General features: G+C 40.9%; 7 protein-coding genes and 2 long non-coding RNA genes across 32 annotated transcripts in view; 2 read left to right on the top strand and 7 right to left on the bottom strand.

The window, feature by feature from the left end:
- LOC142938017 (NLR family CARD domain-containing protein 3-like) overlaps window positions 1-393 on the bottom strand; it is a 12,917-nt gene extending 12,524 nt beyond the window's left edge. Inside the window, exon 1 of one of the 3 annotated variants that reach the window (XM_076081205.1) lies at window positions 275-393. The gene's annotated coding sequence lies outside the window, so the exon portion shown is untranslated. The remainder of the gene's footprint in view (window positions 1-274) is intronic. The other 2 variants (XM_076081204.1, XM_076081203.1) reach the window with 2 other exon arrangements.
- A 4,963-nt stretch (window positions 394-5,356) lies between these two features.
- Window positions 5,357-30,647, bottom strand: LOC142938020 (uncharacterized). The gene is made up of 16 exons (XM_076081210.1): window positions 30,423-30,647; window positions 29,999-30,216; window positions 27,874-29,662; window positions 26,775-26,948; window positions 25,190-25,363; window positions 23,682-23,855; window positions 17,999-18,172; window positions 16,491-16,664; window positions 14,983-15,156; window positions 14,501-14,550; window positions 14,296-14,345; window positions 14,091-14,143; window positions 13,136-13,353; window positions 12,001-12,266; window positions 7,736-7,852; window positions 5,357-7,285 (listed from the first exon to the last, which is right to left on the bottom strand). Exons 1-16 carry the CDS (start codon window positions 30,434-30,436, stop codon window positions 7,106-7,108), a joined length of 3,999 nt encoding a protein of 1,332 aa, XP_075937325.1. The 5' UTR covers window positions 30,437-30,647; the 3' UTR covers window positions 5,357-7,105.
- A 6,621-nt stretch (window positions 30,648-37,268) lies between these two features.
- LOC142938021 (uncharacterized) lies at window positions 37,269-40,626 on the bottom strand. Its single transcript, XR_012949477.1, has 5 exons — window positions 39,810-40,626; window positions 39,455-39,639; window positions 39,120-39,246; window positions 38,819-38,875; window positions 37,269-38,382 (listed from the first exon to the last, which is right to left on the bottom strand). It is a non-coding gene; the product is annotated as an uncharacterized LOC142938021 (long non-coding RNA).
- A 597-nt stretch (window positions 40,627-41,223) lies between these two features.
- Window positions 41,224-51,705, bottom strand: LOC142938018 (NACHT, LRR and PYD domains-containing protein 1a allele 5-like). Of its 2 annotated transcripts, XM_076081207.1 has the most exons (12): window positions 51,581-51,705; window positions 50,564-50,737; window positions 49,053-49,226; window positions 47,373-47,546; window positions 46,900-46,937; window positions 46,695-46,744; window positions 46,490-46,542; window positions 45,533-45,750; window positions 44,433-44,698; window positions 43,660-43,776; window positions 43,068-43,209; window positions 41,224-42,003 (listed from the first exon to the last, which is right to left on the bottom strand). In XM_076081207.1, exons 1-12 carry the CDS (start codon window positions 51,589-51,591, stop codon window positions 41,570-41,572), a joined length of 1,851 nt encoding a protein of 616 aa, XP_075937322.1. In that variant the 5' UTR covers window positions 51,592-51,705; the 3' UTR covers window positions 41,224-41,569. The 2 variants fall into 2 exon arrangements, with proteins under 2 accessions (XP_075937322.1, XP_075937323.1); XM_076081208.1 differs by lacking the exons at window positions 49,053-49,226; window positions 50,564-50,737; window positions 51,581-51,705 and adding an exon at window positions 48,387-48,941.
- Window positions 50,733-68,233, bottom strand: LOC142938015 (protein NLRC3-like). Of its 4 annotated transcripts, XM_076081199.1 has the most exons (8): window positions 67,219-68,233; window positions 58,516-58,759; window positions 58,102-58,319; window positions 55,951-57,739; window positions 54,655-54,828; window positions 53,755-53,928; window positions 52,247-52,420; window positions 50,733-51,626 (listed from the first exon to the last, which is right to left on the bottom strand). In XM_076081199.1, the coding sequence occupies exons 2-8, from the start codon at window positions 58,527-58,529 to the stop codon at window positions 51,380-51,382; spliced, it is 2,790 nt and encodes a 929-aa protein (XP_075937314.1). In that variant the 5' UTR covers window positions 58,530-58,759; window positions 67,219-68,233; the 3' UTR covers window positions 50,733-51,379. The 4 variants fall into 4 exon arrangements, with proteins under 4 accessions (XP_075937314.1, XP_075937315.1, XP_075937316.1 ...); XM_076081200.1 differs by lacking the exon at window positions 50,733-51,626 and having other exon boundaries at window positions 52,138-52,420; window positions 67,219-67,780; XM_076081201.1 differs by lacking the exon at window positions 50,733-51,626 and having other exon boundaries at window positions 52,283-52,420; window positions 53,755-53,878; window positions 67,219-67,776.
- Window positions 68,234-79,082: 10,849 nt separating this feature from the next.
- plekhf2 (pleckstrin homology domain containing, family F (with FYVE domain) member 2) lies at window positions 79,083-93,987 on the bottom strand. Of its 12 annotated transcripts, none has more exons than XM_076081155.1 (4): window positions 93,815-93,987; window positions 92,185-92,230; window positions 82,615-82,725; window positions 79,083-81,771 (listed from the first exon to the last, which is right to left on the bottom strand). In XM_076081155.1, exon 4 carries the CDS (start codon window positions 80,333-80,335, stop codon window positions 79,601-79,603), a length of 735 nt encoding a protein of 244 aa, XP_075937270.1. In that variant the 5' UTR covers window positions 80,336-81,771; window positions 82,615-82,725; window positions 92,185-92,230; window positions 93,815-93,987; the 3' UTR covers window positions 79,083-79,600. The 12 variants fall into 12 exon arrangements, with proteins under 12 accessions (XP_075937270.1, XP_075937274.1, XP_075937267.1 ...); XM_076081159.1 differs by having other exon boundaries at window positions 82,632-82,725; XM_076081152.1 differs by lacking the exon at window positions 92,185-92,230 and adding an exon at window positions 83,170-83,212.
- Window positions 93,271-95,175, top strand: LOC142937995 (uncharacterized). Its single transcript, XR_012949476.1, has 2 exons — window positions 93,271-93,392; window positions 93,873-95,175. It is a non-coding gene; the product is annotated as an uncharacterized LOC142937995 (long non-coding RNA).
- An 8,396-nt stretch (window positions 95,176-103,571) lies between these two features.
- On the top strand, window positions 103,572-104,768 carry LOC142938087 (beta-2 adrenergic receptor). Its single transcript, XM_076081298.1, has one exon. It carries the CDS (start codon window positions 103,572-103,574, stop codon window positions 104,604-104,606), a length of 1,035 nt encoding a protein of 344 aa, XP_075937413.1. The 3' UTR covers window positions 104,607-104,768.
- Window positions 104,769-114,182: 9,414 nt separating this feature from the next.
- Window positions 114,183-115,000, bottom strand: part of ndufaf6 (NADH:ubiquinone oxidoreductase complex assembly factor 6) — a 12,887-nt gene continuing 12,069 nt past the window's right edge. For 4 of the 7 annotated variants that reach the window (XM_076081292.1, XM_076081289.1, XM_076081291.1 and 1 more), the window contains exon 9: window positions 114,183-114,600. In XM_076081292.1, the coding sequence (XP_075937407.1) occupies window positions 114,472-114,600 (129 nt within the window). In that variant the 3' untranslated portion in view covers window positions 114,183-114,471. The remainder of the gene's footprint in view (window positions 114,601-115,000) is intronic. The other 3 variants (XR_012949485.1, XR_012949487.1, XR_012949486.1) reach the window with 3 other exon arrangements.

Raw genomic sequence — 115,000 nt, 5'->3', positions numbered from 1 at the left:
CCTTTATTAACTTCATTAATTAATATTTTTTTTTTCTACCGGATATGTTGGAGCTGCGTTTACCGTGAATCTCAGCATAGAGGCGCACTAACATGTAAGTGTCTGCTGAGTTGAGCGCAGTGTTAGTTACCGTAATGTTACGTTCGCGCGCGGCTAAGAGAGTAATAACGATATGAACCGTTTACAGTGCGCGGCAACAAACTCCTCAAAAAGGTCCCAACATGTTCAAACTGTCACTTAGCTCGCGTTAGCTGAGAAGCTATGACAAGTTTACCTCGTAGTGGAGCAGCGGGCTGTGTTCATCTGTCACTTTCCTCAGTTTAACTTCCTGTTGGCGGTTTCTCTGGGGGGCGGGGACTAATGCGGCGCCCACTCCACTGATTGGATGAAGGGATGGATGACGTCTTCTTCTTCGTCTTCTTTTAGTTTATTGGCGGACTACAAACCAACGTTTAAGGTGCATACCGCCACCTACTGTACCGGAGTGTATAACATCATGACTTTATGACAATTGTCATTTAAACACAATAATAATATTATTATTAAAGTAAAATAAAGAAAATACTTCATATAGAAGTTATATTGTGGACATCAAACCCATTATATATATTTATATAATTAATATATAATTATTATATAATTTAATATTATTATATTAGTGCATAATAATATTGTATTATTACACATTATCGAGTATAATAATACACGATAGTCAAGATCTTTTTACAGTTGAAGTGCAATATTTAGAGGGAAAGGTGTAACATTTTAAGAATGAAAGAATTCAAACTAAACCTTTTTTCTCTCAATGCACTGACTTCATTCTCACGTCATGACTTTTTATTTTACACTTTCTTTCCACTTGTCAAGAGACACAAACTGGTGATTGAAAAGTATCAGCTCATGTTTCTACTGAGCAGTTCTGCTTCACTCACTAAAACACACTTTCTACTAATAACTACCCACAGTTCTCTCCATTACACTCATCACTACAAACTAAAGAAGCATTAGAAAGCTGTGGAAACACCTGTAACCATTAAGATCACGTAGAAATCACAGCTTTGCTCTTTGGTGTGCACAACAATGGAGGCGTGTTGGTGAGAACAAACACGCTGCGTTTGTGTTCAGAGTTATTGTGGGAGGTTCCAGTGTGTTACAGTTATTGTTCCTGTTGTTTAGCAGCCAATCAGGAGCTGAAGCTGAGCAGGTGTGTGGACAGGTGGAGCTGGAACACAAACATGAGTCAGCTGCTGTGGACTGAAGGTGTCCTCTGTGTTCTGCTGTCACACTGCCCTCTAGTGGAACCACGCAGTCATTACACTGCAGAGGGTTTAACAGCACAAACAACCAAGGCCTCCTCACACGTCTCAACTTACAGAGAGAATACGAAACAATATGCAGAAATAAAATGAAAATTACACAAAAAAATGAAATACAACAGCAGGGCTATCTCAATTTAACGTAAAGCTATGAAGTAAAGAAACCACTTCAGAGCGTTCTTGTCTTTAAGAAGTTTCAGTGACTTACTGAAGAGTTTGAATTCTTTCCTAACGCATCAAACTGGGTTTCGTCTTCAAGTATCTGATTCTATGTATAAAGAACTGTCTTCACACACTGCAGAGTTTTTATAATGTGAACATGATGTAAACCAGCTATGGGACATTTGAAACACCTCGGTGTAGTTCTGGACTCTGAAGGTGAAGATCTCTGAAGATACAGAGAATATTTTCAAGAGATGCTCACAGAGACTTTTCAAAACAAACATATTTAATCTTCTATCACCAGAGACAAATCAAAACCACCAACTATTAGTACAAATACCTTCTGACTGATACTTTCTGAAGCACCAAGTGTTCTTCACTGTGTCTGGTGAGCAGCAGCTGAAACAAGCTAACGCTGAAATAAAACCATTTCCATGAGATTACAGGAAGTATTATGTTATATTCATGTTGTTCATATGTACAGGATATGAACGATGTCATACAAATGTTAAAAAGGTATGTTTCCATGTTGTAATCTTTACAGCTCCTCATATTAAACTAGACATTCAAAGTTAAGACTCCATGTCTTGATGGCTGCACCATTTCATCAGATATTACTGAAAAGTACCAAACACAGTCTGAGCACATTCTCCAGGCAAGTAACCATGAACCCATCGTAAACGCCTAACAAGCGTATCTGAACGAGTTAACTCGGCCTGACGAACAAAACCCTTCATGATGTTGGAGTAACTTCAAGCACTAATGAAGCAACCTCGCCCAACTTCAGCAGCACGACGACTCTTTGACTTTGCCAACGTCAACGTCGCACACAGTGGTTTGGATCAACGTGTACGTATTGTGGAGCACGGTGTCGTATGATGTGCCTCAAACAGTTCATCCAAAGCACCAAGAGAAGAGCTTCACCTGCAAGGTTTGGACTTCTTGTCTTGAGGATGAAGAAGTGGTGGATGTCATTCCTCCAGCTGCTGGTAGTGATGACATCACGGTGCTCTGGATGTTTGGTCCAGTCTGAGCAGACAAACACACGGAGAGACTTTACAACGACATAGTTGTAATATTAGAAGTATTGGGCAAGTTATTGCAATTTAGTAATTACAGTTACTCGTCTCAAAAGTCATGAAATGACTTTACCAATTACTGCATATAAAAGTAATGAGTTACTAAACTTGCATTGCCTGTGATTTACCCAGTAGGGTTTACACTAACCAAGCGTTTCTACAGCAGTTAATAATCAGATGATGAACACTTTATATTACACTACCCTACGGTCGGGGGACATCGGGCCATTGACATTTCTGCGTTATTAACTTGATGAAGTCATCATTTACATGTCTAGTTACCACTAGAGCTGCAACTAATGATTATTTACAATTAATCAACAACAGTCGTTTGTTTCAGAAATGTCAGAAAATTGTGAAAAATGACAATCAGTGTTTCCCAAAACCTAAGATGACGTCCTCAAATATTCAGTTTCCCTCACAAGCCAAAGATCTTCAGTTTCCTGTCAGAGAGGAGGAAAGAAACCAGAAAACATTCACATTTAAGAAGCTGGAGTCAGAGAATTTGGACTTTTTCTTAAGAAATTACTCCGATTAATCGATTTTCAAAATAGTTGGTGATTAATTTAATAATCGGTTAATCGTTGCAGTTCTACTCACCACCAGAAACAGTGGAATTATAGTAACATGAATCCCACCACTGATTATAATTTAACACTTGTCATAAATTAGAAAACAAACACAAACCTTGTTGAACGCCACAAGATGCTTCTCTGCTTGGGACGCCGACACCTTTCCTGGTTTCTTGCGACCCGGAGCAGAAGGTGAATCAGGTGCAGCAACAGTAACACTGAAGACAGGTCACTGTCCCGACCTGGAGCAACACCAGTTTGATGTTAACACACTTCAGCGTATCTGCGATGTCACAACACTGAGCCAAACACTTCAATATACAGTACACACAATGTCATCTGATATTGTAGATCTCAATCCAGCTTTACACATTGTGCTGGTATGTAATTGTTGACACATGTTGTTGATATGTTTCAAGTCTGAGTGCAATAAAAGAAGAAACAGCTTACCAAAGTCAACCTCACTTCAGTGCCATCCTCAGGAGGACCAGCTGCCAGCAGGTGTTCCTCCAGCTCACTGATGGATGGAAGCTTTCTGCATTGTTGGATGATCTTTGTCTTCAGTGTGGTCGGCCACCTCTCCAGAAGCTCGCCTGATGCATCCTCTCCAAACATCAGAGGGGAACCCTGTTAACCTAGGGTGGGCATGTTGGGGGACAGTTTCAGGATTTCATAGCCAACCAAACTGAGTTGTTACTTATTGTTTGAGTGTCACTACAACGCCCATTTACTGTTCGTCTAACATGTCAGATATTCACCGAGCCTTTGACATCTTTGAACCGTGGAAAGTGGGACAGTGTGTCACCTGACTGCTGGGGGTCAAGGGTCATGTTGTCAGCTTCATCTTCTTCTTGACTGTGTCCTCATCAGCTGAATGGTTCATCAGTGAGATGGCTTCTTTGCATTCATCGCCGCTCAGGGCGGTCTCTGGAACAAACTGGGCCTCTCGTCTGACAGTTGGTCCTCCAGACACGTCTTCACCAGACGCTCCTTTGGCTGATTCTACACAAGATAGAAAATACCTTATTATCAATACTGATCACAACCAAATTAGTTTTGGATAAAACTATTTTTTTGTACTTTTGTAATACTTTTTAGAAGCCTACTATCATGTACAAGAGACCCTCAGTGACATGATTAGAAGGCTGTTGTGGATTTGAGTTTCCAGAGGCTTTAAATGCTGGAAATAAAGAATCATGACTTCAGCAACGCCTTCAGACCGTCATATAAAATCTCCAAGTGTGCCATCTTCATCAGGAACAGATTTCAATGCGTCACAATAAAGTATTGGTGTGTGTGAGTCCACGCTGACGTGCTTAGCCTCTGTATGCAGCCTCTGGTGTTTCACAGAAGGGCTTTCTGGAATGATGGCTGTATCCTGCGAGTCTGAGGAATCAAGGGATGATGGTTGGGACTGCTCACGAGATGCTGCCGTGGAGACAGATTGTAGCCGTGATTGGAGAAGCAAGAGGGAGATGAGAACGTTACGCACAGTCCCCACTGATGTGTCCCTCATCTGATGAGCAGCATGAGCTTCACGTGACAAAGAACGTCTCCATTAAATAATGTGCATTACAAATGAACTGAAACAAACCCGTGTCATATGTGATGGTTAGCGGCCCGGTTGACCTCACATATAAGCTAGTCACCAACTCGGTCACGTTAGCCTTTTGTACTCCAGCATTTTAAAATGCAAAGACAGCTGGAATATGGTGAACCAACAACATGAAGCTATTCTAAACTGTTGAAATGCAAATTACTTGTTTTAATAGGCGACTAAAAGACGTTTAGAAAATGGCGGCGTGAAAAATCCAGATGGGTCAGAAATGAGGTGAGGAGGTGGGCGGGGCTTCTCAGAGTACTTCTGACACCACCTGTTTAACTACGTACATGTCCACCACCACTAGGGGGCATCTTACTCAAGCTGTTGTTGAAATAACTCTGACAGAGTCCATGGACTTTGACACTGCATATGTAACACCGGGGGATTTACTGTGTAGGAGAGCTAGCGTTGTATCCGTTAGCTACGACATAATAGTATGTCGTAGCATCCGCGGTAACGTCTCTGAGAGAGAACTGTGCTTCAGTTTCAGCAAACCAGACGGATGCTCGCGTCTCCCAAAACTCCGGCAGCTTGAGCTAAAGTGCGTCATGTTCGTCTCTGGAAACGTCCAGTAGACTCAGGGTCACCAATGTAGGAGCGCCGGAATAAACAAGTCCAGCAAACTCCTCTTTGTGGCTGCACACCACTGTCGCCGTTTATTTCAACTCCCAAAAACATGACATCCTGAAACACTACATGTACTTAGTTACATTACACCACTGATGGAACAAGAGCACAGAGCTCTTCATAGATCCAGCGTCTTATCTTTGCTCTCAAAGTTCACCAGATTGATGCATTTTACTTTGAAACGTACAAACTTTTCTTCCACAGTCCCACCAAACCCTGTGGGAACCGCTGCCTCGTGTTGTGCACCGTTAAAGATTACAATAAGTCATGTGAGACAACTGTTGAAGAGATTCCCCATCATCATCATCATCACCACTCCACAGTTCTTGGTTCATCTTCAGCTTAAGTTCAGCGCTGTGTAAAGCCACTCGTCCACCTCATGGAGAGCAGCGATCAGAACTGAGCAGGCTTCAGATCCCTTTCTTCTCACCGTGTCCATCACATCTCGTGCTTTATCTTCTCTGTTTCTTGTTCTGATCGACTGCATTTCAGCGTCAGTAATCACTCCGCGCTCAAGAAGTTTATCCAGCAGCTGGTCCAGGACAGAATCAGACACTCTGTTGACAAATTGAGTCCGAACTAAGAACAGCTTCTCTTCTGCCGGGACCCTGTCCTGTGGTGGGACCCTGTCCTCTGCCGGGACCCTGTCCTGTGGTGGGACCCTGTCCTCTGCCGGGACCCTGCCGGGATTTGTCTGTTGAATTCCCGCTCTTGGACCTAGAAGATAACCAAGAAAATATTATAAAGTTCAAAAGAAATGAAAGGTCTGTGTTGGACTGCTACAGCCAGCTATTTCTCACATTTCTGCTACGTAAATCACTTCCTGTGTTCTCCTTTAAGAAAAAGGATAGAATGTGTATATATATATATATATATATATATATATATATATATATTTACACATATTGTTCCCAGTAGTGTTACATGTAAGTATTGGTGTAAAGGAACATTGTCGATCCGTAGAAATCTACAATCAGGACATCAGCATTCATGCTTTCTGTCCGCTAACGGCTAACGTACGGAGGTTCCATTCAGTTACATTATGATGCCTTCAGGCTCTGTTCAGGTAAAGTTATGATGTGTTCGTGATGTGTTCAAATGTAGTCTGTATTTCCTAATCATTTGAATCGTGTGAAAGGATCAAATTGAAACATGTTGATGTTTACTCTGACTTCAGAGCGGTTGAATAGATTTCTTTGGAGGTGGAGTCTTGTAGACCAGTTGCTTTAACAAAACAACAAACACGTATCTGCCAACACGGATCATCTATGATCGGTAATCAGCAGCAGATAAATGTGATCAGGGATCTCTAAACGTTATATTTGCTCCTTTCTTCTGTTGTGCTGATCAGATCCGTGACTCCGATCTGAACCGTGAGCTTTATGATCCGTTGCACCCGTACATGTAAGAAAAGGCAAGTTTATTTATTTAAATCATTTCAGCAAGAATTCAAAGCACTTCACATAAAACATCAAAAGCCCAAAATGCAAAAGAGACATTATAAAAATACATTTAAATACATTAAAGAGGCTAAAATAGCATAAAACGGGTATAAAATACACTAATTAAAGTTACAGCACAGTGTTTAATAAACAGGAAAGTCTTCAGCCTTCATTTGACAGAAGAGAGTTGCAGCTGTCCTGCATTTTGTTCCAGATATATGGAGCATAAAGACTGCAGCCTAAATAAAGAATGATATGAGATGTGGAGCTCCCTGAATGTTCATGAGAGCCGCAAACATCTGTTCTACTCTCGCCCATCACTGGGTGTCTGATAGTCTTTACCTTCCAGTAATACGAGACGCTTCCAGACTGCGTTCTTCTCTTTGTCCTGGACCGACAAAGTCACTTTCTTCATGTTGGGGGTCAGGAAAACTTCAAATGTCGGATGGAAATTCGGTCCATACGTCGAGTCAAATAGTTTACACTGAAAACAAGAACCAGAAGTCACATTGTGTATCTGCTACCTCCCTGATTGTGAATCTACATGCAGCCAAACTTGTATTTGCATAAAATAAATTTCATTGGGAACAATTGAAAATAGACGCTGGCACTCAGGAAAAGATGCTATGTGGACACAGGCCACTACACACTACTCTGAGGCTGGAGACACAGTGGAGGGGTAACAGTTGGGTGTTTAGCTAACAGCTAACGGAACTACCAGTACTGCTGAGTACCTCTCAATCACTGCTCTGCAGCTCACTGTTACTGTTTTGTACGGTGTGTTTGGCTAACAGCTAACAGCTAACAGCTAACAGCTAACAGCTAACAGCTAAGGGAACTATCACAGACACAAAGTGAAAACAGATGCTGGTGCTCAGGAATAAAGCTGAATGTGGACACAGACCCTCAGAAGTGTAGAAGTGACCTGACTCACCTCAGGCTGGATCAAGAATCCCTCAGGTTCACAGTGGACACTGTAAATTTTACCAACGTCCAGCTCACATTCGGAGGAGCTTTTGATGTACTTCGCAGGTTGTTGTCTTCTGGCAACCTTCGTTAACGGGACATTTTTATTAGTTTAGTTTAAGCTCAGATAGTCAGGGTAATTGTATGTGTAGAGTACATCTAAACATTAGAAGTACAGTCAATTAAAAAGATAATTATGAGGATAAACTGTAAATAAATGAATAAAAGCGTAGAATAAATGTTTCTAGATAAAAGCCCCCAAATGCTACAGCACTGCAAACAAACAGGTCATGTCTTCATGGTTAAAGAAAAGAGATGAGTTATCAAATGTTCATCATCATTTGAATTCAGAGTGCTGTTTCCCATGTTTATTGAACCAGAACATCATCGTTATTTGCCTTTATGGAAGATTAAAAGTTTTAGAAATTTGTTCTGCAACCATCTCTTTTCTTGGCCTCTCTACAGATCCACTGAACTGTGACCAGATGGATTAATATCTGTAAAAGTCAGTGGCGGGCCGTGCATTTTATACCTGGGCCTTCACTGCTGTCCTGCAGCTGAAACACCTCCTAATAATCTCATTATGACGTGTAAGCCACGGTTATTTGTTTCTAGGGGTGTAACAATACACGTATTCGTATTAAACCATTCGGTACGAGGCTTACGAACTGAACAATACGTTTGAATAATACTAGTGCATTTGGAAGATGCAGAAGCTTAAATTGTAGGAAATATAATGTTTTCTGCGCTCACGTAGGAGACAACGGGCTGTGTGACCTCTGAACACGGAACAAAACAAAAAACAGCTGAGTTACCGCACGTGTGCTCTAGGAGGCTACGCTAAACTAGCTTAACGGGAAAACAGCAGCACACAAGCTACAAACTCTCCCCACAGGAGAAATAGGTAGCTGTTCCTACTGATTCAAACAGGCCTAAAGCAATCGCCACACAATCCACATTTCTTCAGACCATCATTCTTGCTTTGTGAAAGAAAACAGCCCAAACAGATTCAATTGTCCGGACAATAACTCCGCGCATGACAATGCATATAGTCCAAATCTATATAATTAACACAATGACAACAACAAACTCGCAAGAACCAGTCACATATGTTCATGTGACAACAAAGCAACAAATCAATCCAGCAGACCTGCAGCGGAACACGCATTCTGCTACACACTCGAGGGCCATTGAGATATTAGATGTAAAAAAACAAAAATGCAGTTGACTAACCAAATGCTGTTCACTTAAAGACAAACTCCATGCTCCTTTCTTTGTTGACAAAGAGTTTAATCCCACGGTTAAAACCCAACTCACAAATCCGTTTCTCCTCCTTCAGCCATTGAGTGTTGAAAAAACAAAGCTAGGTAAAAAAAATAAAATAATCTAATCTACACCAAGCAAAATGCAAAAAATGTCATCATTTTTTCCATATCTTTCAATTTGAACTCTTCCTACTAAGCCGCTGATGGCTACTTCAATTAAGTTTCGTTTCACAATAGTCACGTGCTCGCCCACTGACCAATCACAGCGCACGCTGCACCTCACTGCAGAGCTGCACCTGCAAACTGAGCTGCGTGTTAATGCTGACCTAGTTGTAGGCCAGCTAGCAGGCTCTGACACGTCAAAGAATACGCCCAACATGTCAAACTAAAGATCTGATTGGTTGAAGACTATGACAATCAACAATATCGTCCCCATTCACTTAAAGTGCACATGGATTCACTTGTGAGTCTGCAGGCCTCGGGCCTCTCTTCTTACGTAGAGACACAGAGGTGAGATCTGATTGTAGGGCTGGGCGGTATACCGGTTTCAATTTCCCATATGATATGAATTTTTCATATACCATCATACCGGTGCACAGCCGAAACAACTTCTGTTGCTCTTCAACAGGCAGCAAAATATATTGTTCGCTGTGGAAAAAAATACCGTGATATACCGTGAAACCGCCAGAGTCTTACAAAATACCGTGATATGCATTTTTGGTCATACCGCCCAGCCCTATCTGATTGGATAAAAGCTCTACTTAAAACAAGCTGCACTGGAAGCAGAGCAACTGAGGAAGACAGTAGCTGTGCAATGAGAAAAATATGTTTATAAATTATAATACATGTCGTGTATTTACGAAAAAATATTAAATTATAAAATAATAATAATAAGAGAAGGCCTTGCTGGCCCTGACGGCCCACCACTGGTGAAAGTGTGCTGCTGGAAACAGGGAGGAATCCCTCAATTGTTGTAAAGTCACTAGTATTTCATCATCGTACAGATCATAAAGAATACGTTTGCATTGTTGAGCCCATAATTTAAAAAAAAGGTTGTCTTGAACAATAACTCGGGTAAGTGGTGAGAAGGGAAAGTTTTCCTTCATATTTTGACTGTTCTGAGTATTTTCTCACATTTCTTTAGGTCATGCAGCATTAAACAAATCATATTCAATGATGTGAAGTTCAGTTTGCATCCAGGAGGGAGATTCTCATCTTCCAACCAGTAAAATCATACCTGCAAACTCACGAGAGGTGAAAAAGGTGACTAGCCCGAAACCCTATTTATTATATTTTAAATATGAGCTTTAAAATGTAGCATTCTGGTGTACTCTGAGAAGAAAATTAAGTGATAAGACATTTACTTTAAGCAAAAAACTAATTTATTATTCAGTTATTAATCACTATTTCAGCTCCATTATTAATATTAATCTTTATTTAGACAAAATCCATAGAGACCGAGGTCTCATTTTCATAAGTTTTGGTCAAATAAAAACACAGATAGCAAGAGTAGCGAGAACCATCGCCTGTACAAATAAAGTGATTCGTTTTCATTGAACCCTGTTACTGCATGGCTTCATATTAACTTCTACTGTTACTGTACAGCTGTTAGACTTGTGGCCCATCTTCTATTTGCAATTAATATGCATTCAATCCAGTTCAATTATTTAAATGAAAATGATAATCTACTCTGGCTAAGGTAACTTATCAAGAGTAAAATAATAGCTGTGATCTATACACACCTCTGCATTAGCAACCTGCTGAAATGAAGGTACAGGCACCTTAACCCTCTCATTACTTCAGTTCTTGGGAGCAACGTGGGACTGTTAGTACACTGGCTGTGGTCATCACAGTGAACAGTGTGATGAGAGGACACGTGAGCCCTTGGAGCAGAGGCTGCATTTAGCATACCCTGCCTCATCAATGTATTTAAAACACTGTGACAGCGGGTAGCTGAACTCACGTCTGTTTAGACCTCCACCTTTATCCAGGCCCAGCTCCACCTTTATCCAGGCCCAGCTCCACCTTTATCCAGGCCCAGCTCCACCTTTATCCAGGCCCAGCTCCACTCACAGCTCAGCCCTGCGTCAAGCTGCGCTACACAACCAGCCTCCTCTTCCTGAAGCTCTTTGACCTCATCATCTCATCAGTATCTGGGCCTCATGTTTCGTGGTCATCAAAGTTATTCTGACCACGAAATCATCCTCATTCTACTTTGAGTTAAAACAAACAACTTGCAACCAGATGCGCCGGTGTTCCGGTTTAACGTTAACGAGTGACCGCGTGAACTGAACCGGAACACGGGGGCTGCATGTTTCATCACGTTACGTTTTTTCCTCCTAAATCGCGATAATGACGAACGTTAACAGTCGACAAAGTACCGCATGCAGTGGACGTTAACTTAACCCAGCAAGTCTGAAAACGGAACTACACGATTCACGTGGATGATATATTTTTGATCCAAAATGGTGAATTTCACCGAAAAGTGACAAGTTTGCAGGTATGAAAATACTGGATTCAATTTGGACGCCAACTACTGAAAGTCCAGAAGCCGTTCTCTCTCCGTCTGTAGATTCTAAATTGTTCTTTAAGTTTTGGAGCTAATCTAGTCCATTTCTCAAAAAGGGACTGTGACACAAGTTCATTTTAATAACGTTCACTCTGCCTGTAAAGCCTCTCAGTTGAGTGATCATCTCAGCTAATCTGTTTCCATTGTTTCTGTGTTGCGTTTACTATTCATGCCATCTGGTAGAAGTATCACAAATGTTAGTGGCAGATGGAAATACATGCTGAGAGAGAATCAAAAAACTACAAAAACAAAACAAAGCAATCTGAAGATTTACAGTTCAGATAGATTTGATTCTGAGCACAGCACGAGGAGCAACGTGTGAACCGTCTTTGTGGAAACAGCTGTGGCTTAAAACAAGAGTCTAAGTTGCTGGTGAGCACATATGACAGAGAGCTTTACCTCATGCAGAGGGATGTTGTATTGCAGCAGCAACACATCGAGAATTTGATCATCGACGTCTGGGGGTCGGAGGAACAGCAGAACGTTGCTCTTTATTGGCAGCCTGATGTTCAGAAACCTCCTGACGTAATCCCAGACGAGGCCAAAAGCGGAGAGGTTAGGGACCTTCACCACCACATGAGTATCCGTAATCTCCAGCGGCTCCAGGATTGTCATTCCATCATCAGTGATGTGGACGACAGACAACAGGCCGTCAAAGACCAACGCTGTGGGAGCAAAGAGCTGTTAAACCTTTATTTATTATTGCTGAAACAGGTTCATCCCAAACTAATTCATTTCTTACCACTTGAGTTCAATTCGTCATTTTTTTCTCTGCCAGGAGAATCATGCGATTGGTCTCATGTGTGCCTGTGATTGAGTGAGTGTGCACCTCTGTGTCTGTCCACGGCTAATCTCACCTTCTGCTACAGCTGACTGCATAATATTTCAGTTATGGCTGCATTCTCAAGGACCTCTTGTGGTTGCAGTGACTCACACTTCCTCGAAAAAACTTTTATTGTCTGTTTCATACTGCCATCGACTGCCTGCTAACCCACCACTCTAAACAAACCCTCGACCCCTAGTGACACCCCAGCTGAGTGCATCACCGACCCCCCAGCAACTACTATGCAGCAAGAGACACAACGGAGGGATAACAGTCTGCGGTGTGTTTGGCCTAAAGACTAACGGAATGGACGATGAGTTTGGCAGCTAACGAAACTACCAGTACACACCCTGCTGAGTACCTCTCTGCAGCTGCTCTGTGGCTCACTTTTACTGTTTTAGACGGTGTGGTTGGCTAACCGCTAACAGCTAACGGAAGATTGAGCTGATTTCCTGCTGACATCACCGCTTGTTTTGAAGTGTGTTAGCCAATATACTCTGGAGCCTCCCACTCCGCCCCTATTTAACTATTATCTTTGAATTCATCATTATTTTCCCACATGTGATCTGTCTGGATCTGTGCATTTAGTGTTACCACCATTATAATGTATTTTTTTGCATGTCACCAGATGCAGCTAGTTTTACACATTAATACGACTCGTTGTAGTTTTGGTGATTTATTCCTGAACACTGAAGACAGCCATGTCTTTACCGTGCTTTGTTTCACAGTGAGGGAGGTGGAGCTGACAGACTGCAGCATCCTCAGAACTCTTGATGTCGAACAGCGGCCCTGCAGCCTTCTTGCCAGCTGGCTGGAGGAGGCCCTCATCCCATTGGACAGTCCTGTACAGCAGCTCTGCCTCTTGAGCCATAACAAACACCAGTCCAGTCACAGAACACTGGAACACACCTGGACCAGGACACCTGAACCTGTAGGACACGGAAAGGACAAATGAATATAAGAAGCATCTATTGGCCTGTTAGTCACATGATCTGTTTTCACTCACAGGTGTCCATGTGCAGCACAAACTGATCGTAGTGTAAAGCGTGACGACACCCAGGGGACAACTCCACTCTTATTTAGGGCGTTTTCAGACCCGTAGTTTGTTTGTTGTGTTGTCGATTCAGAGACTAACTTCGTACAGTGGTTGCATTTGCTCCTCGGTTTGTTTGTGTTCACACAGAGACGTTCAAGACTAATGCCATGTGAGAGAAAGCTGTTCTGTCATTGGTCAGACACATTAACGGGAAGATTCTTCTTGATTATGAGCATCAGCAGCATGTATTACTTATTGTGAACATACTCACAAGACAATTGTTCTTGAGATGTTGTTCCCACTTCCCTCATCCCTGCCCACCTCCTCACCTGCATCTCATTCCCTCATCAACATCTCTGTTTATATACCGGCCCAGACCCTTTGTTCTTCTGTCAGTTCCTCATCGTTTCAATGTCGCCTTTTGTGTTCAAAGCCACCTGAACCAGTACCTGAACCGTGAATGAATGCATGCACAGTTTTATTAATCAGATTTTTGTTTTTTATATGGATTCTAGAGTTTTATGAATAAGGTCCAGGTCCTGTTTTGACTTGCTCCCCACAGACCTTCGTTTAGAATCACAACTTGATGAACCGTGAAAGAAGCTGGAATAGTGTATTTCATAGGATTACCTGTATGAAGATTCAGCTGTGTGTTCAGGTGAGAATGAGAATGGAGCCTGGAACTAAGAAGGCACAAAGTTAGTTCTTTCAATATAAATCAAGTAACAAGCCACAGGTCTCTTTCCTCTGTTCCCCTGGTACACAATAATTACATTTACTCAGTAGAGAAACCTCAGTAAATAAACTTCACGCTCTTCAGCTGCTGCTCCCTCACCTCTTTGTCGGGCACATTTGTTTTCACATCCAGTTTGCCGTCGGCGTCACCTGATGGAGAGAAGAAGAGAAAGAGAAACATTAGCAGACAAAATTCTTCAAACAGCTCTAACAGAATTGAAAAATACTTTTTGTTACGATGAGGCTCATTAAGATCAGATTTTAATGTAGAATAGCTTGAATGGGGACATTCTTTCAATACTCACATTGTTTGTGTTTCTTAGTGATCGACCCGTCATCCAACCTGTCACTGAATCTGTCGGGAGGAACACAATCCCAAAAGTTATGATCAAGTTTTAAATAATTGTTGGTTCTTTGAGTGAGCCAGCTTCATAGTCCTGATATGAAGCAACTAATCTGCTTTTTGATCAGGTCACATTCATGTTGTGAGCGTGCATTAGAGGAAATAACATCACAGGAAAACAAAACCAACTACCTTTATTCACTGTACTGTGAAATCCCACGACTTCTAACAACTTGCTTGGCTTTGCTTTGTCAGCTTTTATTTTATTGTTTGTGGAGAAATTAAAGAAAAGAAACAGAGGAACTGCACTCGTTGGTAAAATCTCAGATTCTTTGTTTTCGAAGGGAGAAAAAGGAGGGAAACCCTCACTGTGAGTAAACCGCCCTGTGTTTTATTAACAACACTGCTGAACCAGCACGGACTGACTTGGACCCCCTCACTGACCTCAGAGTCTCCAGTCTGCAGTCTGGACTCTCCAGAAGGTCACACAGCAGCTTCTCTCCTGAATCCTTCAGGTAGTTTCCTCTCAGGTCCAGCTCTCTCAGATGTGACGGGTTGGACTTCAGAGCTGAGTCCAGAGAAGAGCAGCTGACCTCTGACAACATGCACCACCTCAGTCTGAATGAAGGATAAATGATGTAAGTTTAGAGGACAATGTTCATTCAGTATCAGGCGTTTAGAACGGAGACGTTTAGAAAATGGAAACTCCAAACACATGAGCTGAATGCAGGTTAAACACTGTGAGGTACAAGAAGTGAATAAGAGCTCTCATTAATACTAATGACAACGTGCTGCTGCTTCAATAAAGACCAAGTGACTTCACTTGAACTCTGCCAGCTCCATCTAAACTCATGTCAGCCCAACACTAAGAGATAAAAACACAGAAACTCATTTAAGATTCCACTCAAGAACACAAAGTTAACAAAGACACCAAATGTGTCAGGAGGACATTTTAGAAAATATGTGAACAGAAGTTATGTATTTTAGGAATAGTGGAGTCATAACATCAAAGCAGCTTCAGTTTAAGCATCAAATAGCTTCATAAAAATGAGCAAAAAGCTAAATACTGAAAACATTTGTTGTGTGATAGAGAGAGATATTTATTCATTGTGTTTAGTAACTTTGATCATTTACTGAAGAAAACCTGATGCAGAATACAAGATGAAAATCAAGTCTATATTATATTTATGTAAAATAAATAATAATATAAACAAATATTTGTTCGTGGTCTCACGATTTATGAACATTGTTTTGCAACTCTTGGTTTATTGAAGCTTTTTTTAATAACAAAAAGCTCAACATTGTTGTTTTTATAGAATCTGTGTTTTCCAAAATTGTGTATTTTTACGATGATAGAAACTGAATATGGTTCAGAGAATTATGTTGTATATGATCATATGTCATCTGGTATTTCACCTTCGACTGTTGAAACTATCTTGGTCTAGATTGTAGAAGAAGAAAAGCCGATCCGTCCGATGCGTTCTCTAAACGATATAAACAACGAGTTCCATCTTGTTTTCTACTCTCCTTTTTTACCGTGAACACTGCGATGCTTTGTTTGGTAAGTCAAACATAGATTTTATAAATATGGATGATGCACAAAGACTGAGATGGCTGTTTAAAAGTGGAACATATAACTTAACCAGGTATCTGCAGAAAGTCTGGAAGAGGAAAAAATAGCTCTTTACCAAGTTTATGTTTTTATTTTATTCTTCATGTTTTGTATTTTCAAGACCAGAAGATGTCTGGAAAAAAGTGGTGTCTTGTAATCCCATGTGGGACGGAGCAAATGTTAGGCAATAAATGAATAAATATGTTTTATTTAAATCTATAGCTCAACGTTTCTCTGCCACAGTTAATGAACTTTTACTACCGCTGAGGCTTTAAGGTCCTTTAAGATCAGTTTAATATCAGCTTCATGTCTGCACAGGAGGAAAGAATGTTGGACTGACCTCAGAGTCTCCAGTCTGCAGTCTGGACTCTCCAGAAGGTCACACAGCAGCTTCTCTCCTGAATCCTCCAGGATGTTGTGACTCAGGTCCAGATCTCTCAGAGGTGACGTGTTGGACTTCAGAGCTGAGACCAGAGAAGAGCAGCTGACCTCTGACAACTTGCACCACCTCAGTCTGAATGAAGGATAAATGATGTAAGTTTAGAGGACAATGTTCATTCAGTATCAGGCGTTTAGAACGGAGACGTTTAGAAAATGGAAACTCCAAACACATGAGCTGAATGCAGGTTAAACACTGTGAGGTACAAGAAGTGAATAAGAGCTCTCATTAATACTAATGACAACGTGCTGCTGCTTCAATAAAGACCAAGTGACTTCACTTGAACTCTGCCAGCTCCATCTAAACTCATGTCAGCCCAACACTAAGAGATAAAAACACAGAAACTCATTTAAGATTCCACTCAAGAACACAAAGTTAACAAAGATACCAAATGTGTCAGGAGGACATTTTAGAAAATATGTGAACAGAAGTTATGTATTTTAGGAATAGTGGAGTCATAACATCAAAGCAGCTTCAGTTTAAGCATCAAATAGCTTCATAAAAATGAGCAAAAAGCAAAATACTGAAAACATTTGTTGTGTGATAGAGAGAGATATTTATTCATTGTGTTTAGTAACTTTGATCATTTACTGAAGAAAACCTGATGCAGAATACAAGATGAAAATCAAGTCTATATTATATTTATGTAAAATAAATAATAATATAAACAAATATTTGTTCGTGGTCTCACGATTTATGAACATTGTTTTGCAACTCTTGGTTTATTGAAGCTTTTTTTAATAACAAAAAGCTCAACATTGTTGTTTTTATAGAATCTGTGTTTTCCAAAGTTGTGTATTTTTACGATGATAGAAACTGAATATGGTTCAGAGAATTATGTTGTATATGATCATATGTCATCTGGTATTTCACCTTCGACTGTTGAAACTATCTTGGTCTAGATTGTAGAAGAAGAAAAGCCGATCCGTCCGATGTGTTCTCTAAACGATATAAACAACGAGTTCCATCTTGTTTTCTACTCTCCTTTTTTACCGTGAACACTGCGATGCTTTGTTTGGTAAGTCAAACATAGATTTTATAAATATGGATGATGCACAAAGACTGAGATGGCTGTTTAAAAGTGGAACATATAACTTAACCAGGTATCTGCAGAAAGTCTGGAAGAGGAAAAAATATCTCTTTACCAAGTTTATGTTTTTATTTTATTCTACATGTTTTGTATTTTCAAGACCAGAAGATGTCTGGAAAAAAGTGGTGTCTTGTAATCCCATGTGGGACGGAGCAAATGTTAGGCAATAAATGAATAAATATGTTTTATTTAAATCTATAGCTCAACGTTTCTCTGCCACAGTTAATGAACTTTTACTACCGCTGAGGCTTTAAGGTCCTTTAAGATCAGTTTAATATCAGCTTCATGTCTGCACAGGAGGAAAGAATGTTGGACTGACCTCAGAGTCTCCAGTCTGCAGTCTGGACTCTCCAGAAGGTCACACAGCAGCTTCACTCCTGAATCCTCCAGGTTGTTTTGACTCAGGTCCAGCTCTCTCAGAGGTGACGGGTTGGACTTCAGAGCTGAGGCCAGAGAAGAGCAGCTGACCTCTGACAACTTGCACCAACTCAGACTGAATGAAGGATAAATGATGTAAGTTTAGAGGACAATGTTCATTCAGTATCAGGCGTTTAGAACGGAGACGTTTAGAAAATGGAAACTCCAAACACATGAGCTGAATGCAGGTTAAACACTGTGAGGTACAAGAAGTGAATAAGAGCTCTCATTAATACTAATGACAACGTGCTGCTGCTTCAATAAAGACCAAGTGACTTCACTTGAACTCTGCCAGCTCCATCTAAACTCATGTCAGCCCAACACTAAGAGATAAAAACACAGAAACTCATTTAAGATTCCACTCAAGAACACAAAGTTAACAAAGACACCAAATGTGTCAGGAGGACATTTTAGAAAATATGTGAACAGAAGTTATGTATTTTAGGAATAGTGGAGTCATAACATCAAAGCAGCTTCAGTTTAAGCATCAAATAGCTTCATAAAAATGAGCAAAAAGCAAAATACTGAAAACATTTGTTGTGTGATAGAGAGAGATATTTATTCATTGTGTTTAGTAACTTTGATCATTTACTGAAGAAAACCTGATGGAGAATACAAGATGAAAATCAAGAATATATTATATTTATGTAAAATAAATAATAATATAAACAAATATTTGTTCGTGGTCTCACGATTTATGAACATTGTTTTGCAACTCTTGGTTTATTGAAGCTTTTTTTAATAACAAAAAGCTCAACATTGTTGTTTTTATAGAATCTGTGTTTTCCAAAGTTGTGTATTTTTACGATGATAGAAACTGAATATGGTTCAGAGAATTATGTTGTATATGATCATATGTCATCTGGTATTTTACCTTCGACTGTTGAAACTATCTTGGTCTAGATTGTAGAAGAAGAAAAGCCGATCCGTCCGACGTGTTCTCTAAACCAGTGATTTTCAACCGCTGTGCCGCGGCACACCAGTGTGCCATGAGAGGTCGTCAGGTGTGCCGTGGAAAAATGTCCAATTTCACTTAATGAGTCCAATAAAATATTAGTTAGTTGTTGTAAATAATTTGCCATTGTTGAGCGTCTGAGTTGTAATATAGTGGCTGGCTGAGTAATAAATACTCTTCCATGCCTGTGGGTGGCAGTAGGTAGCGCAGTAATGACCTTGTTAATTTAAGACGGTAGAATTAAATGATGGGAGAAGTTGCGGTGACGAGACGAACAGAGATGGAGAAATATTTGAAAAGGAAAAATGCAGACTCTGAACTGGGCCCTGCACAAAATAACCCAGATGAAAAGCCTGTAAGGATCAACACATTGAGAGACTTGTCATTAAATTGTCAGCATATATCCGTTCCTCGGTACAACGGCCCGCCAGAAAATATCATGTTTATCATAACCGGCCCACCACACCACAGAGCTCCGAGACGAGAAGTGGTGATGTGAGCTGGCTTTATGTGCAACATAACGAAGCATCTCACTGTGCTAAACCTGCAGCTTCAGGGACGTGTGATCACAGACATGTGTGATCACAGACATGTGTGATCACAGACACGTGTGATCACAGACACGTGTGATCACAGACACGTGTGATCACAGACATGTGTGATCACAGACACGTGTGATCACAGACATATATGCAGTAAGAGTCTCCACCGCTGTGTTCCCTACTGCGCATGTTGCTGATAAACTGGGTGCACTTGGCACAGAGTTCACTCGGCGATTTGCCGACTTTGCAGCTCAGAAATTTAAATTTGAACTGCTCAGCAAAACGTTTGCAGTTGACGTAGAAAGAGCACCTGTGGAGCTGATAGACCTCCAGTGTAATGACACTCAAGGCAAAGTGTGACTCTGAGGGCGCTGCACAGTTTCCAAGCTTCACCCCCGAAACGATGCTTCAACTCAGCCTACATGCTGCTCAAACGCTCTGCATGTTGAATACACTGATTGCAAGTCGCTGTGGATAAAAGCGTCTGCTAAATGACTGTAATGTAATGTTTGGAAGCACATACCTGTGTGAGCAGCTGTTCTCTGTGATGAAGATGAACAAAAACTCTCACAGGAGTCGTCTCACTGATGCACCTTCACTCCATCTTGAGGGTTTCCACAGAACCTAACCCCAGATATTAATGAACTGGCAGCCAAGAAAAGATGCCAAACATCTGGCTCTGGTACATATGCATAAAATAATGTAGCCTACTTAAACATGTATTCTTTTTGCACTTTGTCCAATATCCCTTCTAAATGTTGACTCTATTTGGCCCTCAACGTAGTCCCAATTTCTTATTTTGGCCCCTCTGTGATTGAGTTTGACACCCTGCATATCTGCTGTATTATGCTAAAAGCTGTCATTTTGTAACGTTTTTGGTTGTTGGTGTGCCGCGGGACCTTTTTAATGTAAAAAATGTGCCGCGGCTCAGAAAAGATTGAATATCTTCAACCTTTTCCTCAACTCCGTTGAGAGCCAAATAGAGTCACCATGTAATAAACAGGATATAATGAATATTGGACAAAGTGCAAAAAGAATACATGTTGAGGTAGGCTACATTATTTGACGCATATGTGCCAGAGCCAGATGTTTGGCATCTTTTCTTGGCTGCCAGTTCATTAATATCTGGGGTTAGGTTCTGTGGAAACCCTCAGGATGGAGTGAAGGTGCATCAGTGAGACTCCTGTGAGAGTTTTTGTTCCTCTTCATCACAGAGAACAGCTGCTCACACAGGTATGTGCTTCCAAACATGCAGAGCGTTTGAGCAGCATGTAGGCTGAGTTGAAGCATCGCTTCAGGGGTTTGAAGCTTTGAAACTGTGCAGCCCCCTCAGAGTCACACTTTGCCTTGAGTGTCATTACACTGGAGGTCTATCAGCTCCACAGGTGCTCTTTCTACGTCAACTGCAAACGTTTTGCTGAGCAGTTCAAATTTAAATTTCTGAGCTGCAAAGTCGGCAAATCGCCGAGTGAACTCTGTGCCAAGTGCACCCAGTTTATCAGCAACATGCGCAGTAGGGAACACAGCGGTGGAGACTCTTACTGCACACGTGTCTGTGATCACACATGTCTGTGATCACACGTCCCTGAAGCTGCAGGTTTAGCACAGTGAGATGCTTCGTTATGTTGCACATAAAGCCAGCTCACATCACCACTTCTCGTCTCGGAGCTCTGTGGTGTGGTGGGCCGGTTATGATAAACATGATATTTTCTGGCGGGCCGTTGTACCGAGGAACGGATATATGCTGACAATTTAATGACAAGTCTCTCAATGTGTTGATCCTTACAGGCTTTTCATCTGGGTTATTTTGTGCAGGGCCCAGTTCAGAGTCTGCATTTTTCCTTTTCAAATATTTCTCCATCTCTGTTCGTCTCGTCACCGCAACTTCTCCCATCATTTAATTCTACCGTCTTAAATTAACAAGGTCATTACTGCGCTACCTACTGCCACCCACAGGCATGGAAGAGTATTTATTACTTAGCCAGCCACTATATTACAACTCAGACGCTCAACAATGGCAAATTATTTACAACAACTAACTAATATTTTATTGGACTCATTAAGTGAAATTCGACATTTTCCCACGGCACACACAGCGGTAGAAAATCACTGCTCTAAACGATATAAACAACGAGTTCCATCTTGTTTTCTACTCTCCTTTTTTACCGTGAACACTGCGATGCTTTGTTTGGTAAGTCAAACATAGATTTTATAAATATGGATGATGCACAAAGACTGAGATGGCTGTTTAAAAGTGGAACATATAACTTAACCAGGTATCTGCAGAAAGTCTGGAAGAGGAAAAAATAGCTCTTTACCAAGTTTATGTTTTTATTTTATTCTACATGTTTTGTATTTTCAAGACCAGAAGATGTCTGGAAAAAAGTGGTGTCTTGTAATCCCATGTGGGACGGAGCAAATGTTAGGTAATAAATGAATAAATATGTTTTATTTAAATCTATAGCTCAACGTTTCTCTGCCACAGTTAATGAACTTTTACTACCGCTGAGGCTTTAAGGTCCTTTAAGATCAGTTTAATATCAGCTTCATGTCTGCACAGGAGGAAAGAATGTTGGACTGACCTCAGAGTCTCCAGTCTGCAGTCTGGACTCTCCAGAAGGTCACACAGCAGCTTCACTGCTGAATCCTCCAGGTTGTTGTAACTCAGGTCCAGATCTCTCAGAGGTGACGGGTTGGACTTCAGAGCTGAGACCAGAGAAGAGCAGCTGACCTCTGACAACTTGCAGTCCCTCAGTCTGAATGAAGGATAAATGATGTAAGTTTAGAGGACAATGTTCATTCAGTATCAGGCGTTTAGAACGGAGACGTTTAGAAAATGGAAACTCCAAACACATGAGCTGAATGCAGGTTAAACACTGTGAGGTACAAGAAGTGAATAAGAGCTCTCATTAATACTAATGACAACGTGCTGCTGCTTCAATAAAGACCAAGTGACTTCACTTGAACTCTGCCAGCTCCATCTAAACTCATGTCAGCCCAACACTAAGAGATAAAAACACAGAAACTCATTTAAGATTCCACTCAAGAACACAAAGTTAACAAAGATACCAAATGTGTCAGGAGGACATTTTAGAAAATATGTGAACAGAAGTTATGTATTTTAGGAATAGTGGAGTCATAACATCAAAGCAGCTTCAGTTTAAGCATCAAATAGCTTCATAAAAATGAGCAAAAAGCTAAATACTGAAAACATTTGTTGTGTGATAGAGAGAGATATTTATTCATTGTGTTTAGTAACTTTGATCATTTACTGAAGAAAACCTGATGCAGAATACAAGATGAAAATCAAGTCTATATTATATTTATGTAAAATAAATAATAATATAAACAAATATTTGTTCGTGGTCTCACGATTTATGAACATTGTTTTGCAACTCTTGGTTTATTGAAGCTTTTTTTAATAACAAAAAGCTCAACATTGTTGTTTTTATAGAATCTGTGTTTTCCAAAGTTGTGTATTTTTACGATGATAGAAACTGAATATGGTTCAGAGAATTATGTTGTATATGATCATATGTCATCTGGTATTTCACCTTCGACTGTTGAAACTATCTTGGTCTAGATTGTAGAAGAAGAAAAGCCGATCCGTCCGATGTGTTCTCTAAACGATATAAACAACGAGTTCCATCTTGTTTTCTACTCTCCTTTTTTACCGTGAACACTGCGATGCTTTGTTTGGTAAGTCAAACATAGATTTTATAAATATGGATGATGCACAAAGACTGAGATGGCTGTTTAAAAGTGGAACATATAACTTAACCAGGTATCTGCAGAAAGTCTGGAAGAGGAAAAAATATCTCTTTACCAAGTTTATGTTTTTATTTTATTCTACATGTTTTGTATTTTCAAGACCAGAAGATGTCTGGAAAAAAGTGGTGTCTTGTAATCCCATGTGGGACGGAGCAAATGTTAGGCAATAAATGAATAAATATGTTTTATTTAAATCTATAGCTCAACGTTTCTCTGCCAGTTAATGAACTTTTACTACCGCTGAGGCTTTAAGGTCCTTTAAGATCAGTTTAATATCAGCTTCATGTCTGCACAGGAGGAAAGAATGTTGGACTGACCTCAGAGTCTCCAGTCTGCAGTCTGGACTCTCCAGAAGGTCACACAGCAGCTTCACTCCTGAATCCTTCAGGTTGTTTTGACTCAGGTCCAGCTCTCTCAGAGGTGACGGGTTGGACTTCAGAGCTGAGGCCAGAGAAGAGCAGCTGACCTCTGACAACCTGCAGTCCTTCAGTCTGAATGAAGGATAAATGATTTAAGTTTAGAGGACAATGTTCATTCAGTATCAGGCGTTTAGAACGGAGACGTTTAGAAAATGGAAACTCCAAACACATGAGCTGAATGCAGGTTAAACACTGTGAGGTACAAGAAGTGAATAAGAGCTCTCATTAATACTAATGACAACGTGCTGCTGCTTCAATAAAGACCAAGTGACTTCACTTGAACTCTGCCAGCTCCATCTAAACTCATGTCAGCCCAACACTAAGAGATAAAAACACAGAAACTCATTTAAGATTCCACTCAAGAACACAAAGTTAACAAAGATACCAAATGTGTCAGGAGGACATTTTAGAAAATATGTGAACAGAAGTTATGTATTTTAGGAATAGTGGAGTCATAACATCAAAGCAGCTTCAGTTTAAGCATCAAATAGCTTCATAAAAATGAGCAAAAAGCAAAATACTGAAAACATTTGTTGTGTGATAGAGAGAGATATTTATTCATTGTGTTTAGTAACTTTGATCATTTACTGAAGAAAACCTGATGCAGAATACAAGATGAAAATCAAGTCTATATTATATTTATGTAAAATAAATAATAATATAAACAAATATTTGTTCGTGGTCTCACGATTTATGAACATTGTTTTGCAACTCTTGGTTTATTGAAGCTTTTTTTAATAACAAAAAGCTCAACATTGTTGTTTTTATAGAATCTGTGTTTTCCAAAATTGTGTATTTTTACGATGATAGAAACTGAATATGGTTCAGAGAATTATGTTGTATATGATCATATGTCATCTGGTATTTCACCTTCGACTGTTGAAACTATCTTGGTCTAGATTGTAGAAGAAGAAAAGCCGATCCGTCCGATGCGTTCTCTAAACGATATAAACAACGAGTTCCATCTTGTTTTCTACTCTCCTTTTTTACCGTGAACACTGCGATGCTTTGTTTGGTAAGTCAAACATAGATTTTATAAATATGGATGATGCACAAAGACTGAGATGGCTGTTTAAAAGTGGAACATATAACTTAACCAGGTATCTGCAGAAAGTCTGGAAGAGGAAAAAATATCTCTTTACCAAGTTTATGTTTTTATTTTATTCTTCATGTTTTGTATTTTCAAGACCAGAAGATGTCTGGAAAAAAGTGGTGTCTTGTAATCCCATGTGGGACGGAGCAAATGTTAGGCAATAAATGAATAAATATGTTTTATTTAAATCTATAGCTCAACGTTTCTCTGCCACATTTAATGAACTTTTACTACCGCTGAGGCTTTAAGGTCCTTTAAGATCAGTTTAATATCAGCTTCATGTCTGCACAGGAGGAAAGAATGTTGGACTGACCTCAGAGTCTCCAGTCTGCAGTCTGGACTCTCCAGAAGGTCACACAGCAGCTTCACTCCTGAATCCTTCAGGTCGTTTATATTCAGGTCCAGCTCTCTCAGAGGTGACGGGTTGGACTTCAGAGCTGAGACCAGAGAAGAGCAGCTGACCTCTGACAACTTGCACCACCTCAGTCTGAATGAAGGATAAATGATGTAAGTTTAGAGGACAATGTTCATTCAGTATCAGGCGTTTAGAACGGAGACGTTTAGAAAATGGAAACTCCAAACACATGAGCTGAATGCAGGTTAAACACTGTGAGGTACAAGAAGTGAATAAGAGCTCTCATTAATACTAATGACAACGTGCTGCTGCTTCAATAAAGACCAAGTGACTTCACTTGAACTCTGCCAGCTCCATCTAAACTCATGTCAGCCCAACACTAAGAGATAAAAACACAGAAACTCATTTAAGATTCCACTCAAGAACACAAAGTTAACAAAGATACCAAATGTGTCAGGAGGACATTTTAGAAAATATGTGAACAGAAGTTATGTATTTTAGGAATAGTGGAGTCATAACATCAAAGCAGCTTCAGTTTAAGCATCAAATAGCTTCATAAAAATGAGCAAAAAGCAAAATACTGAAAACATTTGTTGTGTGATAGAGAGAGATATTTATTCATTGTGTTTAATAACTTTGATCATTTACTGAAGAAAACCTGATGCAGAATACAAGATGAAAATCAAGTCTATATTATATTTATGTAAAATAAATAATAATATAAACAAATATTTGTTCGTGGTCTCACGATTTATGAACATTGTTTTGCAACTGACTTTTTCAGCTGACCTCTGACAACTTGCAGGAACTCAGTCTGAATGAAGGATAAATGATTTAGATAAAAATCAGGTCATGGACAACGTGAGTCTGTGGACATTCACTGCCTCTACTTGTTGTTTTATTCAGACATTTGGACCAACAGACACATTTCTTTGTGCTCAGGCAAATCCTGAAAATCTATGAACCAAAAATGTGAAACCCACAGACTGTATATAAGACGTGGACGTAGTCGTCGTTACGTCACCCATTGGTTGGTGGACTGATGTTTTGAAGCCTTGATTTCAGTATTTTGGCCGTCAACATCTTGTTTTTTTTGTAACTAGTGAACAGGAAGTGACCATATTTGGACTGAGGAGGAGTGACGTAGAGACGCGTATACAACTCTGGTAGAGACCTGTCAATCACTGTGTAGCCCCGCCCTAAAGCATCCCCTGCTTTATGGTCTGTTTGACTCTAAATGGACCATAATGTACTAAATGAACATCATGCTGTATTGAAGAAGACTTGAAACTAGAGATTGAGACCATAAACTCATGTTTACAATGTTTACTGAGGTAATAAATCAAGAGAGAAGTCGAGTCATTTTCTCATAGACTTCTATACAACCAGAGGAGTCGCCCCCTGGTGGACACTAGAGAGAATGCAGCTTTAACACATGAAGCTTTTGCTTCACGTTTAGGAACTGGAGGTTGGTGCTTGGGGAAGCCTCGGTCAAGGATTTGTAGATATACAAAAACAACGACACCATGTACAGTCAACTGACCTCAGTGTCTCCAGTCTACAGTGTGGACTCTCCAGTGCAGCAGACAGCAGCTCCACTCCTGAATCCTTCAGGTAGTTGTTACTCAGGTCCAGCTCACTCAGATGGGACGGGTTGGACTTCAGAGCTGAGGCAATGACTTCACAGTGAGTCTCCGAAAGGTCACAGCCACAAAGTCTGTCATGGCACAAATATTTGTTCGATGTAACGATGAAAGAGGACACTTTATATTTACTTTATGCATTTGATGACAAAATAAGTTCTCGTATTCGAGTTTAAATATTACAACTAATTACAAGAAATGGAGGAAAAACGTCTGTTGTCACCAAGAGCTCTACATTACCTCAAAGCAGACAGAAATGTGTATAAATGTATGTGTATAATCCACAGACTAGTTGCTGCTATAATGTTAGCATAGCTTAGAACTAATCAAACTGAACTCCATTCAGAAAACAAGCATTTAAAAAGTTGTTTACCTGTCGTAATGCTGCCAGACCTAACAAGGCATGAATTCAGACTTTTTACAAATCAACATCATTATGTTGTTATTTTGGCATTGTTGTTATCTGGTTATTGCAATTAAATTGCAGCAAAATCTGTTTATTTTGGGTTCATACAGCTGTAGTAAACCAGGCAACATGTGGCTTGCTAGATACAGTGAATATGTCCACCGAGCACCGCCGGATGATGTTATGAACACAACTGCGTTTGGTTTCCTGCCGTATCTGGGACAAGGGGTCTAGATCAGAACTGACTAAAAATCTTGTAAAAAAGCTTAGTAATAGTGTCATAGATTTATTTTTGGTTCAGAGGGTATGATTTAAAAATGGTGTCATATTTAATCTCATTATTATGTACCCAAGATCTTCCTCAGTGACAGTTTTTTGGTTAATTTTGTAAAAAAGAAGTAAACAAGTGAAAATGAAACACCTTTACATTTTGTATTATCTTGTCATTTGCAATCGCCTTCATCTTTTCAAGTGTTGATTGTAAAAATAAACGTTATTTTTCAGTGAAACGCATTGGTGTGATAGTTTGTATATTTGAAGATTTAAACTACTTATCTAAACTGATTTATTAAGTTAATCACATCTGGACTTACACAGCTTTCCTGCAGTTCCTCACAGCTGGAATGAGTCTCCGTCGCCCCTCTTGTGAGGTGTTGAACTTCTTCAGGTCCAACTCATCCAGAACCTCCTCTGACATCTGCAGCATGTAGGCCAGAGCTGAGCAGTGGATCTCTGAGAGTTGCTTCTCCGATCGGTTCTCCGACTTCAGGAACTCTTGGATCTCCTGATGCACCGAGTGGTCGTTCATCTCCGTCAGACAGTGGAAGATGTTGATGCTTCTGTCAGGAGAGATTTCATAACTGTTCATCTCCTTCAGGTTGTTGATGGCTCTCTGCATGATTTTTGGACTGTTGTCCGTCCGACCCAGCAGGCCTCCTAAGAGTCTCTGGTTGGACTCCAGAGAGAGGCCATGAAGGAAGCGGACAAACAGGTCCAGGTGGCCATTTTCACTTTTGAGGGATTTCTCCATGGCTCTCCTCAGGAAGACATCCAGGGTTGGGTAATCACCCCTCCCCATGAAGTCCTCCAGTACCTCTGTCTTCCTGTTTGTGAAACAGTGGAACATGTAGACTGCAGCCAGAAACTCTTGAACACTCAGATGAACAAAGCAGTAGACAGTTTCCCCGAAGATCACGCTCTCTCTTTTGAAGATCTCTGTACAAACTCCTGAGAACACCGAGGCCTCCGTGACATCAAGACCACACTGCTCCAGGTCTTGTTGGTAGAACATGATGTTTCCTTTCTCCAGATGTTCAAACGCCAGCCTCCCCAGCTTCAGAAGAACTTCCCTGTCAGCCTCTGTCAGCTCCTGAGGACTCGTCTCTTGTCCCTCGTGGTACTTCTGCTTCTTCCTCTTTGTCTGGACCAGCAGGAAGTGTGAGTACATGTCAGTCAGGGTCTTGGGCAGCTCTTCTCTCTGGTTTGTAGTCCACATGTGGTCCAGAACTGTAGCAGTGATCCAGCAGAAGACTGGGATCAGACACATGATGTGGAGGCTCCTGGATGTCTTGATGTGAGAGATGATTCTGCTGGACAGCTCTTCATCACTGAATCTCCTCCTGAAGTACTCGTCCTTCTGGGGGTCGGTGAAGCCTCGTACTTCTGTTAACCTGTCAACACGTGAAGGAGGGATCTGATTGGCTGCTGCAGGTCTGGAAGTTATCCAGACGAGAGCCGAGGGAAGCAGATTCCCCTCGATGAGGTTCGTCAGCAGCACGTTGACCGATGCCTTCTGTGTGACATCAGACACGACCTCATTGGTGATGAAATCCAATGAAAGTCTGGTTTCATCCAGACCATCAAAGATGAACACAACTTTACAGACAGAGAGCTCCTCTGCTGTGATCTTCTGTAATGTTGGATGGAAAACATGGAGCAGCTCGAGAAGACTGTACTGCTCATCTTTGATCAAGTTCAGCTCCCTGAAGGAAAGCAGAACCACCAGACTGACATCTTGGTTTTCCAAACCCTCGGCCCAGTCCAGAGTGAACTTCTGCACCAAGAAGGTTTTTCCAACGCCGGCGACGCCGTTCGTCAGAACGACTCTGATGGGTCTCTGTTGGTCTGGTGAGGCTTTAAAGATGTCGTGGCACTTGATCGGAGCGTCATGGAGGCTCTTCTTCTTGGAAGCTGATTCAAGCTGCCTCACCTCATGTTGGGTGTTCACCTCTTCACTCTGTCCCTCTGTGATGTAGAGCTCAGTGTAGATCCTGTTAAGGGGGGTTCCACTTCCTCTTTTATCAGTTCCTTCAGTCACATGTTCACATCTCCTCCTCAGACTGATCTTATGTTCATCTAAAACCTCCTGTAGACCACTATCTCCTGAACGACAAGGAGAAATGTGAGACAATCAAATGCTCGGACAAAACAAGGACAGAAAATCAAGTATCTGTGGCTGTCTGTTAAATGCCCCTCTCTACCTACCTGCCTGTCTACCTACCTACTTACCTGTCTATCTAACTACCTACCTGTTTATCTCCCTGCTGGTCTACCTACTTATCTACCCGTCTACCTGCCTGTCCCTCATGTATGTAAACTCGTGGTGTCTTGTAATCCCATGTGCCATAAATAAAACTAATGAATGAATAAATAAAAATGGTTGAAGCCACATCTATGAATCATTTCTTGGTGTCTCCATGCAGCAGAGAGACATCTTACTTTGTACAGTGCTGGTCCCAATAGCTGTCTGCAGTCTAGATCTTTCTCCACACTGGGGACAGGAGGAGTCCCCCGATGAAGCAGACTGGTCCCAGTACGAGGTGATGCACTGTCTGCAGAACCAGTGTCCACAGCTGGTAGAGACTGGATCCTTCAGGACGTCCCGACACAAAGCACAGTGGGACGGCTGCTCCTCCTCGGGGTCATGAGCCTTCTTCCTGTCTCAGTGGAGACCAACATATTCTTTATAACACATTTTATATTCATCATGATGTGTTTGAAGTCACTTTAGAATACAATTTTAGTATTTTTTTAATTATTTAAAATATGAATCATTCCCCAAATATACGAGACAATATCTTAAATAAATAGAACAAAATCAAATCACAGACTTCTACCGTGTAACGACATAAAGGTTTATTACCGTTGTGGAAGCATCGTCTGTGGTCACTTCTGTGAGCAGTCTCTGTTGTAAAGCTGATGAAAGCTCTCCAGATGTGCTGACATCATCAAACCGTTTGCCACTAAAGTTCTGATGACGGGTTGTTATGACACATGTCGCCCGTGGGTGCAAAGTAATATGGCCACCAGAGACCGTGTTTTCTGCTGCTGAACTTTACGGGAGATTTCTGGCAAAACTTTTAAACTCCGTTGACGAGAGAGAATTTCTGTAAACAGATAAGAAGAAATACAAAAGGAGCATTAAAGAAGTGTTACTGGTTTAATGGACGCTGGTGTTGAGCAGATAATGTCTTTAAATGTATCTCTCTGTTTCTGTACATCATCAACACATAAAGAAACACTTCATCCTTCAGTTTATCACAAACATTCAACATCAACACGTAAAGAAACACTTCATCCTTCAGTTTATCACAAACATTCAACATCAACACGTAAAGAAACACTTCATCCTTCAGTTTATCACAAACATTCAATGATAATGCAAGCACATACCTGGGCCCCGTTCCTCGTACGTGGTTCAACTAAGTCGATCAAATGTCCTATTAGCAGCTTAAATTAACGAGATGATTGATGTCTATCTGGGTTTCTCAAAGGCTGATCCTCTCAAACAGTCTCGTTAATTGGAACCAGACGATCAGGATCAGGATAATTGCGCGTGCCCGTCCTACTTCAAAAGGGGGAACCGTCGATCACCGAAACCATGATTTTCTAACAGTACAATGTTAAATAAAGTCAAAGAAAGAGCCTCTTTTTACTGCGCTGACGAGCAGGAGATGATCATGAACGCATATGAGGAATTCAAGACCAGAATCACGGCAACATATAACACCTCCACCGCTGCGAGGGCTAGACAAGAAGCACGCAAAATATCACAGACAAGTTAAATGCGTAAGTGTTGTAAATGTATCGGCTCATTTTAATGCCTCATCACCCCAATCAATCAGATGATATGTCTTTAAATGTGCTGCTGGCAGTAGGCTTCATGAATGCATCATCCAATGAGATCTATAGCGACAATAATGATCTCAACTCTTTCAGAATAAGATAAAAACAAGCCCAAAGAGGATCTAACTGATCCTCATTAATATGAGGATATATGTACTGTATGCCCTCATGTATCATGTACTATATATGTGTGTATACATGTATGTGTATAGATTACCATATAGAACTAGCAGTTTGAACATGTGTGTGTGAATATGTGTGTGTGAATCTGTGTGTGGGCGGATCAGTGTGTGTGTGTGTGTTATTCATCATCAGACATTCAATCAACTGAAGCAGTGAAGATAAATAGTGTGATTCTCTCTGTTCTTATCATGAGTCCACCTTCATCATGTTCTACAGTAATGATATGCTGGTGTACTAATAACCCTGTCATATCATTATGAGTGCTTTAACCCTCATGTATGCAACGCAGCCATCAAGAGGACATGAGAGCAAGTAAACACTAACACACACACATTACTCAGAATGCTGAGTCAGTACAATATGTGCCATGGTGATGTAATGAACACATCCATAACTTTATTAAGCGCCAAATAAACTTTACGAACAGCACGGCATGCAGCGGCTTTCCCCATGTTCTCCGCATCGCCGACACTGAACAACAATGTACCACTCGCAGAACAGCTCAAGGCTGCATCCAGTGTGTGAGAGTCAATGCTCGGCTGCAGCGTGTGGTGTTCAATGTATGCTCCAGAAGGTCTGTAAATAAATGATTCCTTGTGGGCAGAATGGATAGCGCTCGTATAGGAAGTCATCATGATGTGATGACGGATCTTGGCGATGTGGAAGAACTCTCTCCCTATAAAACGCTAATCTAACTAATATCCTCCTTCATCAGTGGATCTCTGAGGAAGGGAGCTGTACATTAATGCAATAGAGGCTTCTTAGTTTGCTCAGCTGCTTTAATGGATCACTGTGTGTCTCACTTTACATGCATTTCCGGAACTCCCGTATAACCCCCGGTATATGCGCAACCGCATTAGACTACCGTATATGACAGGAGCTGCCATTTCTTCCGGGGGAGTGGCAGCTTATCCAGCTACCTTCAGTTAGCGCTGGAGCAGGTTCAAGCTTATGGATGTGTTGCCATGGTGATTTTGCCAAACTTGCTTCGTGGAACCAAAAAGCCTGATCTACGTCATCTTATCCTGAAAAGTATCCGGCTAACTCAGTTAGCCACGTACGAGGAACGGGGCCGTGGCGTAACATTTGAAGAAAATACATGAATGAATATATATAAATAAATGTGGTAGATGGGAGTGTGTTAGCAACAGTAGTTGACTACATGAAGTTTAATATTAATTTATTCATGTACTCAGCAAGAATCTAGTTCTCCATTAATCAGTGAATTGTTTGATGTAATACAGTTCGTAATATAATTTAATCAAAGTCATTTTTGTGTTCACGGAGTTGTTGCTGTTGGCACTGATATTAGTTTTTCCACTGTTTGTGCTGTAGATTTAGTGAACGCAGAGTGTTCACCTTTCTACCACTAGATGGCAGTATACGTGTATTTAAACCATATTTAGTCATATTCAACTGTGTCTTTGTTAATTATCTGGTTTATTGATACAGATGTATTTAATGCTGATTATTTCATCTGATACTTGATTTTGATGGTTAATTTGTGACCTAGATATCATGTATTTACTTGTTATATTTATGTCATTTAAGAACCAAACATTCCTACATGGAAGAGTGAGCATGTGATCATGATCACGAGGCAATAAATAATGACAATTGAAAGATAAAGAGACGTTTGGTTAGTTCTTATTAAACATTAAACATAATTTAACTACCTCATTGACTTATTTCTTACACTTAAATCCTGAATTGAATAGTTAAACAGAAGAGGTCAAAGGGCCGAGATGAGATTATTTATTTATATTCATTAATGTATTTTCTTCTAATGTTACTCTGGTATGTGCTTGCACTATGGACTAATGCCGTGTTGACAACAAACGCGGCGCGAATAATTCGCGCCGCGTTTGGTGTGAACACACCATAAGAATTTCTTGTAACTGTCATTCTATTGCCTTGACTTTTATTTTGAAATATTCTTACTTCCGGGTTACTCGTCGTGCTTTGCATCTCTTTTTAAAGGCAAAAACAAAAAAGGGATTTCCAAAAAACTAAATCGGCTCGTTATTTGACTTTAAATATTTATAATAATAATAATAATATAATATTATTTGGCTCTCTGTTATTGTGTTATTTCTGTATTTTTGATTAAACGGTAAAACTATTAAAACGCACAAGGACCCAAACTATATGAACTAAAGAGCATTAATGAGTTTTGAGAGACCTCACCCAAGATGCATATTCATCAATCCTACAGGTTCAATAATACAGATCCTGCAGCTTTGTGACGAAGCGTCTCATTCAAGTGTGTGGGGATGTTTTACTTTAACTTATTCAGCTAAATGAATACAGACCCTTGAATGTAAGACTTTACTCACATAGATTAAGATTTATTTCTTCATAAAAGACTCCATGAACACGTCGTGTGTGTGTGTGTGTGTGTGTGTGTGTGTGTGTGTGTGTGTGTTAAAGATTGTGCGTGTGTGATGCATTCATTACCAGACCAGCATGGAGGGATCGCGGTGACGTGTCCGTCTTTCTCCCGATAGGACGGATCGATACTCGGACACACTGAGGCAGCGATGGACAGCTCTGCGGCTTCAGAGGAGGAAGTGGAAGAGCAGCAGGAGACGTCACAGGAGGACCAGTCGAGTCCCAACAAGAGCAGCTCCAAGACATCTGGTAGAGTCAAGGAGAGGGTTCACTTCCTCTGTTGCTCCTTCAGTCACAGACGACTAAACACCCGACTATGACGAACCCATCTGTGATGGAGAAACCTGTAAAACCACACACACACACACACACACACACACACACACACATAGAGATACACACACACTCCGTTCATGCAGGGTGCGGTCACCTGTTGACGCATTCAGTTTATTGAAGAGCAGGTTCCTCACCTGTGAATAAGTGGGTGTGTATTATGTCTTTGTGTTTTAATGTCACACAACGTGTCAACACTCATTGGTTCATAAGACAACAGAGAAACAGCTGCAGTGGACAAACATTTCATTCAGTTCACGTTATTTCACCGCTCGGTCTTCAACACAACATTCTGTTTTTCACAGTTATCAGCCAAAATAAATCAGCATGAATGGAGGTTATTTTATTAAAGAGTACGTCTCGTGTGTCTTATATAGGACAGTAAAACACAAGGTGCACCTCCTTCTCAATTCACTCAGTTGATTAACGTCTTTCTAGACTTCTGATCATTCAAAGCGCTGTACACTACACGTCAACACCACACACACTCATACACACACACACACTCATACACACACACACACTCATACACACACACACTCATACACACACACACACACACACTCATACACACACACACACACACACTCATACACACACACACACACTCATACACACACACACTCATACACACACACACACACACACTCATACGCTGACAGCAGAGGCGGTCATACAAGAAGCAACCTGAGGTTCAGTCTCTCGCCCACAACGCTCTGGACTCCGTTCATACCACTAATAACTGAATCAGTGAGTGAACTCAGTGGTTATTATGGTCATGAGTGGAGAGCCAGCATCATATGTATAGAGAGGCCACATAACAAATACTGTTCTGATCCCGGTTATATTGTACCATGAAGTACACATGAATTTGTTGATTGAAAAGATCATTTAGCAGGTTAAGAAAGTCTCATTTTGTTGTAAAACGCCGTGTACAAGAAGGGGATGAGTCGACTCTTCTTCTTGAGGAAACTTTGATCCTTCAACGTGTGCAGCAAGATGTTGGAGATGTTCTACCAGTCTGTTGTGACCAGTGCACTGTACTTCTGTAGTCTGCTGGGGGAGCAGCATTGGAGCAGGAGACACCAACAGACTTAACAAACTGGTTAAGAAGGCGGCTCCATCATTGGCTGCAAACAAGACTATCTGGAAGAGGTGGTGGAGAGGAGGACACTGAAGAAACTATTGTCCATATTGGATAACCCGGACCACCCTCTCCACCAACAAATTTCCATTTGCGGGATTAATAAAGTATCTATTTATAGTCAAGATCTCCAATTTTTACAGTTGAAGTGCAATATTTAGAGGGGAAAGTGTAACGTTAATGTTTTAAGAATTAAAGAATTCAAACTAAACCTTTTTTCTCTCAATGCACTGACTTCATTCTCACATCATGACTTTTTATTTTACACTTTCTTTCCACTTGTCAAGAGACACAAACTGGTGATTGAAAAGTATCAGCTCATGTTTCTACTGAGCAGTTCTGCTTTACTCACTAAAACACACTTTCTACTAATAACTACCCACAGTTCTCTCCATTACACTCATCACTACAAACTAAAGAAGCATTAGAAAGCTGTGGAAACACCTGTAACCATTAAGATCACGTAGAAATCACAGCTTTGCTCTTTGGTGTGCACAACAATGGAGGCGTGTTGGTGAGAACAAACACGCTGCGTTTGTGTTCAGAGTTATTGTGGGAGGTTCCAGTGTGTTACAGTTATTGTTCCTGTTGTTTAGCAGCCAATCAGGAGCTGAAGCTGAGCAGGTGTGTGGACAGGTGGAGCTGGAACACAAACATGAGTCAGCTGCTGTGGACTGAAGGTGTCCTCTGTGTTCTGCTGTCACACTGCCCTCTAGTGGAACCACGCAGTCATTACACTGCAGAGGGTTTAACAGCACAAACAACCAAGGCCTCCTCACACGTCTCAACTTACAGAGAGAATACGAAACAATATGCAGAAATAAAATGAAAATTACACAAAAACTTGTCTTTATTTTCTCTACAAAATAAAAGTCCTCCTCTATGAAACAGAACCATGATGACTAGAAGTAGAGAGAACTAGAACATGTCTTTAGTGCACAATAACACAGTTATGATGACTTCAATCATTAAAAAGAAAAAACACAAGTTTAATTTCTTTGATAATTTCTTTGATAAGAAATGTTAAACAATATAATCTATAAATCCAACATGTTTCCAACAAGTGTTACCAATGTAGGAAAGAAATGGAGTCTCTACTTGTTATAACTATGAAACTATGGACATGTTTCAGCCTCCCCTCTCCTCTCTCCTCCCCTCTCCTCTCTCCTCTCCTCTCTCCTCCCCTCTCCTCTCTCCCCTCCTCTCTCCTCCCCTCTCCTCTCTCCTCCCCTCTCCCCTCCTCCCCTCTCCTCTCCCCTCCTCCCCCCCCTCCTCTCCTCTCTCCTCTCTCCCTCCTCTCCCCTCTCCTCCTCTCCTCTCCTCTCTCCCTCCTCTCCTCTCTCCCTCCTCTCCCCTCTCCCCTCCTCTCCCCTCCTCTCTCCTCTCGTCTCCCCTCCTCCTCCTCTCTCTTCTCCTCCTCTCCTCTAGAGACTAGAAACACATAAATGACGTCCTGATCACATGTTTGACTGAATATTGGAGGATAACCATCGTCAGTAAAACTTTATTGACACTGTGATGGTTAACGGTAAACTGTGTGAGGCTCACATGTGTGATGAACGGTGAGGGGGTCAGTACGGATCACGGAGGGACATCGGTCCCTTACACCACGAGTCAGCAGAGACTTTGATGATGGTCTGTGGTTGTGTGGTCCACTGCTGCAGATGTGATCTACTGTATATTCATGTGGATTCATTCATGTGATTATTACACAACAGTTGTTCAGAAACAGACTGTTCTTAACAAAGTCATCAACCGATCACGTGGTGTATTAATGAAACAACACAGAGGCTCTGTTGTTAGAAACCAAGACGGTCAACTTTATTTCTCCTTTTAACCTCAACAGAGGAAGTTCAGACCAGATCCACTCCTTCTGTTCCTGCCTTTCACAATAAAAGCCTTCAACATATAGTATTCACAGGTGAGTATTTGTATGTTTATTAGTCACGGTCACATTGTGTAAAGGCCTTCAGCCTCTGGTTGGGTGAGTTAATTGTGTGGTTTGTTATTTTACTACAACTATGAGCTTATTGTTGTTATCGAATGATCGGCTGGTTGTTTTCTCTATTAATCATTTAGTCCATGAAAATGTTAGAAAATAGTGAAAAAGAGCCGAGGTGACGTCTTCAGATGTCTTGTTTTGTCCAAAACAAACATATTTAATCTTCTATCACCAGAGACAAATCAAAACCACCAACTATTAGTAGAAAAACCTTCTGACTGATACTTTCTGAAGCACCAAGTGTTCTTCACTGTGTCTGGTGAGCAGCAGCTGAAACAAGCTAACGCTGAAATAAAACCATTTCCATGAGATTACAGGAAGTATTATGTTATATTCATGTTGTTCATATGTACAGGATATGAACGATGTCATACAAATGTTAAAAAGGTATGTTTCCATGTTGTAATCTTTACAGCTCCTCATATTAAACTAGACATTCAAAGTTAAGACTCCATGTCTTGATGGCTGCACCATTTCATCAGATATTACTGAAAAGTACCAAACACAGTCTGAGCACATTCTCCAGGCAAGTAACCATGAACCCATCGTAAACGCCTAACAAGCGTATCTGAACGAGTTAACTCGGCCTGACGAACAAAACCCTTCATGATGTTGGAGTAACTTCAAGCACTAATGAAGCAACCTCGCCCAACTTCAGCAGCACGACGACTCTTTGACTTTGCCAACGTCAACGTCGCACACAGTGGTTTGGATCAACGTGTACGTGTTGTGGAGCACGGTGTCGTATGATGTGCCTCAAACAGTTCATCCAAAGCACCAAGAGAAGAGCTTCACCTGCAAGGTTTGGACTTCTTGTCTTGAGGATGAAGAAGTGGTGGATGTCATTCCTCCAGCTGCAGCAGCAGGAGGAGGGTTGAGTGCTGGTAGTGATGACATCACGGTGCTCTGGATGTTTGGTCCAGTCTGAGCAGACAAACACACGGAGAGACTTTACAACGACATAGTTGTAATATTAGAAGTATTGGGCAAGTTATTGGAAGTTAGTAATTACAGTTACTCGTCTCAAAAGTCATGAAATGACTTTACCAATTACTGCATATAAAAGTAATGAGTTACTAAACTTGCATTGCCTGTGATTTACCCAGTAGGGTTTACACTAACCAAGCGTTTCTACAGCAGTTAATAATCAGATGATGAACACTTTATACTACACTATCCTACAGTCGGGGGACATCGGGCCATTGACATTTCTGCGTTATTAACTTGATGAAGTCATCATTTACATGTCTAGTTACCACTAGAGCTGCAACTAATGATTATTTACAATTAATCAACAACAGTCGTTTGTTTCAGAAATGTCAGAAAATTGTGAAAAATGACAATCAGTGTTTCCCAAAACCTAAGATGACGTCCTCAAATATTCAGTTTCCCTCACAAGCCAAAGATCTTCAGTTTCCTGTCAGAGAGGAGGAAAGAAACCAGAAAACATTCACATTTAAGAAGCTGGAGTCAGAGAATTTGGACTTTTTCTAAAGAAATTACTCCGATTAATCGATTTTCAAAATAGTTGGTGATTAATTTAATAATCGGTTAATCGTTGCAGTTCTACTCACCACCAGAAACAGTGGAATTATAGTAACATGAATCCCACCACTGATTATAATTTAACACTTGTCATAAATTAGAAAACAAACACAAACCTTGTTGAACACCACAAGATGCTTCTCTGCTTGGGACGCCGACACCTTTCCTGGTTTCTTGCGACCCGGAGCAGAAGGTGAATCAGGTGCAGCAACAGTAACACTGAAGACAGGTCACTGTCCCGACCTGGAGCAACACCAGTTTGATGTTAACACACTTCAGCGTATCTGCGATGTCACAACACTGAGCCAAACACTTCAATATACAGTACACACAACGTCATCTGATATTTTAGATCTCAATCCAGCTTTACACATTGTGCTGGTATGTAATTGTTGACACATGTTGTTGATATGTTTCAAATCTGAGTGCAATAAAAGAAGAAACAGCTTACCAAAGTCAACCTCACTTCAGTGCCATCCTCAGGAGGACCATCTGCCAGCAGGTGTTCCTCCAGCTCACTGATGGATGGAAGCTTTCTGCATTGTTGGATGATCTTTGTCTTCAGTGTGGTCGGCCACCTCTCCAGAAGCTCGCCTGATGCATCCTCTCCAAACATCAGAGGGGAACCCTGTTAACCTAGGGTGGGCATGTTGGGGGACAGTTTCAGGATTTCATAGCCAACCAAACTGAGTTGTTACTTATTGTTTGAGTGTCACTACAACGCCCATTTACTGTCCGTCTAACATGTCAGATATTCACCGAGCCTTTGACATCTTTGAACCGTGGAAAGTGGGACAGTGTGTCACCTGACTGCTGGGGGTCAAGGGTCATGTTGTCAGCTTCATCTTCTTCTTGACTGTGTCCTCATCAGCTGAATGGTTCATCAGTGAGATGGCTTCTTTGCATTCATCGTCGCTCAGGGCGGTCTCTGGAACAAACTGGGCCTCTCGTCTGACAGTTGGTCCTCCAGACACGTCTTCACCAGACGCTCCTTTGGCTGATTCTACACAAGATAGAAAATACCTTATTATCAATACTGATCACAACCAAATTAGTTTTGGATAAAACTATTTTTTTGTACTTTTGTAATACTTTTTAGAAGCCTACTATCATGTACAAGAGACCCTCAGTGACATGATTAGAAGGCTGTTGTGGATTTGAGTTTCCAGAGGCTTTAAATGCTGGAAATAAAGAATCATGACTTCAGCAACGCCTTCAGACCGTCATATAAAATCTCCAAGTGTGCCATCTTCATCAGGAACAGATTTCAATGCGTCACAATAAAGTATTGGTGTGTGTGAGTCGACGCTGACGTGCTTAGCCTCTGTATGCAGCCTCTGGTGTTTCACAGAAGGGCTTTCTGGAATGATGGCTGTATCCTGCGAGTCTGAGGAATCAAGGGATGATGGTTGGGACTGCTCACGAGATGCTGCCGTGGAGACAGATTGTAGCCGTGATTGGAGAAGCAAGAGGGAGATGAAAACGTTACGCACAGTCCCCACTGATGTGTCCCTCATCTGATGAGCAGCATGAGCTTCACGTGACAAAGAACGTCTCCATTAAATAATGTGCATTACAAATGAACTGAAACAAACCCGTGTCATATGTGATGGTTAGCGGCCCGGTTGACCTCACACATAAGCTAGTCACCAACTCGGTCACGTTAGCCTTTTGTACTCCAGCATTTTAAAATGCAAAGACAGCTGGAATATGGTGAACCAACAACATGAAGCTATTCTAAACTGTTGAAATGCAAAATACTTGTTTTAATAGGCGACTAAAAGACGGTGAGAAAATGGCGGCGTGAAAAATCCAGATGGGTCAGAAATGAGGTGGGCGGGGCTTCTCAGAGTACTTCTGACACCACCTGTTTAACTACGTACATGTCCACCACCACTAGGGGGCATCTTACTCAAGCTGTTGTTGAAATAACTCTGACAGAGTCCATGGACTTTGACACTGCATATGTAACACCGGGGGATTTACTGTGTAGGAGAGCTAGCGTTGTATCCGTTAGCTACGACATAATAGTATGTCGTAGCATCCGCGGTAACGTCTCTGAGAGAGAACTGTGCTTCAGTTTCAGCAAACCAGACGGATGCTTGCGTCTCCCAAAACTCCGGCAGCTTGAGCTAAAGTGCATCACGTTCGTCTCTGGAAACGTCCAGTAGACTCAGGGTCACCAATGTAGGAGCGCCGGAATAAACAAGTCCAGCAAACTCCTCTTTGTGGCTGCACACCACTGTCGCCGTTTATTTCAACTCCCAAAAACATGACATCCTGAAACACTACATGTACTTAGTTACATTACACCACTGATGGAACAAGAGCACAGAGCTCTTCATAGATCCAGCGTCTTATCTTTGCTCTCAAAGTTCACCAGATTGATGCATTTTACTTTGAAACGTACAAACTTTTCTTCCACAGTCCCACCAAACCCTGTGGGAACCGCTGCCTCGTGTTGTGCACCGTTAAAGATTACAATAAGTCATGTGAGACAACTGTTGAAGAGATTCCCCATCATCATCATCATCATCATCACCACTCCACAGTTCTTGGTTCATCTTCAGCTTAAGTTCAGCGCTGTGTAAAGCCACTCGTCCACCTCACAGAGAGCAGTGATCAGAACTGAGCAGGCTTCAGATCCCTTTCTTCTCACCGTGTCCATCACATCTCGTGCTTTATCTTCTCTGTTTCTTGTTCTGATCGACTGCATTTCAGCGTCAGTAATCACTCCGCGCTCAAGAAGTTTATCCAGCAGCTGGTCCAGGACAGAATCAGACACTCTGTTGACAAATTGAGTCCGAACTAAGAACAGCTTCTCTTCTGCCGGGACCCTGTCCTCTGCCGGGACCCTGTCCTGTGGTGGGACCCTGTCCTCTGCCGGGACCCTGTCCTGTGGTGGGACCCTGCCCTCTGCCGGGACCCTGCCCTCTGCCGGGACCCTGTCCTCTGCCGGGACCCTGCCGGGATTTGTCTGTTGAATTTCCGCTCTTGGACCTAGAAGATAACCAAGAAAATATTATAAAGTTCAAAAGAAATGAAAGGTCTGTGTTGGACTGCTACAGCCAGCTATTTCTCACATTTCTGCAACGTAAATCACTTCCTGTGTTCTCCTTTAAGAAAAAGGATAGAATGTGTATATATATATATATATATATATATACACATATTGTTCCCAGTAGTGTTGCATGTAAGTATTGGTGTAAAGGAACATTGTCGATCCGTAGAAATCTACAATCAGGACATCAGCATTCATGCTTTCTGTCCGCTAACGGCTAACGTACGGAGGTTCCATTCAGTTACATTATGATGCCTTCAGGCTCTGTTCAGGTAAAGTTATGATGTGTTCGTGATGTGTTCAAATGTAGTCTGTATTTCCTAATCATTTGAATCGTGTGAAAGGATCAAATTGAAACATGTTGATGTTTACTCTGACTTCAGAGCGGTTGAATAGATTTCTTTGGAGGTGGAGTCTTGTAGACCAGCTGCTATAACAAAACAACAAACACGTATCTGCCAACACGGATCATCTATGATCGGTAATCAGCAGCAGATAAATGTGATCGGGGATCTCTAAACGTTATATTTGCTCCTTTCTTCTGTTGTGCTGATCAGATCCGTGACTCTGATCTGAACCGTGAGCTTTATGATCCGTTGCACCCGTACATGTAAGAAAAGGCAAGTTTATTTATTTAAATAATTTCAGCAAGAATTCAAAGCACTTCACATAAAACATCAAAAGCCCAAAATGCAAAAGAGACATTATAAAAATACATTTAAATACATTAAAGAGACAAAATAAAAACAAGCTAAAATAGCATAAAACGGGTATAAAATACACTAATTAAAGTTACAGCAGTGTTTAATAAACAGGAAAGTCTTCAGCCTTCATTTGACAGAAGAGAGTTGCAGCTGTCCTGCATTTTGTTCCAGATATATGGAGCATAAAGACTGCAGCCTAAATAAAGAATGATATGAGATGTGGAGCTCCCTGAATGTTCATGAGAGCCGCAAACATCTGTTCTACTCTCGTCCATCACTGGGTGTCTGATAGTCTTTACCTTCCAGTAATACGAGACGCTCCCAGACTGTGTTCCTCTCTTCGTCCTGGACCGACAAAGTCACTTTCTTCGTGTTGGGGGTCAGGAAAACTTCAAATGTCGGATGGAAATTCGGTCCATACGTCGAGTCAAATAGTTTACACTGAAAACAAGAACCAGAAGTCACATTGTGTATCTGCTACCTCCCTGATTGTGAATCTACATGCAGCCAAACTTGTATTTGCATAAAATAAATTTCATTGGGAACAATTGAAAATAGACGCTGGCACTCAGGAAAAGATGCTATGTGGACACAGGCCACTACACACTACTCTGAGGCTGGAGACACAGTGGAGGGGTAACAGTTGGGTGTTTAGCTAACAGCTAACAGAACTACCAGAACTGCTGAGTACCTCTCAATCACTGCTCTGCAGCTCACTGTTACTGTTTTGTACGGTGTGTTTGGCTAACAGCTAACAGCTAACAGCTAACAGCTAACAGCTAACAGCTAAGGGAACTATCACAGACACAAAGTGAAAACAGATGCTGGTGCTCAGGAATAAAGCTGAATGTGGACACCGACCCTCAGAAGTGTAGAAGTGACCTGACTCACCTCAGGCTGGATCAAGAATCCCTCAGGTTCACAGTGGACATGGTAACTTTTACCAACGTACAGCTCACATTCGGAGGAGATCTCGATGTACTTTGCATGCCGTTGTCTTCTGTAAACCTTCGTTAACGGGACATTTTTATTAGTTTAGTTTAAGCTCAGGTAGTCAGGGTAATTGTATGTGTAGAGTACATCTAAACATGAGAAGTACAGTCAATTAAAAAGATAATTATGAGGATAAACTGTAAATAAATGAATAAAAGCGTAGAATAAATGTTTCTAGATAAAACCTCCCAAATGCTACAGCACTGCAAACAAACAGGTCATGTCTTCATGGTGACTATTAAAAGGCTAAAGAAAAGAGATGAGTTATCAAATGTTCATCTTCATCATTTGAATTCAGAGTGCTGTTTCCCATGTTTATTGAACCAGAACATCATCGTTATTTAACTTTATGGAAGATTAAAAGTTTTAAATTTGTTCTGGTTCATTACTTTTCTTGGCCTCTCTACAGATCCACTGAACTGTGACCAGATGGATTCAAATATCTGTGAAAGTGTGCTGCTGGAAACAGGGAGGAATCCCTCAATTGTTGTGAAGTCACTAGTATTTCATCATCGTACAAATGAACAAAGCAATCTGAAGATTTACAGTTCAGATAGATTTGATTCTTAGCACAGCACGAGGAGCAAAGTGTGAACCGTCTTTGTGGAAACAGCTGTGGCTTAAAACAAGAGTTTAAGTTGCTGGTGAGCACATATGACAGAGAGCTTTACCTCATGCACATGGATGTTGTCCTGCAGCAGAAACACATTGAGAATTTGATCACTGGAGTGCGGGGGTCGGAGGAAGAGCAGAACTTGGCCCTTTATTGGCAGCCTGATGTTCAGAAACCTCCTGACGTAATCCCAGACGAGGCCATAAGCGGAGAGGTTAGGGACCTTCACCACCACATGAGTATCCGTAATCTCCAGCGGCTCCAGGATTGTCATTCCATCATCAGTGATGTGGACGACAGACAACAGGCCGTCAAAGACCAACGCTGTGGGAGCAAAGAGCTGTTAAACCTTTACTTATTATTGCTGAAACAGGTTCATCCCAAACTAATTCATTTCTTACCACTTGAGTTCAATTCGTCATTTTTTTCTCTGCCAGGAGAATCATGCGATTGGTCTCATGTGTGCCTGTGATTGAGTGAGTGTGCACCTCTGTGTCTGTCCACGGCTAATCTCACCTTCTGCTACAGCTGACTGCATAATATTTCAGTTATGGCTGCATTCTCAAGGACCTCTTGTGGTTGCAGTGACTCACACTTCCTCGAAAAAACTTTTATTGTCTGTTTCATACTGCCATCGACTGCCTGCTAACCCCCCACTCTAAACAAACCCTCGACCCCTAGTGACACCTCAGCTGAGTGCATCACCGACCCCCCCCAAGCAACTACTATGCGGCAAGAGACACAACGGAGGAATAACAGTTTTTGTGTTTGGCCTAAAGACTAACGGAATAGACGATGAGTTTGGCAGCTAACGAAACTACCAGTACACACCCTGCTGAGTACCTCTCTGCAGCTGCTCTGTGGCTCACTTTTACTGTTTTAGACGGTGTGGTTGGCTAACCGCTAACAGCTAACGGAAGATTGAGCTGATTTCCTGCTGACATCACCGCTTGTTTTGAAGTGTGTTAGCCAATATACTCTGGAGCCTCCCACTCCGCCCCTATCCTTTAACTATTATCTTTGAATTCATCATTATTTTCCCACATGTGATCTGTCTTTTTTTGCATGTCACCAGATGCAGCTAGTTTTACGCATTAATACAACTCTTTGTAGTTTTGGTGATTTGTTCCTGAACACTGAAGACACCCATGTCTTTACCGTGCTTTGTTTCACAGTGAGGGAGGTGGAGCTGACAGACTGCAGCATCCTCAGAACTCTTGATGTCGAACAGCGGCCCTGCAGCCTTCTTGCCAGCTGGCTGGAGGAGGCCCTCATCCCATTGGACAGTCCTGTACAGCAGCTCTGCCTCTTGAGCCATAACAAACACCAGTCCAGTCACAGAACACTGGAACACACCTGGACCAGGACACCTGAACCTGTAGGACACGGAAAGGACAAATTAATAGAAGAAGCATCTATTGGCCTGTTAGTCACATGATCTGTTTTCACTCACAGGTGTGCATGTGCAGCACAAACTGATCGTAGTGTAAAGCGTGACGACACCCAGGGGACAACTCCACTCTTATTTAGGGCGTTTTCAGACCCGTAGTTTGTTTGCTGTGTTGTCGATTCAGAGACTAACTTCGTACAGTGGTTGCATTTGCTCCTCGGTTTGTTTGTGTTCACACAGAGACGTTCAAGACTAATGCCATGTGAGAGAAAGCTGTTCTGTCATTGGTCAGACACATTAACGGGAAGATTCTTCTTGATTATGAGCATCAGCAGCATGTATTACTTATTGTGAACATACTCACAAGACAATTGTTCTTGAGATGTTGTTCCCACTTCCCTCATCCCTGCCCACCTCCTCACCTGCATCTCATTCCCTCATCAACATCTCTATTTATATACCGGCCCAGACCCTTTGTTCTTCTGTCAGTTCCTCATCGTTTCAATGTCGCCTTTTGTGTTCAAAGCCACCTGAACCAGTACCTGAACCGTGAATGAATGCATGCACAGTTTTATTAATCAGATTTTTGTTTTTTATATGGATTCTACAGAGTTTCATGAATAAGGTCCAGGTCCTGTTTTGACTTGCTCCCCACAGACCTTCGTTTAGAATCACAACTTGATGAACCGTGAAAGAAGCTGGAATAGTGTATTTCATAGGATTACCTGTATGAAGATTCAGCTGTGTGTTCAGGTGAGAATGAGAATGGAGCCTGGAACTAAGAAGGCACAAAGTTAGTTCTTTCAATATAAATCAAGTAACAAGCCACAGGTCTCTTTCCTCTGTTCCCCTGGTACACAATAATTACATTTACTCAGTAGAGAAACCTCAGTAAATAAACTTCACGCTCTTCAGCTGCTGCTCCCTCACCTCTTTGTCGGGCACATTTGTTTTCACATCCAGTTTGCCGTCGGCGTCACCTGATGGAGAGAAGAAGAGAAAGAGAAACATTAGCAGACAAAATTCTTCAAACAGCTCTAACAGAATTGAAAAATACTTTTTGTTACGATGAGGCTCATTAAGATCAGATTTTAATGTAGAATAGCTTGAATGGGGACATTCTTTCAATACTCACATTGTTTGTGTTTCTTAGTGATCAACCTGTTATTCAACCTGTCGGGAGGAACACAATCCCAAAAGTTATGATCAAGTTTTAAATAATTGTTGGTTCTTTGAGTGAGCCAGCTTCATAGTCCTGATATGAAGCAACTAATCTGCTTTTTGATCAGGTCACATTCATGTTGTGAGCGTGCATTAGAGGAAATAACATCACAGGAAAACAAAACCAACTACCTTTATTCACTCTACTGTGAAATCCCACGACTTCTAACAACTTGCTTGGCTTTGCTTTGTCAGCTTTTATTTTATCGTTTGTGGAGAAAAGAAAGAAAAGAAACATCAGAGGAACTGCACTCGTTGGTAAAATCTCTGATTCTTTGTTTTCGAAGGGAGAAAAAGGAGGGAAACCCTCACTGTGAGTAAACCGCCCTGTGTTTTATTAACAACACTGCTGAACCAGCACGGACTGACTCGGACCCCCTCACTGACCTCAGAGTCTCCAGTCTGCAGTCTGGACTCTCCAGAAGGTCACACAGCAGCTTCTCTCCTGAATCCTCCAGGATGTTGTGACTCAGGTCCAGCTCTCTCAGAGGTGACGGGTTGGACTTCAGAGCTGAGACCAGAGAAGAGCAGCTGACCTCTGACAACTTGCAGTACCTCAGTCTGAATGAAGGATAAATGATTCAGATAAAAATCCATTTATAATCCAATCAGATGTGTTCAGGTTTTAAATGTGGAGCTGACTTCATCATTCTGTTACTGCAGATCTTCATCATAATATCCGCCCTCTATTTTATTATGAGTAGAAACACACACCACAATAAATAGTTCCACTTCAGAGAGTAAACTTTATCAAGTTAAATATGAGTTCAGATGATCTTCTGTATACAGATTACCGTTTACCAAACATGTGATGTACTTTAACAGCCAACGTTGGACATTTTCTGCAGTTTCTTTACGAGGCAGTTGACTTTTGTGACTGCAGACTAAAAGCTTAGTTTATACTCGCCACAGTGAAGCCGGCACGCTCCACAACAGTGATGTAATCACGGCCTGCGAGTCCTGCGTGAAGGCTCCAAGTGGTCGCACCGCTTGGTCGTGCACCTCTGAATGTTTGCTACGACTACGAGGCACAAATAGTTTACTGATAAAAGCACTATTTACATGTCTGCCAAACTGTTTTAGATGCTTTAGAAACAGGTCTTAAAATCTACATTTGAGTAAATATTTAACAGCCAAATCAAATAGTTTACAGGATATTCAACCTTTGTTTCCTTATAATACATTTAATACTTGACTTGTTTACAGGGTTTGTATGAAGGTAATAAAGTCTCCATGAATATGAGATATGAGTTCACAGATAACAGTTCCTCCTCTTCGTTGTGGAGGTTGGTTTATGGCGTTACACTGGTTGTCTTCCTGATTCTTCACAGTTCATTTAGTTTGTTCGTCCTCTGGTGTTTCAGAGAATAATGCAATTAAAAGCACGTTGAGTATAAACACCTCTTGTTCATGCTCGGAGCTCACACGCCATCTGCAGAAGCTCACGCTACGGTGCCACGCCCAGGTGTGAACAAAACATACATTTAGTCCAGGAAAAATAAAAGTATGAACAAAAGAGAACAACTTTATGGGTGTAAGTTATGTTTGTACATAATGAGGTTAAATGGTTGATTAAACAAACAGGAATAGTATAGATTCATCTTCTTTAGCTCGTTAAGGAACAGCATCAACAGACGTACTGATCTTTCTCTCAAGTTTTGGGTTTTTTCTAGAGTTCTGTGGGAGATTAGTGGACCTGGTTCTTGTGTTCATGGTGCATGCAGCCGAGGGTTAGTCCACTTTTATTAAACTTTAAAGTCAAGTGTTTGGAGCTAGTTCAGCGTGTGAGGGATGCAGATTTTGAACTAATTGAATTGTGGCTTTATTATAATCAGCATTTGGTTTGACGTAGGTTTGAATCATATTATGGTTGAGTGTTTTGTATTCATCTGCTGCATACACGTGTTCAGCCTCATTTTAAGTGTGAGAATGTTATCAGTGTAGAAATGTGCCACATTTTAATGTTGAAGTCTTATTTCTGTTATAGAACCACATTCACACCCACAAACGTACAGGAAGCATAATATGTAGTAAAGATTCATCCGTGGAGCTGAAGCGTGGACTGACCTCAGAGTCTCCAGTCTGCAGTCTGGACTCTCCAGAAGGTCACACAGCAGCTTCACTCCTGAATCCTTCAGGTTGTTGTTACTCAGGTCCAGCTCTCTCAGAGGTGACGGGTTGGACTTCAGAGCTGAGGCCAGAGAAGAGCAGCTGACCTCTGACAACCTGCAGTACTTCAGACTGAATGAAGGATAAATGATGTAAGTTTAGAGGACAATGTTCATTCAGTATCAGGCGTTTAGAACGGAGACGTTTAGAAAATGGAAACTCCAAACACATGAGCTGAATGCAGGTTAAACACTGTGAGGTACAAGAAGTGAATAAGAGCTCTCATTAATACTAATGACAACGTGCTGCTGCTTCAATAAAGACCAAGTGACTTCACTTGAACTCTGCCAGCTCCATCTAAACTCATGTCAGCCCAACACTAAGAGATAAAAACACAGAAACTCATTTAAGATTCCACTCAAGAACACAAAGTTAACAAAGATACCAAATGTGTCAGGAGGACATTTTAGAAAATATGTGAACAGAAGTTATGTATTTTAGGAATAGTGGAGTCATAACATCAAAGCAGCTTCAGTTTAAGCATCAAATAGCTTCATAAAAATGAGCAAAAAGCAAAATACTGAAAACATTTGTTGTGTGATAGAGAGAGATATTTATTCATTGTGTTTAGTAACTTTGATCATTTACTGAAGAAAACCTGATGGAGAATACAAGATGAAAATCAAGTCTATATTATATTTATGTAAAATAAATAATAATATAAACAAATATTTGTTCGTGGTCTCACGATTTATGAACATTGTTTTGCAGCTCTTGGTTTATTGAAGCTTTTTTTAAAAACAAAAAGCTCAACATTGTTGTTTTTACACAATCTGTGTTTTCCAAAGTTGTGTATTTTTACGATGATAGAAACTGAATATGGTTCAGAGAATTATGTTGTATATGATCATATGTCATCTGGTATTTCACCTTCGACTGTTGAAACTATCTTGGTCTAGATTGTAGAAGAAGAAAAGCCGATCCGTCCGATGTGTTCTCTAAACGATATAAACAACGAGTTCCATCTTGTTTTCTACTCTCCTTTTTTACCGTGAACACTGCGATGCTTTGTTTGGTAAGTCAAACATAGATTTTATAAATATGGATGATGCACAAAGACTGAGATGGCTGTTTAAAAGTGGAACATATAACTTAGCCAGGTATCTGCAGAAAGTCTGGAAGAAGAGGAAAAAATATCTCTTTACCAAGTTTATGTTTTTATTTTCTTCTTCATGTTTTGTATTTTCAAGACCAGAAGATGTCTGGAAAAAAGTGGTGTCTTGTAATCCCATGTGGGACGGAGCAAATGTTAGGTAATAAATGAATAAATATGTTTTATTTAAATCTATAGCTCAACGTTTCTCTGCCACAGTTAATGAACTTTTACTACCACTGAGGCTTTAAGGTCCTTTAAGATCAGTATCATATCAGCTTCATGTCTGCACAGGAGGAAAGAATGTTGGACTGACCTCAGAGTCTCCAGTCTGCAGTCTGGACTCTCCAGAAGGTCACACAGCAGCTTCACTCCTGAATCCTTCAGGTAGTTTCCTCTCAGGTCCAGCTCTCTCAGAGGTGACGGGTTGGACTTCAGAGCTGAGACCAGAGAAGAGCAGCTGACCTCTGACAACTTGCAGTTCTTCAGACTGAATGAAGGATAAATGATTCAGATAAAAATCCATTTATAATCCAATCAGATGTGTTCAGGTTTTAAATGTGGAGCTGACTTCATCATTCTGTTACTGCAGATCTTCATCATAATATCCGCCCTCTATTTTATTATGAGTAGAAACACACACCACAATAAATAGTTCCACTTCAGAGAGTAAACTTTATCAAGTTAAATATGAGTTCAGATGATCTTCTGTATACAGATTACCGTTTACCAAACATGTGATGTACTTTAACAGCCAACGTTGGACATTTTCTGCAGTTTCTTTACGAGGCAGTTGACTTTTGTGACTGCAGACTAAAAGCTTAGTTTATACTCGCCACAGTGAAGCCGGCACGCTCCACAACAGTGATGTAATCACGGCCTGCGAGTCCTGCGTGAAGGCTCCAAGTGGTCGCACCGCTTGGTCGTGCACCTCTGAATGTTTGCTACGACTACGAGGCACAAATAGTTTACTGATAAAAGCACTATTTACATGTCTGCCAAACTGTTTTAGATGCTTTAGAAACAGGAGGTCTTAAAATCTACATTTGAGTAAATATTTAACAGCCAAATCAAATAGTTTACAGGATATTCAACCTTTGTTTCCTTATAATACATTTAATACTTGACTTGTTTACAGGGTTTGTATGAAGGTAATAAAGTCTCCATGAATATGAGATATGAGTTCACAGATAACAGTTCCTCCTCTTCGTTGTGGAGGTTGGTTTATGGCGTTACACTGGTTGTCTTCCTGATTCTTCACAGTTAATTTAGTTTGTTCGTCCTCTGGTGTTTCAGAGAATAATGCAATTAAAAGCACATTGAGTATAAACACCTCTTGTTCATGCTCGGAGCTCACACGCCATCTGCAGAAGCTCACGCTACGGTGCCACGCCCAGGTGTGAACAAAACGTACATTTAGTCCAGGAAAAATAAAAGTATGAACAAAAGAGAACAACTTTATGGGTGTAAGTTATGTTTGAACATAATGAGGTTAAAAGGTTGATTAAACAAACAGGAATAGTATAGATTCATCTTCTTTAGCTCGTTAAGGAACAGCATCAACAGACGTACTGATCTTTCTCTCAAGTTTTGGGTTTTTTCTAGAGTTCTGTGGGAGATTAGTGGACCTGGTTCTTGTGTTCATGGTGCATGCAGCCGAGGGTTAGTCCACTTTTATTACACTTTAAAGTCAAGTGTTTGGAGCTAGTTCAGCGTGTGAGGGATGCAGATTTTGAACTAATTGAATTGTGGCTTTATTATAATCAGCATTTGGTTTGACGTAGGTTTGAATCATATTTTGGTTGAGTGTTTTGTATTCATCTGCTGCATACACGTGTGCAGCCTCATTTTAAGTGTGAGAATGTTATCAGTGTAGAAATGTGCCACATTTTAATGTTGAAGTCTTATTTCTGTTATAGAACCACATTCACACCCACAAACGTACAGGAAGAATAATATGTAGTAAAGATTCATCCGTGGAGCTGAAGCGTGGACTGACCTCAGAGTCTCCAGTCTGCAGTCTGGACTCTCCAGAAGGTCACACAGCAGCTTCACTCCTGAATCCTTCAGGTTGTTGTGACTCAGGTCCAGCTCTCTCAGAGGTGACGGGTTGGACTTCAGAGCTGAGACCAGAGAAGAGCAGCTGACCTCTGACAACATGCACCAACTCAGTCTGAATGAAGGATAAATGATGTAAGTTTAGAGGACAATGTTCATTCAGTATCAGGCGTTTAGAACGGAGACGTTTAGAAAATGGAAACTCCAAACACATGAGCTGAATGCAGGTTAAACACTGTGAGGTACAAGAAGTGAATAAGAGCTCTCATTAATACTAATGACAACGTGCTGCTGCTTCAATAAAGACCAAGTGACTTCACTTGAACTCTGCCAGCTCCATCTAAACTCATGTCAGCCCAACACTAAGAGATAAAAACACAGAAACTCATTTAAGATTCCACTCAAGAACACAAAGTTAACAAAGATACCAAATGTGTCAGGAGGACATTTTAGAAAATATGTGAACAGAAGTTATGTATTTTAGGAATAGTGGAGTCATAACATCAAAGCAGCTTCAGTTTAAGCATCAAATAGCTTCATAAAAATGAGCAAAAAGCAAAATACTGAAAACATTTGTTGTGTGATAGAGAGAGATATTTATTCATTGTGTTTAGTAACTTTGATCATTTACTGAAGAAAACCTGATGGAGAATACAAGATGAAAATCAAGTCTATATTATATTTATGTAAAATAAATAATAATATAAACAAATATTTGTTCGTGGTCTCACGATTTATGAACATTGTTTTGCAACTCTTGGTTTATTGAAGCTTTTTTTAATAACAAAAAGCTCAACATTGTTGTTTTTACAGAATCTGTGTTTTCCAAAGTTGTGTATTTTTACGATGATAAAAACTGAATATGGTTCAGAGAATTATGTTGTATATGATCATATGTCATCTGGTATTTCACCTTCGACTGTTGAAACTATCTTGGTCTAGATTGTAGAAGAAGAAAAGCCGATCCGTCCGATGTGTTCTCTAAACGATATAAACAACGAGTTCCATCTTGTTTTCTACTCTCCTTTTTTACCGTGAACACTGCGATGCTTTGTTTGGTAAGTCAAACATAGATTTTATAAATATGGATGATGCACAAAGACTGAGATGGCTGTTTAAAAGTGGAACATATAACTTAGCCAGGTATCTGCAGAAAGTCTGGAAGAGGAAAAAATATCTCTTTACCAAGTTTATGTTTTTATTTTCTTCTACATGTTTTGTATTTTCAAGACCAGAAGATGTCTGGAAAAAAGTGGTGTCTTGTAATCCCATGTGGGACGGAGCAAATGTTAGGTAATAAATGAATAAATATGTTTTATTTAAATCTATAGCTCAACGTTTCTCTGCCACAGTTAATGAACTTTTACTACCACTGAGGCTTTAAGGTCCTTTAAGATCAGTATAATATCAGCTTCATGTCTGCACAGGAGGAAAGAATGTTGGACTGACCTCAGAGTCTCCAGTCTGCAGTCTGGACTCTCCAGAAGGTCACACAGCAGCTTCACTCCTGAATCCTTCAGGTAGTTTCCTCTCAGGTCCAGCTCTCTCAGAGGTGACGTGTTGGACTTCAGAGCTGAGACCAGAGAAGAGCAGCTGACCTCTGACAACTTGCAGTCCTTCAGACTGAATGAAGGATAAATGATGTAGATAAAAATCAGGTCATGGACAACGTGAGTCTGTGGACATTCACTGCCTCTACTTGTTGTTTTATTCAGACATTTGGAACAACAGACACATTTCTTTGTGCTCAGGCAAATCCTGAAAATCTATGAAACAAAAATGTGAAACCCACAGACTGTATATAAGACGTGGACGTAGTCGTCGTGACGTCACCCATTGGTTGGTGGACTGATGTTTTGAAGCCTTGATTTCAGTATTTTGGCCATCACCATCTTGTTTTTTTTGCAACCAGTGAACAGGAAGTGACCATATCTGGACTGAGGAGTGATGTAGAGACGCGTATACAACTCTGGTAGAGACCTGTCAATCACTGTGTAGCCCCGCCCTAAAGCATCCCCTGCTTTATGGTCTGTTTGACTCTAAATGGACCATAATGTACTAAATGAACATCATGCTGTATTGAAGAAGACTTGAAACTAGAGATTGAGACCATAAACTCATGTTTACAATGTTTACTGAGGTAATAAATCAAGAGAGAAGTAGAGTCATTTTCTCATAGACTTCTATACAACCAGAGGAGTCGCTCCCTGGTGGTCACTAGAGAGAATGCAGCTTTAACACATGAAGCTTTGACTTCACGTTTAGGAACTGGAGGTTGGTGCTTGGGGAAACCCCAGACAAGGATTTGTAGATATACAAAAACAACGAGACCATGTACAGTCAACTGACCTCAGTGTCTCCAGTCTACAGTGTGGACTCTCCAGTGCAGCAGACAGCAGCTCCACTCCTGAATCCTTCAGGTAGTTGTTACTCAGGTCCAGCTCTCTCAGATGGGACGGGTTGGACTTCAGAGCTGAGACCAGAGAAGAGCAGCTGACCTCTGACAACCTGCAGCCACTCAGACTGAATGAAGGATAAATGATTTAAGTTTAGAGGACAATGTTCATTCAGTATCAGGCGTTTAGAACGGAGACGTTTAGAAAATGGAAACTCCAAACACATGAGCTGAATGCAGGTTGAACACTGTGAGGTACAAGAAGTGAATTCACAGTGAGTCTCCGAAAGTTCACAGTCACAAAGTCTGTCATGGCACAAATATTTGTTCGATGTAACGATGAAAGGGGACACTTTATATTTACTTTATGCATTTTATGACAATGACAAAAGAAGTTCTCGTATTTGAGTTTAAATATTACAACTAATTACAAGAAATGGAGGAAAAAAGTCGTCTGTTGTCACCAAGAGATCTACATTACCTCAAAGCAGACAGAAATGTGTATAAATGTATGTGTATAATCCACAGACTATAGTTGCTGCTATAATGTTAGCATAGCCTAGCACGAATCAAACTGAACTCCATTCAGAAAACAAGCATTTCAAAAGTTGTTTACCTGTCGTAATGCTGCCAGACCTAACAAGGCATGAATTCAGACTTTTTACAAATCAACATCATTATGTTGTTATTTCGGCATTGTTGTTATCTGGTTATTGCAATTAAATTGCAGCAAAATCTGTTTATTTTGGGTTCATACAGCTGTAGTAAACCAGGCAACATGTGGCTTGCTAGATACAGTGAATACGTTCACGAGCACCGCCGGATGATGTTATGAACACAACTGCGTTTGGTTTCCCGCCGTATCTGGGACAAGGGGTCTAGATTAGAACAGACTAAAAATCTTGTAAAAAAGCTTAGTAATAGTGTCATAGATTTATTTTTGGTTCAGAGGGTATGATTTAAAAATGGTGTCATATTTAATCTCATTATTATGTACCTAAGATCTTCCTCAGTGACAGTTTTTTGGTTCATTTTGTAAAAAAGAAGTAAACAAGTAAAAATGAAACACCAAAGTACGGTTTACATTTTGTATTATCTTGTCATTTGCAATCGCCTTCATCTTTTCAAGTGTTGATTGTAAAAATAAATGTTATTTTTCAGTAAAACGCATTGGTGTGATAGTTTGTATATTTGAAGATTTAAACTACTTATCTAAACTGATTTATTAAGTTAATCACATCTGGACTTACACAGCTTTCCTGCAGTTCCTCACAGCTGGAATGAGTCTCCGTCGCCCCTCTTGTGAGGTGTTGTACTTTTTCAGGTCCAACTCATCCAGAACCTCCTCTGACATCTGCAGCATGTAGGCCAGAGCTGAGCAGTGGATATCTGAGAGTTTCTTCTCCGATCGGTTCTCCGACTTCAGGAACTCTTGGATCTCCTGATGCAGCGAGTGGTCGTTCATCTCCGTCAGACAGTGGAAGATGTTGATGTTTCTTTCAGGAGAGATCTTAGAACTGTTCATCTTCTTCAGGTTCTTGATGGCTCTCTGGATGATTTTTGGACTGTTGTCCGTCCGACCCAGCAGGCCTCCTAAGAGTCTCTGGTTGGACTCCAGAGAGAGGCCATGAAGGAAGCGGACAAACAGGTCCAGGTGGCCATTTTCACTTTTGAGGGATTTCTCCATGGCTCTCCTCAGGAAGACATCCAGGGTTGGGTAATCACCCCTCCCCATGAAGTCCTCCAGTACCTCTGTCTTCCTGTTTGTGAAACAGTGGAACATGTAGACTGCAGCCAGAAACTCTTGAACACTCAGATGAACAAAGCAGTAGACAGTTTCCCCGAAGATCACGCTCTCTCTTTTGAAGATCTCTGTACAAACTCCTGAGAACACCGAGGCCTCCGTGACATCAAGACCACACTGCTCCAGGTCTTGTTGGTAGAACATGATGTTTCCTTTCTCCAGATGTTCAAACGCCAGCCTCCCCAGCTTCAGAAGAACTTCCTTGTCAGCCTCCGTCAGCTCCTGAGGACTCGTCTCTTGTCCCTCATGGTACTTCTGCTTCTTCCTCTTTGTCTGGACCAGCAGGAAGTGTGAGTACATGTCAGTCAGGGTCTTGGGCAGCTCTTCTCTCTGGTTTGTAGTCCACATGTGGTCCAGAACTGTAGCAGTGATCCAGCAGAAGACTGGGATCAGACACATGATGTGGAGGCTCCTGGATGTCTTGATGTGTGAGATGATTCTGCTGGACAGCTCTTCATCACTGAACCTCCTCCTGAAGTACTCGTCCTTCTGGGGGTCGGTGAAGCCTCGTACTTCTGTTAACCTGTCAACACGTGAAGGAGGGATTTGATTGGCTGCTGCAGGTCTGGAAGTTATCCAGACGAGAGCCGAGGGAAGCAGATTCCCTTCGATGAGGTTCGTCAGCAGCACGTTGACCGATGCCTTCTGTGTGACATCAGACACGACCTCATTGGTGATGAAATCCAATGAAAGTCTGGTTTCATCCAGACCATCAAAGATGAACAGAACTTTACAGACAGAGAGCTCCTCTGCTGTGATCTTCTGTAATGTTGGATGGAAAACATGGAGCAGCTTGAGAAGACTGTACTGCTCATCTTTGATCAAGTTCAGCTCCCTGAACGAAAGCAGAACAACCAGACTGACATCTTGGTTTCCTAAACCCTCGGCCCAGTCCAGAGTGAACTTCTGCACCAAGACAGTTTTTCCAACACCAGCGACGCCGTTCGTCAGAACGACTCTGATGGGTCTCTGTTGGTCAGCTGAGTCTTTAAAGATGTCGTGGCACTTGATCAGAGTGTCAAGGAGGGTCTTCTTCTTGGAAGCTGATTCAAGCTGCCTCACCTCATGTTGGGTGTTCACCTCTTCACTCTGTCCCTCTGTGATGTAGAGCTCAGTGTAGATCCTGTTAAGGGGGGTTCCACTTCCTCTTTTATCAGTTCCTTCAGTCACATGTTCACAGCTCCTCCTCAGACTGATCTTATGTTCATCTAAAACCTCCTGTAGACCATTATCTCCTGAACGACAAGGAGAAATGTGAGACAATCAAATGCTCGGACAAAACAAGGACAGAAAATCAGGTATCTCTGGCTGTCTGTTAAATGCCCCTCTCTACCTACCTGCCTGTCTACCTGCCTGCCTGTCTACCTACATACTTACCTGTCTATCCAACTACCTACCTGTTTATCTCCCTGCTGGTCTACCTGTCTACCTACTTATCTACCTGTCTACCTGCCTGTCCCTCATGTATGTAAACTTGTGGTGTCTTGTAATCCTATGTGGACCATAAATAAAACTAATACATTAATTAATAAAAATGGTTGAAGCCACATCTATGAATCATTTCTTGGTGTCTCCATGCAGCAGAGAGACATCTTACTTTGCACAGTGCTGGTCCCAATGGCTGTCTGCAGTCTAGATCTTTTTCCACACTGGGGACAGGAGGAGTCCCCCGATGAAGCAGACTGGTCCCAGTATGAGGTGATGCACTGTCTGCAGAACCAGTGTCCACAGCTGGTAGAGACTGGATCCTTCAGGACGTCCCGACACAAAGCACAGTGGGACGGCTGCTCCTCCTCGGGGTCATGAGCCTTCTTCCTGTCTCAGTGGAGACCAACACATTCTTTATAACACATTTTATATTCATCATGAGGTGTTTGAAGTCACAATTTTAGTATTTTTAAAAATATTTTAAATATGAATCATTCCCCAAATATGCGAGACAATATCTTAAATAAATAGAACTAAATCAAATCACAGACTTCTACCGTGTAACTACATAAAGGTTTATTACCGTTGTGGAAGCATCGTCTGTGGTCACTTCTGTGAGCAGTCTCTGTTGTAAAGCTGATAAAAGCTCTCCAGATGTGCTGACATCATCAAACCGTTTGCCACTAAAGTTCTGATGATGGGTTGTTATGACACATGTCGCCCGTGGGTGCAAAGTAAAATGGCCGCCAGAGACCGTGTTTTCTGCTGCTGAACTTTATGGGAGATTTCTGGCAAAACTTTTAAACTCCGTTGATGAGAGAGAATTTCTGTAAACAGATAAGAAGAAATACAAAAGGAACATAAAAGAAATGTTACTGGTTTAATGGACGCTGGTGTTGAGCAGATAATGTCTTTAAATGTATCTCTCTGTTTCTGTACATCATCAACACATAAAGGAACACTTCATCCTTCAGTTTATCACAAACATTCATGATCAACACATAAAGGAACACTTCATCCTTTAGTTTATCACAAACATTCATCATCAAGACATAAAGAAACACTTCATCCTTCAGTTTATCACAAACATTCATCATCAACACATAAAGAAACACTTCATCCTTCAGTTTATCACAAACATTCATCATCAACACTTAAAGAAACACTTCATCCTTCAGTTTATCACAAACATTCATCATCAACACATAAAGAAACACTTCATCCTTCAGTTTATCACAAACATTCAACATCAACACGTAAAGAAACACTTCATCCTTCAGTTTATCACAAACATTCAACATCAACACATAAAGAAACACTTCATCCTTCAGTTTATCACAAACATTCATCATCAACACATAAAGGAACACTTCATCCTTCAGTTTATCACAAACATTCAACATCAACACAAAGGAACACTTCATCCTTCAGTTTATCACAAACATTCATCATCAACACATAAAGGAACACTTCATCCTTCAGTTTATCACAAACATTCATCATCAACACATAAAGAAACACTTCATCCTTCAGTTTATCACAAACATTCATCATCAACACATAAAGGAACACTTCATCCTTCAGTTTATCACAAACATTCATCATCAACACATAAAGAAACACTTCATCCTTCAGTTTATCACAAACATTCATCATCAACACATAAAGAAACACTTCATCCTTCAGTTTATCACAAACATTCAGCATCAACACATAAAGAAACACTTCATCCTTCAGTTTATCACAAACATTCAGCATCAACACATAAAGGAACACTTCATCCTTCAGTTTATCACAAACATTCAGCATCAACACATAAAGAAACACTTCATCCTTCAGTTTATCACAAACATTCAGCATCATTTATCACAAACTGTATTGTATTCAATGTATTGGTTATTTTATATGTCCTTTAGCAACACCTAGTGGCGATTGTGAATAGCTGCACTCAACAGGAAGTGAGCGAAGTGTAAATAATCAGAGTAACAGGAAGTGATGTTCAAGAAGTGCCGTGTGCCCATGGACTCATTGACTGAGCATCTCAGTGTTCAATCCACATAATCCTGTGCCTTGAAGGCCACAAAATCGGCTTCATCTGTAAGTGTGTTACTATTTACAGTTATATTAACATGTTTATATTCATATTTCTTTGGTTTGTGTTAGTAGCATTTATACTAATGTACTAGCTATTATTAAGTACTTACAAAGGCACTTACCTTTTGTATTGTTTGTGCTCTTTTTCAGTTTTACAAAATTATTACATATTTTCCACCATTAAACCTTGCAAATACAACAACCTGTCTGTTCCTTGGAGGATACGGTGCTGGGAAATATATTGTCAAGCTGGCTGTATAGCTGAAAACTACGTTTTACTAAAACAACTTTTAGTGAGGTGACAAGATGACCACCTACCGTGGGACTTTAAGGAGGATTTTCGGATAGACAAGCTACACTGCACTTCATCGCCATGGAAACTACTAGGTCAGTAGATGCTCCAGATGAAGGCAAAGTGAAATGCTCACAAGATCGTGTTGAAACAGTTACGAGCCTGTCTCACCATCGCTCCAGAAAATCAAGCTCTTCACGCTCATCGACGAGCTCTCGAGCCAGCTTAGAAGCAGCAAGGGCCCGTGCTAAAGCAGAGGCGGCAAAAATCAGACTGACCTTCACAGAAAAGGAGAGTGAACTCAAAATTGAGAAAGCCAAGCTGGAAGCCAGAATTGACTTCATCAACCTACAACGAGAAGCTGAAGTTGCCCATGTAGAAGCTGTAGTGCTGGAGAGAGCAGCTGCAGATATGGATGGCTCGGACCATATTGAAGAACCTGAGTTCTTGCCACTTCAAGAGAGTGCACTGAAAAGAACGCATGACTATGTCACCCACCATGCCCTGCATCATTACCCACAGGCACCTAGAGAGGATAAGGAAGTTTACCCCTTACGTCCAATTCTCACACCCCAGCACGACAACACTGCGCAGACCCAGGCGCACATCATCAATAGGAGATCGATGTACCAACAAAGGGACACACAGGAGCTTCATACAGATTTGCTACAGCAGAGGAATTATGACCATCAGCACAGTGGTCTTCCCACAAAGCCATCACCCTCAGACAACACAAATCGTAACACTACAACAGCTGATCTTGCCAAATTTCTTGCTAAAAATCAGCTAGTGTCCTCAGGATTGACAACATTTGATGACCTACCCGAACACTACCAAGCTTGGAGAGAGACCTTCATCAACACAATTGAAAGCCTTGAGCTGTCAGCAAGTGAAGAGATGGATTTGCTGATCAAATGGCTGGGTAAGGATTCAAGTGAGCAGGCACTTAGGATTAGGTCGGTAAATGTCAGGCAACCCTCCCTTGGTCTTAAAACAATTTGGGAGAGATTAAACAAAACATATGGATCTCCAGAAGTACTAGAGAGAGCTCTTTTTAGTAAAATAGAGAACTTCCCCAAGATCCATAACAGAGACAGTAAAAAACTTCAAGAGCTGGCAGACCTACTGATAGAATTGGATGTCGCCAAAAGAGATGGATACTTACCAGGACTAGCTTACCTTGACACAGCAAGGGGTGTGCAGCCCATTGTCGAGAAGCTGCCCATATATCTCCAGGACAAGTGGCTGTCTCAAGGATGCAAATTCAAAAGACAACATTGTGTGGCCTTTCCCCCTTTCTTCTTTTTTCGAGAATTCGTCTGCAGGGACGCTGAAGACCGAAATTACCCAAGCTTTAACCTTCCCACTCTCGCTCCAACCTCTTACAAGAATGAGAAGTTAAGTCACATGAAACCGGTCTCTGTACATAAAACGAGCATATCATCAGATACAGTGACCAAAACAGAAAATCTTGACAGACTTTGCCCCATGCATAACAAACCCCACCCACTGAAGAGATGCAGAGGGTTCAGGAAAATGATCTTAGATGACAGAAAGCAATTCTTAAAAGAGAACAATATATGCTTTCGCTGCTGTGCTTCTACTATGCACCAGGCAAAATTCTGTGAAACTCCCATCAAATGTACAGAGTGTGACAGCAATAAACACCTCGCTGCTCTTCACCCTGGCCCTGCTCCGCAATATCAGCCAGGTTTTTCCCCTGCTTCAGAGAACGGCGGGGAGAGGGAGGACACAAGGCAGCCAGATATCACATCACGGTGTACCAAAGTATGTGGTGAGGAATTCAAAGGCAAATCCTGTGCAAAGATCTGCATTGTGAATGTGTATCCCAGTGGTCATCGCAACCTACAGAGAAAAATGTATGCCATTTTAGATGACCAGAGCAATGTATCATTAGCTCGATCAGAGTTTTTTGAAATGTTCAACATCGGTGGAGCAGCAGTGGCATACACACTCAAAACCTGTGCAGGGATGGTGGAAACAGCTGGCAGAAAAGCCCATGGATTCACAGTAGAATCTATAGACGGAAAAATAGATATCCCACTACCTACACTAACTGAGTGTAACGAAATCCCAAACAATAGAGCACAGATCCCGACACCAGAAGCTGCGTACCACCACCAGCACCTAAGGCAGATAGCAATTGAAATCCCATCCCTTGATCCAGACGCTGACATCCTGCTGCTATTGGGAAGAGACATTATTAGGGCCCATAAGGTACGTAAACAGCACAATGGCCCTCACTATGCACCATACGCACAAAAGCTAGACCTTGGGTGGGTCATCATAGGGGATGTATGCCTAGGAGGCGCTCACAAGACAAACATAGTGGGTGCCTTGAAAACCTGCATCCTTGAAAATGGAAGACCAACTTGCCTTACTCCATGTGAGAATCAGATACGAGTGAAAGAAATCTACAGTATCGAAAGTAAGTGCAAGAATCCTCTCCTGCACAAACCCACGCAAAGTGCATTGAGGGTATCAAATATGGATAACCTAGGAAAAACGGTTTTCTGTACAACAGAGAATGACAACCAGCTCGCTCACTCTGTTGAGGATCTAGCCTTCCTTCAGATCATGGAACGAGAATTGACACAAGATGACACAAACAGCTGGGTTGCTCCACTCCCTTTCCGTCACCCACGGAGACGTCTCCCTAACAACAGAGACTATGCTCACAGCCGTCTAATGTCGGTGCGACGGATGTTACAGAAGAAACCTGGAATGAAAGTGCACTTCACTGAGTTCATGCAAAAAATGCTTGACAATGAGCATGCTGAGCTTGCACCACCACTCAAAGAAGGGACGGAATGTTGGTATCTCCCTACCTTTGGAGTTTACCACCCTCAAAAACCAGACAAGATTCGTGTGGTGTTTGATTCCAGTGCACAGTATGATGGAATCTCACTGAATGATGTGTTGCTTTCTGGACCAGACCTTAACAACACCCTCATTGGAGTGCTTCTTAGATTCAGAAGAGAACCGGTTGCAGTGACAGTAGATATACAGCAAATGTTCTACTGTTTTGTGGTGCGCGAAGACTGCAGAGACTTCCTACGGTTCTTGTGGTACCGGGAAAATGATCTCAACCAGGAAGTGGTGGAGTACCGCATGCGAGTTCATGTTTTTGGGAACAGCCCATCACCTGCAGTGGCAATTTTTGGTCTGCGGAGGGCAGCAAAACACCAAGAGGAACACTACGGCAGTGATGCGAGGCACTTTGTTGAGAGGGACTTTTACGTCGATGATGGTCTTCGATCATTCGCAACTGAAGCTGAAGCCATCGATGTTATGCGTCGAACACAACAAATGTTGGCTGTGTCAAATATAATGCTGCACAAGATAGCCTCAAATCGAACAGAAGTGATGGATGCATTTCCGGCAGAGGAAAGAGCAAATGATATCAAAGACCTCAACCTCTCCATAGACGACTTGCCTGTCCAAAGGAGCCTTGGAGTCAGCTGGAACATTATGTCTGACACTTTCACTTTCCATGTCCCTGAGGGTCAAAAACCATTCACACGCCGAGGCGTACTGTCAACAGTAAACAGTCTGTTTGATCCACTGGGTTTCTTGGCTCCTGTCACTATTGAAGGCAGACTGCTCCTCAGAGTTTTCAACCCAAGATACAGAATGGGACACATGTCTTCCTGAGGCCAAAGCAGAAGATTGGAGAAGATGGCATGAATCACTGTCAGCACTAAAAGAGGTACATATCCCACGCACATATGCATCTTTTTCCATTTCCAAAGCACAAAACACAGAACTGTGCGTCTTTTCTGATGCCTCTGTAAAAGCAATATCAGCAGTGGCTTACCTGAAAGTTACAAATGAGCATGGTCACAGTGAAGTAGGATTTGTCTTCGGAAAGTCCAAGCTCGCTCCCCAGCCTGAGCTGACGATTCCCAGGTTAGAGTTATGTGCAGCTGTATTAGCTGTTGAGATTGCAGAACTAGTCATCAAGGAAATTGACCTGAAAGTGAATGCAATAAAATTCTACACAGACAGCAAAGTTGTGTTAGGATACATAAACAATGAGAGAAGAAGATTCTACGTCTATGTGAGTAATCGCGTACAGCGTATTCGACAGTCAACACGTCCAGAGCAGTGGAGTTATGTTCCCTCTGAGTTAAACCCAGCAGATCATGGGTCCCGATCTGTTCCAGCTGCAAAGCTTACAGGCACCACATGGCTGACTGGACCAGCTTTCTTGACCAAGCGGGAAAGTTCAGTGGTCAACACTGAAGATAAGACGACATATGTCCTCGTAGATCCAGATTCTGATGCTGAGATTCGTGCCAGCATAACATCACTCGCCACAAAAGTTACTGAAGACAAGCTGGGTTCAAAGAGATTCGAGCATTTTTCTAATTGGAGCTCACTCACCAAAGCTGTGGCCCGACTCTGTCACATAGCTCAATGCTTCTCTCTCCCATCAGGCAATCACGGCTGTGTTGGCTGGCACATGTGCAAGAAAGGGTTGTCAGTTGCTGACATCACCAAGGCAGAGCATGTCATCATAAAGTGTGTGCAACATGAAAGCTATTCAGAAGAGTTGAAATGCATTAAGTCAAACTGTGACCTCTCCAAAACCAGCACTCTTCATAAACTTCGGCCAGTGATTGACAGTGAAGGCCTGCTGAGAATAGGTGGACGCATCGATCTGGCACAACTTGAAAAGTGTGAAGCCCATCCTATCATTATCCCAAGCCGTAACCACATAGCAACTCTGCTCATCCGCCACCATCATGAATGTGTGAAACACCAGGGCAGACACTTCACTGAAGGTGCAATCCGTGCCAGTGGTCTGTGGATAGTAGGAGGAAAACGTCTCATCAGCAGCTGCATTCACATGTGTGTCACATGCAAAAAGCTGCGAGGAAGAATGGAGCAACAACAAATGTCTGATCTACCTGCTGAACGTCTACAAGTAGACCCCCCATTTTCCTATGTGGGACTTGACGTTTTTGGGCCATGGGAAGTCATCACACGTCGTACCAGGGCTGGCCAGGCCAGGGCCAGATTGCATGCTCCTCCAAGTCGGACCTTTAAAACTCACCCATGAAGTGCTAATCACCTTTATGGCAGAGGTCAGTGCCATTGTGAATGCCAGGCCGTTAATTCCTGTATCCACTGACCCAGAGGCTCCCCTCATTCTAACCCCTTCCATGTTGCTGACACAGAAAACAGGGGCATCTCCTTGTCCAGCTAGTGAGTTTTCGAAAGGAGATTTGCTCAAGAACCAGTGGAAAAGGGTTCAAGCCTTGGCAGAGACATTTTGGGCTAGGTGGCGACAAGAATATTTAAGTATGCTACAGCATCATCAGAAGTGGCAAGCACAGAAACCCAATCTTAAAGATGGAGACATAGTTCTGATGAAGGACAGTCAGACAAAAAGAAATCAGTGGCCAATGGGAGTTGTTGTGAATGCTATTCCCAGTAAAGATGGACGAGTAAGAAAGGTGGAAGTCAAAGTGACAAGAAATCAGACACTCAAGATATTCTCCAGACCCATATCTGAAGTGGTCCTGCTTTTCTCCCAGAAAGACAATCATGGGAATGACGTGTCACACAGTCCAAAGCTTGCTGAGGGCAAAGCCATAGGTGGGATGAGTCGCTGAGTGACAGCCCGGTCAACTCACTGTAAGACTGCAGTCCTACATTTAGTACAGTAGCAGTTCTCCTGTACAGACTCGGATGAGAAAGGTCTGTGGGTTAATATGTACATAGTGGCATATGTCTTAATATGCCAGGCGGGGAGTGTATTGTATTCAATGTATTGGTTATTTTATATGTCCTTTAGCAACACCTAGTGGCGATTGTGAATAGCTGCACTCAACAGGAAGTGAGCGAAGTGTAAATAATCAGAGTAACAGGAAGTGATGTTCAAGAAGTGCCATGTGCCCATGGACTCATTGACTGAGCATCTCAGTGTTCAATCCACATAATCCTGTGCCTTGAAGGCCACAAAATCGGCTTCATCTGTAAGTGTGTTACTATTTACAGTTATATTAACATGTTTATATTCATATTTCTTTGGTTTGTGTTAGTAGCATTTATACTAATGTACTAGCTATTATTAAGTACTTACAAAGGCACTTACCTTTTGTATTGCTCTTTTTCAGTTTTACAAAATTATTACATATTTTCCACCATTAAACCTTGCAAATACAACAACCTGTCTGTTCCTTGGAGGATACGGTGCTGGGAAATATATTGTCAAGCTGGCTGTATAGCTGAAAACTACGTTTTACTAAAACAACTTTTAGTGAGGACAGCACACAAACATTCATCATCAACACATAAAGAAACACTTCATCCTTCAGTTTATCACAAACATTCATCATCAACACATAAAGAAACACTTCATCCTTCAGTTTATCACAAACATTCATCAACACATAAAGGAACACTTCATCCTTCAGTTTATCACAAACATTCATCAACACATGAAGAAACACCTGGCTGTCTCCTGATCAAAGAGCTTATTGGCTCTTAGATTTGACAACACTCAAGGCATTTTCAAGGCTGAAAAGGCCCCTGCTGCTTCCGCATTATCTCTACTTTCCAGGCGAGAAGCAGTTCATCAGGAAAGTTAAATTAACCTTTATTAACTATTTTGTTATTTTAATTTTTTCTTTTATTTTTAAATCTGGAGCTGCGTTTACCGTGAATCTCAGCATAGAGGCGCACTAACATGTAAGTGTCTGCTGAGTTGAGCGCAGTGTTAGTTACCGTAATGTTACGTTCGCGCGCGGCTAAGAGAGTAATAACGATATGAACCGTTTACATTGCGCGGCAACAAACTCCTCAAAAAGGTCCCAACATGTTCAAACTGTCACTTAGCTCGCGTTAGCTAAGAAGCTATGAAAAGTTTACCTCGTAGTGGAGCAGCGGGCTGTGTTCATCTGTCACTTTCCCCAGTTTAACTTCCTGTTGGCGGTTTCTCTGGGGGGCGGGGACTAATGCGGCGCCCACTCCACTGATTGGATGAAGGGATGGATGACGTCTTCTTCTTCTTCTTCTTCTTCTTCTTCTTCTTCTTCTTCTTCTTCTTCTTCTTCTTCTTCAGTGTAATGGCGGACTACAAACCAACGTTTAAGGTGCATACCGCCACCTACTGTACCGGGGTGTATAACATCATGACTTTATGACAATTGTCATTTAAACACAATAATAATGTTATTATTAATAAATAAAATAAAGAAACGACTTCATATAGAAGTTATATTGTGGATATTAAACCCGTTCCATTCATGAATGTACATGAAGCCCTTTATTTGTATATATATTAATATATAATTATTATATTATCTAATTTAATATTATATTAATATAACATAATACTATTATTACTATTATTATGCTAATACTGCTACTGTTTCTGATATTGCTAATATTCCCTCTACTACTATTATTCCTAGTACTACTTTTGCAGCCAATGCTACTAGTGCTACGGCTACTTGTTCTTAAATTGTTGCTACTCCCGAGTCAAAAAGTTTAAAAAGGTTGCAGAACTTGCAGACGCTGCTTTTTTTTTTTTGTTAAACTTAATTTGGGGTCAAAGTGAGAAAAGTGGAACGCTGTCAGCTGTTGAAAGAGGACATAGAGAAAGTGACACAAAAGAAGAAGTTTGAGAGTCTCTGTGCGAGCTCATAATTACACTGAATGTGAAGCGGCGTTAAGCTGCGACAGTAATAGTTATCATACAGCTTTTATATTTAAGAAAGAAAAAGGTCATGCTTTAGCGTGAAAATGTTGGGAGAACTGACAGTTTGCTTCCACCTCAGTAACGACTCATTGTTGAGCCTCTCGATTTATAGTTATATTTAAAACATCGTGAGGTCCATTTAAAAAGAAGCAATTACTTTGCAGGAGAGAGCGATAGATTATATGAATATATATTATGTCTCATTTCCACTTCTTTAGGAAGGAAAGTCTGGCTCAGTTTGATGTTACTTTAAATTGTTCTGCTTTGTGATTGTTCAATGAGAAATAAAAGGTTTGACCTTTAAAGCCTGAAGTTTATTTATTATATTTTATTATTTGTTTTTTGTCTTTGTCATGGATATACGTGTTTACGCTGGTTGTTTAATTTGACCACATGTGTACGTTGATTTTATGATTTGTTTAGTTAAAGAAAAAACAAAAACCTTAATCTTTTAGTTTAGTTTTTCTTTTTTACCTTTTACACACATTTGCAGGTAGTCCACAGTATACACTGTCTTTCTATATTACACACTGGAGTTTATCACGATATTAGTATAAAACAATCACTATTAGATATTTCTTTCAGGCTTAGTATGAGTCACTAAACTTGAAATAGATCCTGTTTGCAGAAGATGCCTTCAGCAGCTCTAGAGGTACAAATATCTGCTGAACATTTTGAAAGAATCTCCTGATTTTGTTACAGTTTCTGTGATAAACAGTGAAGTTTTGTTTTGATTGTTCAGAGAAAACATGCTTTTTAATCCCGCTAGCGGGTTTTGGGTTCAGGGTTTAAAACATTGTTTACTTTCCAATAAATAAGACACACAACTTATTTTGAATCCATAACTATTTGCTTGTTTTTGCTTTTTTAAATGCAATTTTAATGTTTTCTTTTCACGTCTTGAGTTTAATATGAAATATACTTCTATGCTCCTGTAAAGCAAATGCCTTATGTCTGAATATAAATACAATTTAGTGCCTTCCAACTCTGTAAAATTGATAAAAAGCATAACGTGTCTGGGTTTCACCTAAAATCAGACGATTGGTCTCTGATCATTTGATTATTACATTGACCCTGAAAGTTATCATAATTCTTCATGCAATACTTAATAACTATCTTTCGAACATCTATTTATTCTCCCTTTTTTAGAGCTAAATTGTTGTTCTGCTCTTATAAAACCATTTTATTTTCCTCTCTCTGCAGGAAACAAGCGTTCCTCTTTTTCTTTGACTGACTGTTGAAGCAGCAACTCTGCTTTTCATTCAGTAAAAAATAATGTGACACTCATGAAAGTTTAGAGCTGCAATCATGTCATCAATCCCGGATGTTGATGGAACACAAAGCGCGGGAACATCAAGGAAGGGCAAATTATGAAAAGCTTTTTTACAGAAACATATTCTACTCTTTGTGTCTCAACTGTCACTGTCACATGAAAGGCAAACATGTGAAAAGACACCAGTATTATTAATACAACAGCACTGAGGATATTGCTCAGTCAGCTCAAGAAATTAAACAATTTAAATAAACTGCAGAAGATCTTTTGACTCTGAGCAAGAGGAGAAAACCTAAAATATGTGATTGATTGAATCATTTTAGGCTTATTTAGGTTTACATGAGTTGATGCTATCACCTCCGCTGCTTATTTTCTCAATAAATCACTTGTTTGGTCTCTAGAACAGTAAAATAATAATAATAAAAAACAAATAATCACAATAATAGGGGATATAACGCCATTGACAGGCGACCAAATGAAGCTCACCTTTACAAACTTTTACAGCTTTTTCAGACATTTTAACGAGGAAATGTTAAATATTTTACCTTTAATCTGGAAACCATCCCGAGCCAGAGAAGTATTGGGTGGATGAATAAAATGTTGTTGAAATGGTTCCAATAAAAATAAAAGTCAAAAGTACATTTAACACTTCACAGCTGCTGCAGACAGTAACTGTAGCTCCTGTTTGACCTGCAGCATCATCACCCAGCACTGGTGTAATGTATGATTAACACACCTATAAAATAACCACCATGATTATGCTGCTATTATCCTCCATTATCAGCTCCTAATGGCCGCTGCTCGCTCAGATCACCCGTCATTCACACCGACGCTGAGCACACTTTGAACTTTAAAGGGACAGAAATGTAATCATCTATCTCCTGGTTTTCATTTATAGTTATAAGCTATTTTAAATGTCATCATGTACAATCAAGAGTGTTTGTGTGGAGCTCAGTTTGTCAGATTTAGTAGTTATTTAAGAGAGTCAGATACGCATTTAAAATCAATATATCAGGTAAATATAAGTATCAGACTGCACACAGATGTTATGGGTGAGGGAAAAAGAAAATAGATTCATCATAATGGTGATATTTAAGTATAAGTATAGATGTTTTATTAAATAAACTATTCATATTGCAAATAGAAGTTAACCCTTTTGGCAACAATTGCTTCTTCAGTCTAGTTATTCAGAAAAAATATGTTTAGTAATAAACAGCGAGAGACAAATAACTTTTTGATCCTGTTTGAATTGTGGCATGAATTTGTCAATTTAATAGATCATTTTGTACGTCAAGAAAGTTGTATTTAGTCGTAAAACAGTATAAGACTGTGAAAATACGTAATTAGAAAGACAACACACCCAAAAGTGTCGTAAGTGAGGATTTTGTCTGAAGCTGCGATGTCTGTGTGTTTAGTAACCAGATGTTCTCACAACAATGAGATCTCACTCGTTCTCTCTCTTCCTGATAAAAAGAGTCGCTAAGATAAAACACATCAGCTGAGATGAAACACATCACAAAACTAAATGACAATGTGACAAACATTGTCATTGCTCATATTATTTATGGAAGTAACTTCTCACCACTCTCAATATTCAGTGGACTCAAGTAGGATTACTGTGCTTAAATTCAATTTCGAGGTACCTGTACTTTACTTTAATCTTTCCATGTTATACTACTTTATATTTATATTTCACTACATTTTGGCGGCAAATATTGCTCTTTTTACTTCACTACATTTGTCTGACACATTTAGATACTTTTCAGATCGAGATTATAAATATGGTCAACTCATTTTAAAATTTTTTTTTTTTTTTTTTTTAAGTTTATTGTCATATACATTTACACATTATATACACGAAATACACGAAATGTGTCCTCTGCATTTAACCCATCCCTAGCTTATTGGGAGCAGTGGGCTGCTGAGAAGCGCCCGGGGAGCAGTTAGGGGTTCAGTGTCTTGCTCAGGGACACTTCGGCATAGGACACGTAGCAGCGAAGGATCGAACCGCCGACCTTGCGGTTGCCGGACGACCCTCTCTACCCAGTAATGCACACCAGTACTCATTCCAGTACACACTCCAGTACACACACCGGTAGTACACACGGCCAGTAGCATAAATGGCGGTAGTATACACGTCAGCAGTGGCGGGCCGTGCATTTTATACCTAGGCCTTCACTGTTGTCCTGCAGCTGAAATACCACCTTATAACCACATGATGGCGCCACAGTTATTATTAGTTTATAAGGCTGTAACTATGTACGTAGTAAATGTACATATCTATGTACGTACTGTTCGGTACGAGACTTACAATACGTTTTAATAGTACTAGAGCATTTAGAAAATGCAGAAGCTCATATTCAGGAAAATATAATGTTTTCTGTGCTCATGGAGGACAGTGGTTCTCAGCTGGTCTGGCCGTGGGACCCACCATCACTCCTTAATGACAAGTCACGGCCCATAGAGATCGTCTTATGATTATACTTTCACAACTTGAACATTGAATGTACTGCTCTGCAATGTCTTTCCTCGTCTCAGTCCCCTGTGTCATGGTGTGTGGTGCATCTCACTCAGTCAGAATGCCCATATTTGATTGGCTGAGCTGCATCACGTGATGTGATTCACTACCCGACTAAGCCTCTGCTGTTAAGTTTCGTTTCATGATAGTCACGTGCTCGCCCACTGACCAATCACAGCACACTCTGCACCTCGCGGCAGACACTGAGCTGCAGGCAACGCTGACGTAGCTATAGGCCGGCTAGCAGGCTCTGACACGTCAAAGAATACGCCCAACATGTCAAACTAAAGATCTGATTGGTTGAAGAATATGACAATCAACAATATCGTCCCCATTCACTTAAACTGCACATGGATGCACTTGTGAGTCTGCAGGCCTCTGCCTCTGTTCTTACCTAGAGACACAGAGGTGAGATCTGATTGGATAAAAGCTCTACTTAAAACAAGCTGCACTGGAAGCAGAGCAACTGAGGAAGACAGTAGCTGTGCAATGAGAAAATAAGATAATGGGGAAAATATGTTTATAAATTATAATACATGTAGTGTATTTAAGAAAAATTATTAAATTATAAAATAGATATAGCTTTGTGATTCTGTTTAGGCCAGCAGAGAAGGCCTTGCAGGCCCTGACGGCCCACCACTGCACGTCAGCATGCCGGTATACGCTGGTATACACATCAGTATACATACCAGTACACACACCTGTATACACGGTGGTAGACACTGCCAGTCAGCTGGTATACACATCGGTATACTTGTGCCAGTACACCGGTAGTATGGACGTGTAGTATACATGCAGGTAGTATACACGCATAGTATACATGCGTAGTATACATACATGCAGGAACTATACACGCGTAGTATACATGCAGGTAGTTTACACGCTAGCTGTTAGGCTAGCTAGCAGGTAAGACAAGTGAGTTAATTGGGGTAGCTAGCTGTTAGCCTAACGTTAGCCAGCTCCAGATTGTACGAGTTGTTTTTAAAATTGTCGTTTTTAACGCCAAAGGTCGCTGTAAATAGCAGTTTGTGTTTCTTTATATGCTTGTTTATTTTATATAATATGTAAACCGTTTGTTGTCTGTTTCCGGTAAATTGAATTTGTTTAACCCCAACTGACGTATTCTTCTTCTCCGGTTATATTAGCGGTTGTGAAACCAGTATATATCAGTGGCGGGCCGTCAGGGCCTGCAAGGCCTTCTCTGCTGGCCTAAACAGAATCACAAAACTATATATATTAAAAAAAAAATTAAAAAAATTAAAAATAAAATAAAATCTATTTTATAATTTAATAATTTTTCTTAAATACACTACATGTATCTGAATAGTAAAGGAGTAAAAAGTACAATATTTCCCTCAGAGACGTGGTGGAGTAGAAGTATAAAGTAGCGTAAAAAGTAAATGTACTTTTAAATGCTCTTGTAAAGTACAAGTACCTCAGAGTTGTACTTAAATACTACAGTACACCAGTTAGAGGTGGAACAAGTATTCAGCTATCTTATGTATATCGTCAAATCCTCCATAAAAAGTACACCGATTATCAGCAAAATGTACCTGAAGTATTTTAGGTACTCCTTATGCAGGGCCACGTCAATGATACATTTACATATTATACACATATATATGTATAATATACAGTCATTATTTTATCTTTGTCGATGTATAAGCATCATTTATTCATGTACTCAAGATGGAGCTCATTTGAACTCATTTAAATATCGTTGTGTATTTAATGTGCTGTATAAAAATACATTATATTCTATTTAATGCTCATTATTGGTTTTTCAAGATCGCGATATGCAACGTAAAAAGAAAAGTTTAGAAAGAACGGTGTTTGTAAATGTAGAGAAATAAAAAGTGATGTAAAAATGTGAATTAATGTCTCAACTTGTTTATTGTATATAAATATATATATATTTATATAAATATATATATTTATATAAATATATTAATATATATATGTATAACATTATTTTAACATTTTCATGCAAGTAACTTCTGCTTCTTATAAAATCAATATGTAATAACAGTCAATATGTTAATGTGTTCAGGGTTTGTTTTGAAGTCTTTTATTTAAATTACCTTTAAAATATGTTAATTCGCTCATCAGCACTTCTCCTGCAGCATCAGTGAGTTTTGTGTTTTTGATACATTTTTTATTTATATCTTTGATTTTATATTAATATTGATATTATATTAATATATATTTAATGTGTGAAGTCTGATTCATCTAAAGTTTCTAATATAAAGCAGCTGATTGGCTCCAACTGTGACTTTATAAAACACGCACACTTCATCAGAAGAACTTTAACTTCTTTAATATAAAGATCATTTTTATCTTTAGTTCGTCCTGATTCAACATAAACTTAATTACTGACTCACAATGTTGCTACATGTTAAACTACGACAGTGCTTCAAAATGAATTATTTTAACAACTTAAAAATAAATAAAAAGTGAGGTTTTTATGACTCATCGTAATAATTAAACATAATCGTAATTATTTAAGAGATATTTGATTTTAAAGTAAATGGTTAAGTTATAAAGTTATACATGAAGCTCATTATCTAAATTATAATAGTGTTGACGTCATATTTATTTATTTAGTTTGTTGTAAATGTTTACTGCTTATATTATTGTTTATTCTTTTGTTTAATGTTCCTCTGATCTCTTTTAGACACCGATTCATTATTTCGAGGCTCATATAAACACAAATCTGAATAAATAGTTTTATTTGTTAGATTTTACACAATCTGAGAAAACCTCAAACAGTTTCCGTCTTTGAGCTAAATTAAATGTAATAATCTATAATCAATCTACGAGCTGAATGAAGACAACACACGACACCAAACAGTCATTCTTTAAGCAAAACAATATTTATATATATATAATATATATACTTCAAAGATCTCTGAAGGAATTAGTATCAAACAATGATCTGCTGCGTTACATTCTGATTGAAGCCCTTTTCGTTTAGAATCTTTTCAAAATAATTAAAAATGAAAATAAGAAATAAGAAAAAGAAAAGACGCCGTCAAACGGCAACAAAGAGAAAACATTTAAATTAAAAACAAATCAACAAAACCCCAAAACACTGGATGACCTCTTCTTCAGCCGTCACAACACAAAGTCTCTTCTTCTTCTGGAGCTTTCAACAAGCAGAAGAAAAACAGGAAGTAAGTGGACCTTTGAGTTTATCCAAGACGAAGAAGTTCAGCATCAACAAATCACATTGGTCGCCTCCGTTGTTTTCATGCCGTTGACTTCCATTAGTTGTCATTTCTTTCTTAATATTTCTGAAAATGGAGACGGATGTGATGAAGCTCAAGACCCTTTAACTTACTCTAATTTAGACCACAGACCTCCATCAGGTGGGATTCTATCTTTTAGATGTTTTAGTGAAGAAAGTGTTTGACTAACATAGTCGTACATTCTGTCATCGTGTCACTTATGCATGAAAATAATAGTGAAATAAATGGTTCCCCTCTTTGTGGCCTCCAGCCTAATTTCACATTATTACAACTTCCTGGTCCGTCACGTGATGTCATCAGGGCCCAAAGAGACCTTTACCCATTGACTTACATTGACTTACATTGAGGATAATTACATTGTTGCGGTGAATCAACTTCCCATTAAAAAACAAAAGAAGATCCCATATTTAAATATTCAGGTCCTGGACCGAGGGGGCGGGGCTAAAGGAACCACCGTCGTTCTTCGCTACAGAGAAGTGAAGAACGACTTTATTAAAGAAAGAAATATGACGTCAACAGTGAGAATTGAAAAGATAATTCTACACGTCGAGAAAGTCAAAAAGCAAGTTGATACAAATCAGCTTCGTTCAAAAAGTCTTTAAATCTACAAATCAGTTCAACTAAACATGTTCAGATTAAATAAACATAAAATGTTTTTCTTTCTGTTTCAGATTGAAGCAGACGAACGATGCGTTCACAGGCTCTCAAGAAAGTCGGTCACATGAACTGTAGTTAAACCCGTAAACCACGACAGTGAATCTGTGTGTTTGAAGCTTTTTCTTGTTTTACTTTAATTATTAATTCTGTGTTTCTGAGTCTGAGCTCCAGAAAGAAAAACAACTGATTTAGTCTTTAGTCTAACTGTGATTCCTCCAGTTTATTTAACAAATCGAACATCAGCTGACCTCCATTAAAGGAACAGGGATCATTCAAAATAAAAAATATAATGCTTTTAGCTGCTGATGTGACAGGAGGAAGAGGAGGAGGAAGATCTGATCATAACTGTACAACAAACACTAATTAAACCCAAAACCTGACAAAAAAGAAAAAGATTAAAAGATGATTTGTGTTAAAAACATCCACCAGAGCTCCGCCAGTAAAAACTCAATTAAAGTCATTGTGTCAACTTTGTTAAGTGCAATCCTTCATCATCATCATCATCGTCGTCAGTATAAAGGACAGCTGGTTAGTGATCTTGTGTTTTTTTGTTTTCATCAATATTAAATCTATAAAACTAAAAAGATTAAAGAAAAGAAAACGATCCCTTTTACAGTTCACGGTCAAAAACCGTAGAGAAACATCTGGAGCTGCAGATGTTTGATGATGAGCCTCCAGTGTGCTCTTATCTTACAGTTGATTTGTTTACTGTACGTGTCGTCTGTTACCAAGAGAAGAGAATAATCGTATCTTATATTCCAGATCACCTCAGAAGAGTTTCATTCCAAACATCGACACTGAAACGTGAGATTAAAATAATCAACATCAAACATCCTGAGCACGATGTGAATTAATATTCATGACTTTTAGACGACACTTAAAGAGACAGTTCACCCGAAAATGTATCAATCTATAATCAATCACCTTTACAGGTTGATTTGGCGTCAAATCAATAATTTTTACTCTTCTAAGCAGAAAATTTTGATGTTATTATTTTACACTTTTGGGATGAAAATACTGCAGATTTCATTTTGTGTCACACGATGAATCTTAAACAGTTAAACAGCAAATAATCCGTTGTTTTGGTCCGAGAAGAAAAAATAATAATCACTAAACGAACTATTTGCTAATTCAGGTTTTGGCTCCAATTATGTGACTTTTTAATCGAGTAACCTTTAACGATGCAAACAAGAGAACGAGATGTGAGGAATGAAACTCTTCAGTCAGCAGGAAGAGAAACTACAGTCACCTTCTTCAGTTCCTGGACCAGCGAGCGATCACACGACCCACACACGTCACATGACCCACACACGTCACATGACCCACATGACCCACACACGTCACATGACCCACACATGACACACATGGAAAGTGCAGGAGAAGCGCTGCAGGAGAAGAAGCTGTAGCGCTGCAGGAGAAGAAGCTGTAGAGCTGCAGGAGAAGAAGCTGTAGCGCTGCAGGAGAAGAAGCTGTAGCGCTGCAGGAGAAGAAGCTGTAGAGCTGCAGGAGAAGAAGCTGTAGAGCTGCAGGAGAAGAAGCTGTAGCGCTGCAGGAGAAGAAGCTGTAGCGCTGCAGGAGAAGAAGCTGTAGAGCTGCAGGAGAAGAAGCTGTAGCGCTGCAGGAGAAGAAGCTGTAGAGCTGCAGGAGAAGAAGCTGTAGCGCTGCAGGAGAAGAAGCTGTAGCGCTGCAGGAGAAGAAGCTGTAGAGCTGCAGGAGAAGAAGCTGTAGAGCTGCAGGAGAAGAAGCTGTAGAGCTGCAGGAGAAGAAGCTGTAGCGCTGCAGGAGAAGAAGCTGTAGCGCTGCAGGAGAAGAAGCTGTAGAGCTGCAGGAGAAGAAGCTGTAGCGCTGCAGGAGAAGAAGCTGTAGCGCTGCAGGAGAAGAAGCTGTAGAGCTGCAGGAGAAGAAGCTGTAGAGCTGCAGGAGAAGAAGCTGTAGCGCTGCAGGAGAAGAAGCTGTAGAGCTGCAGGAGAAGAAGCTGTAGAGCTGCAGGAGAAGAAGCTGTAGAGCTGCAGGAGAAGAAGCTGTAGCGCTGCAGGAGAAGAAGCTGTAGAGCTGCAGGAGAAGAAGCTGTAGAGCTGCAGGAGAAGAAGCTGTAGCGCTGCAGGAGAAGAAGCTGTAGAGCTGCAGGAGAAGAAGCTGTAGAGCTGCAGGAGAAGAAGCTGTAGAGCTGCAGGAGAAGAAGCTGTAGCGCTGCAGGAGAAGAAGCTGTAGCGCTGCAGGAGAAGAAGCTGTAGCGCTGCAGGAGAAGAAGCTGTAGCGCTGCAGGAGAAGAAGCTGTAGAGCTGCAGGAGAAGAAGCTGTAGAGCTGCAGGAGAAGAAGCTGTAGCGCTGCAGGAGAAGAAGCTGTAGAGCTGCAGGAGAAGAAGCTGTAGCGCTGCAGGAGAAGAAGCTGTAGAGCTGCAGGAGAAGAAGCTGTAGAGCTGCAGGAGAAGAAGCTGTAGAGCTGCAGGAGAAGAAGCTGTAGAGCTGCAGGAGAAGAAGCTGTAGCGCTGCAGGAGAAGAAGCTGTAGCGCTGCAGGAGAAGAAGCTGTAGAGCTGCAGGAGAAGAAGCTGTAGCGCTGCAGGAGAAGAAGCTGTAGAGCTGCAGGAGAAGAAGCTGTAGAGCTGCAGGAGAAGAAGCTGTAGAGCTGCAGCATAAAGGAGGCGGAGGGGCGGCCATGTTGGCTGGAGCTGGTGAGATTACGCAAGAGTTCAAGGCACGAGGATGGGCGCGTTTGTTTTGTGACACAAGAGGGGGGAGGAGTCACTGACTGGAAGATTATGATGGAAGACAAGATCATGTGATGACGTTTGCTTTTCATTCACTGGAGGTCCTCTGCTCTCTCCTCGTTCACATGAAACTTTATTTTTAACCCTCAGAATGTTAATGTCGACGTGTTTTTGTTTTTCAGGGCGTGGCGGCTTCGCTACGAGTTAAAAAATAGTTAACGGTGTCACCGCGTGTCATGTGACGAAGAACAAACCAATCACAGTCTTTTCTTAAATAGTCTGCAGTGAACATGTGGAGGAGAAGTTCATCATTTTAGTGGAAGAAATAGACTTTTTAGAGATCTTTACACCATGTGACCTACTGCTAAATTACCTCAAACTCCTCCTCCTCCTCATCCTCCTCATCATCGCAGCCTGCAGGTTTTGGTTAATTAGCACCGTGGATAAAAGGTTGAAAACCTTTTTGAATGTCTACTTACACTATTTTTTAAATCGTTTTTTTAGCTCCACTAAACCTGTAACTATAATTGTCACGTTTCACGCACTTCACCAACCGTCTCTCTGTCTCTCACGCGACGTTAAAGGCAAACGGTAGTTAGGTTTCTTTTGGGGGGAGGGGGGGGGGGGCTGAGACGAGCGTCAGCTGATTTGTCAGAAGCAACAGGAAAAGCTCTGCGTTTAGCATAATATCTACATTTTGTTATTTATATTAAAAAAGGGATCTTGACATTTTTGCTGGTGACGATTTTACAAAAATAGATCAGAAAAATACCGACTTCTACAAAACAAATAAAAAACACCGGAAGGACAGAAGAGATAAAAAAGGTCAAACATTTGCTTTTCCCCGCAGAAATAACAAGCAATCACCCTGTGTAGGTCCGGAGGAAGAGGAGGAGGAGGAAGAGGTGTGTTTTCTCATTAGCACCGTTGTGTTCTGTAGTGACTAATTGCAGCCCAATCAGGAGTCAGAAGAGTTCTGCTGGTCGACCAGTTCATTCCACATTTCATTGTTTCAGGAAACATCGTGATGCTGCGATTAGAGGAAGAAGTGAAATATTTTTTGGTTTTGACGTGAATAGATGAATAAATCCTCCGCGAGGAGAAAGAAACAGGCGTAGAGCGTAGAGGGGGGGGGGGAGGAGACCTCAGTCGCTGCTGTCGTCTTCGTCGTCGTCGTCCGACAGGTTGTTGAACTTTGACCCCAGCCGGCTGAAGGAGTCCGAGTGCGGCGCCAGCCCCCCCGACGTCAGCTGCAGGAAGCAGAACTCGCAGACGCGGACGGGTTTGGACGACTGGCTGGGCAGCAGGTGCTTCTTCTCCGAGCACGGCCCGCACACCACGAAGCCGCACTTCCTGCAGTGGTGGCGCCGGCTGACCGGCGTGAACTTCACCTTCTGGCAGCGCATGCACACCGTGGCCTCCGAGTCGGGCACCCACACGGCGGCGTGCTCGCCCGTCGGCGCCTTCCCGCTCTTCTGCAGCAGGTCCTCCACGCACTTCCCGATGTGGTTCATCCACTCGGACTTCTCGGTGGCGGTGGCGGCGTAGACGGCGAAGGACTTGGTGGGCGTCTTGATGAGCCAGCCGTTGCGCAGGTCGCCCTCGTCGGGCACCGTGGCGATGGTGACGCTCTCCAGCGGGATGATGTGCTGCTTGTTGTACTTCTTCTTCTGGATCACGATGTTGCCGTAGACCAGGATGTCGTTGAAGAGGAAGAACTGCCGCGCTTTGGGCTTCTTGCGGCACAGTTTGGTGAGGACGCCCTCGCCGATCAGCACGCGGCCGGGGATGACGAGCGGCTGGCCGGCGGCTCCGAAGCAGCCCTCCACCACCGCGATGCGCTTGGAGTTGGCCTCGCTGTTGGCTAGCCGGTCCACCATCTTCACCTCAGCTGCAGGAAAGCGGAGATAGGGACAACACTTTGAGATTCATAGCGTTAAATCTCAAACCGCTTCTTTCATATCTAATCAACCGTTAAATGAAGATGACATAGAACATGAAGAGGCCTATTGTGCTGCTGTGTAAATTAAAGCTGAAAACATCTATCGACATAAAACATTTTCATATTTTTGATTTGACTGCATCGTTTGCTTCATGAGCATCTTTTCTTTCCCGTTAAACATCGAGAGACCCTCCTAGCGAGACCCTCTAACGCCGTGCCTCGTGTGATCAGGGCCTGACTCTCATCATGGGAGTGAAATCTGTGCTGCTGAACGGAGCAGAAGCAGAAATATATATATATATATATATATATATATATATATATATATATAATAACTTTATAATTGTAGCATCCCTTGTCTGACTACGTACTGACAACACGGTTAATATTCTATAAATGAAGAGTTTTATATTTGATGAAGGGGATGCTGATACGTGACACTAGATGGTTTTACTTCTATGAGGAGTAAAGTAATCTGTGTTTGCTGAACACCATGTAACACCGCTAACAAGCCTGTCGGACGCTTTATACGCTAACTCGCCAGTAGATAGCAGTGCAGCCTGGTGTCCTCAGTGATCTGCACACTAATAACCCGGAGAGCCGCTGACACGTCAGCCGATCGCCGAGGCAACAAGCCAACCGGCTCCCACCGGCAGACAGAGACGAGGGCACGGAGAGGAAGAGGCATAAGTATACAGGCTGGAGGCTCTCAAAGCAGTAATCATGAGCAGACAGAGTGGGATGAAACATGCAGAGTATACGCTCCCTTTGCTTCTGCCGTCACGAATGTTGGAAGATAAACAGAGATAGTTTCCTCCTTAGGATCGTATTCAGATTTAATTTATAATAATATTGTTTCACCATCTTAAATCATCTTTAATTGAAGAAACGACACACGGAGATGAAGGACCAATAGTAACACATCTACATATCTTATTCAGATATGTAATTAGGGAATTTATTATCAATTAATTGGCTGATTATATCTTCAGTGATTTAATCAACGTGGTCAATAAAATGCTTGTATTGTTCAATCAACAGTTAATTAGTTTAGTTTATTCAATTAAAATGATATAAAACGAGAAAAGAAAAACTGACAAACCATTAAACTATAACCAGATTATTGTTATCCCTCATCCCTCCATCATCCCTCCACAAACACAACCTTCTCTCACTCGTATTATTAACTCTTATTAAATCATCTATTCAGCTGCTTTCATCCAACAGGAGCCATGAAGCGTCTCCCTCCAGCTGATCAGGAGAAGGCGGTTTGTTGTGGTTCATGTGGAGGTCTGCAGCTCGTGGTTCTGAATGTTAACGACCTCGTGTTACAGCAACAGCTTCAGACGAGTCCGATGGTTCACAAGGTGAAGTCTGAAGCAGATTAAACAACTTTATATTCACTATATTATATAATAAGTCTGATAGAAATCAACTGAATAAGTCTTCAGTAAACATTCAGGCTGCACGATTATCACCAAAATGATCATCGAGATCGTTTTATATCAATACTGAGATCACGATTATTACGACAATATATTTGCACTTTCACATTTAAATAAAGAGAGCAGGGCTTTCACTTTACATGCTCCGCTCCTGCTAAAGAACTTTGCATCTGAATAAAGACGTAAAATAAAGTTTCATTCAGCTGAATTCAGAGCATTGTTTTTGTTTTTGTTAAACCCAAAGTAGTTGTTTGAATGAAATAATGTTAAACAGTTACTGTGGTGAAGATGATTAAAGCATGAAACAGACGGATGATGTACGACACATCAGTCTGGTGATTACATTAAATAAAACCAGTCGTGTCGAGTTTAAACAACGTTTAGTTCAGCGCAAATATTTTTTTATTTTTCACAATTATTTGCAGTTTACCTTAAAAGATGTTGAAAGATTTTATTTAATGATTCTTACCAACACACTGAAATTAATGACCTCAATAAGCCAAATGGCAAACATCATCTTGGTGTCAGTGTACATTTTATTATATTATTTTAAATATTATTGTATTTTATTTCAAATATTATTGTATTTTATTTTATATTAATTTATTTTTAATATTAATTTATATTAATTTATTTTAAATATTATTTTAAATTGTATTTTTATTTAATTGTCTTTATTTGTATTGCATTTGTATTTTTGTCTGCAGTCCCTGAGCAGGCGATTACATGTAAAGGCCCACCAGGTGAATAACAAAGAGGAACAGTTCCTTACATTAGTTCAGAGCTCACCAGCTGCTGCCGCCTAAAAGGAAAAGGAGGAAATTGGGTTTTTCAACTCTTGCGGTCTGAAAACTGAGAAGGAAGGGAAGCGATGAGTCAGGAGCTAAAAGAGAGAGAGAGAGAGCGAGAGCGAGAGAGAGTGATGATGACGAGTGAGTGAAGAGAGAAAGAGAAGAAGAACAAGGAGGGTCGTTGTTAAAGTCTCTGTTCTGTGATGAAGCTGCTCTCTGAGACACCGTGAAGTCAACAAACCGCTTCTACCGTCCAAGAGAGCTTAATCAAAAAGCATTTTAGTTTATTCTGCACCAACAATTAAAACATGCTGCAGCCATGTGGGCCACAGACAGAAGATCATATTTTATTTATTTAAAATGTATTTAAATGTTTTTATTTAAATGTATTTATTTAAATGCATTTTATTTATTTAATTTGAAAATTTGATAAAAATGTAATAAAATTTGAATTAAAATTTAATATAAAATTTACTTTTAACAGGGGGAACAGTTCAATGAGCAAAGACATCGTGTAGAGAATAATGTAAACAAACCGGTTGTACCATCCAGGAGAGCGTTTGATCTCTTCAGGACTTCCTGGTAAGATAAAGTAAAATAAAAGTTGAATAAAGATCGATATCTATTGGACGACTTCCTTTTGCAAACCTCGAGTCTGCAGCAGCTTCTTAACTAAATTCAGCTCATTTGTATGCTTCAAAGATTATAAAAAATAAATATTTTAGTTTCTTCTGCACCAAAAATAAAACATTCTGTAGCCACGTGGGCTTATATTGTATTTATGCATTTTATTTTATTTTATTTAAATGGTTTTTATTTTGATAGAAATGAGATAGAAAGTCATAACTATAATTATGACAAACTGCAGTGCACCACGAGCGTGCTGTAGTTAACAAAACATTGTTGTATGCGTCTTAGGACGGAGGACATGTCCTCACCTCTACTAACGTGTGTGGGTGAGCTTCTGAACATTGCAGAGAGGAATCCAGTGAAACATGCCGGCTCTTTGTGACTGAAGGCTTCTCTGACCGCTTCTCTGACCGCTTCTCTGACCGCTTCTCTGACCGCTTCTCTGACCGCTTCTCTGACCGCTTCTCTGACCGCTTCTCTGATCGCTTCTCTGATCGCTTCTCTGACCGCTTCTCTGACCGCTTCTCTGACAGCTTCTCTGACCGCTTCTCTGACCGCTTCTCTGACCGCTTCTCTGATCGCTTCTCTGACCGCTTCTCTGACCGCTTCTCTGACCGCTTCTCTGACCGCTTCTCTGACCGCTTCTCTGACCGCTTCTCTGACCGCTTCTCTGACCGCTTCTCTGACCGCTTCTCTGACCGCTTCTCTGACCGCTTCTCTGACCGCTTCTCTGATCGCTTCTCTGACCGCTTCTCTGACCGCTTCTCTGACCGCTTCTCTGACCGCTTCTCTGACAGCTTCTCTGACCGCTTCTCTGATCGCTTCTCTGACCGCTTCTCTGACCGCTTCTCTGACCGCTTCTCTGATCGCTTCTCTGACCGCTTCTCTGATCGCTTCTCTGATCGCTTCTCTGATCGCTTCTCTGATCGCTTCTCTGATCGCTTCTCTGATCGCTTCTCTGACAGCTTCTCTGATCGCTTCTCTGATCGCTTCTCTGACCGCTTCTCTGATCGCTTCTCTGACCGCTTCTCTGACCGCTTCTCTGACCGCTTCTCTGATCGCTTCTCTGACCGCTTCTCTGACCGCTTCTCTGACCGCTTCTCTGATCGCTTCTCTGACCGCTTCTCTGATCGCTTCTCTGATCGCTTCTCTGATCGCTTCTCTGATCGCTTCTCTGACAGCTTCTCTGACAGCTTCTCTGATAGCTTCTCTGACAGCTTCTCTGACCGCTTCTCTGATCGCTTCTCTGACCGCTTCTCTGACCGCTTCTCTGATCGCTTCTCTGATCGCTTCTCTGATAGCTTCTCTGACCGCTTCTCTGATCGCTTCTCTGACCGCTTCTCTGACCGCTTCTCTGACCGCTTCTCTGACAGCTTCTCTGACAGCTTCTCTGACCGCTTCTCTGATCGCTTCTCTGATCGCTTCTCTGATAGCTTCTCTGACAGCTTCTCTGATAGCTTCTCTGACAGCTTCTCTGACAGCTTCTCTGACCGCTTCTCTGATCGCTTCTCTGATCGCTTCTCTGACCGCTTCTCTGACCGCTTCTCTGATAGCTTCTCTGATAGCTTCTCTGACAGCTTCTCTGACAGCTTCTCTGATAGCTTCTCTGACAGCTTCTCTGATAGCTTCTCTGATAGCTTCTCTGATCGCTTCTCTGATCGCTTCTCTGACCGCTTCTCTGACCGCTTCTCTGACCGCTTCTCTGATAGCTTCTCTGATAGCTTCTCTGACAGCTTCTCTGACAGCTTCTCTGACAGCTTCTCTGACCGCTTCTCTGACCGCTTCTCTGATCGCTTCTCTGATCGCTTCTCTGATCGCTTCTCTGATAGCTTCTCTGATAGCGTGACCACAGAGCTGCTGCTGCTGCGCTGTGAATAACGAAGCGTTACTCCACCGTGGGAGGAGGAACAGGGGGAGAGGTGAACCTGATGTAGAACCAAACACCTTGTCATCACACCTGGAATATCATTTCAACTACTCTTGACACCAGAAACTCCAATCTTGTGTCAAACTGGAAACAGGAAGTTCAATATTAGCGGCGCTATTAGCACAATACTCCGTGTTCATTACAGTAGGTGCAGCCCAGCAGGTCCTGAGTCAGTGCTCTTTGGTCACTTCGTAGAGATAACGCCGGTTCTTATCATCTAAACCACCTTCTATGAACAGAGTCACTTCTCCTCCTGCAGGGGTTTCAGGCTGGAGGGGATTTCTCAACTCTAATCTTTAATTAAACAACATGTAATATGATATGACTACTCTGCATGTCATAACCATCACCTGAGGGAAGAGGTTCAATTAGAGGATCTCAAGCTTCAAACATGTCTGAGAACGTCCAGAGTAACATTATTTAGAGGTTGTGTAGAGAAAGAAGAAGTACTCAGATCTTCTCCTGCAGTAAAGGGCTTCAGTAGAAACAATGGAGGCTCTACGTGTTATAAGTATTAAACTATTCACTCAGCTCATCACAAACACGTCCGATCACATGAACACTCTCGAGAGCTCTGGAATAAACTCTAATGCTTTTAAACATCTTAACGAACCAGTGATCCAGCTCAATAACCGGAGTAACAACAGACCGAACATCGTGTTACAGAACAGCTCAGCAACACCGAGACCTCGATTTATGTCCACGCTCTTATTCTGAAATGTCACAACGGTTGTATTACTTTGACACTCCCACTTAGACAGACATCTCTTCAGAGGGAAAACTACTTCAAACAAACAGGAAGACATTATACTACTGTTTAAAAAAGATAAAAGTACAATAAACATTTCTAAGAGGCTAAAAGCAAAACGTCATTAATCACATGAAGCGTTTAAGTCTTCGTCTTTAGCTGCTAGAAGCTCAGAAATGAGCGAAACGTTTCCAGCAGTTTGCTCCTTCTGTCTTCAAAACGCTGACACGCTCCATAATTAAACTCTTCTCCATTCACAGGTCACACGCGATGATGTCAGCAGAGACATTCAGAGTAAAAGCTTCCGCTTCGTTTCACCCAAAGACAGAAATAAAAACCGTGTCATCGTTTTATTGTCTTGTTTACGGCTTCATCGCTGACCTTCGACTTGCTGAGAAGACTTTCTTCTTCATGAGAGAAGAACATAAAAGTAGATGAAAACTCCACTCAGATAAAACAGATGTGTTTCCTTTAAGCGGCAGACAGTCAACACTATCTCCAAATCCTGGTCAGAGAGACTCATTCATGAATAAAACATTAATTTGTCAATTATTGATGATTTAGTTTAGAGAAATCAGTTCAAAGAGTTTATGAGGTGACGTCTGATTAAAAACACCCAAAGTGATTTAATTTACAAAGATTTATAAAAGAAAGAAAAGCAGCTAAACTTAACATTTGAGAAGGTATAAATGTAACTTAGTCACAAAGATATTCATCATAAAAACTACTCAGTCAGTCAATGAATGCTTTCAGTTGTAGTAAAATAATAAGAACTTAAGTTTCTGTTTCAGTGGTTCTCTCGGGAGACAAGAGCATAAAAATAAACATCTTCACGACCAGAGAAGAGTCAAGTGAAGCTTCTCGTCCCGAGCGTGACGACCGTGTTCTGGGTTTGTGGGAGAAGAAGACGCTAAACGAACAGAGAGGTTTGTGATCTGATGAAGAGACGGAAACCTGTTCAGACCGGAGCTCACTTTTGTTTTCACCGTCAACAGACGGGAGAGGATTTAATCACCGGTTCAAAGCGATCAGTGAGTCAGATATTCTAACTATCCGATCACTACGCGTTTAAACACGCAGAAGAAGAAGAGTCTCAGTGAGCAGCATTAAGCACAGAGATCTTTCTTCTTCTCCTCGTAAGCATACTGGAACATAAGTTTCCTCCAGATGTTTATAGACGAGAGGTGTGACGATTAAATGATACACAAAACCAAGTCAGAGATTCACACCTTTAAAAAACACTAAAGTTTGATTTATTATGAGCTTCATTGCAGAGCAATCCGACAGGATATGAGTGAGGAGACATAATAATCCTTTAAATCATCATTATTAATTATTATCAATGACGGCTAGAGCCTAGAGATCTTCTGCCTAGCAACAGGGTCATTTTTGAAGGTCACGTCGGCACACATGAGAAACATTTATTTTAACATTTTAAAACGTATTAATATATTATTATATATAATGTAACTGACCGTGCTTCAAAGTTATACCCCGATATAAACTTTAGGCCATGCCGCTCAGCCCTAGGGTCACTTTGGGAACGATTAATTGATTAGCCGATCGTCTCTGGTAGAGACCTGTCAATCACCGTGTAGCCCCGCCCTAAAGCATCCCCTGCTTTATGGTCTGTTTGACTCTAAATGGACCATAATGTACTAAATGAACATCATGCTGTATTGAAGAAGACTTGAAACTAGAGATTGAGACCATAAACTCATGTTTACAATGTTTACTGAGGTAATAAATCAAGAGAGAAGTAGAGTCATTTTCTCATAGACTTCTATACAACCAGAGGAGTCGCCCCCTGGTGGTCACTAGAGATAATGCAGGTGCAAATTGATGCAAATAGTCTCGGACTTAACGTCACTCTTTAAAAACACGGAGCCAAACATCGTGCAGTGACGTCACATATTTGAGTGTGAAAGGAGGCCGTCTGGTTTAGTGAGCAGTAAATAATCCTGGTCTGTGGTTTAAACACACACACACCTGAAGTGGCTCAGAGTTCAGAGTTTCTGAGGAATGTTCTCCAAACAAACCTCCATCTGTTCTCCTCATTCTGCAGCAGATCAACCTTTAAACCGTTTCAACGTAAATAAAGCCGACAGGTAACGAAAAAGAGGCTACGGCTTCTTAAGTTTGACATTTTCTGTCCCCTTCGTGGTTAACTCTGGTTAACTCTGGTTAACTCTGGGCTGTTTCTGCATGCGCCTTGAAAACAAATAGTGTGTTTTAATGACTTCATCCGCCAGGCTCGCCCACTCCTGTTCAGTCCAATAATAATAATAATAATAATAACTATTTATATAGCACCTTTAAAAACAGAGTTTACAAAGTGCTTTGACAGACAAAAGCATATATATATACATATATATATATATATAGTAAAATAATTTAGTAAAATCAACAAATAAAAATAAAACAGAAAAGCAACGACATCACATAAATGCCAGTCTGTACGAAGTCCTAAAGGTGACATAAAACTGTGAGGGATGTAAAATAAACAGCAGATAGTCAGTGTTTAATATTCCCACCATCTATTCCCCATCTATTCCAGAACAATGACACGTGTCCCGGAGGTTTGTCTTCTTATTTAATACGACTCAGTCCAATAATCTGTGTTCAGGCCTGTGTGCATATTAACTCTACGACTCGTGTTCAGCTCAATACAGGGAAGGAAGTAAAGTATTTATCTTGTTACCGTTTTATTTATTAGTTTGTTCTTGTTGCATCTATTGTACGTTTTTAATCAACGTTTACATTTCTTTACCAGTTTTTTCTTGCTTTTGTTGGACGTCCCTGTTGAAACTGTCTCTCTCGTTATTTTAGCCTTAAAATCTTCCCCTTTGTCCGTCGAAGCACTTCGTAAACTCTGTATTTTAAAACGGTGCTACATGAAGAAAAGGTTTTTACTATAATGCATTTCTACAACACTTGTAAGAAAAGATGAGACCGATCCAAAACCGACGTAATTCACACATCAGACGTTACATGAATATGTAATAATGGTGGAGAATGCAAAGAAGCTGATTAGCAACGCTAGCGTCTTTAGCACGGAGAGATAAAACAGGACGCGTTACTAACGCGTGTGGTGGAAAACACAGTCTCTCACTTACGACGCTCTCAATAAAGATTTATTCAAACTAGTGCAGAACGTATACATGGACACATTCGTTGGTCACAATCAGCGACAGCCTCTCGGCTCGTTAAGTGGACGACGACAATCACTTGAGATCTTCTAGTCGCTATCAATCGTCGTGTTTCAAACCAAAACCTTATGAAGGAAACCGTCTTAATACTTTAGAACTCAAGTATAGAAATCAGCCAGAAGTAGATCCTCGCTGTGCACTGAACACCTTAAATAATCAAAGATAAAGGCCTTACCATAGATATATGATTGAAAATGAGCCATTCTGTAGAATAAGTACATTTTGATGCCAATACTTTTGTACTTCAGTAACCTTTTGAATGCAGCACTTCATACTTGAACAGAGTATTTCACACTGTGTACTAGTAAAGGATTAAAATCAGGAACATAAGATCTAACGGCAGGAAATCTCAAACAAACCCACTAAACACATCAGGCAGCGTCTCCTCATACAGCCGGTCCTATCATAGCCGACAGAAAGTTACTGTTTGTTGTGCGTTCTCCAACGAAAGTCCAACAAAACATGTCAAATTCTGCTCGTTGCATGAATCCAGTCTTTACAGAATACACTTCCGTCTTCACGGGAAAAGATTTAACAATAAAACCGACTTGGTTATGTTCAGAAACGGTCGTGTTTTGTGTTAAAATAACCACAGAAGTACGATCAGCGGCCTCACGCCTGAAACATCGCAGTTTGTTGCTGATAATAAAGTCAGTATTTTAGACATTGACGACATTTTCACCAAACGTTACAGGTTAGAATTATTAGAACATGGTTCTGTTTGGGGTCATTTTAATAAGTGATACCTGAGGGTTAATGGTGACTTAGTCAAACAGTCACAGTCGTACTCATTTTAGACGGATGCACTGTGTCTGTGTGTGTGTGTGTGTGTGTGTGTGTGTGTGTGTCTGTGTGTGTGTGTGTGTGTGTCTGTGTCTGTGTGTGTGTGTGTGTGTGTGTGTCTGTGTGTGTGTGTGTGTGTGTCTGTGTCTGTGTGTGTGTGTGTGTGTGTGTGTGTGTTGGTATTTCCTGTCACTACAGGTTTCCGGTTCAGCAGACCAGACTGTGAATAACTGATTGCTCTTGGATTAATTGGCGTCGCCTCCTTTACAATAGAAATGCTTTCAGCAGCTGCAGTCACACGTTTATTAATGCGTCAGTGATATCTCCACTGCTGCTCGTTACCGTCTTTAATAAGCTGAAGAACACACTTCATAGGTATGAAAGCGTAGTTCAAGCTTAAATTGGATTTATAATTACACCAAACGACCCGACAAACAAAAAGAAGTCAAACGATCTGCTCTTCAACCCAACATCAGAGGACGACTCGTCACAATTAAATATAGGACTTTAAATCTTAAACTGCATATTGACGATGTTTTCCTAAATAATCAGCGTCTGATTCACAGTATTGTGATATTTGGGCGGCAAAATATTGTTTTGATACACGGACACGTCGATCCTTTGTCATATAAACGACTAATATCGCACGTACATAATAAACCCATTACTGTCCACTCGATGGGGTTCTTCTGGTGCGATTGAGCGTAACGTCAGCGGGATCTGGAGGATTTATCGTCTGCTTTAATAAAAATGATTGAAGAGAGATGAACCGAGTGAAAACAGATGTTGAAACAAAAATGTTTTGCAAAATGTTTTAAAAAGGCACTAAGATGGTTTTGTTTTCTTTGCTTCTTCTTCCTCAGATGGTTCAGAGACAGAAGAGCGTGAAACCTTCCTCTGAGGCCACACGAGGAGGAAATAAAGAAGTGAAACGCTGACTTACTACGAAACAACAAGTGCTGTTAAGTAAGCGTTGAGGAAAAGGTGCATGCGGCCAGAAATGAAAAGGAGAAGTGTAGATGTTGAAAGTCCACACTGACTGCACACTAGTGTCCTTATGTTACGTTACTATCCTTTACTATCGGTGTGGTTCATACCGTTATATTCAAAGCTTTTAACTGATAATAACTCAGTTAATAAATGTGAATTAGCTTCAAAAGTCTACGTTTACCAGCTGTTAGTGAAGCGTTTTACTAGTGAGTGCGTATTTAGTATTCTTGTGTTCGTTAATAGTATTTAGTATCTGTTTAGTAGTTTATTCCTCTAATCGTTTAGACGTTGACGTGTTGGTTCCTCCTCCACAGAACCAAACCCACAGACGATCAGTAATGTAGTGACGGTGCATCTGCATCTATTAGGGATGGCAGTTTGGGTTCATTTTCCTTAAGATAGCCCGACACACATTAACAACAACAGCAACACAAAGAGACGCTTTGCTTTGACTCCACTCACTCGGAGCGCTACGTCCTTCTGTTTGTAAACGTTCTTTTATTTTATGAAGTTTATCCTCTAATAAAGAGTTCACTTTAACCAGATTGTGTAAAAACATTACATTGTGAGCTCCTCAGTGAAACTATGAAGTCATGATTGATTCATCGGAGACCAACAGTCATGTGACAACAAGGAGGAGACACTCTGACTGAACTACAGGAAGTGAACACAGAGAGGAGAGAGGAGAGGAGAGAGAAGAGGAGAGAGGAGAGGAGAGAGGAGAGGCTGAAGTAGAGGCTGAAACATGTAAACAGTTTAATATATAAGACATGAAGAGACTCTAATTCATCCCCAACATTGGTAACACTTGTGAACACTGTTGTGCGAAAAACGAGCTGAAACTGCTTTGTGTTCAGATGGTTAAATGAACCAATAGAACGACCTGCGAAACAATAATATTATTCTAAATCTGGTGTTAACCACAGATGTGTTCATGGGTTTCTTAGAAATTAGTCGTTCATAATGAAACAAACCAAAAGAAGTGGACCAATCAGTCGCCTGAGAGCTGCTCATCATCAATAAGTAGCATTGATCTCCTAACAATATCAAACCCCACCATCTCTAGTGCATCAAATCAAGCGCTCCCTGGTCCGTCTGTTCACCTGTGAACTACCCGACGTGTCACCTGCTCCTCTTATGCTTCTAATCTGCATCCATTTATAAACAGAGAGACGTGTTGGATTATGTGTTGGATTACAACAGGAAGAGAAACCAGACATCCCGTGTGTGTGTGTGTGTGTGGGGGGGGGGGGGTTGTGATTACCTGACAGGTAGTTTGTTTCCCTCGGCTTTAACCAGTTTATCTCGTTCTACAACACAGAGAGCAGGAGGGCGGATCACCTGGTGTGTGTGTGTGTGTGTGTGTTTAATCTGGAGATGTAAAGCAGGACGTTTTGCTTCCTTGAGTCAGTAAACGGAGGTTTCCTGCTGGTTCTTTATTATCTGTACTACTATAGTATATATATTACTGATGTTAACGTCCATCACAGAGAGGACCAGCCCTCCTGCTTTCTGTACTCAAAACACAAAACACTTTTCACACGTCAGTCTTAGGTTAATACCAGATGTTTACGTCGAGTAGACACTTTATTATCAATACCATGCTATCAAGTTTGTACATTTACTCTTGTCGACAGAAGACCAAAAACTACCGATATGCAATCAAACATCTGAAAGTCCTGGAAGCTGAATTAAGAGGATCGGCTCTTTTCCTCTGTTTTTATATCACTTTAATTTGATTATCTGTTTGTTAGATGTGTTTGAAGGAGTGAATAGATAATCACTTCCAGCCCTGGATGTAACACAGCACAGCTCGATTGATTCAGTCTGGTAAGAGTTACATCACTAAACGCCTCAAACTGCAGCTTTAAAACAAACTCCCAGCGTGCTGCAAAAGCAAGACTATAATTAAAGGAAGAGAAAAATAATCAAAATAAATTTAAAAAAGATACTGTAAAAAGTATGGTACGTAAAGTAAAATTTGTGTTTTGGACCGCTAATAAAACATTTAAAGACGTCACATTGGACTTTTTAAGTATTTCCTGACGTTTAATAGAATAAATAATGAATTTGTTAATTGGTAAATAAACATCAAATTAATGTAAAATTAAAAAAAATTAAAAAAGACAGATGTTAATCTACAAACAGTGCAAAGGATTAGAAATGAATGTTTTTAAACTAACACACAAGTTATGGGATGTAAGCTTTACTTGTGGTTTACAGGATCACATTCACTTCCATAGAGACCTCAGAGGAATGAATGGTTACCTGTACAGGAGAGTACGCGCGCGCGCGCACACACACACACACACACAGTCACACCCCCCCCCCCCCTTGCTGAAACTTTGCACTACTTTGAAAAGTACTTATACATCAAGCTAACGTTGTATAAGCTCGTAAAACCTGTTAAAATGGTGCTTTTCCAGCCCGTCCTGAACTGCCGTAAATGACTGAGAGGCACGTAAAGTCATCGTGAGTTAACGTCTCCATTTATATACACAGTATATATTATATATACACACGTACTGTCAACAACAATATTTAAAGTTACGTCGGTGACTTTTCAGAGTTATTGCCCAACTTTGTTGTCAGTTAGCATGATGCTAGCACAGGAGTTAGCATAAAACAACTCTTATTTGTTTTACTTCTTGTTCCGAAGCTAAACTAACTAAACTCTGACGGGCTCTTATTTTGACACCACACACATCCGGGTATGTTAATCTCAAAGTGTACACCTTTTATAGAAGTATAAAAGAAGAGATTTGCGAACTGCGCTAGCTTTAACCAGCTAGCTTAGTTAGCATGAATGAGAAAAAGTAGCACACGGAGTGTTAGCTTTGAGCTAGTCGTTATCATCGAGTGTAACTTTTTAGATCAGAAGTAAAAGTACGTACCCGACGGCTCCTCTCGTGGCAATTTAAGTCAGCGACTTGAAGCTCGGTTGTGTTCCAGATAAAGTCCCGTAAAGCAGTGCTTCAGAGTCCGCATCAGAGACCCGCTGAGTCCGCAGACAAGCGACCGAAAGCTGGAAACTCCGACCGTCCGCTGAGTCCCAAAATACGACAACAACATGGCAGCGGAGCACAGCGCTGCGTTCAGGGAACACTGGACAGTCGGGAAATATGTAAACACACTGATACTAAATGCTCTTCGATCGATCGATCGATTGATTGATTGATTCATTCATTCATTCATTCATTCATTCATTCATTCATAGATCGATAGATGGATGGATAGATAGATGGATGATGGATAGATATATGGATGATGGATGGATGGATGGATGGATGGATAGATAGATAGATATTTGTTTCTATAGTAAAGAAAGGGTTTTAACACATGACATGCAGAACAAGTTCACTTTGAAGTTCACTTTGAGTCTTTAGATTAATGAAAGTTTGAACCTAATGTACCTAATAGTTCTCCAGGTGTACTATGTTATGCATGTATGAATGTAGCTCACAACCTTTTCAGATGTCCAGGTGTGCAGCAGCAGCAGTTTTTCTGTCTAACAATATTAAAAAGTAGCAAAACATTATTTTAAGTCATGACACAGCGAGACAGTGTTCCTTCACCCTTTACAAATATTTCACACAGAGAGGCGACGTCTCCGGGAACATTTGATTTGTCTCAGATTATGTTTTGCATTGTTTGATCTATCATGAATATTCTCAGTGCAAGACCTTTGTTGTTTCTCCCAGTTAAAGGGTTTTTGGGGGAGTTGTTCCCGTTCTGATGTGAGGAACCCGGGACAGGGAATTTGTGATTTTGGGCTGTACAAAATAAATTGAATTAAATGGAATTGAATTGAATTAAAAGTCCATTATTCAAATAATACATCAGTAAAAGTACGCAACAGCAAAATGTACAAATGTAACTTGTTTTCTACAAATATGTAAATATTTAGACTTAGCATGTTACAACTGATATTGTAAGAATCCAAATCAGCTTTTTGGTCAAGTATTTGTACACATACAGAGAATTTTAACTTTGTTCTCAATGTACAAGTTTACACACAAGAACAATTTATAGGAAGGTAGAAATAGAAATACAAAAACAACAAAGATGAACACAGACAGCGATAAAATTAACACATAACTATTGTGTACTATGTATTTGATTACAAGTAAACTCAATGTGCTTTTCATGAATAAGCATCCACCAACATGTACAAAAACAGTTCTGGGTTGTCGTGTTAATTTACGTCTTTATATTTAAACAATCTGAACTAAATAAACCAAACGAATTTCACCTACCGGAGCTGTTCTGTGATTCTACTGTATACATATATAAATACTTTTCACCTCAGCTGTGTAGTAAATAATGTTTCATATCTTGTCAGAGAGTAAATACAACAGGGACAATTCATCAGACTCCCTTCCTTCCTTCTGAAATGACTAATAAGAAAACATCTAATCGTCAGCATTCTGAAATACACTAAACAAAAAATACAAAAGACCTTTTTATTATATTACGACAGAGCTCCTCGCTGTCTCATGTATTAAATGTATTAAATGTATTAGTCACAGGAGTGCTTGAGTGCAAAGGGCTGAACATCTCCATCCTGACGCATTCAAACGCGTTTCAACAAGTGGGATGAATTCTTTTGTTCGGTTATTCCCACGCTCAGTGAAGGCAGCACGTTGGGGGGAGTCCTGGTTCAGAGTATTAAACAGGACCGGACATGCTGCAGCTTAAAATGCAGCTAATCTACAGTTAAAGAGACGTCATGTGGCTTTCTCTTTGGTTTCTTTAAATCATGTTTTATTCACTTTTTTCTTTTTCCATCTGGAAACAAAAAAACTCTTCTAAACTTTTCAGGAGTCAGTTAAAATCCCAACTCAAGGTCCACTTACTAGTTTAAATATATATATATCTTTCAACCATATCACACAGGTTTCATCAGAGGGAGTTAAAGACACCGACTGTGACATTAGACTGCTGCTTACTTGTTAAATCATCAGTAATAAATAATACTCCAATAATATGACATATAAACTCCCTGAAAGGGCCCGTTTTTACTTAAATACTTTAAGTACATTTTGCTGTTAGTACAGAGTTGTATTGCTTTTACTGATCTTTAGTGAGTATTTCCTCCTCCGCTGGTTACAGAAAACATAAAACTACATCAAGATATAAAAGGAACAAAAGACACACTTATATGTGATTGAATAATTACAACCCCCCCCCCCCCCCCCGCCCTGTCTAGACACCAATGAGCCATAAGACGCCGTAAAACACACTTCATTAAAACTCAAAAGCAAGCGGCGGTGAATGCAGGCAATCAACTCCAAACTGCAGCAACAGGCGAGAATGAGCCGTGGACAGACACAGAGCTGCACACTCACTCACACACACACACACACACACACACACACACACACACACACACACACACACACACACACACACACACACACACACACACAGGTATTGCAGGTATAATTAAACTGATTAAACAGGAGGATAAAAACATTACAATGTAGCCAGAGCTCAGAACAAGATTTGGAATAATCAGCCCCAAATTTAATGTGATAAAAAAAAGGACAAAACAGAAACATTTGAACCGTTTATTTTGTGAGTTGAAGCAGTTATGTGGTGCTTCTGCAGGTTAGGACGGTAATAATAAAAAGATAATCTGTCCTGAAGACCTGAGACCGGAGGGTAAGAGGATCAGGAAACACGTCGATCACATCTCTGAAGCCGTCACTAATCACCCGCCTAAGAAAACAACAGACGCAGGTGATGCGTTCTGACGTTATTTAATTCATATTTAGCAGTAGAGCACAAAAATAATGTGATTACCACACAATACCTAACCTCCATCATATTACATGTATTAAGTCGAAGCTTTTGTACTAAAGTGCAGACAGCTGGGTCTCTGGTAATAGTCTTATAGCAACCACTCCCCCCCCCCCCCCTCTCACTTGGACACGCGAGTCCAAACAAAGATGACATCACCGCACACTCAGTGTGGAAGAGGAAGAGGAAGAGGAGGGTGCACGTCATTGGACGCCCTCGCTTGCCTCTACAGGGCTCTCAACATGGCTACGGCTGAGCCGGCAGCTAGCAGCTTACGATGCTAACAGTGCAAAACAACAACAACAACAACAACAACAACAACAGTGCTGACAGAGCTAACAGTGCTCACCTGAGGCAAAAAGAGCGTAGCACAGAACTCATGTTTAAATATGCATGTGCGGCATTATGTAATGGTAACTTTTGGTGAATTTAGGAGAAATCTACAGACACAAACAGACAAAGTAACAAAATAAATGTTTTCTTTCCTCTCGTCTGAAAGAAGACGAGTTATTGAAGAAAAACAGACGAGTGCATTAAAATCATAAAAAGGTTGAGTCGACGCTCAGGAAGTGAATCACTGTTTTTTATTGATTCATTGGAAGATGTGTGTGTGTGTGTGAGTGTGTGTGTGAGTGTCTGTTAGTGTGTGTGTGTGAGTGTGTGTGTGTGTTTGAGTGAGTGTGTGTGTGTGTGTGTGTGAGTGAGTGTGTGTGTGTCTGTTAGTGTGTGTGTGTGAGTGTGTGTGTGTGTTTGAGTGTGTGTGAGTGTGTGTGTGTGTGTGTGAGTGTGTACGTGTGTGTGTGAGTGTGTGTGTGTGTGTGTGTGTGTGAGTGTGTACGTGTGTGTGTGAGTGTGTGTGTGTGTGTGAGTGAGTGTGTGTGTGTCTGTTAGTGTGTGTGTGAGTGTGTGTGTGTGTTTGAGTGAGTGTGTGTGTGTGTGTGTGTGTGAGTGAGTGTGTGTGTGTGTGTGTGAGTGTGTACGTGTGTGTGTGTGAGTGTGTGTGTGTGTGTGTGAGTGAGTGTGTGTGTGTCTGTTAGTGTGTGTGTGTGAGTGTGTGTGTGTGTTTGAGTGAGTGTGTGTGTGTGTGTTTGTGTGAGTGTGTGTGAGTGTGTGTGTGAGTGTGTACGTGTGAGTGTGTGAGTGTGTGTGTTGTTAGTCATCAAACCTGGCTGCAGGAGGTTTATGTAACTCGTCTATCTTCTGTCCTCCTGTCGTCTCTCAGCCACTTCAACACTTCACTTCATCGTTTATTTCTTTCCTGCTCAAGAAAAAGTCGCCGGATGTGAAACTTGTTTTCTTGATAAAAGCAGAAAAGCTTCTCCAACCGGGACTTTTTTATCCGTCAAGGAACACAACGTTTCACTGACTTATAAAGAGGTTAATATTACAGTGATCTCTGTTTTTGAGTGAATAAATACACATTTAAATAGTCAACAGGGTTGTGGGGAAATCAGCTTTAACACACAAATCCCTGAGGACGTCATTAAATACACATCTGTATTTATGAATATGAATAAGCAATGAGACACACTCGGAGATTATGCATCATCTGCATGTGCTCTGCTCTACTAGACTAAAAACAACAACGTCAGCACTCTTTCTGTTCACGCTGCTGCAGAACATCACGCTGAAAGTGAAACAAGAACGTTCATTTCTCTGCAATAATTGGTGTTTTTTGTGTCACTGTTTAGAAGCATATTTAATAAGGATGGATAGTTAAGATGTCTGGATGAGGAGATGTGTGATGAAACTGTCAACAAGATATATTCACAGAATGCAAGAATATGAAGAGTATCTCTGAATATGAATGTGTCAGATACTCAGTGTGAGTCACTGTTTGAAACCTCTTCATTTAAATTAAGTTTGTGAACAACTCCAGATAAAAACCTTCAACGCCCGAACACTTGAAATCCAGCAAGCTCTTCATTTAGTTAATGAAACCCAAAGAGACATTTCAGTCCAACACCAGCATTAAGAAATGCTGTTGTATAACTTCTGTGTGACTGACTTGACTTTTAAATTAAATGTGCATCATTTTCAATTACATGCAGAATGAAACGTCCTCCTTTCTGTTCCTCAGGCTTGATTGGATCTGTGATCCACTGGGATGTAAAGTCAGCAGCTGTTTCACTGATAATACATTAAAAACAGTTTATTGTGTGGTGGCACCAACACAAATGAAGAAGAATTTGATCGTGTTTGTCCACTTTTTATTCAAACTCTAGATTGAATGTGTTTATTTACACACAGACTCAACAGGAAAGCAGTTGAGTTTACTTTTTGAGGACACAAGGTCCATTTATTAGCCGCTCTGGAGCTTTTGATCACATGATCTTCCTCAGTAGATGGAGGTTGTCCAGCTTTACTTTGAGGACTTCTCGTCCATGCTTAAAGTTGTTCCATATGCAGCGTTTTGTCCGTCATTGTCCTCCTTCATCTTAGTTAATGTCCGTCAACATCTTGATTTTTAGCCTTCGCCATCTTGGTTTTTACCCATTGGTTCTTTGTCGTGGCCATCTTGGTTTTTTTCTGCAGCCATCTTGTTTTTTGTCCGTCGCCATCTTGTTTATTTTTTTTGCATCCGGAAGTGACACGTGAGGTTGGAGCTATGTACCAAAATGATGAAAACACTGACAACTCCCAGACCGGACAACGCCGTGGCAGAGACCTGTCAATCACCGTGTAGCCCCGCCCTAAAGCATCCCCTGCTTTATGGTCTGTTTGACTCTAAATGGACCATAATGTACTAAATGAACATCATGCTGTATTGAAGAAGACTTGAAACTAGAGATTGAGACCATAAACTCATGTTTACAATGTTTACTGAGGTAATAAATCAAGAGAGAAGTAGAGTCATTTTCTCATAGACTTCTATACAACCAGAGGAGTCGCCCCCTGGTGGACACTAGAGAGAATGCAGCTTTAACACATGAAGCTTTGACTTCTCTTTTCAGAACCTGAGGTTGACGCCTGCTTCAACATCAAGTTCAGTGGTCTATTCCTCCAGTAGTTTTTAGCATACAAGCAGGATGGACGCCACCAGAAATCTCTGGAGCATTAACATCACGTGAAGTTTTAAAACAGGTTGAATATTCCCCTCCGTCAGGAAAACAGAGGAGATGGTATTCGACCCCAAATACATTGGAGACCACTCACCAGTGGTTATTCATGACCAGAACATAGCACAGGTTGACTCAGATACCTGGGCATACACATTGACAATAAACTGACATGGAGTGTTCAGGTGCACTAGGGTCCAACAGCGGCTACACTTCCTCCGTAGGCTGAGGGTCTTTGGTGTCAACCAGGAAGTCTTGCTCCTCTTCTACCACGCCATAGTTGAGAGCGTCCTGCGGTTCGGCATCTCAGCCTGGTTTGGCAACCTCAGTGTACAGCTGAAAGCCCAGATCACCCGGCTAACACAAAGAGCCATGAAGATCATGGGAGTCAGACAGCATCCCACACTCCAGGCCATCTTTGATGAAACTATCATCAGACAGGCCCAGAAGATTATTTCAGACCCCGCTCATATCCTCCACCCTGAATACCAGCTTCTCCCCTCAGGCAGACGCTTCAGAGTCCCCCAGTGCAGCTCAACCGCTTTAAGAACTCCTTTGTCCCCCTGTCCATCAAAGCCCTAAATGGCAAGCTAGCCAGAGCTTAACCCCTGTAACACTGATTTTTATTTATTTTTATTATCTTAACTACACACTACTGGTGCGTTGTACGATGGGCAGTGTGAAATGTATTTGTTGGCTGGTGGCAGTCTGTGCATGTACTGTATGCAATATGTTATTCGTATTGTTTTAACAGCAGACACTGTATGTATGTTTCCAAGACAAATTTCCTTCAGGACAATAAAGTCTATCTTATCTTATCTTAATCTGAGTGCCGGTGGTTAAGAGGAGAGGGGGTCATGTTGGTCTCGTGAAGCTGATTTAAGCTCCAGAAACAAACTCGAACCTCTGTAATCTGAAACTGTTACTCTGGATTAAGGATTACCCACCAAACAGAAACACGGGATTATTCCTTCGTTTTGTTGCGTCCACTGTTTCCAGGACTGGAGCCAAACCTGCAGATATGACACTACACAGGCAGGATGATGATGATGATGATGATGATGTCATAAATATCATAAGTTCATTTGTGTCTCAAACTTAGTCCCAATAAAATGAGAATGTCCTGGATAAGTTCTGTTATGTTCTTTCATATCTGTTGTTCTTCATTATACAGTCTTATCAAGTAATACATATACTAAAGAATAAATAAAGTGCCTCTGCTCAGAGGTTTGACTTTGGCCGGTTGGGGATCCTTAAAGGGCCGTCCATGGCTTTTGATAAACAGACTTTTTTATTTTATTTCCACTTTTTTAAGAGTCCTTGAACTCCCGGTGGTCGTGGCACATACCTCACCAGATAACCGTAGACAATTTCGTAAAAGCACTTTGGATGAAAGAGCTCTGCAGGTAAAAGGTTTTGTTGACAGAAGTCTGTCTCTCTCCCTCTTCGTGCTTCTTTTTCGTCTCTATTACAGCATTGCTGGATGTGCGGACATGTAGAGTATAAAGGCTGCAGATTTGATGTGTGGTGATTTGATTGCAGTATAATTAAATTAAATAAATATGCACGATGAAGCCCCTTGAAGCTTAATATTTGATAATGTGGCTCTGGTGCATTCAAATCGAGATCATTCACTTTGTCTGCTGTCAAAAAAAAGTCATAATATAAAATGACTCTGAGCTTCTCTTGTGAACCTCATGGGAGTTTTTTTAATTTATTCATGCTGCAGCATCGCCAGCTGAGACAGAGAGAGAGGACTCATCTCTGTAAAAACCAGACAAAAGAAGATGAGGCTTTTAGAGGAGGAGGGCATCCGGTTAATGATGGGATATTCTTCTGCAGAAACCTCTTGGACACACTACCATCCTCATCCTCAGACACCCACTACCAGGAGGAGGAGGAGGAGGTCCTCCTCTGTCATCAACACCCTCAGCCAATGGAGAAACCAGCGGAGGAGACACTTTAACCGTCTCTCCGGAGCGGAGCGCACCAGTGCTCGTAATCCATCAACACACCGGGAGGTTTTTTAAATACTCTGGTTGTGATTACGGGACTCTGTCTTCTTTAAGCTGCAGAGGATCTCCAGAAGGAAAATGCTGCTTCACAGACGGAGGGATTTCTGCTCCTTGAGAGGAATTTGAAAAGCTGAAAGTGAGTTTCCTGTATTATTATTTATATCTGTTAATATTTTTGATTTTATCTGACGATGAATGTGTGAGTCAGTGGATGAGTTGACCTTCTATGATTATGTATGAAAACTGGTTTTAAAGAGGGTTTCACTGGAGGAGCGCTACAACCCATACAATCTGAACTGTAACAACCAAAATTATAAATATATTAAGTGATGTGTTATGTAATGCTAAAACAATACCACTGTTAATAAGTGTTAAAGTGTCAGCTGGAAAGTGATTTCTTTCTCTTTTTCGTCTTTGCATCCATCCCGAGGAGTATTGGCTGGATGTGCGCGAGGTTTCTGCATGACCGCGCGCTGCAGACAGTGAAAACTAAAGCTGGAGGATACGACATGTGAAAGTGAAAAGCTAAATAAGTGACGACAGCAGAGCCCATAGCTGCGTCTTTGTTGTATTTATGAAACACGGAGCACTCAAAAACGGAATACATTTGAATTTTATTCAACATTGATTTAAGAAATATGGATATTTTCACTGAACAGTAATAATAAACAGCATTTTTTAAATCAAATTGTGCTCATGGGCTCGCTGGAGGCTCCTGATGACCATGAGAGGATCAGTTTGACATTTAATGTCTAAAAAATGACTTCAGCACATTCAAAACTGACAACAGGATGTAAATGTACATTATACTTAATGCTTATAAGCATCCTGGCAGTTGAATATTTATAGAATATAATGTATTAAAGTGTAACTGAAGGAGGATGTCCAGAAGCCGCCTCACTTTGCAGCACGTGTAGATTTGTGTCTCTGCAGATTAAAGACGGCACGATGACCAGCTGGGTTTTGTTTACTACTACAGCTGTTGATAGAGGCCAGATTATGATGTCATCTCTTGCCTGCTGGAGTAGAGTCCATCATCTATCATCCATCCATCATCCTTTATACATCATCCATCCATCCATCCATCATCCATCCATCATCCTTTATACATCATCCATCCATCCATCCATCATCCATCCATCCATCCTTTATACATCATCCATCCATCCATCCATCCTTTATACATCATCCATCCATCCATCCATCCATCATCCATCCATCATCCATCCATCATCCTTTATACATCATCTGAAATCCATCCATCCATCCATCCATCCATCATCCATCCATCATCCTTTATACATCATCCGAAATCCATCCATCCATCATCCTTCATGCATCATCCATCATCCATCCATCATCCTTTATATATCATCCATCCATCCATCCATCCATCATCCATCCATCCATCATCCATCCATCATCCTTTATACATCATCTGAAATCCATCCATCCACCATCCATCCATCCATCCATCAGCCATCCATTCATCATTCATCATCCATCCATCATCCATTCACAATCCATCCATTGATCAACATCCGTTCGTCATCCATATCCTACCCATCATCCATCCATTATCTATCGTCCATCCATCCAAAGCTCTGTAATTGGATATTTCTCACACACAAACAAACTCCTCTCTCTTTGCTACTGTTGTTGTTTTGATATGTGAAAGAAAACAACCAGTTTTGTGACTTTAGTGACTCTGACATCTTTCTCTGTTTGTTTTAATTTCAGGTTATGAAGTGAATGTTGAAGTGGCAGTTTATTCAATGATTGAGACCAGCACTCCGACCATGTTGGACCAAACCGAACCGGAGCGCTGCACCGTGTGCTGCTGTACGCTGGCACACAAAGTCCTCATGGTGCTCTTCATGGTGCTGCTGATTCTCGCCATCTTGTTTGGGAACTTGGTGACTCTGGCTGTGGTTCTCGGGACCAAACACTTCCACACGCCGCAGGGATACCTGAAGGCGTCCCTCGCCGTGGCTGATCTGGCGGTGGGGATATTCGTGGTGCCGCTCTCCGTCTACGCCGAGGTCTACCTCATGGTGACCGACTCGGCGCCGGAGTGGACTTCGTACAACTCGCAGTTGGTGAGTTTCCACCCGTGCAACGTCATCGGCCCCATCTTTGCCGGGTGCACCTTGGTCTCCATCACGACCATTTCCCTGCTGACGATCGAGAGGAGCATCGCCGTGTTGAGGCCGCTGCACAAGGACTCTGTGATTACGCGGAAAAGGACCACGATCCTCATCATCCTCTCCTGGGTGGGGAGCTTCTTCTTGGCAGTGTCTCCGATGGTTTTCAGCAGCGAGATCGCTCTGGAGTACAACTCCTGCAGCCGGATGTGCAATTACGCACTGGGCACCATCGGCGAGTTCCCGAGCCAGGCCTGGAAAATCCTCCTCCTCTTCCCGGTGTTTGACTTCACCCTCCTCGGTGGAACGGTGGTCATTAACATCATCTCTCTGTCCAGCATCAGGCAGCACTCGAGGCGGAGGAAACACCTGGCCGGGAGAGAGTGCCAAAGCACCACCAAACCTACTTTCTCTGACATCAAAGCAGCCAGAACAATTGGGACGCTGACTGTGGCGTTCACCGCCTCATTCACCCCCATCGCCGTCTTTGTGGTCGGGAACGTTTTGGGGAATAAATGGTGCAACTTTTCCTTTTTTGCCTTCTGGATTTTAGCCACCAACAGTTGCTGGAATGTCATAATTTACAGCGTGAGGGATCAGAAGTTCAGACTTTGCGCTCACAAGCTCCTCATGCCTTTCCAGAGAAAAAACACAACCAAAGGCTAAAATAATTCAGGAACCAAAGACCTGAGTTGAGGATCATTTAGCTGTTTGTTTGTGACTCAAACTCTTTGTTCAACACACACATTGTGTGTCTGGTTAGGAGACATGTCTGCATGTTTTGTGGATTGCTGTTGTGCAGATCCGTCAGTAAAAAGCATGGTAAGTTTTCAGATCACAAATGTTGGATATTTAATGTCTATCTTTGTGGGCATTTGTCTTGTTCTATGTAACAGAAGCCTGTTTTACTCTGTGGAATGGTTGTTTTATCTGAGTGTGATCAATTAAAAAATTTGATTCAAACAGAATCTGATTGCTGATTGCGCAGTGGATGTTTAAATGCTTGTCTCATGCACGATATATTTTATTTCAATAGGCCTTTAGTCATCACATATTACACAATACGAGTATATACACAGTACATTCTATAAATATACCATATTTATTGTTATACTATACACCAGAGTAAGATAATTCTGAATTTATTTATAACGATCATATTATTTATAACCCATTTATTAATCATAGAAGCATATCTATTTCAAAGCACACTGTCTTTGGAGTGGAAAAAACACAGTGGCAACCATTCAGAATTGTCAGATCCTGTCTTTTTAAAGTATTGTAAGATTTGGCAACATCTAGTGGTGAAGTTGCAGATGACAACCAACTGAAACGTTCCCTGTGTGCTGTGGCCGACACAAAAACACATAAAATGTTAATGAGCTTATCTAGAGCCAGGGTTTGGTTTGTCCGTTCTGGGCAACTTTAGAAACATGGCAGACGGCTCTGTGAAGAGAACCAACTCCATATGTAGATATAAGGAAGATCAAACCTTATTTCCAGGTGACAATACACTCAAAAATATACTCATTAATATTATATTCTATGTCTTCCAATAGATCCCCCTAAAAACACTGTACCTTTAACACTGTTGGCTTGTTTTGTTGCCTAAACCTAACGTTGGTTTTGTTGCCTGAATCTAACGTTCGTTTGCTGCCTAAACGTAACTTTGTGTGTTGCCTAAGCTTAACGTCCGTTTGTTGCCTAAACCTAACGTTGGTTTTGTTGTCTAAACTTAACATTTGTTTGTTGTCTAAACTTAACGTTTGTTTGTTGCCTGAACCTAACTTTCCTTTTGAAGCATATTGTTGTCCTGAAAAATAATTCGGGCCGAGCGACAGAAAAGAAATGAAACCAATAGATTGCATTTCGTGACTATTTCACAAACTGCGGTGAGACTGTGTTGGCTTTTTTCGGTTGTTACGAAAAAAGCCAACACAGTTGTTACGGGTATGAAACTGTGACGTTTTGTAACCGTGCTAATGGTAAAATCGGTAAATCTCAACATCCCTATTCAGCAGTGAAAACAGGTAACAGAAGATAAAGAAAGAACCACCGCATCACCTGGAGACCGAGACAGAAGATTATTCACTGTTAAATCATTAAATACATTCACCATTCAACCTCTGAAGACTGGACAGGAGATTTCTACAAGTTGTACAAGCTGATATCAGCATCCAAAGCTGAGCAAAAAACCCCATAAAAGTACACATATAAAATGTGTTTGTGTGTGTTTCTGACATCTTGTTCAAGTCCTTCTGCTCCTAAAATGATTGAGAGGAAAGAAAAATGCAAGGCTGTTGCATTTCTAAAAACATTCTGGCCGACAATCACAGAGCTGAAAGCACATTCCTCTCGCTCCACATTACCACTTACTCTACAACACAAGAACAGAAGAATTTTAACCTTCATATCTCTGGCGAGTGTTGCATTCATCTCTCAGAAGCTGCAGAGGGAAGAAAAAAGAAAATGTGATCAACTACTGTGGACGACATCACTTCCTGTCGTGTTCACCGACCCCGGTGAGTCACGGAGTGGATGAATAGGAAACGAGGACCATTGAGAAAAAGATGGAAAGGAGAGAGAGAGGCGTTGGCGTCGCTGTCCTCGGCTTCAATATTTATAAAGCTCGTGACTGATTGTGAGTGGTTTTTAGAGTAAGAACAGCTCATTCTCAGCAGTGACAAGCAATTTTCTTAACTGATTTAGTGTATTATCAATACACATTTTTTGCTTTTTAGCGGGTAATTTCACATCTATCAAAAACGCTGGGTGCGGTTGCAATACCGTCTTACTTGAAGAAGACTTGAAACTAGAGATTGAGACCATAAACTCATGTTTACAATGTTTACTGAGGTAATAAATCAAGAGAGAAGTAGAGTCATTTTCTCATAGACTTCTATACAACCAGAGGAGTCGCCCCCTGGTGGACACTAGAGAGAATGCAGCTTTTAAGACAACTGCTTTGGAACCTGGAAGTCAGGCAACTTAGTTTAAAGAGTAGTTTATAAATCGTTTTGGAGGGCGGGTTGAACACAGGATAGTGTGTATCCAGAGTGAAACCAAAACTAAACGTTGAGTTATTTCTTATTAGTAAATAATAAGTTAAATTATATATTAAATGATATATTAATGTGTTAGTATCAGTGCACATTCTTCTGCAGAACGAGTACTTTTACTTTTGATACTTCAGTACTTAAGTTTGTGCAAAGTGAGATACATTTAGGAGCAGGATGTCGACGTGTTCTTACATGAGGCCCGTCTGTTTATTAGAATGGATTTTCCTTCATTAAAGGGAAGTTCTACATGATGGATATTTGTCAGCTTAAGTTGATTTTTTACTTGAGGTTTAGGTTTGTCAGACTGACTGTAATTAAGCTTTCACCAGGCACAGCTTAAAGAGTCTTAGAGCAAATACCGTCGCTGACAGATTTAAATTCAACACATGACTGACCTGAAAAAAAACAGACATTTTGTCACATTTCCAAAATAAAAGCAAGCGTCTGGCTGCTCGTCCTCGAGCCAAACATGGAGAGCTTGTTTGCTGAAGCTTGAGAGCAGAAAGTGTGCGTTGAATGCGACGTTAAAGGCGAACGGTTGAAGCAGTTAAATCTGGTTGTGAGGCTTCAACACTGTGACACTAAAATCCATATCGACACGAGCTTATAAAGCTCCTCGACAAAGCTCCCTGCTGCTCTGATTGCTCTGCTGCCAGAGATATGGAGGACACAGAACAACAAAAGTGTTGTGTCAAATCCTTTCCACCCAAACTCAAACCTCCAGATTACTTTTACTAAGAACCCTTAAACCCCTAAATCCAAACTTTACCCAAACTCATTTGAGAGAGAAAATGAAGAACGACATGTTAGAGTTGTAACCAGGAGACAACCTCCAGTTATGAAAAGTGAAGCCGAGGCTTCATGTGTTAAAGCTGCATTCTCTCTCGTGTCCACCAGGGGGCGACTCCTCTGGTTGTATAGAAGTCTATGAGAAAATGACTCTACTTCTCTCTTGATTTATTACCTCAGTAAACATTGTAAACATGAGTTTATGGTCTCAATCTCTAGTTTCAAGTCTTCTTCAATACAGCATGATGTTCATTTAGTACATTATGGTCCATTTAGAGTCAAACAGACCATAAAGCAAACAAAATGGAACAAAGGTACTTAGTTCACAGCGGACACAAACATCAGTCTCCCGGTGAAAACCTTGTGTTTTTTGACCCAACCACCCCGACTACCCCTACGCAGACTTCTGTGTACTCTTCTGAAACTTGTTTGTGATGAGTCGAAAGCAATCATAAACCACGATAAAAAAAAATCCTTGAAACATAATTCACAGTGCAGCTTTGTTTTATTGGGGTAATAAACAGGTAATATTTAGGAGACCGGCTGCATGATGAAGACCAAACAACACGAAATGCAGAGAATTTTAGTTTTTGTTCGGATCAAACAAGCAAAATGAAAATCAGCGCACAGAGGCAACCCCCCCCCCCCCCCACCCCGTCTCTAGTCTTTATGCTAAGCTAAGCTAAGCAACTGCAGTTTCATATTGACCCTGCGGATATGTTTCAGCATTGATCTTCTCATCAAACCGTAAGCTTGAAGGCTCAGAGAACTACTGAACACTTCCTTTAACCACAGACTGCCCTATTATTTGTATTATCATTCTGAATGTGTAACGACTCTAAGCTACAGCAAAGACTCAGGCGCAGAGACAGACACTGGAGACGAGGTGAGGTAGATGGTAAGGTTCTTTAGCAGGCACCAAGCAGTCATCCACAGGAACTCTAAACGACTCCAACAGGGAGCGAGCAAAATCCGAAAAAAAAGGCAAAGTCACAGAAACAAACACAAGAAATGAACTCTGGAGACACGAAGCACACACGGAGAACAACAAAGACAATCTGGCAACCAGAGCAGGGGAGTGTATCTGTGTGGGGTTGGCAGAGGGGAAACCCAGCACAGGTGATTGAGCACAGGTGTAGTGAATGAGAGCAATCAGGAAACACACTCAGACACTCAGACACAGGAACACGCGGCAAAGTCTCATCGTGACAGAACGACGGTGACTTCAGTTGCTCTTCGTGTTCCAGATAAACTCTCAGTTCCGTTGTGTTTACTTCAGAGATTATTTAATATCTGATACACAAGGTCAACGTGATCTACTGCACTCATCCGTCATCGTGTTCAAACTCACTGTCTTTAATATTTTCTGGTCATTTGTTTTAAAAACATTTCTTATAAATTGAAGGATAGTTGTTCCATAGTCTTATTAATTTCTAAGAATTAAAGTAAAAGAAATAAAAGTACAAGCAGTCGGCAAGTTGTGAGATAAAAAGAGGAGACGATGCTCCTCTCGTTCACTTTCATACGTCAGATTCAGTTCAAAACATAAAGAAATAAAAAGAACACATGCATTAGTGTCTTTCATCTTCCTGTGTGTGTGTGTGTGTGTGTGTGTGTGTGTGTGTGTGTGTGTGTGTTTGTGTGTGTGTGTGTGTGTGTGTGTGTGTGTGTGTGTGTGTTTGTGTGTGTGTGTGTGTGTGTGTGTGTGTGTGGTCTACTTTACTTTTCCTGGAATCAGTATCTGAACACATCTGCAGAATTGCACAGAAAATGTTTTATTTTGTATTTTCTTGTAGATTTCAAACTAAGTTTATAGTATTTTAATGAGGATTATATAATATCTATAATATTTATTACTTTAATCGTAACATGTTAGTTGTTTCTGTCAACTTAAGATGCCTTTCAGGTTTGATCCTTTTAAAATGGAAGCAACACGCCCCCCCTCCCTTTTTGTATTATTATCATTTTATTATTATATAATTACTATATTTTTATTAATTTTTTGCTTTACTTTTGCTTTTTTTTGACCCATTAATGCAATCATTTGATCTCATGTTCTGACCTGAGCTTATGTGAATATGTTTATGTTCTGCAGTCTGTAACACTTCACAGCTGCTCGGTTTTATTTTCCTCATTAATTAAAGTGTATATGTTTTGTATCCTGTGCACTGAAAGCTAATACTGTGTACATCATGTTCCTCTGGGTTTATTTTGTTTTTGATAACTTATTACTTTGGTAAAAATAAAATAAAGTGTCACTTTTCTCTCATTAAGAATAAAAAGCAGCTTCTTCAGAGTCAGCAAACCTTTAGTTCCCATCATGTGTTTTCATATTTGTGCTGTATCAACTGAGCAACAAATGGAGTTTTCATTCAGGAAACAACCTTCAAACACAAACTCACCGGTGATTTACACAGAACAGACGTTTCACATGTTATTGCGTCCGCATTCAGCTTCATCTGTACTGGTGTCGAAGCCTCACAGCGTTTCCTCTGAGTTCATTATGTGGAAGTGTTTTCAATTAATACAAAGAGTGAAAATAATTGTGAGTGTCTGAGTCGCTGCAGGAATCAAAGGCGTGCAGAAAGCAGCGCCTTATCGAACCAATTATGTTGACGTGTGCCTCCGCACTCCGCTAAACGATGAGCGTTTCAGACGGTCCAATTAAAAATCTCTGCCTCGTAAGCTGCTTACAGTCAGAACATGACGACCCTTAAAGAACAGAGCCCGGAAGAGGATTTCATTTGTCACAATTATGGATAATACGTTTTTTAAGACGGAACAATGAGAAGAGACAAGATGTCCTCAAACTGTTTCAGCTCATTCTCTAAATATACAAACCAGTGTGAATAAGCTCCACATAGACGTTTAATAACAGAAGAAGTATTGAAAACAAGAGTTTATTGGATGTTTAGTGAACAGAGTTTAAAGGACTTTGAACACACGGCCTTTTTTTGTTTTCATGCGATTAATTTGCTCGTCAATATATTTTCTTAAATTTTTGCGCAAAAGGTTACGCAGCAAAAAAAGTGACTTCATCCACCAATCACGTTGCAGAACGGGTTGAGCTGCGTCTCCTCCTCAGTCCAAATATGGTCCACTTCTGTTCTCTGTTTGCAAAAAACAAGATGGCGACGGCCAAAACACCGAACTCAAGGCTTCAAAGCATCAGTCACAACGACTACGTGCACTTCTTATATACAGTCTGTGGCTGCGATATTGATTTTTGCAACCAGTGAACAGGAAGTAACCACATCTGGACTGAGGAGGATTGATGTCACAACGATTTATACGTCTCTGGTAGAGACCTGTCAATCACCGTGTAGCCCCGCCCTAAAGCATCCCCTGCTTTATGGTCTGTTTGACTCTAAATGGACCATAATGTACTAAATGAACATCATGCTGTATTGAAGAAGACTTGAAACTAGAGATTGAGACCATAAACTCATGTTTACAATGTTTACTGAGGTAATAAATCAAGAGAGAAGTAGAGTCATGTTCTCATAGACTTCTATACAACCAGAGGAGTCGCCCCCTGGTGGACACTAGAGAGAATGCAGCTTTAACACGTGAAGCTTTGGCTTTATATTTCAGAACCGGAAGTTGGTGCCTGGTCAGTACAAATAAACTTTATATCTCCTTTCTACTTTGACAAAGGCAACGCAGACCAGATCCACTCCCTCCTTTCTTATCTTTCACCATAAAAGCCCTGAACATTTAATATTTCTAGGAGAGTATTTTTGCTTTTTTCGTGTCGTTTATTCGTGTGTAAAGGTTTCCAAAAGCCAACTGTTGTATAACCATCACATTGTGCTTAATGAGCTCTGATTGGAGAGCAGCAGCAGCAGCAACAGTGGAGCCTCCACGGACGTATTAAAGATCAGATTCTCCACACAGACAAACCGTCGCCTCCATCACAGCTGCAGCTTCATTCTCAGCGCGTCGGCGTCTTTGTGCAGCGGTGTCAGGCATTAGTGACCAGCGTGTCTGTAAAGTGGACTAATGCATGCTCCCGCTGTCAACAACAGCATCAGTGCATCTCTGCAGAGACGTCATACGGGAGGCTGAAGGCCACTCATCAATGAGTCACTGGTTACTTTGTATCCGTGTGGACGTGTAAAACGGAGCGTTTAGGGAAACGATGACGTCGTCTTCCCCGATTCGCGCATTGGCCTTTGTTGTTTTGTGCAATGAGCATAAACCAGAAACGGAAACAAAGATGGTGGACTACCGGATTGTTTCCGTTTTGGTTCTAATGACCCCTTTACATTTGAACTTTGCTGCACCACTCATGTGTCTCATTATTTGGTCACCTTTAAGACCAGTTGTTTCAAAATGAAATACTGTCATACATTTATTTCACAGCAGTGGTGAAGCCGGTATCGAACCCGAGTGTCCTCGCACAATTTAGGAGTCGGAGCTCTTGAAAACGTCGGTCTACAAGAAGCAACATAACACAATTTGGCATAAATATTTATATTTATTTTACATGAAACTTTCCCAACAGTTCTTGAGCTAAATACTATTAGCATGTTTATTGTCTTTTCATGAGGAAACTTCTCAGGGTCTTCAGTAGCAGGAGATTGTTCCTGAAAGGACACAGAGATGTCTGAATATTTCCTATAACAAGACTCACAATCAATGTTTTCTTGTGTTTTCATCTCAATATTTTATATTCTTATATTTTAAAGTGAGGCTAAGCAGTGACTCCACCTCGTCGTCCGTCCACATGAGTCGACTTTCGTTCTCGCCATAATATAGCACCAAATATTAACGTCGTTTTAGGAGCTGTGACCACATGCAGGTGTGTTTTAGAGGAAGTGAGCCAGGATTGAGAGCATTACAGAATATTTTTCTTTTGGCTGCTTCAGGTTTTCGACAACATCTTAAAGATGCAGTGTTTAACATTTGGCACCATCTAGTGGTGAAGCTGCAGATGGCAGACTGGTAAAACTTCTTGAAATTTTGTTCTTAACTCAATCTTAATTTTCTGTCCATTTCTGTCTCGTTTCTGTCTTTTGTCAATTGCATTTGATTTGTTTGAAATGTGCTTTATAGATAATCTTAATCGATCGATTGATTGATTGATCTTTGCATAAATAAATATAAATAATAAATAAATAATAAATCATAAATAATATAAAAACATACAGCTGTTGAGTCACAAAAGGTCGTTAGTTATGTAACTTTTTGTGTCGTGTCTGTTTTGTGACCTTCTAACATTTACCTTCACACTAGAAACAAATAAAATAAAAAGCCTTCCTTCCAAAAACGACTCAACACGATAAAAACATGAAACAGGCTCCATCTTAAATCTCATTTCTTTGTCTTCGTGTTTATCATTTTAAAAGGACATCACACATGTATCAGTACTTCTGTGAATGTCAGCCCGCTGGTTGTTTCCACCCCGAGGTTTTAAACCCATAAATAAACACAAACACAGAAACAGGAGGAAGCCGAAAGACCAACAGCATCAGAATCAGCATGCAGAGGACACGACTCATGAAAGCAGACGAATCTCACAAACAAATTGTTTTCTCTTCAGGAAGAACGTTCAACCTGTCCGATCTCAAACAGGATGGAAACCGTGTTCAAACAGACAATATATTATATACGAGGAAAAACTCCAACAATCATACAAAGTACAGATTTCGTTTTTTTTCCTACAAACACGCATGCTTTTTTTAACATATGTATTTTAAACAACACATAAAAATGAAAAAATAAACATAAAAAACATTCAACTCCAGTTTTACATCCACCTGCATATTTATAAAAAGAATCATCAACATCGACATCTACGAAACATAAATGTTGGAAAACCTCACGGCTGAGACCTTGTGTAAACAGGGGTGTGTGTGTGTGTGTGGTCCGTGTGTGTGTGTATATGTGTGTGTGTAGTCCGTGTGTGTGTGTGTGTGGTCCAATCAGTTAAATTGATCTCAGCTGGACTCCAATCGAAATGAGGAGAAATCAAATGAGGTGATTGAAGAGAAATGGAGTTTTCGTCATTATGGGGAGTTGAGTAAAGATTGATGATTTAACGACTGTTAAATGATTTCACTTTGACTGCTTTGTTTATTTAACCGAGTTTGACACACGACAATTTAGTTTGAAGCTATTTAGCGAGCAATAAAAAAACGCCACTCATGCCTTTGGCGTGATTTTACGTAATGTGATCTGTAAAAAGAAAATAAGTTTAATGAACTCTTAAGTAAAGAGGTCAAAATGAAACAGCAAAGCACGGTTTACAGTTTGTACTAGCTGGTCATTTGCCTTCATCATTGTGTTGATTGTTTAAATAAACGTTATTTGTTTGGTGGATGAGTCAAACAAACACAGGAAGTTACGATGTAATTATTACCGATAGAAATGAAGGTTGAAACTAAACAAATACACCAAAATTATCCTTTATTTTTGCATAAAACATATGGTGAAATTACACTCGTACATTCAGGGAACATAATATTGTATTGTGGTGGAAACACTGGTCTCCTGGGAACTCTGGCTGGTGTGAGAGCCGGAGGAGGTTTGTGGTTTTATTGAGGAGGCAGACTTCACTGTGGTTCAAAACAAGTCTAGATTTCTCTGTCAACCTCCTGAAAGTCTTCGAGGCAGAATCCCCCAAAGAGGCAGCATCACAGGAGGAAGAGGAGGAGGAAGAGGAGGAGGAAGGACTGACGTCAGTAGGACTTCTTCCAGGACCGGAGGTACAGCTGGAAGGGGACGAGGGGGTTTCTCTTCTTCAGACTCGGGTGGAAAATATCAAAATCTGCCCTCCTCACTCGCTGCAGGTAGTCCTCCAACACCACCTGCAGCACACAACACCACAGAAGAAGAGTCCGCTTTAAAAGCACAAAGATGAGCGGCTAATCGTCTAACGAGTGTGGAATTAGCTGGCTAACTAATTTACTCTTATATCGTTTGTTTGTCATATTCTATTGTATATTTTGTCTTTATACTATTGCACTGTGTTTATTGTCAAATTCCTTCCTTGGCAATAAACCGTTTCCGATTCTGATGGCAGGCAGCTGGTTAGCTAGCTAGCTAGCAAGCTAACTAATTCCACCACTTTAATGCTCGGTGTAACGGTCAAGCTAATATTAGCCTAGCTACAATCATCAGCTACAACCATGTTTCTTTTGTACAAGTCGAATGACCACAGAAAACAGTTAAATGTCCAACTTACTCCTATTCTGTTTCTATGGTTAT

This window comes from Anarhichas minor, unplaced genomic scaffold (genome assembly GCF_050575085.1).
Source record: "Anarhichas minor isolate MPS153535 unplaced genomic scaffold, ASM5057508v1 ptg000079l, whole genome shotgun sequence".
In the NCBI taxonomy this organism is placed as follows: Eukaryota; Metazoa; Chordata; class Actinopteri; order Perciformes; family Anarhichadidae; genus Anarhichas; species Anarhichas minor.
Note: the sequence above shows the minus strand (reverse complement) of the source record. Positions and strands in the feature narration are given on the sequence as shown.

What these genes read in the sequence shown, in the direction of transcription:
- LOC142938020 (XM_076081210.1), bottom strand. An exon ending in TGCAGACTGGAGACTCTGAG is followed by an intron (nt 23,856 to 25,189) that starts GTCAGTCCAACA and finishes TCCTTCATTCAG; the next exon opens with ACTGAAGGACTGCAGGTTGT. An exon ending in TGCAGACTGGAGACTCTGAG is followed by an intron (nt 18,173 to 23,681) that starts GTCAGTCCAACA and finishes TCCTTCATTCAG; the next exon opens with TCTGAGTTGGTGCAAGTTGT.
- LOC142938018 (XM_076081207.1), bottom strand. An exon ending in TCACTGTGAAACAAAGCACG is followed by an intron (nt 44,699 to 45,532) that starts GTAAAGACATGG and finishes TTGCTCCCACAG; the next exon opens with CGTTGGTCTTTGACGGCCTG. An exon ending in ACAACATCCATGTGCATGAG is followed by an intron (nt 43,777 to 44,432) that starts GTAAAGCTCTCT and finishes CCGTTAACGAAG; the next exon opens with GTTTACAGAAGACAACGGCA.
- LOC142938015 (XM_076081199.1), bottom strand. An exon ending in TGGGACCAGCACTGTGCAAA is followed by an intron (nt 57,740 to 58,101) that starts GTAAGATGTCTC and finishes CTTGTCGTTCAG; the next exon opens with GAGATAATGGTCTACAGGAG. An exon ending in TGCAGACTGGAGACTCTGAG is followed by an intron (nt 51,627 to 52,246) that starts GTCAGTCCACGC and finishes GTGGCACCGTAG; the next exon opens with CGTGAGCTTCTGCAGATGGC.
- plekhf2 (XM_076081155.1), bottom strand. Translation starts at nt 80,335, where the DNA reads ATGGTGGACCGGCTAGCCAACAGCGAGGCCAACTCCAAGCGCATCGCG.
- LOC142938087 (XM_076081298.1), top strand. Translation starts at nt 103,572, where the DNA reads ATGATTGAGACCAGCACTCCGACCATGTTGGACCAAACCGAACCGGAG.